Raw genomic sequence first — 144,179 nt, 5'->3', positions numbered from 1 at the left:
CTTTCTCCACAATATCGTGGATAAACACTTGGTCCTTGTTCGTTTTTTGATAATGGAGTACCCTCTATGGTGGTTTGAGAACGGCATTCATTAGCCCAATGTCTCCCTCTATGGCATCGTGGGCAAATACCCGGTATTCTACTCCTTTGATACCTAGTTTTGTTAAACCCTCCTCCTATGGGGCAATTCCTTTTAAAATGTCCTGTTTGTTGACAATTGTAGCATGTTCTTGGCCTGGCATATAAAGCCTGTTTTACTGCAGCTGCCACAATTTGCCCTTGTTCATTAATGTCTCTGGCATCTAAAGCCTGTTTTACTGCAGCTGCCATGACTTGCTCTTGTTCATTAATGTCTCTACATAATTTAATATATGTGTTTAAATCTTCCTGTTTCCATGGTCTAATGATATCTCTGCACCAACAATTCGCTTGGTCATAAGCCAGTTGTTTTAATAATGGCATTGCTTGTTCTGTATTCCCAAAAACTCTGGTAGCTGTTTGAATAAGCCTATCTACAAATTCAGCGTAAGGTTCATTAGCTCCTTGTATTATCTTAGATAATTGACCTTGTAAACCTCCATGTCCTTGTAAAGTCTTCCATGCCTTAACTGCATCTACAGCAATTTGTAAATATACACCAGGATCATATGCAATTTGTTGCTGCCGATCCTCATATGGTCCCTTTCCTAACAACATATCTAGATTTCTCTGAGGATAACCAGCTGCTGCATTTCGCCTAGCCGTCTCCTTGCAAAATTCCTCATTGGCAACCTTCCATAACAGGTATTGTCCTCCATTTAGCACAGCTTTACATATATTAGCCCAATCTGCTGGCGTCATGTTTAAGTTGGTAATAGATTCGACCAAGCTTATAGTGAAGGGTGCTTGAGGACCATAGGTTGTTACAGCCTCTTTTAGCTCCTTCACTGTTTTGAAATTTAAACCCTGGTAAATTCGCTGCCCTCCTACCTCAAATACAGGGCATACTTGAGATCCTGTCTCAGGATCCCAACTATCAACTGCGGGGGTTGGGAGTCTCCTAGCATATGGAGGTGGTGCTGTTGATATGTCCTCTGGTGATAGAATGCTGTTAGTAGCAGTCTCCTGTAGAGGTGGTGCTGTTGGTTGGACACTTACGCTCTCTGATAGAAAGGTGTTATTAGCAGTCTCCTGTTGTAACTTTTCCCCTGATGGCTTTTTCTGCTCTAAACTTCCTTCCTCTGTCTCACTAGCTCGAAAGACCTTCTCTTTTACTTGAATCTTTTCCTCTGTCTGACTAACTTGAGAGACCTTCTCTTTTACTTGAATCAATATGTCTTCTCCTTCCTCTACCTTTGTCTGAACTGAAGGCTTTGGACTAAGCAAACCAGATACAAACATCCACAATGGCAATGTGCCAACTGGCAGAGTCCCTGGGTTGTTCTTTTCTATTCTTTTTAAATCTTCACCATGATGGTCCCACTGTGATATATTTAAGAACTCCTCCTTAAAAAGCCATGGGCTACATTTTTGTATTATATCAACGTATGCCCTGACTGCTCTTGATTTTACTGGGAAGCCTCCTTCCTCTAATAATTTACTTAACAGTCTTTCGGTTTGTTTTTTACTAATTTCTGATCCCGTATTTCTACTATAATACAACCCAACAAGATGACGCCAAACAAAACCGAGACAAAATGTAATAAAAATGGAACAATAATTCATTATAGCCTTTCTATCCTCCTGACATGTGCATCCGTCCTTTCTCCCTATCTGTTCCTCAGACGCAAATAGTTTTTCCTCAGATGTGAGCGGTTTTTCTTCCGTCTCACTCATCTCCAGGGACAGGCAACTTAAAACAAAAATGAAGCAAAACAAAAGAGGAAACTTAGAATGGCTACCCAACCTCTCGTCCTGCCCTCAGGGGCGAGCAGTTTACTTACCCTCAGTCGCTCCCCGTGCGAGCCACCAAATGCCGCAGTCTGGCTGGGCACAATTCAGGAGCCACTTGTCAAAAGAAACTAACTTTATTTTTAGAACTACAAATGCCAAACAAAGCAGCTCCTCAGGAAAAAACCCTCAGAGCCCAACTGCCACCATCGGCTTCCCCAAGCCTCTCACCCCCACACAAACCTCACCACCTCCCACAATCCTCCTGCTCTTGAGGCTGATTGGCTGGGTCGTGTGGACGGAGCCAAAGAAGTCCCCTAATGAGCAGCTCCATGGAGGAGCCAATCAGCTAGATGTTGCTGGGGCCGCTGTGAGCCAATCATCAGCTGGCAGTCTGAAGGGCAGGGAAACAGCCCAATGAACATCACCGCAGAGGAGCCAATCAGCTAGATGTTGCTGGGGCCGCTGTGAGCCAATCATCAGCCGGCAGCTGGAAGTTTGCTGGCAGCTGGAAGTTTGCTGGGGCCCCTTTGGCTGTGGCTCTCAACAAGTATCACCTCCTAAGATTTTTAGGATATTTTTTTTCCTAATTGTAACCAGCCCAGGAGAGAGGTCACAATTAGAAACAACGTCCTAAAAATCTTAGGAGGTGATAGTAATAGTTGTAGCCAGTTGTATACAATTGTGATTATAGACTGTAATACCAGCTGTGCTGATTTTCTTTCTGTATACTGTATGTGGATCTGAACTAAATACATAAAAAAAGATAAGTTTTTTTCACTTGCCAAGACTCCATTTCACCCTCTTGGGGGTGACGTCCCCTCCCCACCCACCAGCAGAAAGCGCACGCAGCACGGAGTGAAAGGAGAAATTTTAAAACATCCTAAAGCGTCAGCCATGGGCAGAGGCCTGACAGAGGGATTCCTGACCATCTCCTTCTGCTGTGGTGACATCCGTGGGTTCATCAGCGCACGTCCACTGTCTGGTGTCCTAGGTCACGAGTCTCCCGGGTGCAGCGGGGTCTCTGCTTTCATCTCACTAGGTCAGATTGGGGGTTAGTTGGCCTGGGCTCTTCTCTGGAGGATTTGGGGGAGAATCTGCTTTAGGCTCAAGTTGTGGCCAAAATCAGTCCAAGGCACAGTGGAGGGAGGGAGGTCCCCATTTCCTGGCCGGCTGCCTGCCTAGGGGTCCTCGCTGCTTTCAAGGCTGTACCCAACCCTTAGTCTATGGACTCCTTTCTCAGTCTCTCTCTCTCTCTCTCTCTCTCTCTTGTACTGAGGATTGAACCCAGGGATGCCTAGCCACTGAGCCATATCCCCAGTCCTTTAGTTAGATTCTATTAGAGACAGGGTCTTGCTGAGTTGCTAAGTGTTTCACTAAATTGCTGAGACTGGCTTTGAACTCATGATCCTCCTGCCTCAGCCCCCCCAAGCCGCTGGGATTACAGGCACGCAACACTGAGCCTGGCCTTTCCTCGGTCTTTTAAGCAAGAAAGATCTGGTCCAGGCCTCCTCATGATTGCAGTCTCTGGGTCGTTTTCTTTCCTGTTTCCTCCTTCATTTCTCTGGTGCTAGCCGCAGAAATCTGTCTGCTTTTAAAGACTCCAGTGATGAAACTGGGCCCACCCAGATAATCCATGAGAATCTCCCATTTCAAGGTCCAGAGCCCTACTTACGTCTGCAAAGCCCCTAAGGTTTGGTTGGATCACCAGGAGATGGGAGTCCCCAGATGTCTTTAGAACTCTGTACAGACCAGAGGTGCATCACCTTAAGGATCTTTGATCCACAAAGGCCACTGTGGACAGACGTAGAGCTGAAGGTAAAGGGGACGCATTTTCAATATCTCAGACTGCAAGGGGTTGACTCTCATCCTACATAGAATCCCTTGCAAACCACCAAGAAGAAAGCACCCAGCAGGAAAATGGTGAGAAATATGAACAGGCGGTTTATGAAAGCGGTAGCTCAAAAATACAGGTGTAGGGGCTGGGGTGGTGGCTCAGAGGAAGAGCGCTCACCTAGCATGCGTGGGGAACTGGGTGTGATCCTCAGCACCACATAAAAATAAAATAAATGTACTGTGTCCACCTACAACTGAAAGATAAATGTTTAAAAAAATACAGGTGTAGGAAGAAAGGTTCAAAACCATAAGTCATCAGAAAAACGCCAGTTTTATTTTATTTTGTTATTTAAAAAAATTTTTTTTAGTTGTTGATGGACCTTTATTTTATTTATTTATTTATCTGTAGTGCTGAGACTCGAACCCAGTCCCTCACACATGTTAGGCGCTCAAGCACTCTACTACGGAGCTATGACCCCAGCCCTAAATGTCAGTTTTTAAAACACAAGCTTTTACCTTGTTCTTATTTGATTGGGATAAATTTAAAAATGGGGTAATACCAGATGCTGGTGGGGAAATACAGAAGGAGACCCCAGGGTGCTGTTGCCGGAGCACAGACTGGGTTGCCTGCTACCTGGAGAGACCAGTCATCACTTGGACCACCCAAGTACCCCTGGGGCTTGGCACCTTGAATAGCAGTGGTCACTCTTCTCAAAACCAATAGTGCATATGCTCATGCCCATGCCACGAGAGACCCCCTGCTGTGGTCACATTTGGTAGACAGACCTGAGTAACGTGTTCACAGTTTTGGAGAAGCACAGAACGAAGGTGGGCGACACAGGGCTGAGCTTGGTCAGATTCAAGCTTTAACCACGGCTTTGCTCCACGATGGGGGTTTACTATGGGGGTGTCGGGAGAAATGGCTTCTCCTGTGAATGAGCTGCTTTCCACCTCCCTCCTGGCCCCTGCAGAAGGGAGTGAGTCCCCAGGGAGTTGGTCGAGGACAAGGTCATCCCTGCATCTGTCCTTCCCTTTGTCTTTCACTCGGTAGCTGCCCACGTCACCATTGTCCTCGACGATTCTATCAGGGCCTGGAGCTCCAAAAAAATGACCACAAAGTAGGTGACTTGAAACAACAGACATGTTCCTCTCACTGTCCTGGAGGCCGATGGCCACAGCCAGGGTGGTTGGCAGAGATCGCTCCTCCCAGGGAGAATTGTCCCCTGCCTCCCGGCAGCTGCTGGTGGCTCCTGGCCACCTTGGCTTTGCACAGCTTGTCGATGCCATCCCAACCCCCACATCTGCTTCTGTCTCCACCTGGCCTCCCTGTCTGTCTGTCTCTGTGACGCTCCTCTTCCTGGAAGGACCCGGTCATTGAACTTGAGGCCCATCTGGATCCAGACTGACCACATCTTAACTAATAATCTCTACAAAGAATGTGCTTCCAAATAAAGTCACCCTTGGAGGTCCTGGGTGGGCATGAATTGGGGGCCAGGGGTCTACACTCCAAGACCGCAGTCTCCCGCAGGCCTGGGCAGGTGGGTGGGCCTCATGCACACAGAGACAGCGAGCCGTCTGGTCAGATCTAGGCCACGGCCACGTCTCCAACAGTAAGAAAGGTGTGACGAGGACCCTGGGAGCTGCCTCCTGTGGCCAGCAAGCCCCGGGCTCTGGTGGGAAGGAGCTATAAAGGCCAGTGGCCTGCTCTGAGCCCCTTTAGGACCCGAGACTCTCGGGCGTCTCCCCAGCCAACCTGCTATAGTCCCCAGCCTCCTGGGGTGGCTGCTGCTGTTTAATTCTGCAGCTTCCAGCCCCCGACGTGAGCAGAATCCAGACAGCTCTGCCATGGCAGGTACGCAGGTGCGTGTGAGCCTTACAAACCAGGGTCTTCTTGCTGCATTCTTAATGCCTTTCTCCTCTGAAGGGGATTCTGTGTTCTCCTCTCTGCAGACATCCCCCTTGTTAGGGATGTCATTGACCTGGGTGTCACCTGAATGAGAATGTCACTTCATGTGACTCCAGAATTGGGTGGGAAGTAATCCTCACTCTGGAAACCCAAATGCAGCTGCCGGGCTGGGCTGGGCCGGGCTGGGCCGGGCTGGCGACCGATGCTGCTGCGGCTCTGTCTGGAATCTTCCTCTCTGTGCAGTTCACAGTCAATACCTGCAGGCAACCTGGCCGTCCAACGTGAAGCGGCCGTTCCGTCTGGAATATTTTACTTTCCAACTGGTTGTTGCAATATCATGCAAACGCAGCTTGGGTGACACACAGACCTTCGTGGTTTGAGCCACTACTCGGCCTGTGAAGCTGCTTCGTGGGCTCTAGCGTGATCCCCGAGTGACAGGTTCCAGGCTCCCAGTGGAGCGTCCTCTGTCCCTCGAGAGGTGTTTGTGTTGTGGTTTTTGACCTGGGGATTGAACCCTGGGGCACTCTACCACTGAGCTACATCCTCAGCCTTTTCTATTTTTTAGTTGGAAACAGGGTCTCACTAAGTTGCTGCCCTTGAACGTATGATCCTCCTGCCTCAGCTTTCCCAGCAGCTGGAATTACAGGCACATGTCACCTCACCAGGTGTCCTAATGGTATCCTGACTTTCGTCATTCCTGGAGTGACTCTGGAGCTCTGGCTGACTGTTGCTATATTAACAAACGCCCCAAACTTAGTGACTGAAGCAATGATCATGGCTTCTCTTGCTCATGGATCTGCGATTTGATGAGGACTTGCTGGGCCCCCTGGCTGGGCTCTGCTCCTCTCAGCACCCTCCAGGTTGCCTCTCCCGGGGCCGGGGGCCGCCTCTCACCATCCAGTCAGTGCTGCTCGGCTCCCTCGCCAGGTCGGCCTCTCCGCAGGACGGCTGGGTTCAAGAGCAGTAGCCACACAGAGAGGAGGCAGAGCCTGCCAGGTTCTAAGGCCTGGGCCCCAAACTGACACCGTGTCACTTCTCTATCTATGGCCAAGCGATCTCATAGCCCAGAGCCAAGAAAAGAGACTTAGAGTCTACTTCTCAATGGGAGAAATAGCTTCGACCAACACCTCTGATACGCCACGCCCAGGGGAGGAGAAACAATACATACTGAATGCTCGCTGTGGCCGTCGCGCGTAGATTATTCCATCTTAAACATTTGTGACAGGGAGCTGGGTGCAGAGGCACACGCCTGTAATCCCAGCAGCTTGGGAGGCAGAGGCAGGAGGATCGCAAGTTCAAAGCCAGCCTCAGCAATTTAGCCAGGCCCTAAGCAACTCAGTGAGACCCTGTCTCTAAATAATACAAAAAAGGGCTGGGGATGTGGCTCAGTGGTCAAGTGCCTCTAAGTTTAATCCCTGGTACCCCCCCCAAATATGACATGACATAGGATGATGGACCCTCAGAGATGCCACATGCTGATTCCTGGGGATATGGGACAGTCACGTTTGTGTGACTATGTTCTACTAGGTGGCCGTGGGAATTGAAGTCCCAGATGGAGTCAAGGCTGTTCGTTGGCTTTCCTCAAAACAGGGAGATCATCCTGGTGGACCCGATGCAGTCACCCGAGTCCCAAAAGTGGGAAAAGGAGTCAGAAGAGGCAGAGGAAGGGATGTGACGATGGAAATGAGGTCAGTGTGAATCCATGTGACCTGCCCTCCCTTGATGGCTTTGCTGATGGAAAAAGGGGGCCACTTGCCAAGGCAGACGGGCTGCCTGAGCCACCGGAAAGGGCCAGGAGCTGACCGTCCCTACGGCCTCTTGTGGATCCTGCCCTGGGACCTGGGTTGCTGTCCACCTCCTGGGACGGTCAGTTAAGTGCTCTTGCTGTGTTAAGCCAGTGACTTTGTGGTAACTTGCTCTGGCTGTCGGAGGACACCGATGCGCATGGGTGCCACCCTCGCCCCATTCAGAGGCGTAGGTCGCTGTTGTCCTAAACTCATCATGGCGCTCCCTCTGCCCTTGGCCAGGTACTGACTTGCCCATCCTCTGTTGTATTTACCCAAATTCTGGCCAAAGAGGTACAAGGAGATGTCTACTTAGGGATCTTCTGGAAAATATTTTGCTTCCTGATAAAAAAAAAAAAAAAATCACGAGAGAATTCCCCGTGACCATCCCTTTCCCACTTCTTGCCTTGAATATGGTTGTAGAAGGACATGATGCTTGGAGCTGCAGCAGCCATCTTGCAACCATGAAACAACAAGCCTAAGGAAAAGAGCCACGTGCTGAGTAGGACAGAGGGGAAAGACAGAGAGTCTTCAGTAAGCCACCACACTGATCTGGAACTGCCCACCACCAGGCACCTCATGATGAGAGATAATTAAGCGTTCTTATGGCTCCCGCCATTGTTAGGTATTCGGTAATATGCAGCCAGACACATCTTGACACATTATGATCAAAATGAACAATTACTACACCCCTAGTCTGCTTTTCTTGAAGCATCGCATGAGTCTCCAGAAGCGCTCACCAGCACCATTATCTCAGCAGCTTCCTCTGCCAGAATTTCAGCATCTGCCCATTAATCCCTCTTCTGCAGACAGGTCTGGCCTCTCCAGGTAGCACTGCTAGTCGGTGACACTGTTTGGACGGTGCGCTGTCCCGTCCTATTAGCAGCATACACCCTCCTAGTTCATTTCTCTTCCTTCTGAGCTACCTGAAGGAATGGGGTGTAATCAGTTTTTTTTTTTCTGGGTATTAAAGAGAAAAATCATAAGGGATGTTTTCCAAGTTCTCGTAGGGTATTTCTTTTCAACTCATGCAAAGCAAAAAGTATTTTTTTTTTAAGAGGATGAAGTCATGAAAGCCCAACCATACACCCAGGACCCTGTGGAAGCAGTTACAGAATCATCTTTCACTAAATGGAAATGGATACAACCCTAGACGTGGCCCATCTTTCTGACAACCTGTGGGTTTCAACGTAACAGGAGGCCGAGCGTGGTTCTGTTTGTTGGGGTGTCATTCTTTAAATCATCACCCTGTTTGACATTCACACACATCCTGGGAAATGGCTGTCATTATGAGCCCCGTGCACAGATGGAGGAGGGAGCCTGAAGACACTAAGTAAATTGACAAAGGTCACACGGCTCCTGGGGACAGGTGGGGGGCGATTTTTAAGAGTTCAGGAATTGTCTGGGTCCTTTTATAAACAGGGGTAGCTTGAAATTAGGGTGTTGGTAATATTAACACTGCAGAAACAGGTGATTGCTACAGATCGGGGCTCCCCACCCCACTAACCAGCTCACCCCTTGCATAGCAAATAACTGGCCTGATTGACGAGCTCGCAGTCAACCACAACAATTAATTATAGGAAGCTGTTGATGGGAAAGGGTAAACCAGACGTGTTGTTGATAGAAGGGAAACTCGATGGGGTTAGGGAATATTCTAGAAAGAATAAATGCCCAGACAGCTCCGGGTAAGGTAGTAGTCTGTAACAGGGGGATTTTTAAAGAGACAACCAGAATCGCCTGAGTTTCCTGACATCTCCAAATAGAAAAATGTAAATTCCTCAAAGTTTAATCAGTGTCGTGGTCCCCAGCTCAGACATCTGAGCTATGTAAATATCAGACACCTTGGGATTGGGTAGCGCAGAAGGCATTTGCAAGAATATAACTGTTTTGAAGATATTTGCACATGCACGGCCTCGCTTCAGGGTCATTGAAAAGTTTCCACCCAGCCAAGCACAAGAATTTAGTCTAATTGCAAACCCGGAAAACACTTGGGATGGCAATGTTTTTACAGTGTTTAAAGTCAGAAGATTGGAGCTGAGTGTGTCTGTAATGCAGAGGAAATCCACACTTGAACGAACAGTAAAATAAATAAAAACCAAACATCCTCGTCTCTCAGCTCGCGGTGTGGGTCTTGGATCACCCCTCCTCCGACTCGGACACCAAGACTGTCACGGTCTCTCTCTCTTTTAATTCCCACCTGGCCCTGGCACTGAAGTGTGGTACAGGAGGGGATCCTTACAATGTGCCTCCGCTCTGCTGCGGGGAGTTGATCCTGCTGGTCTTGTGGAAGTGAAGAACCAGGATTCCCAGTGTGTGCTCTGACCCTCCCGGGGGACCACAGGCTAGTGTCCTGAGTCATGAAAACCCATAGCAGGACAATATTGCTAGTTCTATCGGAATTAGATTATTTTTCCCATGTGTCTTAAAACAAAAACAAAGCAGCCTTTGCCAGTGGTATCTAATGAAAATCAGTCTGCCTGCTGTGCGTTCTGGAGGATTCTACGGAGAAGAAATGCAAGAGCACATCCATGGCATAGGATCCAGGCTCAGTCAACACAATCGGCCCTCTCACTGGGGAAAATGACAAATCTCAGGTGAACACCGAGCCCTGAAAATGAGGGCTGGCTCTACAGCCCAAGCCTCGGGGTGGGCGGGATCTAAATTACCTTGAAACTCCCTATTAAACGCTCACTGAATACTGTCCACAAAGCATTGGGTATTAAAGTCCTCACTCTATACAGGGGTTGAGGGGCCAGGATTTCCCGCTCGTTTAGGGACAGACTCCCGAAGCAGCAGCGCCCTCAGATGTGCACCATGAAGCCTCCGCCGGCACCTGGGGTGCAGGGCCAGGGCGTGCACACCGTGCCAGGGCGTGGAAGGGAGACGGGGAGAGGAGCACCCTCTGCCTCCAAGATGCTGCATCCAGGGCTGCTCAGGTCCACCTGGAGCGGACTGCTGGATCCAGGAGACCTTCCTCCACTTCTTCACCGTCTCCCTCTCCTCCGCCCTCCACCGACCCTCCCAGCCAGCCCCACCGGGTGAGAGCACCTCCTCCCTGATCCACAGGAGCCCGGGTGTTCCTCCTCAGTGTGTCCTATCTCAACCGAGTTTACGCCTCTGTCCCCTTAGACGGTGAGCTCCTGAGGACATGCTGTGACTGACTCCACCCCGTGTTGCCACGGGTGTTAGCCCCTAGCAAGTGCAGAGTGAATACTTGTCTCTCCATAATCAATTCTTGTCTCTCCATAATCAATTCTTGTCTCTCCATAATCAATTCTCAACAACGCAGCTAAAATGATCCTTTTAAGACCTATCAGATCACATTTCTCCTCTGCACAAAATCCTCTACATCTTTCCAATTCAGAGGAAGATCCAAGGTCTTAATGCTGGTCTACAGGTTCTACAGAATTAAGCCCCCACCTCACTGTACCTACTTCCTAGTATTCACACTGTTTACCCTACACCAACCACGTGGGCCTTCTTGTTGTCTTGAACAGTTTAGACATTTTCCCACCTCAGGACCTTTGCACTTGCCATTCCCTTTGTTTGAAGGCTCTTCCTCAAATATCTGCATACCTCTCCCTTACCTCCTTCAGATCTTTGCTTCAAATTCTACTTCTCAGTAAATCTTCCCTGACCATTCAAATATCCATTGGAAACCTTCCTACATGGCTGTAATTCTGTCCCTATTTCCAACTTTACTGGTCTTTTTAGAGCTTAACTATTATTTGGAATATATATATATTATACCTGAAAAAATATATATGCTGAACAGAGGTTGTGGCTCCGTGGCAGAGCGCTTGCCTAGCATGTGTGAGGCACTGGGTTCAATTCTCAGCACCACAGATATAGTAATAAATAAATAAAGGTCCGTCAACAACTAAAAAAAATATTTTAAAAATATTCAACTCTCCCCGGCCTGAGTAGAACGTGAGCTGTGTGTGGGCAGCAAACCATGTCTTGCTGATGGCTGTGTCGCAGTGCCTAGGATAGAGTAAGCTCTCAGACTGTGCTGGATGGGTAAACTAATTAGAACACTACTACCCTCCTCATCTCCCCTCGATTCCCCGTGTTCCCACAGCACACAGCCCACCCCATTTACTGCTTACATGGCTTCACCTACGCTTCTTCCTCTTTTTTTCAGCTTAACAAACTCCGGTGCAACCTTCAAGACCCAGATCAAATGTCACCTCCTCTGGGCAGCCTCCCCTGCTGGCTCCGGGCAGATCAGCCACTCTGTCCTCTGAAGTCCCACAGGCCCCTGCTGGGAGACGCCTTTATTTGGCTATTTCACGCAGTCACACAGCGGCCTCCCCAACTTGAGGGGAGCCCCCAAAGATGGTAGTCGTGTCTATTCACACTGTATCCTAGCTCAGTCTCTGCCTCTCCTGTCAGTCTGCCCTAAGCCTCACCCCAGCCGAGCGGCACGCTACTTCTCCAACTTGACTGGCCGGTTCCTACCTGAAGGCTTCGCATGAGCTGTGTGCAGCAGGCCCTGGATACCCCTGCCCGCCCCTGCCTGCCCCTGGCCTCCCCTGGCCTCCCCTGGCCTCCCCTGGCCTCCCCTGGCCTCCCCTGCTGGGGGCCAGGTCTGATGTTTGACCTAGTCCTCAGGCCTCAGCTTAAACATCAGCCCCTGGGGGGCCGTCCCTGGTCCCCCAGGCTGGGTTGGATCCCCTCCCTCATTTCCTATTCTTCTATAACCCCCACCTTCTTCCTTACTGCTTCTTATGATTACAATTATTAGAAGTATATGCTAGTTTGTGGAGGTCTGATGTCCATGCTGAGAGCTACAGCCAGTCGGAATGGTCCCTGGCATTTTGCCAGAAGTAATGGTTGAGAGGCGAGCCATTAAGATGATGATGGATTGATTCAATTGTATATTAGACCTTTACACCAGTAATAGGGCGGCTCTTGCTGCCTTGGGCACCCGCTACTTTGGAGTTCCCATTGAGTTCTCCTGGGGTCCGAGAGTGAATGTGCTGCACAGACCAGTGGAGGGAGTTCAGGTTGGTGTGTGGTGTTCTGGAGGGCCACGTGGGTGGCATTCGGGAGAGGTTCCTGGGGAGCGTGTGTGGAGTGTGCTGGTGAAGTTTGGAAATAAAGTTTGTTCCTGCTTGAGTGGCTCGTGACTTGCGGCAGTCCATCCCTCCTACCAGTCCCACATCCCAACCCTCACTCTGGCCTACACCAGGTGGACTGGAATGAGGCAGGTGCTCAGGATGGCGAGTGCCATGGATCCTCTTGGAGGGACCTTCCCGGGCAGATGAGAGGTCGCTCAGGGCTGGGTTCCTGCTCCCTCCTCTCCTTCCTGTAGCTCAACGGTGAACCTGGGTTTGGTTCCTTCCTCCGGGCTTTGTGATTGCCACTTGACCTTCCATAAAGGGATCCCAGGCGAAGGGAAGGACTAGTGGGACTGGGCTGCGTCCTGGTACACCCTGAGTTTTTTCCAAACCTGAGACTTTTCTTCTTCTCCTGTCAACATGAGGGGGCTCAGCATGCAGCCGTCGACAGGAGGAGCACTCCCCTCCCTCCTCAGGATCCATGTCTTTGGGGGCCCTTCACAGGGCCCTGTGGGCCATCCAAGCTGGAACGCCCGCGAAGCAGGAAGCACTGTCCACTTCAGCCAGAGAGACAAGGCTCAGAGTCGCAGACACCCTCTCAGGGGCCACTGGAGTAAAGCATCATTGGCCTCCTTTGATCCCCTGAGGGCTAATGAGAACGTTCATTAGGCAATTAACTGGCAAATCTCCACCCACGTTTTAGAGGATATGACAGTAAATCTTTTTTATTAATCTTTCTTTTTTATTATCATTTTTAAAAATTTTAATGTTTTGTTTTAATTAGCTATACATGACAGTAGAATGCATCTATGCACTTTGTATATCATAAGGACACCTGGCCACCGAGCCACATCCCCATCCCATTTTTCTGAGTGTACATGTGGCAGAATCATATTTGCCATGCAGTCACATATATACCTACAGGAATAATGTCTGTTTCATTCTACTGTCTTTCCTGTCCCCACATCCCCTCCCCTCCCCTCCCATCACTTCCTCTACCTAATCTAAGGCAACACTATTCTTCCCTAGTGCCCCCCATCTTATTGTGAATTAGCATCCACATATTAGAGAAAACATTTGGCCTTTGGTTTTGAGGGATTGGCTTATTTCACTTGGAATAGTATTCTCCAACTCCATTCATTTACCAGCAAATGCCATAATTTCATTCTTCTTTAAAGTTAATATTCCATTGATTATATATATAATATTTTCTTTATCCATCATCTATTGAAGGACACCTAGGTTGGTTCCATAGTTTAGTTATTGTGAATTGAGCTGCTATAAACACTGATGTGGCTGCATCACTATAATATGCTGATTTTAAGTCCTCTGAGTGTGAACTGAGGAGTGGGATAGCTGGGTCAAATGGTGGTTCCATTCCAAGTTTTCTGAGGTCTCTCCATACTGCTTTCCATAGTGGTTGCACCAATTTGCAGTCCCACCAGCAACATATGAGTGTGCCATTTCACCACATCCTCACCAACATTTATTGTTGCTGTATTCTTGATGATTGCCATTCTGACAGGAGTGAGATGAAATGAGTAGTTTTGATTTGCATTTCTCTAATTGCTAGAGATGTTGAACACTTTTTCCTATATTTGCTGATTGATTGTATTTCTTCTGTGAAGTGTCTGTTCAGTTCCTTGGCCCATTTATTGATTGGGTTATTTGTGGTTTTTTGGTGTTAAGGTTTTTGAGTTCTTTATATATCCTACTGATTAATGCTTTATTGGAGGTGCATGTGGTAAAGATTTTCTCCCAATCTGTAGGCTCTCTCCTCACCTTATTGATTGTTTCTGTTGCTGAGAAGAAGCTTTTCAATTTGAATCCATCCCATTTGTTGATAGATTTAGGGGAGAGAAGGAGATAGATTATCTTTCCTAAATTATAGGTGGTAATATAGATGATTTTAGATTGACAGAAGTGTTTGGAAATTTAACTGTCATTCTTACCAACTGACCTAAGCCAATATGGTCAGGCACAATCTCCTGGTTGTTCCCACCATCACCACCCAGGTGAAAGAATTTTCCAGAATGTTGGAGGTGGGCGAGGGCTAGCTACTTTTCTGCAACCTACTATCATTATGTTGAGAGCAAGCCTCAGACCAGAGCTGATGTACCCTACAGACTTCCATTTATTGACAAGCATGCAGTTAATTAATGGTTCCCAAGGTATAATTACAAACTTGGTAAAGTTTCAGTTCCCTAAGTTTTTAGGTGATCTGCTCCCACATTTCTTGAGGACTAGACAGAAAAAGGATTTGTTTTGCATGGGGTTGATGTTAGGCTCTCAGATTTCCTCCAACCCCCCCGGCTGGTCCCAGGCAGAAGGAGTACACCCTGGCTCCAGTCAGCTGGAGGAGGACAAGCCTTGGATTCTCACACCCGTCATCCAAGCACACAGGCCCTCGGCTGGAATATCATTTCTGTGGTGTGTTTTATTTATTTATTTATTTATCTGTCTATCTATCTATCTATTTATTTTTTTGTGCTGGGAATTAAAGCCAGGGGGTGCTTTACCATTGAGTTACAGACACAGCCCTTTTTATTTTTTATCGTGTTTATTTATTTATTTATTTAGACTAGGGGTGGTACCAGGGATTGAGTTATGGACACCTGGCCACTGAGCCACATCCCCAGCCCTATTTTGTATTTTATTTAGAGCCAGGGTCTCACTGAGTTTCTTAGCACCTCACTTTTGCTGAGGCTGGCTTTGAACTCATGATCCTCCTGCCTCAGCCTCCAGAGCTGCTGGGATTACAGGCATTCACAGTTTCTTATTTGCAGAGACTGACCTCAAACTTTCCATCCTCCTGCCTCAGCCTCCTAGTAGCTGAGAAAGCGTGCACCACAAGAATCCATTTCTAACACCCACTAGGTTATCAGCCACCAATTCACTGACAAAAACACACCTCTGCCATTCTCTGTGCTAATCAGATACCTTGTGCAGATCAGCATGTGGAAGAAGAAAGTCCCGCAGTGTCTTCAGGTGTGGCCCCTCTGGTCTGATGTTAATCAGTCGCCCCTGGAGTGTGGGTTCCCAACTGGCTTAGTTCAGCCACCATAGCAGAGACCATGAGCTGGTGGCTTACACAACAAACATGTATCACTCACAGTTCTGGACGCTGGAAGTCCAAGATCAGGGCACTGGCAGATCCTGTGTCTGGTGAAACTGCTTTCTGCCTTGCGAACGGCATCTTCTCTCGTATTCTCATGAAAGAGAGTGAACGAGCTCTCGGATCTCTCCGTATGAAGGCACTAACCCCACCCGCAAGGCCCCACCCTTGTAACCTACCACCTCACAAGGGCCCCATCTCCTAGCAGCGTCACACTGGGGATTGCGCCAACTGGGGGTTTCAGAGGGACACTTGGTTCCTTTTATAGCACCAGCTCATTTATCCCATCTAGAACCAGGTGTCTTACAGCAGCTCAGAGGTCCCATGACCCCTTACCCTAGAGACCATGCCTAGAATCCAGGGCCCGGGGTTTCCGATGGGGAAAACTAGATCTTTTCTCTTCATTGACCTCAGTATTTGCAAAACCCCTGACTTCATCATAGGCAGAAATCATGTTTTCATATCACATGGCAGCTGCTGTATATCTTGAAATATCATTACTATTCATTGCTTCTAGATTATTAGACCCACAGATCCATCTTTCATTAACTATATTAATGTGTCACAATGATTTCTGTATTCCTGTGTCATAAATTACTGTGTCATAGTTTGCTTTATAATAGCTCCATAACTGGGCTGGGGTTGTAGCTCAGCCTTAGAGCACTCGCCTAGCACATTCCAGGCCCTGGGTTCCATCCTCAGCACCACATAAAAATAAATAAATAACATAATAGCTCCATAACCATGCTTCAATAGACTCGGCTTCCTTTACAATCCCGCGTATTTTATTTGGGGCAGGGACGCAGCCTCTGAGCCAGAGATTCCCATGCAGGAAGTGTACTGGGGACCTGCCCTGCAGGGGACCAAGGAGGCAGGATTGGACACAGGAAGTTGGGCTTCTGTGTGGTCACAGCAGAGTTCTTGCTGCCCCCAGGGGAGAAGGTGTTCTGGGCAAAGCTCTGCGGGGATTCAGCGCTCAGCTACCAAGGAGCCCAACAACAGGGACAAGTGCTTGGTCCTGGAGGGGACTGGACGGCAAAACACATGGTGACACCACCTCTCCACAGCCTGCCATGAATCCCCCACGTGCACTAGCTCTCCAACCCCCGGGGTCTCCGAGGGACACTGTCACCCATTGTCTGACTGAGAAACTGCAGCTGGGAATGCAGACGATCAGCTAAGCCAGCTGGACGGGGCTCCCGGGGGCGCTGGGCTCTGGGGACTCCTGGGTGGCCTTCCCTCCCCTGCACGCTGCCCACTGCCGAGCACTGTCGGCCTGAGTCTGAGATTTGGGCTTCCACGGCCCCAGAAGCCCTCCTAATGGGAACCAGAGAACCAGAACCCCCCCCCCCAGTTCCTCTGAACCTGCTCCCTGCTCTCTCCACCCCTCTCTGCTGGGAGAAACTCCCTGTTTGGAGCCACACCCCTGGTCCCCTGCACCCACTGTCACCAAATCACGTCCCCCCCATCCCCTTCATCACTGCCCTCACCTGCCATCACATCTGCTCTTCCTTTCCACTGCCACCTCCACTTCACCAGTGTCCCATTCTCAGCCCACCCTGTCCCTGCTGGCCAGGAGGGTCCCTCCACACTGCACTTGGCTCCTACCTCCCGTCACCTGCCAACCCTCTGTGCCACCTCTCAGCTCCAACACACACAGCAATCCCCTCCTGTTCACAGTTTCATTATCTGGACTTTCAGTCACCTGTGGTCAGCTGTGGTCTGAAAATATTAAATGAAAATTCCAGAAATAAACAATTTATGGATTTTGAATTGGCCACTGTTCTGAGTGTTCTGTTGAAACCTCGAGCCAGCCTGCTGCATTCCACACGGGATGGGACTCCCCCCTTGGTCCTAGTGGATCCACACTGTATATGCTACCTTCCCGTCAGTCATTAGTAGCTACCTCTTTCATCAGATTGCTGTCCAGCATCATGTGCATGTGCTCCAGTGACCCTCACACAGTCACTTACACATGTTACAGTGTCTGTGTCACCCCACTCCATCTCATCACACAGACATTGTGTCATCCCACATCACCAAAGGGTGAGTACAGTATCGTAAGATACTTTGAGGGCGAGAGACCACATTCAGAGGACTTTCATTGCAGTATGTTGTTGTTATTGTTCTGTTTTATTACTGGTTACTGTGGTTAACCTCTTAGTGTGACTAACTTATAAATTAAGCTTAATCAGAGGTGTGTAAGCACCTTTGGGTTCAGCACCACTGGGATCCCGGGATGTTCTCCGGGGGGAGGAGGGGACGGCTGTATCAGGTGCCAGCTGAGCAGAGTGCCTCCCTTTGTTCCCCTCGTTCTGTCATGATCTTTCCTTTGCAGAAATTAAATGAAAATCCTGCTCTCTGCTCGCTGCACCCCCACCCCGCAGAGGGGTCCATTCTGTCCATACCAGGAATGGTTGCTGAGTACCTGAAGTGAGCCGGACGCTGCTGAGGCAAAGCAGTGGCCCAGATGAGCAGGGCTCTGCCCTCAGGGCTTTGCACCTTGTCCTGGGAGAGGAGCGACCACGTGCTGGAGGGAGACCAAGAGGTCGTGCTCTGGAGCCCAGGCGTCTCCCCGCCACCTCTGCCTCCCTGGTCAGTCCTGCGAGCACCCTTTCCTGCCTCTGCCAGGGTGTGGGAAAGGCTTGAGGATAATGAGTTCTGGGAGGTCCCGTGGGAAGCAGGGGCGTCCGTGGCCCCCCTGAGTTTTGCCATTGGAGCTGAGATGGGGGGAGCCCTGCAGGAGCAGCCCTCCTTCAGCCAGGCCAGGAAGGACTGTCCACTCAGAGTCCTGCAGGTTCCAGGACCTCGAGGCCAGGGCTGCAGGTGCTGTGGGACACTGAGGGTGAGCTGCGGGACCAGGAGGGGAGAGGGTGAGGCAAGCAGCAGAAGGCAAGGGCCACCCTCCTGCTCACAGGTGGCCTCCCCACCTCCGTCCGATCTCCTGGGAACTCACTCTCACCGTGACCTACGGAACCCGGAGATGTCTTTAATAAGATCCCCAGGCACTTCAATGGCCTGTAAATCCATGGCTTAGGACCCGGCCCTAGAGGACCTGGCAGACCCTGGAAAGGAATTTGGAATTGGTTTCTCTCTCCATCAAGGTCAATGTCAAGTGCTCATTCTGCCTTGATCCCCAGATGCTGCTGGAATGTATATTCTTGTGGATAACTAAAATACACTTGGCTCTAATTACTGAATCCCAGACGCCTTGAGGTCAGAGAATATGTCTTAGTTATCTGTGGAATCTCCAAATCCTCTTGCAATTTGCCACCTATTACCCATCAGAAAACAAAACAACAGCAGTTATAAACTGGTGTTTATTAAATGGAAGGATGGTTATATCAGATAGAAATCTGGACTCTCTTAGGAGAAAGTAACAAAATCTAACTCTACTGGCTCAAGCAAAAAGGGGGGGATTTATTATATATATATTATGTATTATTTATTATTATATAGGAGAGTAGCTTCAGGCATGACTGGATCCAGGTGGTCCAATCCAATCAGGAATCCACTTCTCTCCATTTCTCTCCTAGCTTTCCTCTGTACTGGTATTATTTTTAAAATCAAGTCCAGGTATTAACAAAAATGACCTCCAGCAGCCCCTGACCTGTGGAGTACAACACCATCAACCTGGAGAAAGGAAAACCCCTTTCCTGTTATCCACAGGTTTGGCCCCAAGTCAATCCTTTGGGTCAAAAGGAAGCCCCAGCAGCCCCTGAGCCAAACGGACTGGAAGTCGGGAGGGGAAGGTCTCATCAGAGAGCGCTGTGCCAACCAAACATCAGGATGTAGAAGAATATTATTAACCTGGGGAGAAATCCTTAGTCTTGCTAAGTGAAAAAAAAAAAAAAAAACAGACTGCAAAGCATTATTGTGAAATGGTACCATTTGGGGTGTGGAAATATACTCCTAGGGTGTTTATATGCCTAGAATTAAGATAATAAGGATGGTAATGGAATTTTCTAATGTCTGTGTTAAGCACCTATTGCATTTACTATTATTTAAAAAGCATTTTTAAATCAACGTGCATGTAGTGGTTAATCTGATGTGTCAACTGGGCTGGGCCATGATGCCTAGATATTTGGTCCAGCATTACTCTGGATGTTTCTGTGAAGGTGTATTTTGTATGAAATCAATTTTTTTATCTCTTTCTTTCTTTTTTCGCAGGACCAGGGATCGAACCCAGGATCCTAGCATGCTAGGGGAGCACTTTCCCACTGAGCCATACCCCCAACCTGAGATACTTAAATACTTAAATTGGTGAACTCAGGAAAGCAATTGCCTTCCAAAATGTGGGTGGCCTCATCCAGTCTCTGGAGGCCTGAGGAGAACAAAGACTGATTCCTCTGAGCGCAGCCTTTAAACTTCACACTGTAATCCTCCCCTGAGCCTCCATCAGATTTGGGGCTTGCCAAGCGCCACAGTCACATAAGCCAGTTCTTAATCTCTCCCCCTCTTCCTCTACCGCCACCTCTCTGTCTGCGTGTCTGTCTCTCTCTCTCTCTACAGACACACACACACACACACACACCCAGGCACACACTCGCCCTGTCAGCTCTGCGTCTCTGGACAGGCCTGTGGAGCCCAGTACCTCCCCCATCACAGGTTCAGCAACCTTGGAGCCAGAAGGCCTGGGTTCGAGCCCCAGGCTGCCCCTAACCAAAGGCTCACCTCAGGCAAACCCATCACCCCCCCTGAGCCTGGCTCCCTTGTCTCTGACTCGGGGACCTCGGCCACCATCTCAGGAAGTCGCTGAAGGAGCCCATGACGTCCGGATGGGACAGTCCCCGGGCTGATTCCCCACCGCCATTCCTGAAGGTTGGGCACTGCCGTGAGTTTCTGTAGAGGAGCCGCAGGGTGAAGGAATCGGACAAGGGTGCTGCTTTCCAGAGCTGGAGGCTGTCCGCACTGGGGAAGGGACCCAAAGAAGCATCTCTGCCCTCAGGGAGGAGCATGTGCGACATGGCGCATTTCCCCGCCTCACAGACCCCTCTGTCTTTAAAGGCCACCAGGTGGCTCCCACGAGGATGGGACCCTCACTCCAGTTGCCTCTGGCTCTGCACTTTCTCGGTGCTGAACATCAAAGAGGCCACGCAGTGAGGAACCGGCTGCAACGTCCAGGTTCTAAAAACCCGGCAGACCAAACACCGTCTCTCCTGACTCCAGCCTGGAGCTTCCCGTCCCCAGCGCTGCCCTGGGCCAGCTGCCCACATTCTCTCTAGCAGCCTCAGAGATGCCCACGGAGACCCAAGGGCCTGTTGGACCAGGAGAGGACCTGAGAGCCACCCTGCCCACCCACAGGCGTCACACCTCTGGGACCTGGTATTCTCTTTATAAAACAAGAGATGAGAGGCCTCTTCCTGGTGTTGACGTGAAGTTCATGAACCATCTCACCTCCCTGGACACACACTTTTTAAAAATTGAGTGGAAGCTCCTCTCTGTAATAAGGCGGAGGAAAAATAGTCATCTAGAATGGAAATCACAGTGATTTAGAACGAAATAATATCCAGACTTCAAATCATCCCACCAATGTGGATGTGCACCCCTGGGGGGGGGCTGCTGTGGGGGCTGAACTGCCAACAGGACCAGCAGGAAGAGGGTGCGGCTGCGGGGGTCCTGGGCTAACAGCTCAAGACCTTTCTAGAAGTCCTGATGAAATAATCAGATGCTCGCCTCTCCTGAGTGGACGAGCTCAACAGGTAGGAATTGGCGTCCACCCAGCCGGGCCCTGATCTAGGGTGGGGGTCAGGAGCCAGCGATCCCTGTGGAGTGGCCTCTCCCAGGTGCGCAGAAGTGTGAATGGGCACAGGAACAACATCCTTCACTGCAATCGCCTGGTGCCCAGGATGGCCCTCAGAGATGCCAGCCTGACCCGCACCCAAAGCTCTCCTGCCCCCACCCTGACGCCACGCCCTCCTCCTCCCCCCATCAAGTCACCTCGTTTGGTCGCTGTCCGTCCACTACTAAAGCTAAACACCATTAGCGAGAGGCCCTATGTGCTTGGTTTTCACTGCTGTGATTGGGACAGTGCCGGCACATAGTAGGCCTTCAATAGTGTTTAAGATAAAAATTTCTATTGGGTGATGGGCTGGAGCCAGGTCGTGAGAAGCGGCAGCACGTGTCTAGCCCCACGTGTGTGCTCCATGCTGTGGTGTTGGAGTCTGAAGTCTCCCAGGCCCCAGTATTTACACCCCAGGAATGGGCCATGGCTCTTCCAGGGCGCTTGTTCCTCTGGGGAGTTAGATTTAAATATTTACCAGCAACTCACAGGATATAGATGAGCTCTTCTGTGTCTCCCTTGTTAACACAGGTGGTTCCTACACAGCTCTGAGGAAAATGAACTCACTTGAGGAATCCAGAGACAGGCTGTTTGAACTCCAAGTGGCCCCTCCTGGGTAGGCCTGGCAGATGGTTGGATGGCACCCGGCCCGACCACACACCTTCTATGTATTCTCGGCACACTCAGTCTTGATATTAATATGCAAGTGCTTTCCTAATGACACTAGAATCATCTCATCTAAGGGATACCACTTTTTTTGGCCCTAGTAATTAAAAAATGGCAATTGCTAGTCATTAAAACAGGGAAGTAGATAAATCGCTATGATAATTGCCCCATTTTTCTCTTCAGAGAAAACAGCAATACTGTATGGAGTCATTTCCGATAAATATAGAAAATAAGCAATTATTGCCAGAGCTACTCATTATGAATCTATTCCCAGTCCCTCTTCTGCAAACACCACTCATTGTTTAAAATAATCATTCAAAAGGGCAAGTTCCACCCGCTGCCGGCCAGCAGGCACCCCTCGGTCGGAGAGGCGCAGACACACGGGTCTGCCCGGGGAGCTGGTCATCACGGTGCCAATTTGTGAAAACAAGTCTGAAAAGATTATCTTCCTCAACATGGAAAATGCCAGAAAGAGCGGGAGAAAGCTAGCTGGTCTGTCTGCGCGCCAGCCAAGGGCGGCTGTAGCTTTGGAGATCTAATTAAGAAATGTCCAGCGGGCGAGAGCAGGGGGTGCGCTCTGTCCACTGGGCCACAGTGCTTCTTTCATGTCTAACCTTGATTGAACCATGCTTCTCTGGAAGTCCAGCCCTAATGGAAAATAAATTCCACTGGATTCCAATGGAGCCATTAACGTCTCCCTTCTCGGGTCCTGAAACATTTATTTGCTTTAAAATACAGACACACTTGGGGCTGGGGATGTGGCTCAAGCGGTGGCGCGCTCGCCTGGCATGCGTGCGGCCCGGGTTCGATCCTCAGCACCACATACCAACAAAGATGTTGTGTCCGCCGAAAACTAGAAAATAAATATTAAAAATTCTCTCTCTCTCTCTCTCTCTCACTCTCTTTAAAAAAATAAAATAAAATACAGACACTCATCTCAGTTCTATTAGGAGTCAGAGCCAGCTCTGGCCTGGGACGCAGATTTATTCTGCTCACGCCCTCCCTCTCCTGAACTGCTTCCCCCCCCTCCCCCACAGGCAGGGCTGAGCTGCTGGGGAGAAGGACGGGGAACAGGAGACGGGGACTCACAAGGGCTGCTTCATGGACTAGTGGGAGAAGACTTACCACTGCCTTGGGGTACTAAGACTCACCAGCCCCAAACTCCTGCTCCCTGCTGGACCCATCCCCCAACCGAAATGTTTGGGACCAGAGGTGCTTCCCATTTGGGATTTTTTTCACATCTTGCAATATCTGCATATGCATATGAGCCATCTTGGGGACGGAACCAAGTCGAAATGTGAAATTAAATTATATTTCATACACACCTTAAACCCATAGGATGAAATTTTTCAATTACCGTAGGCATGGAACAAAGCTTTGGGGTGTGGAAGTTCTCACTGGTACCATCACATTTGCACTCAAAAACTTTCGGATTTTGGAGCATTTCAGATTTTGGATCAGGGATGCTCAAGCTACATCAATGATTAGAGAGAGATTATTGGGACAATATCAGAGATTTGTGCCTGAGCCCCGACTCTGGATGCAGGCAAATCTTCCTCCCACCCTGATTAGGGGCACTGATGGCATCGGTGGGTAGGACAGTCTTGCATAAGAAATTATTTAGCTTCTCAGGAGAATTTCAAAGGTCCCACTGCCCATTCCTGTATCTGGGCCACCTTTTGAAGTCACCTTGCTTCTTTAGACTTAACTTGCTTCATCTTTAGCTGAAAGTACTGTTCTTGAGCTTCAAGCCAGTTTAGACGGTGTAGAAGCCTCTAAAGGACTAACATAAACACATTTATACACGTGCCAGGTTCCCACATGGCCATGTGCCAGGTGCTGGGACTGGGGATGTCGCACAGAAGCCACACACCTCTTGCCTGCAAGGGGCTGCAGCCAGTGTGTTGGAATCTGTGGTCTAGCTGGGCACGCTGGTGCACGCCTGTAATTCCAGGAGCTCAGGAGGCTGAGGCAGGAGGATCGCGAGTTCAAAGCCAGTCTCAGCGACAGTGAGGTGCTAAGAAACTCAGTGAGACCCTGTCTCTAAATAAAATACAAAACAGGGCTGGGGATGTAGCTCAGTTCTAGTGCCCCTGAGTTCAATCCTCGGAACCTCCCCCCACCAAAAAAAGAAAAAGAAATCCGTGGTGCCTGGCCCCCACTGGAGGACTGACACTCAGCCTCCAGTATGGGAGCCTGAGGTGCCAGGCACTGAGCTATGACTAAAGACTAGAAGGCAGCTCCCACCCCTGCGGCGCTCAGGGTCGGCCAGGGCGATAAGCATGGAAAGAGCGGCAGTCGTGACGACACAGTGTGATAAATTCCATGATGCAGGATTGTGTACTGCAAGATGAGAGCCGCCATCCATCACAGGCTTCCAAGGTGCCGGCCCAGAAGAGGTGCTCTGCATGCATTACGTCCCTTCAGCCTCACAGCCTCGTCAGCAAGCCAGCGTGCGCCACTGTTATGGTTTTTGCCGTTCCTGCCTAACACCTGTTCTTTTGTTGACTTGAAATCTTTGTTTCACTAATTCATATCATTAAGCCGGTCTTTGCACTAGATAATAATCTCTCTGAAATCATAAGACTGAGGAGGTGCTTGAGTGCATGTGCACACATTTCAATGCCTCTTACTGGACTGAATGTTTGTGTGCCCCCAAACTTCATAAGTTGAAATCCTAACCCCCAGTTTATACCCAAAGCATTTAAAACCAGCGTACTGCAGTGAAGCAGCCACATCAATGTTTATAGCAGCTCAGTTCATGATAGATAAACTATGGAACCAACCCAGATGCCCTTCAACAGATGAATGGATAAAGAAAATGTGGCCTATAGACACAATGGAATATTACTCAGCCTTTAAAAAGAATGGAATTATAGCATATGCTGGATGCCATAATGGATGGAGCTGGAGATTATCATGCTAAGTGAAATAAGCCAGTCCCCCAAAACCAAACGCCCAGTGTGTTCTCTGATATGTGGATGCTAATTCACAATGGGTGGGGAAAGTCCTAGGGAAGAATAGAGGTACTTTGGACTAGACAGAGGTGAGCAAAGGGAGGGAAGGGGGCATGGGGAAGGAATGGGAGTAGAATGAACTGAACATTATCACCCTATGTGCACGACCAATGTAACTCTACATCACATACAACCAGAAGAATGAGAAGTTATACTCCATTTATGTATGATGTATCAAAGTGCATTCTACTGTCATGTATAACTAATTAGGACCAATAAAAAAAATTCAAAAAATTTTAAAAAGTGGAATAGTAATCTGAGGAGAGGAAAAGAAAGAAAAGAAAGAAAAGAAAGAAAGAAAGAAAGAACAAAAGAAAGAAAGAAAGAAAGAAAGAAAGAAAGAAAGAAAGAAAGAAAGAAAGAAAGAAAGAAAGAAATCCCAACCCCAATCTGCTGATATTAGGTTGGGCCTTTGGGAAGTAACTTAGGTTAGGAGGGTGGATCCCTCATGAATGGGATTAGTGCCCTCATAAATGAAGTTAGTCAATCCCCCAAAACCAAATGCTGAGTGTTTTCTCTGATATCAGGAGGCTTAGTCTTAGTGTAGTTGGGAGGGGGAGCATGGGAGGAAAGCGGAACTCTAGATAGGGCAGAGGGGTGGGGGGAGGGGATGGGCTTGGGGGTAGAAAAGGCCATGGAATGAGATGGACCTCATTACCCTAAGTACATGTACGAAGACACGAGTGGGGTGAAAATACTTTGTATACAACTAGAGAGATGAAAAATTATGCTATATTTGTGTAATATGAATTGTAATGCATTCTGCTGTCATATATTACAAATTAGAATAAAACAATTTTAAAAATAGGAAAAAAAAACAGGCACAAGAGACTTATAGCTCTTTTTTCTTTACCAAAGAGAAGATGTCAGGGTGCTTTCTGGAAGAGGACCCTCAACAAACCCCACCATGCTTGCACCCTGACTTTAGACTTATAGCCCCCAGACCGATGAGAAAAAAAAAATTGCTGTTTAAAGCACCCAGTCCTGGTACTGTGTTACGGTAGCTCAAGCTGACTAAGATGTCCTTATAAAACACCAAGAAACAAGTCAAAATTGAAATCTGTGGGGGCACTACCTAAGTCATTTTGAATATCAGACATTGTTAAATCCTGGTTAAAAGATTCAGAGAGAAGAATGCCAGCTATAAACACAAGGTCAAGGCTTATTTTTTGCCCATGTCAAACCTATAGTAGGTGATTAGGAAGCGCAGTTCTCCACCAAGTCAACCTGGACCAACTGCCATCATCCCAAAGGTTCCTTCCATCTGAGCCTTAGAGGCTGTCTGGATTCACTGTGTCCAGCTGACATGTGAGGGAGGGGACAGCAGTGTAGCCCATTGGTCACATTCCATCCACCTGACCCCAGCTAAGAACAGGGACACTAGATGGGCACGGTGGGGCACGCCTATAATTCCAGTGGCTTGGGAGGCTGAGGCAGGAGGATCTTGAGTTCGAAGCCAGCCTCAGCAACAGTGAGGTGCTAAGCAACTCAGTGAGACCCTGTCTCTAAATAAAATACAAAATAGGGCTGGGATGTGGCTCAGTGGTCCAGTGCCCCCGAGTTCAATCCCTGGTTACAAAAAAAAAAAAAACCCAAAACAGGGATACTGACACTTGTGGTGTGTCCATGGGCCCTGAGGAAGGAGAAGCAAGGCTTGGTGAGGACCCAGCACTGGGGTGGGCTGGTCCCGTGGCAGAGCGCCTGCCTAGCACTCACTCACAGGGCTGCAGTTCAATGCCCCTCATGTGGGGGACAACAGCATTCCTACTCTGGTGACACTAGAACAAGAATTGCCACTTTATGGATGAGGAAAAGGAGGCCTAAAAAACGTTAAATGTCCTGCCCCAGGTAACAGAGTATTAAGAGGTGAGGTTCAGATCAAGCCCAGGTCCAAGGCCAGACTGCAGCCCCACCCTCTGTGGGGACACCCACAGCTCCATTCCCAGCACTGTTCTTGCTTCTGTCTCCAGGTCTCCACCTCAAACCTTCAACAGCCGCCCTCATGCGGGGGTCCTTCGGACACTACCTAAACCTGTCCTGAGCTGAGGTCATCATTTCACCCCATTTTTTTAGACACATCACCTTCTCCTTTAGAATTTTGTTATAGAAAATTAGTCCACCGACCAAGCCAGAAAGCTAGACCCTCTCCTAGAATTTTCCTGTTTCACTTAGAATGTTTCTAGCTGCAAGTAAAGGAAAGTCCAACTCAAAATGGCTCGAACCACTGGGAAACGTCCAGCTCCTGTACAAACACCCCCAGACACAGCCGCTCTGTGGCTGCTTCACGTGGTGGTTCAAGTGCAACATCACAGACCCAAGTCCCTCTGTCTTTCCTTGGCCACCCTCAGCCTGACTCCCCCACGACCCCAGATGGATATCCTGGCTCCAGGTGACACATGTAGAAGGCAATGCCCAGAGGCAAAAAAGGAAGGTTTCCACCCAACAGTCTCCCTCCCAGATGGACAGTGGAGATCTCTTTCACGTCTCCTGGCCAGGGTGACACATACCATTCCTAAACCAGCCGCGGGCAAGAACACCCCATGGAATTATCAGAGTGGTTGAGATTAATAATGATACTGTGCCCTCTAGAGTTGGTGGGGACTTGGCGGTTCTTGTTACACTGGACACCAGATATCAAAACCAAAATGGCGCTCCCTTGGCAAGAAAGATGGGAGATGTGCATCTCCTCGTTGCTCCTCTTCTCTGTGACCTGCCAATGTGGTCTCCCTTCTCTTGGTTCCACGCATTACTTTTGATCCTTGTTAAGCTTTAGGCTACGATAATCCAAAACCTCAGTAGACTGGACAGACTTCTCCCAACAGGGAATGCCCTCTCCCAACACAAGCCACTCTCTATCAAGGGTAAAATTGAAACATTTTCCCTCTCAAACTGTTTGTATTATCGGGTTCTCCAAAGTCTTTTTCATATAGATCATAAAGATCCATTGGATCCTGGTTTTGTTGCAACCTGTAAAACATAAAATAAAAAAAAAATTCTAAAAGTGAGGCATCAGAATTCATGGGTTGGTACTGTATCTGATGATGTTCTTGGCTTCCAGAAACAATTATAACTCAAATTATTATTGAATCTGATTTCTGAAAATCCCTTAATTTGTTTTAAAGTGGTTCATGGGAGATACAGAGCACATAGTAGTTAAATGCCATTTGAAAAATTCACGACAAACATTATTGCAAAAACAGAAATATATGTGTGTTGTATATATCGGAAACTAAATCTGAAATCTTCCTACAAAAAAAAAAAAAACCCTTCTACCTACAGATACAGGTGCTGATCTTATTCTTCCTGTTGCCCCAAACCCAAAACTTGGTGTATTTGTTATGTTATAGCCGCGTAACAAATTATCCCCAAATTTAATAGCGTAAAGCGAATATGCCTTATCTCCCAGTTTCTGGGGTAAAGAATCTGAACTGGCTTAGCTACCCCGGTGCCCTAGGGTCCAGTCACTGTGGGCTGGTCCTGCTCTCTCATATCAAGGTTTAAATGGGGGAAAAAAAACTGCTCCAGGCTCTTGTGGTTGTTGGTGGGGTTAAGTTCTTTCAGAGTGTGGACTGAGAGCCTCAGTTCCTCCCTGGCTGCTGGCCCAGGGCCGCCCTCAGTTCCCGGCCACGTGGACCACTCCAACAGACAGCTGGCTTCATTGAAGCGGGCGAGCCAAGAAACTAATAGACTCTCTTGGCAAGAACAAAGTCATAATCTTTTGTGATAGAAACAAGATCCCATCCACTTCACCAGAATCAGTTCATTAGAAACAAGTCACTAACCCAAGAGGAGGAGAACTACCAAGGACGTGAGTACAGCAAGCCGGGACCACGCAGTGCTAGGCTCTGGGTCACTCCCGCGTCCTCTCTTTCTCTCATACCCCACATCCAATCCACGGCCTCCAAGGCCACTGAGCCAGCGTCCCCCAGTTGTCTGCTCCAATGTCACCTGTGGCATTTGGCCATCCTACCTAAAATCACAACACGCACACTAACATGCATACTCCTATTCCTTGTCCAGGTTCTCAGAGCACCAATCCCCATCAGTTAGTCTAGATATTTTAATCTTTTTTTTTTTTTTTGTACCAGGGTTTAGACCCAGGGGGCACTCAACCACTAAACCACATCCCAGGTCTCTTTGTTTTTTTATTATTTTATTTTATTTTTTAATATTTATTTTTTAGGTGTAGATGGACAAAACACAATGCCTTTATTTTTTTATGTGGTGCTGAGGATGGAACCCGGGTCCTGCTCGTACTTGGCGAGCGCTCTACCGCTGAGCCACAATCCCAGCTCCTGTTTTTTTATTTTGAGACAAGGTCTCACTAAGTTGCTCAGGCCTCACTCAGTTGCTGAGACTGGCTGTGAGCTTGCGATCCTCCAGCCTCAGCCTCCTGAGCTGCGGGGATTATAGGTGTGCACCACCGCACCTGGCCTTGATCATCTTTTAAATGAGCTATCTCCCCACCTTAGTGGGCAAGCTCTGAGACGACACAAATCCTTACCTGCTTTGTTTGTGGTTGTATTTCACACACACTGGAACAACCCCCAAAATGTGGTTGAATAAATGAATAGGAAAACACATGGAAATGTACCTTCTTTTGAAAGCCTAATACAACATGGAAAATTTTATTCAAAGATTCGCAGAGATTCCATCATCTATGTCCACAGGAGTATGGTCTCGGCTGGCTCCACTGGACTCCGGAATGGAGCCCATCACGGCCCCAAACGCCACCCCTACTCCCCTACTGTCCCTAGACCAGGTGAGATTGGGCTCAGGAAGGACTCCATTTCAACCTCAAAATTCTAGGGTGGTCCTTGATTGATCCTTGAAGACCACACTACATGTCCTCCTTGGCTAAAACCACAGGCGACATTCTGCCAAGGAAACCCTCAGCTGCAAAGACCCTGCCCAGCCCAGGGCAGACCATGGTCACGGGTGGACAGCAATGGAAGGTAGCCAGGACAGAAGGCACTGTGCGTATTTCTCTGCTTCATGACCACTGGCCAAGAGGCTCAAGGGACTCTTTGTCAAGTTGAGCTACTCAAACTTTTCCACATCAGTGTCGCTTGGAGCAGCTGAACATGACCGTCCTAACCCCAGGGGCTTGAAGGTTGGGACCGAAATTGACCCCGAAGCCATTTTATTTTAAAATTCACTTAGATTTCACATACCCTTGGTCATTTTGCTGCATTTGGTTTACTACAAAAATAATACTTTGCACTTCTTACAAAAGTTTTCTGAAAAATTCTACTTTATTTTTTCAATGACTTCAACACTAAAAATACAAGAAATTCCAGAAAACTTTGGCTGAGTTGATGAGACGACGTGATTTTTCATAGTAGATTCAGGGCCTGGACAATTTCTTTTCATGGTATCTCAAGAATTCAGATGCCAGAGAGGATGTACCACATACCTTTTTGAGTCTCCTGCTGTGGACATTCCCTAAGCATCTTTTTACCGAGAAAGCAGAAGCAGGTGTTAGATGGTGAATTGTAACCATTTCTGATCACAGATCTCAGACCTCTTCCCATTCCTCCCTCCTCTCCCCTCCCTACTCCTCTCCTCTTTCTGTCTTAGAAAAAAAAAGTTTCCAAAGAAAGTCGGGTGTGGTGGCACATGCCTGCAATCCCAGTGGCTCAGGAGGCTGAGGCAGGAGGCTAGCAAGTTCAAGGCCAGCCTCAGCAACTTAGTGAGCCCTAGGCAATTTAGCAAGACTCTGTCTCTAAAATATAAAAAAAGGGCTGGGGATGTGGCTCAGTGGTTAAGTGCTCTTGGGTTCAATCCCTGGTACCAAAAAAAAAAAAAAAAAAAAAAAGTTTCCAAAAGGTATTTTCCTTGAACAAAGATGACCAATTCTTTTGTTCCTATTTTGTCACTAAAGCTATAACTTTTGTCACCTATAAATGAGCTAAGCTCCAAAAGACTCAGCCTCCATAATCAACTTGAGCCACTGATATCTCAAATTCCATTTCAGGTCAATTTTGTCATGCATGAAAAATGATAAAATAAAATCCACACAAATTCAGCCTTTTAGAAAAATCTGCTCCGCAAGTACCTTCATCATTGAGTCAAACGCTGACCCTGCAGTTCTGCCCTTTGTCCTAACACCTGACAACGGACACTGGGCTCTTTCCCTGAAGAAGGCTGCAAACACCGCATGGGCGTCATCCTTCCAAGTCCCTCTCTGGTTCAAGATGAGGCCCAGGGAAGGTGCAGGTCCAAATCACTCTGGCTTCTACTCTTCTCCCCTGAGCACAACAAGCACTCATAGACACTTCCTGGCAGCACCTCTGGGGCGTTCTGAGTGAATGTCCCCATGCAGGCTGCCTCTGCTGCCACTCTACCAGTCACACAACTGGTTGTCTTTATAACTCATTTGCACTTTTTCTAATCGACACTGTGCTTGCTAACATGCAAATCTGGTTGCCAGCCCTTCCCCAGTTACCTAATGCATGTGGCTTCACATGCCTCTGTGTGACACGGGACAGTAGAGAGACCCTACAGCTGGCTTCCTGGTTGGGATCCCATGCAGCCTCGTCTCTCTGCCTGGTGACTTTGTCTCCTGTGTGCCTGTTTCTTCATCTGTAAAATGGGGTAACAATAATGCAGATTTGAATGAATTCATGTGCCCATGACTATAGGACAGAGCTGTGTGAGCTGTTACCGGGATCATTGTATCTAAGATGCCACTGATTGTAACATGCACCATTATTTACCACTAAGAAGGAAAAAAACCTTCGCTAGTTAAATTGTGATGTAATACTTCCTTATCACTTAAAATTTGTATTTCAGACTCACTGAAAGTACTCATTAAGATTTATTTAGACATGTCATTTTTGGGTACATCTAGAGAGGAAAGTATGAATGAAATAAATTGATTGATTCCCAGAACTTCTTAATACAGTCCAAATTGTCTAGTGATTTTAACTAGGCTTGTTAATGTTCATATATTTTAACACAAAGCCATGCTCTCGACATTTGTAGAACGATGAGGAAGTGTTTCTTACAACATTCTCCCAGGCTTCTGATGCTCATTTGAAAATTTTGTTGCTGGAGCTTCCTGGAGTTCTTGAGAAATGTCAGGAAATGACAAATGTGTGATGACCATAAGACATGGATCCTCAGACATATCCTGGCGTTGGGACATAGCTCAGTGGTAGAGGGTTTGCCTGACACTAGAGAGGCCCTGGGCTCCATCCCAGGATGGGGGGGGGGGCATATCCTATCTATATCACTGCTATAAATGTGTGTGTGTCTCAGAATCAAGGGACTATGTTCCTATTGTCACGTTTTCATCATGAATAGAGCAGACAAAGCTTTGCTGCTACAGGGTTGGAATCTTCGATGCCCGTGCCCAGCACCAACTGTGAAGAACTTCAGTCTTGGTCAGCATCTGAAGCCGCTGTTCAAATGCAACTTTGGTGCATGTTCCATTCATCTCACCACAAGAGCCCATTTTCAGTGTGATGCTTAATTTTGACCTGAATCAGGTTCATGTAAGTTTTCACCAAAGCCTCTCCTGGAATGTGCAGGTCACCGTTGCAGCAGTTTGGGGAGGAAACTGAGCCCGTTTCCACTGTGTGTGATCGGGCCCTTGAAGGGGGAGGGGGCAGGCGCAGTGCCACTCCCTCCTGTCCTTACTCTCTCTGGGCCGCCCTTGCCTCTGTCCATCCTACACGGGCTGGCACCTGGTGGCCCAGGAATCAGGTGGCAGCACGGTCACCTGAAGAGCGCGGTTAAGTCAGGCTCTGGGAGTGAGCCCGGGCTCTGCATTTTAAAGACCAGGCCCTTCCTATGATTGTGACAAAGTTCGGGAGTCACAGCCCTAGGGGACAAAAGGGTAGAAAAAATGGGCAAAAGATGGAATAAGGGACAGGAGGGGGCAAAAGGAAGGGCTAAGTCTACAGAGCACCTTCTCTAAGAGGGGCTCCTTCCCATCAGCCTTTAAAGGTAACGTGCTGACCACGTGGCGCTGCTCAAGTGCGATGGCAGCTGTGGCGGAAACTGCCGGAAGGGCCTGGGTGACAATGCTCGGCCAGATGTCGGGTCCCTGCCCATGCAGCCATTTGGAAGTGTGGCGTTAGCCCGGGAGGAGCCCAGCAGAGATGGCCAGCACCTTGCGGAGATCAGGAGAGACCTTGTCCCTTTCTGTCCCTCTGCCCTGCTGCCCGCTCAGCATCAGCTTTAGGGTTAGACTGGAGCCCTCAGGACCCGAGGTAACTGCCCAGGAAACGGGACCAATGGGCTCTCCAAGGGGACCGTGGAGAATGGAGACCAGTGGTTCACCTGCTCAGAGCCCCCGAGGGTTCTGTGAAGGAAAGAACCGTAGAGGCCGCTGTAAGATCCTGTAAAGGTGTTTTTACCTACTCGGAATCCCAGCGGTCCTACAATCACTGTTTTCACTTATTAATTATGGCCTTCTAGTTTTAATTTTTATAAACCCACATAATGTTTACAGAGTCATAATCACTACATATATATAGTTCTATGAACATTTTTTCCTCTTAATATTATTCTGCAATCTTTCTTCACATTTTATGGTTGCTATATTATTTTAAATAACAGCACAGCGGTGCTTTTTTGATAGAGCGCAGCTCACCAACAAAACTCTACGATTTCTTCCAGTTACTCGCTGCTGTGGGCAATGCTGCAGTGAGATAAGTGGCATTTTTACTTATCTGCCATTAAAACTAGCTTTTCTTTTCTTTGCTGCCCTGTGGAAGAACTTTTCCAAGAGCCTCCAGCAACACTTGCTCAGGAGCATCAGGCCACATGTCCATTCCTGAGCCAATCAGAGAAGGGGGCGGGAGTGTCCTACAGCCAACCAGCACCCCCACCCCCCAGAGCTGCGCTGAACAGTGCAGGGCCCTTAGCAGGGGCTCTGTAGATACCCCGTGGGGGGGGGAAGGAAGGAAGGAAGGAAGGAGGGAGGGAGGGAGGGAAGGAAGGAAGGAGGGAGGGAGGGAGGGACGGAGGGAAGGAAGGAAGGAGGGAGGGAGGGAGGGAGGGAAGGAAGGAAGGAGGGAGGGGAAGGAGGGAGGGAGGGAAGGAAGGAAGGAAGGAATGCCCACCCAGCCCCAGTGAGCAAGTACATCAGAGACGCCTCCTCTTGGCATCCCAAAACTGTCACCTGGATTTCTGACGTGCTCATTGTATTTATGGGCTAAAATCATGACAGAGAAGCCAGTCTTTCAGGAAAATCATTGAACTCACCCAAGAAAGAATTCCAGCCAGACACAAATCTAAAGAGGTAGAAGGAGAAGAGGAGGAGGAGAGGAGGAGAGGAGGAGGGGGGGGCAAGGGGGAGGGGGAGGGGAGGGGAGGGGGAGGAGGAGGGGGAGGAGGAGGAGGAGGAGGGGGAGGAGGAGGAGGAGGAGGAGGAGGAAATCTTGCTGATCCCAGGGGAAGAAACGATCATGAAAATGTGTAAGACTCTTCAAATTAATTTCTACTGGGTTCATTCATTACCACGAGATTGCTATTATAGCATTTATCTTTATCAAACTGGATCAAATCAGTTCTCCAGTTTGCACACTGGATTTCTCCCTTCTTCTGCTGATGAGGACGAGGATGGACAGCAGACACTTGGAGACCTACCTTGGAGACACTTGGAGATAGATCCAAACCCTTTATATGCACGGACTCATCATCTCCCACAACCTTATCAGGTAGGAATTGCTATTCTCCTGATTTTGCAGATAAGGAAACTGGATCTTGGAGAGGCTACACACATTTAGACGTTGAACAAGACCTTGAAGCAGAGGGAACTGTCCACCTGCTTGGGCCTGCCAGAGACCACTGGCCAGGCGTGTTGTATAATTCTTCTACACATAACCTAGTTTGGATTTGAACCTTTAAGACTGGTACTTCCAGAAGCTAGGTGGCTAGGCTATGCCACCGGGACAAGCATTCCCCCCCCCGCCAAACTTGCCAGTTTCTTTCTTGCTCTAACAGTAGGTGGTTCCAGGTGATAATCCAGGGCAGCTGTCCTCCATGCGTGACTCACAATCCAGGCTACTTCAATCCATCACAAGAGAAGGTGTCCATGCTATCATGGCAGGGAAAGATGGGCTGACGCTCACAAGGGCCTTCCACTTCCACCAATAAGTAACACTCCTAGCTTCTGCTCACTCCTCATTGGTCAGCACTGGTTACTAGTCCTTTCCCCGACTCAAAGTACAGAAGAACTGGGGACTTATGGGCACCAGTAAAGTCTATGTGTTAGACCCATCTGTTCATTCAAAAGTGCCTTCTAGGCAAAAAAAAAAAAGGCAATATTTTAGACACTGGGTGTCTTAGGTCCACTTGGGCTGCCATAAAAATCCCACAGACTACATGGCTTTCAAAAAACAGAAATTTATTGCTCCCAGTTCTGCAAGGTGGAAGTCCTAAATCAACACGACAGCCTACCTGGTGTCTGGTGAGGACCTGTTTTGGGTTCATGTGGCACTTTAATTGCAGGGTCCTCACACAACCCAAGGTGTGAGGGTCTCTCTGGGGGTGCTTTTACAAGGGCACACATTCCACCCATGGTCCACCCTGTGACTTCACCTAAACTAATGTCTCCCTGAGGTCCCCCCTGTGAATGCCACTGTCTTGGAGGTTAGGATCTCCACATGTGAATGGGGGTGGGGAAGGGACAAACACTCCAATACTAGGGATAGAAAGAGAACAGCCCTTTTCCAATCCTTCTCCTTTATAAAAATCACCTTTTCCCCAGCTGTAGGCTGGATAATGGCCCCTGACAATGTCCAGGTGGGAATCTTTGAAACCTGTGGCTAGGTTACCTTGTATGATAAAAGGGAATTTGCAGATGCTGTTAAGGATATTGAGATGGGAACGTAATCCTGGATTATGTGGATGGGCCAAGGTGACCATGAGGATCCTTAGAGAAGGCCAGAGGTAGACCTGGCAGTAGGAGAGGTGAGAGGCGAGAGAGGAGCCACAGCTGGGTGAGCTTTGGAGGGGAGGCAAGGCCAGGAAATGGATCCTCCCCTGCGTCTCCTGGAAGAGCACAGCTCTGCCGACACCTTGATGCTCCACTTCCGACCTCTGGGACGGTAAGAGAACACACTGGTGCTGTTTTAATTTGTTACAGCAGCAACAGGAGACACATACAGCTACTGCCAGGGCTGGGAGAGAAAAGAACAAACAGCGATAACAGGGGTGGTCATGTGACTGCACCACCCTTGGCTGCCTCCTTGGATTGCAACCGCTCAGCACCCGGAGATGAGCTCCATTCCTATCTTCCTCTGACAGATGGGAACCTAAGCCTTCACCAAGGTTAAGACTTGGCACTGAGAGGCACTGCAGTGTCAGGAGTTGGACTCAGGTCAGACCAGCAAGGAGGCAGTACAAATCTGGTCCAAGGCACTCTGTGAGTGGCAGAGGCTGGAAAGCTTTAAAGGATACCCAGTGCGGGAGGTCATGGGGGCTGGAGCTGGTGGGCAGTGTGGCTTTGAGGAGCCAGGCCCTGAGAAGATTGCAGTCCCAGGTTGATTGTTCAGGATTCCACTCCAGGCCTGGCTGGGGGTGTGGCTGCTTCCTGGCCAGAGTGTGGGCATTCTCATCTGAGCAGTGCCCTTTGGTGCTTCTGACATCTTGCAGGAGCCTCCAGCTGGCATGGCCTCTACAGCCTCCTTGCCTCCATCTACAGGGAAGTCTGAGAAAATATTTCCAAGTCCACCATCTCAGAACCCAGGGGTTCTTGCAAAATCCAAACTCCAAAAAGCAACTAAGAATTTAAGAATGAGATGCTCCCCAGGCCCATCTCACTGAACTGAGCCTCAGGGAGCAAATGTATGTCCTGAGTGCCACCTAGTGGTACCCAAGCCCCCGGCATTTTTGAGTTCTAGAACCTGGTCTTGAGGAAGGTGGTCCTACCACTCTTACTTTGAGATCTCTCCAGGGACATATTGGTGACCTAGAGGGCCACTAGCCCTCTCTGGTTTCAAGATACTTCCGAGGGACCCCTGTTGATTGTTAACCCCAAACTCCATGAACTTACATTGGGACTCTGCCATCCAGGATGCTGTCTGACGGTTCAGGATCTTCTTCTGGGTTAAGGCACAGGTTAATGTCTTTTGTCATTTGTCAGCCGAGCGAGGGCAGGAAGGCAGGTTGGGGAAATCAGCATCACACTGCAACATGAGAGGAGCTAATACAGGAAGGGAATTTTAAAAAGCTTCCTGAGAGCACACATGTGTTGACAACTTGTATAAAACAGATCAATTCCTTGAAAAATACAAGTGACTACAACTCACCCAATATGAACTAGATGATTTGAATATAGCTACAACTGTTAAGAAAATTGAATTTGTAATTTTAAAATTCACAAAAAAGAAATCTCCAGACCAGATGGTTTCTCTGGAGAATTCCACCAAATGTTTAGAGAAGAATCAACACCATCTCTGTACATTCTCTTTCAGAAGAGGAGGAAACGCTTCTCAATTCGTTTTATAAAACCAGCATTACCCTGTTAACAAAACCAAAGACGACACAGAAAAGAAAAATACAGCTCAATACTCCTCTCAAATGTGGGCATGGACATCCTCAATAAGACATTAGCAAATAGGATTCAGCAATAGATGCAAAGAATTATACACCATGACCAAGTGGAGTTTATTCCATGGATTCGAGGTTGGATAAATACCCCAGAATCAATGCAAATACCATATTGACAGGCTAAAAAAGAAATCACACCATCACATAAATTAATGCAGCAACAGCATTTGGCAAAATGCAATGCCCATTCATGACAGAAACTCTTAGAAAAATGAGAACAGGGGAGCACTTTCTTAATTTAATGAAGAACATCTACAAAAACTACAGCTAACATACTGAAGGGTGAGAGACTGAATGCTTTCCCCACAAAACTGTGAACATGGCCAAAATGTCCACTCTCCCCACTCTTACTCAGCATGGTGCTGCAGTCCCATCAGTGAAACAAGTCAAGAAAGGAACAGAAAAGATACAAGCAAATAATATTTTTTTATTTTTAAAAAAGGTATACAGAGCGAACGGTGTGTTTGCAAATGAGATGCTTGCAGGTGACATGAGAGTCACTGTTGAAAATCACCAGGGAATCTACACACACACACACACACACACACACTCACACACACTCCTCAAACTAATAAGTAATTTTAGCAGGGACCCGGGAGACAAGATAAATACACAAAAATAAATTATGTTTCTATATTTAATCAGTGAATACAATGAACACCAAAAATTTTAAATATAACATTGTAGTTGCCTCACAAAAGATAAAATACTTAGGTGTAAACTATGAAAATATCTACAGATTTTTTTTAAGAGAGAGAGAGAGAGAGAATTTTAATATTTATTTTTTTAGTTCTCGGCGGACACAACATCTTTGTTGGTATGTGGTGCTGAGGATCGAACCCGGGCCGCACGCATGCCAGGCGAGCGCGCTACCACTTGAGCCACATCCCCAGCCCCCTCTACAGATCTTTTTTAAATGCTGAAAGCTGGGGCTGGGGTTATGGCTCAGTGGTGAGCGCTTGCCTAGCATGTGTGAGGCACTGGGTTCGATTCTCAGCACCACATACAAATAAATAAAATAAAGGTCCATCAACAACTAAAAATATTTTTTTAAATGCTGAAAACTACAAAATATTTATGAAAGGAATCCAAGATCTAAATATCTAAAGAGACATACCATGTTCGCGATTCAGCAGATTCAACATAGTAAAGATGTCAGTTAAAGGCTAAATTGATATATGGGTTTAATCTTGTTCCCATCAAGATTTTTTGTAGATAAAGATTATTCTAAATTTTACGTGGAAAGAAAAAGGAATAAAGATAGCTTAAACAACTTTGAAAGAGAAAAATAAGTAGAAGGAATGAATCTCCTCAGGGGCACCCCACCACTGAGCCTTATTTTGTATTTTATTTAGAGACAGGGTCTCACTCAGTTGTTTAATGCCTCACTTTTGCTGAGGCAGGTTTTGAACTCCCCATCCTCTTGTGTCAGCCCCCCAAGCCTCTGGGATTACAGGTGTGCACCATGGCACCCAACTAAATTTATTATTTTTTTTTTCAAAGAGAGAGGAGAGAGAGAGAGAGAGAGAGAGAGAGAGAGAGAGAGAGAGAGAGAGAGAGAGAGAGAATGAATTTATTTTTTAGTTCTCGGCGGACACAACATCTTTGTTGGTATGTGGTGCTGAGGATCGAACCCGGGCCGCACGCATGCCAGGCGAATGCACTACCACTTGAGCCATATCCCCAGCACCAACTAAATTTATTATGAAGGCAAAGTAACCAAGAATGTGTGGTATTAGCAGAGGAAAAGACACACAGTGTAACAGAGAAGAGAACCCAAAAGTGTACTCACACAAATAATCTCTACTGATTTATGAAAGGTTCAAAAGTAACTCGATGCATAAATAAATAAATATATGTATAATATGGACTATTTGAATTTGTATAAATAAAAAAATAGATAAATAAAAAATTTTAAAAAGTCACTCAATGGCACTGGGGTTGTGGCTCGGCGGTAGAGTGCTTCCCTTGCATGCGTGAGGCACTGGGTTTGATCCTCAGCACCACATAAAAATAAATAAATAAATAAATACAATATATCATATCCATCTACAACTAAAGAAATATTTTTTAAAGTAATTCAATGGAGGAAAGACAGTCTTTTCAAGAAAAGACACAATTGGATGTTCATAGTCACAAAGTAAACAAATACCCCAAACTGTCAACCTAAACCACATATTGTGTTCAAGCATTAACTAAATGAGTCATGGGCTTAAACACAAAAATGCAAAACTTTTAGCAAAAGAGGAGAGAGAAATCTTTGGGATCTAGAGCTAGGCAAAGAGTTCTTAGACTTGACTCCAAAAGGATGTTGCTTGACTTGACTTCCTTTTGCGATCTATAAAAGAAAAAACTGATAAACTGGACTTCATCAAAATGAAAACCTTTTTCTCTGCAAAGGATCCTGTTAAGAGGATGAAGAGTCAGCTATGGAGTGGTGGAGCACGCCCGCGGACTGCCTGTACAACCAAGGACTAGTGTCCACGCTGTATCAAGAATCTCAGCGCCAGCGAAAAGACAATCCAACCAGAAAGTGGGCCAAAGACACAGAAGAGTCATCAGAGAAGATATGAATAACCAGCCCATAAAAAGGTATTCAAATGATTAGCCATTTGGGAAATGTCACTGGAAACCACATTGAGATATCATTACACTGCTCCCAATCCAGATGACTAAAATAAAAAATGGTGACACTAAATGCAGACAAGGAGCAGAGGAATTCAACCACTTGTACGTTGCTGGTGGAAATGGAAAGCGGTACAGCCACCCTGGAAAAGGGCTCGGCAGTCACTTTTAAAGACATCTTTCTTGAAATAAATTAAACGTGCAACAACCACACGACCCAGACCAATGCACACCAGAGCATTTATCTCAAAGAAGCAAGAACTTTGGTTCACACAAAAAATTATATGTGACTACTTGCATCAACTTTATTGGTACAAGTGGAAACATCCAGATGTCGACCTTCAACAGGCGAAGCTAAGCAGCTGTGGTTTCGTACACCCCAAAACAGCCGTAATAACGGATCCCCAGAGAAGTATGCTGGGCAAAAAACCAGTCCCCAAAACTTAACGTGCTTTCTGACTGCATTTCTATAACACGCTTGAAGACCCCATCAGTGGCACCTTGAGTGAAGGGGCTGGGTTTGGTTACAGGACTGAGAATCCTTGTGGGGATGGAAATGCCTTGGACCCTGATTGCATCAATGTCACAGGTCACGACGTAGGGTTCTCACAGCTTTGCACTGCATTATGATCATGGGCGAGGACCAGGTACAGGGGACGTGGGATCTTCCTATGTTATTTCATACAACTGTATTCAAATCTATAATCATCTCAAGATTTGAAGTTTACAGAGTGACAGCATACACACCCCCTAAGTTACGTAGGCAGAAGAGGGAGGAAGCATGTCTCTTCTTCACCTCCCCATTTACTGCCCATTCCTTCTGGCAAAAAAGTAAACTGAGGCACAGCATCTCCTTGAGCCAACAGTGACTCCTGACTCCGGCAGTGCCAAGTCAGAAGTGGCCGGGGAGGGCCCAAGGGCAGGGCGTTACAGGATGCTCACAGACGGAAAGCAAAGAAAATAGTGGATCTGCTGCAGTGACACTTTCTATTACTTATTTATTTATTGGTAACCAGGGATTGAACTCAGGGGCTCTCAACCACTGAGCCACATCTCCAGCTTTTTTTGCATTTTATTTAGAGACAGGGTCTCACTGAGTTGCTTAGTGACTCGCTTTTGCTGAGGCTGGCTTTGAAATTGGGATCCTCCTGCCTCAGCCTCCCAAGCCGCTGGGGTTACAGGCGTGCGCCACTGCGCCCCACTCATACAGTTTTCTTACTTGGTCTGGGTCACCGGGAATTCCCTAGCTATATAATTATACTCTGGTGAGCCCGCTCTGATTGGTTAAGCTGCCGATCCTTTGAGTTCTGTTTTTCTTTAATACAGGCATGTAGAAGAAAGAGCTCAGGTTAAGTTTGTCTAGGTTTGATTAGGTCACTGTCACTTACGAGGCCTAGGTGGCTTTGTCTGCTCAGAGTTCTCCATGTTGGTCTCCATTTTAATTCAACATGACAGAGGTGGTGAGTCCTCCGGGAAACTTAAAAAAAAAAAGAGAACTATCAAAACCCAAGTTCTGCTCTCTGGGGTTGACTCACATGGCCCGGGGTGGGATCTGCACGTCTGTCTGTGTCATGTGGCCCCCGGGGGGTTCCTGATGGTCAGCTGGGTGCAGAACACCCTGCCAAATGAAGAGACTCCCCCAGAACATCTCTGCACAGTGCTTTTCCAAGTGTGGCCCCCAACCCACCAGCAACCCCAGCCTCCCACAGGAACTCACTAAAAAGCCCATCCCCAGGTCCCACCCGCATCTCTGAGTCAGACCCTGGGGTGGACCCAGTGGCCTTGCTGTGACAAGGCTTCCTTCTGCTTGGGATTGTGAACAGTCCTCAGTAAACAATTCTAACAGCGGCCGATTCACAGACTAGGAAACACATCTGGTTAAAAAGCATCAAGAACACCGTTCAGTCTCCCTAGTGATTTGAAAAGAAAAAAAAAGCCTCATAAAAACAGAAGTAAAATCCCGTTTGACATCTGTCAAACGAGCAAACTGAAACATAATGCAAACAAAAGTCACCCTTTGTGCCGCCCTCACCAGCTCACTAGGTTAACCACACATCCAATTCACCAGGGACGGGGCTTCCTCGAATTCAGGATTCTGTGCCAAAGCCAGGAAAGCCTCAGGCAGGCCAGGCAGCGGGTGCCCCTGCCCGGGCTCACAGACGGGGGTCACTATTGCTCGCTCCGTTTCCCCACTAGACTGTGTTTTGTATGATGCCTTATCTAGAGTCTTGTATATAATAGGTGCTCAATAAATATGTGGAAACAGAAAGAAGGGAGCAGAGCGGGCGGAAGGCGGGCTAGTGCGGCTGTCAGCCTCTCTTTCCTGGTTCTGCTCAACTTCATCGCCATCTTCATTAGGACCCCTCTGTCCTGGCTCCTCGGGGACCAGGATCCTGGTTCTGACTGCTCGGTGTGACAGCCACTTATGTACAGGCATTGACCCCCCGCGCACCGCGGTCCTGTGCTGTGTGGGCCGTGTCCTGCTCCCCACGTGGAATCCCCGCGGGCAGAGGCTGGAGGTGAAGAGAACGGCGCCGAGTTCAAGTTCAAGTCTTCCGGGTTCAGGTCCTAACTCTGTGGAATATCCCCGCAGGACCCTGGACAGGAAATTTCAACTTCCCCTGTGTCCTGTCTGGGAACTGGTACAGGAATAGCACAGGGCCTTCCCTGTGGGGCCACCGTGAGAACGCAGCCAAGTCCCTGGATGTAAGTCACTTAGAAGGCGCCAGTAACAGACAGAGTGCTCGGGGATGTGAGCTCTGATGTGTCACAGGAAGGGACCAACAGACCCCGTTCAGGGATTGGAGGTGACAGCATGGTGACCTGGGAGCTGCGGGTGCCTGAGTCTTCTGGAGGGTGGATGGGCCCCGTCTCTGGCTGCCTCCAAAGGATCAAGAAGGAGCCTTCAGGGTCAGGAAGGTGTCACAGGGAGGCAACGGGCTGCCACCGGATTCCCTTACCCTGTGCCTCCTTCTACTCCTTCCCCGTGGAGACCGGAGGCCTGGTCCCCTGGGTCCAGCCCACTGTCCTTCCACAGGCATTGTGCCTGAGCGGGCCTCACAGAGGCCATCCGGATCCCTGCTGAGCCCTGGGGTCCCACCTGCAGCACAGGACGCGCCTCGGCTCTCTAACAGGTTCAAGGACTCATTTTAATGAGTCTAAACATCTATTCAATCCCTAGTGTCTTTCAGGGTCAGACCTGCCTCCTCTCCGGGCCTGGCCTTCCACGAGGCCCTCCTGGCTACCTCCTTCCTGTTGGGCCATGAACCAGGAAGCAGAAGGGCCAGTCACAATGTGGCGCCTCCCAGGGTTCCCGCTCTCCCCACAGCCCCTGACCTGAGAGACAGCAGAGGAAAGAGCAGCAGGACTCAGTACTCAAACGTCTCAACTGCCTCCTTCAGCCCTGTCCTTTATCAGGGACCAACACAGGGCCCTTTGTCCTATGCCTCAGGTACCCACAGACGCTCCTTCTCCAGGCTCTGAGCCCCCGATGGCCGGCTTGTTCACATGTGGAGTCAACCACGGAGGAACTGAGCCCCGTCCAGGGAGAGTGCTTCTCAGGCCCACAGAGGCTGCAGTAGCCCCGGCTTCCCCTCCCTGCCTCGGAAGGGGTCATCCTCCTGTGTGTCCCCGTGGGCCATGCCACCAACAGTACTTCCTCAAGCTCACTGAGGCTGAGAGTGCTTCCAGGGCAGGGACCTAGGTCCTTCATCGTTTGTTGGGTGAGCCCCACCTGCGACATCCCCTGTACTGAGCCATACGGGGGGACCAGTGCACACAACCACCGAGGGTCACGATCCAGGAGCCCCATGTCCTGCTCGCCTTGTGCCCTGGTCCATTGGAGGAGTGGAAGAGAATCCCCAAATGTCCCCAAATCAGATGACAGAAGGTGCTGCCACTAAAATCCATTCTAGGCCTCCTGCCCTGGGGACAGGTGGCCTCGGGGCACACAGAGTGGCAGCCAGTGACTCGTGCCTTCAGGGGGAGACCTCAGAACTGGGATGGTCCCTCCAGCAGTGAGACGTGTGAACCACGGTCCTTGGTGTCATTTTCTTTTTTCTTTTTAACGGAAATGGCATCAGACAGTCTGAACTCCCTGGTAACTTTGGGTTTTCTCCTCCCAACTAACAGCATCTGGTGAATATTTTTCCATATGGATGAACGTTCAAGTTAAGCGCTGCCTTTAGGGGTCCGCGATGTCCGCTGTCCCAGCAGGCAGCCCCCCAGCCTGGGCAGTCCCAGGAACGGCGGGACCCAGCACGCCCTGCTGAGGGTCCACACATGGCCCAGGATAGGGAGAGGGTTGAGGATGGACGGGAGCGGAGCCCTGGGCGGGCCAGAGCAGGGTGCAGGGCAGGAGGGTGAGCAGCGGGCGGCCAGCTCACGGTCTGCAGGGACACAGGCTTGGAGAGGAGCCCCTGCTACCCCTCCACACAGACGGGGAGCCCAGGACGCCCCTAGGTTGTTGGCTACACTGAGGCTAAAGGGGAGGGGAAGGGAAGGAGCAGGATTAGGAGCCCAGGTCACCTGTCCTGGATCCCTGCTGACCAGGGTCACCCTCACAGACTTCAGCAGTTGCCCACTGCGGGTCCCTGCCCTGAGAACTCTCTCTGGACCAGAAAACCCTGCAGGTCCGGTGGCTCTGCACCCACACAGCGGGAGAAGGTCCAGGAGCCCCGTAGACAGTGTGGCCTTTCCCAGCTCAACCCAGACCTGGGGACAGCAAGCCGGAGGCCGTTCAGAAAAGTCCTGCGGAGGCTTCCTGACGAGAGCTGAGGCCTGATCAAGAATCCCTGCAGGATAGCACCGAGGGAGGTTCCTTGTGGCTCAGAAGCCTGTTGGATGCATCTACCTATTACTGAAATATTAACCCGTATTGCTGGGACGAACTAGTGGCTCCAGCGTGACATTTCTATACATGTACATACAGTGCTTGAGCCACCCTCCTGCCACTCTCTCCTACCCTCCCAGCCCCCTTCTCCTTCCCCAACAGTCCCTCTTCCATTTTCTGGTCTTTTTTTTATCTTTCTTTCTTCCACATACGAGAGAAAGCGTGTGATATTTGGGTTTCTGTGTCTGGCTTATTTTGCTTAACATGATGTCCTCTAATTCCATCTGTCCTGCAAATGACAGATTTCATTCTTCTTCGTGGCTGAGTAATATTTCATTGGGTATATATATATATATCACATTTTCACTATCCATTTATCTGTTCATGGGTGCCTAGGCAGGTTCTATAACTTGGCCACTATGAACAGGATATGCAATAAAGATAGGTAGGTACACAGGCATCTTACTGACTTGCTGACTCGGACTCCTTCCTATACATATATCCAGGAGCGAGACAGCTGGATCAGGGTAGTTCTGTCCATACCGCTTTCCACAGTGGCTGTACCAATTTACATTCCCACCAACAGTGTTCCAGTGTCCCTTTATCCCCACATCCTCACCAGCATCTGTTATCTTATCTGCTTATTTATGTATTTATATCAGGATTACAGCCCTTCTGCTGGTGTGAGGCCGAATCTCAATGCAGTTTTGATTTGCATTTCCCTGATGGCTAAAGATGTGAGCATTTTTTTTCATTTATTTATTGACCGTCTGTAATTTCCTCTTTTGAGCAGTGTCTGTTCAGATTTATTTGCCCATTTTTTATTGGATTACTAGTTCTTTTGATCTCGAGTTTTCTGAACATCCTGGGGATCAGCCCCTGTCGGATGAGCAGCTGCAGAGCCGCCCTGGCTCTCCACCAGTCTCCTGCACTGCTCAGAGGCCGTTTGACTGGCTGTCCCCCCATTGATCACGCCCTGCCTTTGTGTCCCGAGCTGCTGGGGTCCTGTTTGGAGGGGGTTGCTGTGCCGTTTCCTCTGGTCGTTTCAAAGTCGAGTTTCTCACGAAGCTCTTTGATGCGTTTGGAGCTGGTTGGGCCCAGGGCGAGATATCAGGGTCCACTTTCAGTCTGTCACCTGTGGATCCGGCTTCCCCAGCACCATCTGTGGGAGAGCCGGCTCCTCTTCAGCGTGTGCTCCTGGCACCTGGTGGAGCGTCAGATGGCTGAAGACGCGTGGGTTTATTTCTGGGTCCTCATTCTTCTCCGCGGGTCTGTCTGCTTTGATGCCAACACAGGGCTGAGTCTGTTACTATCCACCTGATTTCTGCAGCAATAACTGCTTCTGAATGTGCTGCTGTGGTGTGAGGACCCTCCCCTCCAGACTCATGGTGAAACTCACTCCCCATTGTGAGGTCTTAGGGACCGTTAAGAGGTGGCCTTTGAGAGGTGGCTTACCAGGGAGTGGCTCTGTTGTAACAGCAGCTCTCGTGACATGTCTTGCCACGTGAGTCCCTGGCTGCCTCCAGGCTCTGCAGAGTCCCCACCAGGAAGGCCTTCCCTAGATGTGGCCCCTTCAACCTGGGGCCTCCCAGCCTCCAGAACCAAGAGCTGAATAAACCTTTATCCATTATAAATAACCCAGCCTGTGGCATTCTGTGATGGCAAAAAAAAAAAAAAAAAAAATTGACTAAAACATGCACTTCCCATCTTGAGCTACATAGATTCCCATTCCATTGTTTAGATCATGGTATTATTAAATTTCAACGGTGACCTTTCATTTTAACAATGTACAGACATTTTTCTGAGTCCTCGTGGTAACTTAACATTACAAGCCATTTTCTTGCCTGCGTGTGCCTCAGATTTCTTAACCAGTTGTACTAGTATAAGGAAGGCGGCAACTGACACCTTCCTTTGCATACGTCATTTCCACAGTTGTTAAATCCATCTTGGTCATGCTCACTGGGTACTTCCATGTATGTTGGGTCTGGAGGTGAGTCACCAGGCCAGTCTCTTCTCCAAAGTCTAAACATTCTGTATTTTAATAATCTTCAGATCTTCCTGAGTGACACTAGGACATTTTTGAAGTCCTCTGAGTTAAAAATGGTGGCATTTGCAGTCTAGAAAGTGCACCCCAGGCCTGCCTGCTTCAGCTGTGGACGTGACACAGTCACAGGAGGCTGTTAGATTTGGGGGCTGCCACACAGCACCCCCATCCTGCCCACTCATGGAGCACGCAGGGGGCTGGAGACTGGACAGGGCGCAGGGTTCCTGGGACCTCACTGCTGGGTTGGGCTGGGCTGCCCAGGCCTCTGCAGGCCCCTTCCCCACCCCGTCCACCCTGGGCCTGCCCAGCGGCGGCTCATGGACAAGGCTGCTGCCCGTGGACAGCCGGTCCCGAAGCCGAGGACCCCTTCAGTGCAAGAGCCCCAACACTGGCTCTGAGGGGGCTGCCGGGGCCGTGGGGGGCCTGTCCAGTTGCTGCGGCTGACCCCCTGGCCCCCTCACCGGCCCTGACCCCCACCTCCCCTCTTGGCCAGCGCTGGGACTCCTGCCGGGCTCCAGGGCCCTGGCCACGTCCTACCCTGTGGCCAGTGCATGGGCGCAGACCCCTGGGAGGAGGGGGGCTGGGAAAGCCCGATCCCCCCAGATGTTTCCATGGTTCAGAGAGGTGGTAGGGGACGGGGCAGACAGGCACATCCCGCTCCTCTGCACACGGGGACCTTCTCCAGGATCACTCCGCGAGCTGCAGCCAAGCGCTCAGGTCAAGATGCTCCCGGGAGCAGCTGTCCACACAGGGCTTCCCCTCCCCACCTTCCCCATGCTTCCTTCAAGGCCTCTGCCAGCCCTTGTAGGTTACTAAGAGGACAGAAAGAGGGAAGGCGTCTGTCAACCCTGGCTACAGGCAGGAAAAGCCAAGTCTCTCCCGAGTTCTGGCCTGATTCACATAAGAATCAACGGTGACAACTTTTTAGATGCGACTTATTCAGTTGTGATGACAGCTGCATAAGCAAGATACTGAGGTCATCACCCCCATTTTACCGCGGAGGAAACCCAGGCACAGAGGTGTTTAGCAGCAAGCCCGACATTGCACAGCAACGAGCCAGGCGAGGACTTGAACCCAGCGGCCTGCTGGTGGGAGCGGGTGGCCAGCCGCCCTCCTGGGATTCCTCCAGCTTGGGACAGCAAGAGGCCAGTCCGTTCAGAGGACCAGGGTGCTGCCGGGGCTTTCCCCTCAGTCCAGTTGGCATGGAAACTTCTAGACTGTTCCTCAAATAATCCCTAGGAAATGCCCATCATTGCCTAAAATTTCACCCTGTCTAAAGGGTAAAAAGAGAGTTCTTCTCTTGACCCCTGGGCTGCCGGGAGGGGAGGGCTTGGAGGTCCCACTGTGTCACTTAGCCAGCCCTCCTGGCCTGGCGACCTGCCCCAAGTCTAGATGTCTCTGCATACGTCATCCCACCTCCCCACGTCCTCCAGCCTGGCGGAGCCTCCTCCTTGCAGACCCACCAGAGCGTCCCCTGCTGATGCTGAACGTGCACCCAACCGGGCAGACCCCGCTCCTGCCTGCACCTCCAAGTGCACCCCAAGGGTGTCCTGAGTTGACGAGCAGAAAGAACTGACCGGCCCCGCTGGACGCAGAACAGAGGGAACGGGACAAGGAGGAGTCCTTAGAAGGGAGGTTTTCAGAGCCCACGCTCACACAGCTTCACCACGGTTCAGTCCAACCTGAGCCTCCGGACACGGGGTGGGAGCCGACTGCCTGAGAGGACTCGCCCTGCTTCCCCCCTCGAGGGCTCCGATGTTCTGAATGGTGGCTGGACTGGGTGTGCGGCACCTGACAGAGCCCTCTCACGTGCACAATCTTCTTTAAGCCCCACAACAACTATGGGGGAGACTTTTCTCCCAGGCCCTTGCAGGTGGGAATGGACATGAAACACAGATTTAGCCAATGGAGTAAGAGCAAAAGTCTGGCAGGGAGTGTTGGGATGGCTGTCTAAAGTGTAAAAAGAGAGTTCTTCTCTTGACCCCTTTCTTACAGCCTTGAATATAGACTTAATGCCTGGAGCTGCAGTAGCCATCTTGTGACCATGAGGAAAAAGAGAATTGCAAAGAAGCAGAAACCTGATGTCACTGGCCAGCTGCTCCAATGGCCACAAGGAACTTGCCAGGGACTTCCATTTTAGTCATCTTTTTCACTGCTGTGACTTAAAGACCCAATCAGAACAACTGCAGAGGAGGAAAAGTTTATTTGGGGACTCACAGTTTCAGAGGTCTTGGTCCACAGTCAGCAGGCTCCATTCCTCAGGGCTCAAGGTGAGGCAGGACATCATGGAGGAAGATATTGCAGAGGGAAGCAGCTCACATGACAATCAGGAAGCAGAGAGAGACTCCACTGGCCAGATACAAAATAAATACCCCATAGCCACGCCCCCATGGCCACCTCCTCCAGCCACACCCACCTGCCTCCAGTCACAGCTCAGTCCCACCTGGGATCCATTCACTGATTAGGTTTAGGCCATGACCCAATCATCTCGTCCAAACCTCTTGCATCGCCTCACACGGGAGCTTCGGGGGCACCACATCTCTCTCTATAAGTGAGAAAAATAAACGTCTTTGTTTAAGCCCTGCTAGTGGACATGCTACCACAGCCAGAGGCACTTCTAAGTTCCATAAGTGAGGTCACCTCCTATATCCAGGTGCAGAGCCCAGGCAGAGGCGCTGGGTGGCAAGGTCTCCTGCTGGTCCACAGAACTTAGCTCAAGGCGTCTCCGCCTCGTCCTGGCCCCTCCCTCCTCCACAGCTGCCCCAGGAACTCCAGGCACAGAGTTGACCCCGAGTGACGAGTCCTTCATGCAGGGAGTTCCTGCGCCTTCCTGGGCCAGTGGCCCCAGTTTCTGTGCGCCGTCACGAGGCCCCCTGAAGACTAAGGCCCGGCTGGACCTGTGTCACACAAGGCCAGTGCGTGGTCAGGGCTGAGCGGAGCTGCAGGGCTGTGTGCGTCGGGCTTCGGTCACACCCGGGAGCTTCCCTCTCTCATCTGGGCTAGCCGTTGAGAGCACCTGCTAGCACCACCCAGCCCTGCCCACCCTCTGACTCGGATGACAGGGACAGGGGTGACCAAGAGGGATGCAGTGGCCTTGGCCTCCGTCTGCCTGGGTAAACTCTACGTGGTCTGCTGAGCCAGCAGCCCGGCCCTCTGCTCCTGCACGGAGCAGTTCCTGGATCTTAGTCCACCTCCTGTGTCCCCAGCTCCCAGCCCCAAGCTGTGGCCATTCCTCTGTCAAAGTGCCCAAGACTCTGTATTGACATCGCATCACTTGTCACAGTTGCAATTAATAATCAAGTGTGCAGCTGCCTACCCAAGGCCCGTTTCTCCTGCCAGACTGGAAGCTCTGTGCGGGAGGGGACATGTCGGTCCCGTTCTTGTCCACGATCCTCAAGTCGGCACAGAGCCAGGCCCTCTACGGTGGCCTTTGACTAAACGGGTGGGCAACTGGTGGCTTTGGTGGCTCTCTCGCCACCCCCCCACTGCTGACTCAGAACTGCCAGCCTCTGCCTCCAGCTCTGGAGGCTCAGGCTCTCCTGGATTTTGTCCTTGGGAGGACAGAGGTGAGGAATAACCACGTGCTGGTGGCACTGAGCATTTGCTGAACATTCTACATGGGCCAAGCCCTGAGCCAAGGGCTCCCATGGATAGTATCCCCTCTGATCCCAACCCTCTCCTTTCCATTTTATGGAGCAGGAATTCAAGGCACAGAGAAGTTTGGTCAGGTTTTCAAGGTCACACAGCTGGTGAGCGGCAGACCCAGGCCTCAATCTGGGCTGCACGTTCCACAGGACCTGCGGCTCTCTCCACAGGTGTGCTGCTGGCCCTCCACACCTCCCTGCCAGGCCGGGGAGAAACACGGATTCCTCAGAGTTCTCCCAAGAAGCAGAACCAAGAGGAGAGACGTATTTATAGACAGACAGCTACGGACACGAGGAGGGGTCTGACTGGGGAAATCGGCTCGTCTGATTATGGAAGCTGAGAACCCGGCCATCTGCTGCCTGCAGGCCCGAGAGCCAGGGGACTGGGCCGTGTCCTTCAGCAGAGTCTGAGGGCCCAGGAACTGAGAGCCCCAGACGGGTGGGGAGGGGAAGGCCCAGAGCCCAGAGGCCCGAGATCAGGAGCGCTGGGTCTGCAGGGAGGAGGGTGTGCCAGCTCCAGAAGAGGGGACTGTCCCGCCCTCGGTGAATGCTCCCCCTGGGCCCCCGTCCTCAGGTGGGTGAGGTCTGACTTCTCTGCTCAGCCTCCTGGGTCAGCGCTAACCCCTCCCAGGACCCCGGCACAGACACACCCAGCTACCTGGGCAGCCCCCAGGGCATCAGGGTGACATCAGCCCCCCCATGATCAGCGCCATGGAGGGAGAGTCTTAGGCCCGGTGCTGATGACTATCAAGCTTCTGCGACATGGGAAGACCCTGCCGAGCACCAGGGTGGCTCCCCAGGGGCTCCTCTGGGACCCTCCTGGTGGAGGCCACAGTGGACACGCGAAGAAGCCCCTCCAGAGCCGCTCAGCTCGCATCCTTGAGCACCTGCCGTGGGCGCGCTGGACACCCCAACCCCAGGCCGCCCAGCGCCTCCTGCCTCCTACCCCAATGAAGCCCTGGAGCACTGGGCCCTGTCCCACTCGTCCTTTACTCGGGTCTCCATGACAGCTCTAAATAACACTTGACCCCTGACCACAGCCCTGCTCCTGGAATCTCCCTGGGGACCTGTCCCCCACAAAGTAAAGGGGACCGTCAGGTGTAGGCTGTGCTGGACGTGGTCAATGTCCAGATCAGCCCCACGTGCCTCGGGGACATCAGAGACCTCACCAGCGTCCACACTCCCGAGGGCCCTGGCCGCCTGTCTCGTCTCTGATCCAGAATGGGAATTTTCTGTTTAGCAAGAAGAAATGTTGGAGTGGCGTTGGGTAATACAATTAGTGGCTTTTGAATGGGCACAGCAGAAAGGAGGCATGGGTCGTCCTTGCTGCACTGTGTGGTGGCTTGTGGAGCCCTCTAGAGGACAGCTCCACCCTGCGTGGGCGAGGTCTGCCCTGCCCCTTCCGCTGTAACACGGTGCTGGCTCCCAAGGACTATGTCAGCTGCAGAGGGGTCCGAGGATTGGGGACACCGCCCCAGTGGCCTTTCATCCATGGCTCAGGTACAGCACCTAAGAGGACTAATAATTGGGACTTTGCTGGGTTTACCAAGAAGGTTGCTTGCTTTGTGTCTTTTTGCTAATATCTGTCACTGTGCGTGGTGGCATTTTAACCAGGCAGCAAGGGCTGGCAGGAGAGACACGCCCTTACAACCTCTGGCAACTAGTAGTGGCCTCTGAAGCTTACCAAAGATCACCTGATGGCTGGCCAGACCAAACTGGCTTACGTCAGTTCACAGTACCTGCTGCTGTACCTACTACCTAAGATAATGCTGTTGGCATGGGTCTTTAGAACTGTGTGTGTGTGTGTGTGTGTGTGTGTGTGTGTGTGTGTGGAGGGTTTTGGAAATAGCTTTGAAAGACACCGAATAACTGCAGAGCAGGGCTTCTCCACCTCAGCACGTTCATTTGGACCATCAGGAACTGAACGACGTTTAACAACACCCTGGCTTCTATCCACGGGGTGCCAATAGCAACACTCCACCTGGTAATCAGTGTGATCGTCAAAACCCTAACCCTAACCCTAACCCTTGATCACTTTGTTTCTCTGGATTTCCAGACCTTTCCGGAAGTCAAGGCTGGGAAGCCTTCCCCTTTTGGGTGGACCAACCAAACAGGTCCTCAAGTTTCCTCCCTCCAGCTCAGAGACCGTGATCCTCCTCTCACATCCTGCAAGACACCAAGACCTGTGCATCTGACACTGATGCCAGGCATGGGCTGCGGGTCCTGGGAGGAGTCTCTCCTGAGACCACAGGACTCTCATGACCGGATGCCTCTGCAAACTGAGGGAGCTCCTGGGCAGGGCTTTTGGAGTCCCAGACTTCTTTGGGAACCTGACAGACCAGGCACCGTCTCCCTAGGAAAATACACGTGAGCACGAAATGCTGCGTAGAGTGTCAGGGAGTTTGCTGGCCCTTTGAGGATGTAGGAACCAGGTCAGGAACATTCGGGGGAGGCCCCGAGGGCTGCCTTGGCTCTAAGGTCTGTTCTGTTGCACTGTGGCCCGTGGAGAGCCCGACCTCAAAGGCCTGGGAGTAGGGCTGAGGCCGAGGGAAGGGGGGCGGCATGAGTGACACCACCGCAGGGTGGGAGGGGCTGGCCTTCTCCTTAGACGTCCTTCTTTTACTACATCAAAGAGAGAGCCCTGCTGGACACCAGTTTCTGGACCTTCTGGGTCTAGGAGAGGTCCAGGCCTCGTCACGCCAGCAGGCCACACAACCTCCCAGGATCTGAGGCCCGACTTTGGTTCCCATGCCCTCCCCCACCAAATTATTCCTAAAAGCAACTGAGTTTTTACTCAATTCCAAGCAAACGAATGGCCATGCAGGGGGATGAAGACACCTTCTCATCTTCAACTCAGCCCTGGCAGAGTCCCGGCTCCTCAGCCCATCCCTGCCTCCACCTCCCCACTGCAAGGGCCTGGCCTCCGGTGCACCTTCCAGAAACATTACGGGAAAGCAAGCAAACACAAATCTGTGTTCTCGTATTCATTTTAAAAACTAGTCTCCATTTATGGCAAAGGACACTGGCTTCCATTTATGATTCTGAGATACAGTTTTCTTTTCGAGTGTGTTCACACTGAGCAGGGGGCTCACTTCAAAGCACAGTGCTAAGTAAACACACAGAGGTGACAAAGTGAGGCCAGGGTCTGAGATGACAGCCACGGTGTGAAGCCATGGGACTGTTCCTGGCTCCACTCTCCTTGGTGAGGAAGGCTGGGTGGGGAGGGGCTGTGCTTGGATCCAGGTCACCTGGGAAGGTCAGGGAGCCAGGCGGAGGGCACAGACCTGCCCATGGAGGCTCCCAGCCAGGGAGGGCCCTGGAGCTGGGGCCTGAGACTCTGCTACATCCAGAGGACAGGGGTTTGGGTAGACCCCTACCAGGCATGTGCTTCTGAAAAGAACTCGTTCCCTAGACGCCATCCCTCTCCCTGCTGCGTGAGGTCACCAGCAGCTGTGAACACACATGAGTGGCTGGGAATCGGTGTGAGTGGGAGTCAGGAGCAGAGAAGCTTCAGAAACAGGGCAAAGACCCCAACGTCCCTGTACCCAGCACGGCGCAGGAGCGCCTGGCAGCCCTGAACAGTTATGGATGAACCAGGATCGGGTTCCATTCACGCACTAACGAACCTCATTATAAATACAACCCATGATCTCATCTCAGAGACGCCACCTCAAGAATCTAATAAACCGAGTTTCGAGAGAGCCGCGTGGTCACCGGTCACAACTAACTTCAGACTGCAGAGGTGCAGGCTTTGGCCATCGGCCCTGGTAACTCAGAAAGCACTCTAAGTCCGAATTTCAAATCAAAAGAGAGCTTTATTTACCTGGCAGGGACTGTCACCCACCATAGACACTCGAGCTCTGTGGGAGGACAGCAGCTTCCTGGTCCATCCAAAGAGAATAGAAGCACAAACCCACAACTCAGAGACTTGCTGATGGCCATGTAAGCGAGCCAATCACAGAAATTAAGACACTGAAAAGTGGGACCTGTGGGCTCTGGGCAGGACTGGAACTTTCCAGTCAGCAAGCAAGCGAGAAACAGAAGCTAACATAGCATTAGCTCTGCAGTTCAGTTGACCACAATCCGGGGTTCAAGCAGGTGCTAGACACTGGCATCCTGAACTTGGGCTGGGGGGTCGGTGGGGTGAGAATCAAAGTCATGTGGACCCACAAGGGCATTCACACCCAGGATGCAGTTCACCACGACCACCGCAGGGCACAATTTGTGGGGTACAAAGTTCAGAAAGACAATTTTTTTTTTTAAATAAGAAAATAGCTTTCACTTCAATTTCTTAGAAACAGCTCTTATAACCTTTTTTTTTTTTTTTAATAAAAGGCAGCAAAATGGAGTCTTAGGCCTGTCTATGACAGTTCTTGTTTATAATTGTCTTATCTCACTTATCAAAATCTTATATCTATAATCTATAATTTTTACTGATGTATACCCTATAACTTACACTTATGGACTGTATTTATCAGTTCACACAACAAGAAGCACATGCCATCCTTACCAAGTTTTAGGAGCTGTGTTGATTTTCAAAGAGGTGGGTCATTTGTGCCATGAGATAAGAAAAGTTCTGAGATTTATTTCAAAAAGATCCAATAAAAACATGCTCAGGATGTGCCCAGCTGCCATTAATAATGACTCTGCCTACACCACTGCTGGTCGCTGAGTCATAGGTGGGATTTTCCGGAAATCTCTGGGTTCTCCCTCATTCATTGGCTGGTGGTACCATGTGACACACTCCCCACCCCCACCTTCTCCCTCATTCATTGGCTGGTGGTACCGTGTGACTCACTCCCCACCCTCACCTTCTCCCTCATTCATTGGTTGGTGGTACCATGTGACACACTCCCCACCCCCACCTTCTCCCTCATTCATTGGTGGGCAGAACCACGTGACTCTCTCACCCAGCAGAACTGTGGGACACCTTCCTGAGCATCTCACTGAGAGATGACTGGCAGGCCCAGGCCCTGCCTTCAAGTAAATGAATGGGCCTTTTAGCCAGCCCTGAGAAGGCCAAGGCCACAGCATAGAAAATATGAGGGCCTTATACACTTATGCACACGTATGTAGGTTTTATTTTTTAATAGACTTTATTTTGTAGAAGTTTTAGGTTCACAGCAATATCAAGCAGAAAATGCAGAGATTGCTCCTATCCCCTGCCCACCCCCCTACTCTCAACATCTTTCAACAACATGGGTCCTGTTCTGCATCCAGTAACCAGCACGGGCACCCTGGTTTCACCCCAAGTCCACAGTTTGCATTAGGGACAGGTCTTGGGGTTGCACATTCTATGGGTTTGAGCAAATGCATAATGACAAGTCTCCACCATTTCAGCATCATCCAGAGTAGTAGAGCATCATCCATTGCTCTAAAAAAAATAGTTTTTACACGAAGTCATAAACTAGAAGCTTTTTCTCATATCATTAAATATTTCCAGAAAATAAAACAGACGTGGATGACCCTATTAGCTGGAGTACAGGCTGAGCCACTATATTTAAGACAGCGGTGACAGGCAGCCCTGGGATGCCTTTACCCTATGGTTTGTGCTTTGAGGCATGATTTAAGAAGCCCTTCCCCTCTCTAGGTCACAGATACTTTCCTATGTTTGCCATATAAACTTGGGATTGCCATGCACATTTAGATCTTTAATCTGGTTCAAGTCTCTTTGTTGGGCTAAAGATCTAGTTTTATAGTTATATGTGCAGTGAATACGTTTACCCAGAATTACCAGCTGAATGGTTGGTCCTTCCCCCTTCATTTGTAAGCCCTGCAATTTTTTTGGCTCTGGGTCTTGTTCATTCAAGTACCCAGTGGGTATTCCCAGAAAATTAAGTATGGAGCCCTGCAGAAGCTGGAGACTGCTGTTCACAGGGACAGACACCAGGGGGCACACCTTCTCTTGGGCTTCAGAGTCCCCAGTGCTACATGCATATAAGCCACATTTGTGAGCTTAGGCAAGGGATCAAGTGACCTCAAACCTCACTTTTCTTGCTTGAAAAAATGTTCTGGAGGTTCTTAGAAGATAAACAGAAACCCTGCGTGGAAGGAGTCCTGGCCGTGCAGTCCTGGCCTACGCCATCTCGGGCCCTCTGCCTTTCCCCTGGGGTCCGTTTGAAGGTCTTCACTCTCCTGTGCTTCCAGAGCTGTCACCCCCACATCATCAAACACAATCCCACATTAAATATAGTTTATTTACAGACATATGGAAATTAGATCCAGCTGCATTTGGTTGAAATGATATTAGGTAGGTGTTAAAGAGATGTCCATCACAATTTTCTTGTGTTTCCCCCCAACTCCCGTCACATCCTGATGCTTTTTAAAAGTTCTCAAATGTTTTTCTAAACCCTGGCCTTTTGCTCTTGGCACTGCCAGGGTGAACAGACCGACACTTCTCTATACCGACTCTGAGCCTGTCACTCTCCTCCCTCCGGAGCCCCACCCTCTCATCTTCTCCTTGGTGGCCCCTGCTGAGCGCCTGGCCAGGCCTCCAATTGAGGACCAGCAGGATCCTCTTCCAGTGGCTGTGCGGCTGTGTGGGTTGCACTAGAGCACGCCTCACGTGCAGACTTCAGCAAGTGTGGGACGAAGTCCAACTTATCATTACATGATTTAGAGGGAATGAAGAGTGGAAAGGAAGGCTGGAGGGGCGACTTACTAGGCAACTGTAAGTCAGAACAAGAGATGCAAGAAAACTGAAAAAAGGCAGTTGCCATGGAAACAATGAGAGAGAAAAGCAATAAAATCTATGGGATGCCGCAGTGTGTTTCATGACAAATCATGTATAAGGTCCTGGCCATGCAGTCCTGGCCTACGCCATCGCGGGCCCTCTGCCTCTCCCCTGGGTCAACTGGAAAGTGAGGGGGTAGGTAGGTGTCACCTCCCCCCACCAAAAAAAAAAATCCCAGGGTCAGAGGAGGGAGGAAGACCCCCAACTTCCACCTGAGTATGCAACAAAATAAGCCTAAAAAGTGGCTCATCTGTTGGCTTAAGGTTACTTTACAGATGAGGAGACTGAGGCAGATTGAAATTAAGCAGAGATAACTTAGCCAAGACTGTCCAGCCACAGGGAGGCAGAACTGAGATTCAAACCTGAGCTGCCCAGGTCAGGAGTGAGCTGGGAAATTAATCTGCCCAAAGCCAGCTCCTGTCAATTCTGCAGAGCTGGGACTGGGTGAAGTGAGGGGACAACTTTACCCTCAGCTTTGCTCAAGGGCTGATCCTGCTCTTAGAGAGAGGGTGCCTCCCTCATGTGATCTCACTGGGCCTGCAGTCCTGCACCTTCTCTGTTCCCACCGCCCCAGTGTGACACCCAGCGGCCCCGGCCTGCCACTGGGGGCCACCAAAGGCTGAACTGCTAAACTCTCCTCCTTCCCCCTCTCCCTCCTTCTGATCCACTGCCTCAAGCCCAGTGCTAGACCACACCCACCCATGGCTCCCCCTTGTGCGCACATCTAAACCCCCATCCTAGGATGGGATAGAGCTTAGTGGTAAAAGCACCTGCCTGGCTTGCAGAGGCCCTGGGTTCAAGCCCAGTACTACAAAAGGAGGGGCAGAAAAAGAATAAAACCCTTCATCAAGGGAGGGTCCCCAGGAAGCCTCTAGGAGCGGTCCTCCTAGCAAGACCCTCCCTTTGGGACAGCGGCTGTCCTAGCAGAGCATCTCTCTCCTGTCTGCGCTCGTGTCCTGGGGAACTGTCATTCTTGCAACTCTAAACACCCTCGCTGGCTGAAGCTCTGGCATTATTTGAAGTCGCCATCCTGCACCTCCTTCTGTGACTCCAGACTGGGGCCCAGAGCAACGCAATGCCTCTGAGCTTGCCCACCATCTGCCCTCAGCCCAGCTACCAGAGAGCTCCTGGTCCCTGTGAATTGGAACACGCCCCTCCTCTGCCCAGAGTCCTCCAACAGGTGCCAGTCCAACATGGCCCCAATGTGTCCCCTCCCTGCTCCCCTTCTGACCTGACTCTATTCTACCCTTGCTCACTTGATTCCACTAAAGAGTTATTTCTCCCTCCTCTCAGCCATCCTCTACCTCAGGGCCTTTGCACTGTCTAGAATGTACCTTCTCCCACACCTCCTCTGAGGCTTCAGCCACATGTCACCTCACTGGGGTCTTCCTGACCACCTGGTTGAATTCCACTCTCCACACCCCACAGCCTGACCCGTTTGGAGCTTTCTCTAATACTTATCACCATCTAACATGCTGAGGAATTTACTTATCTAGATTGTGTTTGCCTGTTTCCCTCCACTGTAAGGATAGCCCCGAGGACAAGGATTTTGGAAGATTTGTTCACCACTGAGCTCTGCCGCCTAGCACATTACCAGGTACAGAGAATTTGCTGAAGGAACTAAGAAAAAAAACACTTCTTGCACATCCCCCACCCGACATGCACCTTCAGAGCAAGGTGCTTGCTCTGTTCCCAATGTAACTTGGCAGTGAGGAGCATTCTACTGGCCTAGCAAACACCCTGGATGGCGTTTGCTTTTGCGATTATTAAACCAGCTCTTCCTTGTTTTCCAGACAGAGTCAGAGGGTGTGGTCACCACACAGCCAGGGAAGCCAATACTGAAGCTTTGGATGCCTCACTTCCGGTCAGCACCTGTGCTGCCTGCATACCTACTGAGTGCAGGCCACAGGGCCAAGGACCCATCTGGGCCTTTTTCCAAATCAACATAAGCTTTCAAAGTTTCTCGACTGCATTGCCTTCAAGGGTGTGCTTCTACAGCAGGGTGCGTTTGAGCATGTACAAGAATCTACCAAGGACAGCTGCCTCCTGGTCCCAGCTTTGACCTTGATGTTGCACAGGCAGCTTCACGAAGTCAGCCCTCGGTTGCTGCTTCTGCAAGTGGACTTGAAGGAGCTGACTTCCCTTTGCAATCTCAAATAGCATGAAATAGTGCTGGGCAGGTGGACGGTGGAGCGAAAGGATTTCACTCAGTGGTGAGGCTGCGTGCAGATGATCCAAGTCTGGCTCCTCCTGGGATGCCCAGAGGCCAACGTGGCCACACACACACTAAGTGCATCAGCCCTTTTCTTCTCTTAAATATGACTTTATGAAATATTGAAGGCCAAATGCCCAGATTTAAAGGGAGTGTAAGAGAAGAGGCCCTGACTGGCTGTGCTCTCTCCAATGCCCAAGTATCAATTCTCTATTGCTGTCACCACTGACTCCAACCTTGGTGCACGTTTAGTCCATTCTTAGATTTCCTAATGAGGACCGGATCATGAGTGCTACGGTATGAATGTGACCCTCATGGTTTCACATTCTGGAAGCGTGGTCTTGATGTAGCAGCAAGAGGTGGTAGAACCTTTAAGAAGTCCTGAGGTTACTGGGGGCATTAATCCAAAGGGACAGACACAGTTGGTGGGGGGCTCTGATAGAGTCAGAGTGTCTGGGCCAGAACGGCACCACATAGTTGGAATAGAGCTCAATAAACCTCTTCACCTAATTAAAACTTACCTAGCCTCAGGTATTTCACTATGGCCATGAACACACATATAGGTCAAGAAAGACCAGACTGTGCGTGCAAATGAATATATGTGAGGAACTGGCTCAACATCATGGAGCCTGAGGCCTGTCCTACCTGCAAGGTGCAGCAGGAAAGCCAGTGGTGTCGTTCTGCCCAGGTACAAATGCTGGAGAACCAGAAGCAAAGTCAATTCTCCTCTGCCTTGTTTTACTTGGACCACCAAGGATGGGACGATGCCCACCCACACAGGTGGGGGGTCACTTTACTTGGCCTAATTCAAATGCTGATCATCCAGACACACCTAGAAACATGTCCGCAGCTACCTGGGCAACACTTCAGACCCAGTCGAATGGACACAAAATTAACCACCAATATGAAACGGTGTCCCCCATCCTTTATTCTGCATCTGTCACTGGTAAGGCAGAACTTTTTCTGTTTCTGTCCTTTCAGTAACATTTCAATTTCCTGTCCAAAAGAGATGTTCGGGGATCCCGCATGGCCATCTCTGATGGCTCCTGATTCATGTGGCAGGACTCCACCAGCCAAGTCAGTTACACCAACCTCTCAAATGCCAGGCTTTGTAGACGTGGGGCAGTGGTGAAGACCCTCAGCAGGTTCTGGTGGAGAAGACGCACTCACGTCTCCACAGCGTGCTCAAGACGACAAAGTGGGAACAGAGGATGGAGGTGGAGGCTTTCAGAGCAGGTGGCCCCTGGGAGAAGCCAGCAGTGCACAGTGCATCTGGGACAGAGTGGGTACAGTCAGACATGCAGGGACAGATCCAGCGTCTGATGAGGGATGATGGGCCCAGTGTCTCAAGACCTCAGGGGCTTGAAGCAGGCAAGACCCGGCCACAAAATCCTGGCTGTGTATCAGAAGTCAACTGGCAGAGGGAAGACCAGCTAGAAGTTCTGGATTAGATGTTAGGTGTCCCCCAAGAGTTCATGATAATGCAAGAAAATTCAGAGGTGAAACGGTTGGGCCATGAGAGCATTAACCTCATCAGTGCATTAACCCACGGATGGGGATTAAATGGAGTTGGCTGTCTAGGGACAGATTCTCTGAAACCGTGCGCACCAAATAGACTTTTCCTTCTCTAATGTTGTCATCAGGTCTTGGTCACAGCAATGACAGATGTTGGAACATCTCATACGAGGATGCAGTGCAGACAGCACTGTGGCAGGTGGAAAATGTCAACCCCAGGAATGGTCCCTGAAGACTCCCACTGGGTAGGGAAACGGGGCTTGGTACAGTAGGGGGCTGGGGTGGCGGTGACAGCAGCCCACAGTCACCCCATGTGGAAAGGAAACAACACACTTTGAAAAGATCTGTTAAGCATTGGCATAAAATGGGGGTTTCTGGGATTGACTGACGCATATGAGTGAATGATGTGAGCACACAATCCACAGCTTTGTAAACTTTATTGAATACTTACATGCCTGGGCACTGCCAGGGGCTGGGGAATGGAGACGAGTCTATTTATACCCAAAATAGGTATCTGCTCAGTCCAGAAAGGAGGCAAAGGTCACACGCCACCTCCTGGCACTACGTGGGGGGGGGGGGGGGGCAAGTGAGCGTCACAGTCCTGGAGTCCAAGGCATTGGGATAGCAGAGCGGGCCTCGGTGGGTGGGGCAGCTTTGTCTCCCTCAAGACCAAGGCTGAGGGGTCAGATCGGGACAAGTGGACCAGGGGAACTGGCAGTCACCAGTGCCATCACCAGTGGTGAACTGCGGCTCACGGCTGGCCTTGCCGGAGCTTCTGCTCAGCAGCTCGTTTCTAACCGTCTTCAACACAGAGCCAGAGAGGTGTGCCCCACAGTCCCAAGATCATCACTCAACAAGACGAGTGGGTTATTAACACATTTTAATGTTTCACATTGTTTTTCTTTTTTCCCAGAAGATTTGGAAACAAAAATACATGGAATTCAGTGAGTCACAGTACTTTGGGCCATGAACTCAATCTAACCAAGTCTATGAAATGTATCCTCGCGGGGCGGAGCGCTCGTTCCCCTGGAAGAATCAACATGATTAGGTGCCCTCACCTCACCTGCCTGCTCCTTCATCTCGGGTTGGCAGCCTTGGGGGGATTTAAAAATGTAAATAAATAAAATTGAGCACACACCTCGGCTCCCCTCCCCCTGCTGCCTCCCCATTTTCTTCATACAGAGGCAGGGCCAGAGCCCGGTGTGCTGCTGACCAGATGCTAGGCAGACACAGGGGTCCCTGAGGTGGCCAGAAATGTGCGTGAAGCAACCACTCAGTGCTACAGGTAAGAAGGACAGGCAGGGCTCCGAGGGGATGCAACAGGAGCTACAAGAACTGCCAGCAGGAGCCTTGATGTCCCCAGCACACGTCCTCCGCCCACTGTGGAGAAGTGCTGCTAAGCCGCTGCACAGAGCCGGCAGCTCCCAGGACTCGCCAGGTTCAGTTCACAACACAAATCAAAATCACATGGTTTTTAAATGAAATCCTTCACATCCACCTGTGTTCAAAAATTAAATAACTTATGTTATTAACACCTTCCTTAAAAAAAATCAATTATCACAGACTTAAATCCAAAGTGTGGAAAGACCTACTTTCCTGTGAATGTAGTTCTTCCAAAGGGACAGATATGTGCACACTCAACAAACAGCTGTGGGGTTTTGTGTTTTTAGCTAAAAGCTAAACCCATCAGTTTTAAGCAAGTGAAGCCTTTTCCTTGCAGATGACCTCAGCTCACTTAGACCAACACACACAAGCAAAAGCAAGGAAGACAGTGACTGTTCTCTGCAAGGCCTGTGACCGCCCCCACCAAGGACCATGGTGGGAACCACCACCCAGTTCCACACAGCGCAGCATTCCTTCAAGTGGGCTATTCCTCTTCCTGCACAGAACTAAACAGTGACGTAGCCCATGAGAGCCAATCTGGGAAGCTGTACTGTTTAAAGGAGACACAGCTCAACAAGCCAGTTTGGCATTCAGACAGACACATCTTGGTCACAGGGAGGTTCTCTTCCATGGGACAAACCTATGTAGTTTCCAAGTGAGCCAGCTCACCCCTTTCAGGCAGCAGGACACTGTGGATATTCTAGTCAGGGCTTGCTTTGGACAAAAACTGATAGCTAATATTTTTCATCTCTAGTATCATTAACCCTATGGAGAAAAAAAACATATAATCAATGCTAGACAGCTGGAGAATGTGTAAGAAAACCACGCAGTAAAGGCAACGTTGAACTCATCTAACAGCTGTTCCATCACCGCCCACCACGCGGGCTTGAGGCTGGTGACTTCATGGACGCATCACTCTGATGCACTGTCAGTTCAGTTTCGAGTCTGTGATGGTGGCCCCAGTGTGACGCTGCCTGCCTCCACTCACTGCTTCCTACCCATGAGGTCCAAGGGGCCCTGGGTGATGGTGAGCACAGCACCTTGAATAGGTGCCAAGAGCCCAAGAAGCTTTCTGAAAACTGCCTTGGATTTGGGCAAGGAAACAAGTCAGTGGCTTGGAGTCCTGGCAGGCGCGTCCACACTGGGAACTTAACCTCAGCAGCCAGCCTGAAGGATGTCGCCCCCAGAGCGCTTGGTCACCGACAGCGTTGTGAACACCTGCAGGAGAAAAGACACAGCCGTGTTCAGACCCCTGAGCAAGCGACTTGACAGGTAACACCACATGCACTGGAAATGACTCGTGACTACTTAATGCAACAGAGAAGCACTGTGACCTCTATTCTCTAGAGGGCAGAAGGGAAAGCATGTTAAAACCCAGATGAAAACAACACAAGTTACATCAAATGGGGAATTTTGGCAGCACGAATGTGAGGAAAACAAATCCGCTACCCAGCCGCCCTCAACTCTGAAAGAAACCCATCACCAATGCTGGGGCCCAGGAACAGGAGTGAAGAACACCATCACCAGCACCCCTGGGCCCAGGCTGTTGGGCAGCCCCACATCTGCCTCTCCCAGAGGACCGCAGCCCTCTTCTTTTTCCCTAATCCATGCTCATCACTCCTGTGCACTTCTTTTGTAGTTAAAAAAAAAAAAAAAAAAAGCCTCACACATGTGGCAAGATGCTGTACATACTACTCTGCTACTTTCTTGGCTCTGTATTTCTGAAACTCACCCATATCACAAATAGCTCTAATTCTATTTTCCACTAAATGGAAATTCAATTCAATTATTGTAGCATGCTACATGCAGAAGTCGGTTCCAAACTCCTCCTGGCCATCCAAGCGGTGGCCAATGTGCTCTTTGCAACATGCTGTGGAGATATTTTGGTATGTCTCCTTGCACAAAGAGCTCAGAGGGTAGGTGACTTCAACTTGGCTAGACTTCTGAGGTGCTTAAACCAACTAACCTTGTCCCATGCAATAGCCAATGAGCTCTTTTGTTTCAGATCTTGGCAAACAGTGGATGGTTGTGGGCTTAGAGCCTTAACAACTGCAGTCAACTTTGACCTGCTACTGCCTGCACAGAACAACTGTCCCCAAATGTGAGCGAATGAATCCTGCTGCTCATACTTTGCCTGGAACGCAGGAAAATTACACTGACTCTAATTATACTAATCATAGAATTATACAAATTCTGATTTCTCAGGGTAGGGTTCAGGAACCTCATTTATAGCAGAAGCCCCAAGTGGTTGCATATAGTGGGATTTCTGTGGCACACCAGAGCAGGAAACGCACTGAGGGTTCCCAGCCTAGAAATCAAGCCACAGCAGACCATCAACAGCATCTTTCTGCAGTTTCACTAACTGTAGGAAACTTCCCTGCAGCCAAGATTTTTAAGAACATAATGCTTCAACATCTAAAAATAGATTTTCATTCCTGGTCTAATGGAGTGTTGGTACCAGATCAGCTCTCTCTCTTAAGCAACCCCAAAACTATATGCAACTGACATTTTAGACACTGGACAACGGTTGGCAGACTGTGATCCCTGAAGAAAGGACAAGGTAAACCTGCAACCTGTCTACCTGCTTGGCTTCCTACCTGCAGCCATTAACCTAACCCTGGCAAAAGGGGGGGTGGGGGGCAAGAATAGCAGACAGCTCAAGGGCTTGAAGAGATAAGACAGACTAGATCCCGGGAGGATGCTGTGGGGCACAGTCCCCAAGAGAAGGGAGCCACCCACCTCCAGAAATCTGCACACAGGACCCACATGGCCAGGAACACCACGACCCAGGAATTGGAACCCCACTGCCACCCAAGCTCATGTGGGGTTAGTAGAGGTTCCAGTTGTCTTCCTGCAGGCAAGAAGGTCACTGAGCCCCTGGGCCACTCAGAGATCTCAGGAAGCCACCCCTTAGGAGAAAGGCTACTTACTACTAGCCCTGGAGTAAAAGTTGCTCTAGACCATACCAACAAACTTGAAAACAGGCTCCCATTAACAGCTGCCTAACATAAGAAAACCCATCTGTCATTCTTCAAAGAAAGACAATATAACCCAGGTGCCCAAAACAGATTCAAAGAGCTGGGAGGAAATGTCAACCTAGAATTTCAAAGTCAATAACAATATCCTTCCAAGAAGAAAGTCAAATAAAGACATTTTGAGACAAATAAAACTTGAGTGACTTTGTCCCTCACAGAGCTATACTACAAAAACCCCTTTAAGACAAAGTGAGGGCGTAGCAAGGAGGTGCTGATGCCCTTCTCTCCAAGACCCGCCTGCAATGTGCCCCTTCTGGTGACACTTCCTTCCTCCCTTCACCATAGCAGCCAGAAGTGGCCTTGTTCCGTGATCACCTGCCCTGACCCCCTTATCCACACAGTCTTACGGAGAGCAGGCCGTGCCAGTTTTAGCCAGCTTTCCCACTGCTGTGACCAGAAGACCTGACAAGAACAATTTTAAGCAGGAAAAGTTTATTTAGGGGCTCATGGTTTCAGAGGTCTCAGTGCAGACAGCCAGCTCCACTCCTCAGGCCTCGAGGGGAAGCGGGGCATCATGGTGGAGAGTGTGGAGGAGGCAAGCAGCTCAAGACATCTCATCAGGAACGGGGGCGCGGGTTCCCACTTGACAAATACAAAATACATACCAATGCCACACCCCCAGTGCCCACGGGCTCTGCTCCAGCCACACCCTGCCTGCCTTTAGTTACCACTGTTAACCCCCATGAGGGTATTAAATCACTGATTGGGTTAAGACTCTCATGACCCAATCGCTTCACCTCTGAACCTGCCTGCATTGTCTGACACGTGAGCTTCTGGGGACACTTAACATCTAACACCACGGCAGCCCAAGCCTCTGGTACTCTATTTTGCAAAACAGTAGCCTGCCATAGCTACTCCATTCTGAGTTCAAGTGCTGAGGTGGGATGGCACCACACCTTGTTTGGACAAGTAAACAACCACCATCCGCCTGGCACAACCACAAGGCATAACCGATAAATAAACTGCGCTAATAAGAGGACCCGCTGTGAGCTTACACATTAATCAGGAGCACATGGATGCATGGGAATATCAAACACATCAGAAATACCAGGCCCATAAGTTTACTGAACCACCAGACCACCATGAGGCAACCCCCTCACTCAAGACCCATCAGAGGAGGAGTACCCCACGATGCGACATGGTGGCACCCTGACCCCATCACCTGGTCACTCCTGACAAGCCTTGCCCAAGAAAATCACCAGTGATGAACCTCTGATCTCTGCCCTCAGGTTTTAGAAGACTATGGTTTCTCCCACCCATAACAACCATGCATCCCCCAAAAGCTGACACCTCAAGCTAACACTATGAACCTGCTGCTGTCTGGACCTTGTCCAAGAGTAAGCTCCTATGCTCTGACAGCTCTGTGCCCAAACTAGTTCTTCTGCTGGTTCCTACTCCTGTCTGACCACCTGGAGCAACTCTGCCTCGTGTCTGCTCTCCCTTGCTCAGTTCAGCCTCCTGAACCCCCGTGGCCACTGTAACCCTTTCTTAACCTTTCTGTAACCTACATGTGCAATTGTGGTAAGTGTGCGACTTGAGTGTTACAGGTGTTAGAAATTAGACTGGGATAAAAGAACCTCTGATTGCCCAGCTTATGACTACCAGGTGACCCACAAGTATTTGGTGACCGCCACCGGTGAAAAGTAGTGTGGGCTTATTATTGTTACTTATTACTTATTGTTACTTATTGTGACTCATTAATCCCAACACTGGAAAGATGCATGCATATTAGTCTACGTTAATGGCATGACTTGCTCAGAACACCTCTTTCCCAGCACTTCTCCTGGGCTTTCAAAAGGGCTCAGCTGCCGCCTTCTCACCACAGCCCTCCTCCAACCTGCAGGTCTCCACCTTCCTCTCAGTGATCTCAGCTGCTGTTGCCTGGGCTCTACCGCCACTCCCTTTTTCTTTAGAGTCTGGTTGCACCCTCAAGTCCCCCTCTCCCACATTTCACTGCCAAGTGCAGGGGACAGACAACTCCCAAGCCTCACTTTATGTAGTCCCTCTGCAACACGGTAGCGTTTCCCGTTGGCCTCACACACCTTTAAACCATCCAGTCCTCCTCTTGTTCCCATGACAGTGCTCCTCCTGTGTCCTCCTCTCGCAGCCGCTCTCAGTCACAGCCCAGGTGTGCTGAAAGGCCCACTGCACTCAGGTGGCCAGAACCTCTGGCTATCTGGCTGCAGATCCCAGCTGCCTGGTCTGTCCACCCCAATGTGCTACACAACTGTCACCATCATCCACATATGTGTGACATGAAAAGGGCCAGGAGGCAGTGCCTGGGCCCTGCTCAGCTCTTCCCACTGGGTGCTTGCAGTAAGCTCGGTCACTCTGATGGGCACATGATCTGCAAGTTCCAGCCATCTCCTCTCAGCTGAGACGTAGCAAATACCTCTTCCTGGATGATACATGTCCAATATGGAAGCCATGATCTGGTTCCTCTCAGGCAAAACCATTCCCTGGCAGTTCAGATCATGCATCTAAGATTCCCAATTCTTCTATCTCCACTACTGCTGATGTGTAATCAACTATTTTATTTATTTTACCTCTTTTCTGTCAAATTTGAACTCCTAATGCTGTCATTTGGTTCAAATTCCTATAATTCTGATTAAATGCTTCTATATGATTTTCGTTAGTTCACAAAATAGACATATAGTGCCTTCCACCATTTATAGTCCCACACTGTCGAAAGGCAAGGTGGGGGCCGTGGGTCTGCTGTAGCCAAGGACACATCACTTCTAAGTAGCCACTGGCTCCTTCACTGAGCCAACAAGGATCAGGAAGACTGCGCCATCAGCCTGGCCCTGAGTCACACCTGACCAATGAAGGCCACAGAGTACCAACAAGGAATATGTCTTGGCTTCCGGGAACAAACCAATCTAACAAGCAAAAACAAGAACTCACCATTCAAGCTCATATCTATAGTATCCAGGCATGAAAATTTAAAAATGTTTTGCACTCAAATCAAATTTAGAAATGTATTTTGTTTTGAAGTACAATTCAGACTTCAAGCCAGATCTTTCTGATCTCACTGAGCAAGCTGGTTTGAGAAAAAAAACACATAAGCAAAATTCAACTAGAGGGGAAACTATATTAGTTGTTCATTCCTATAATCAAATGCCTGAGGCAGGCTAACTTTATAAAGAAAAGAGGCTTATTTAGCTCAAACTTCTGGAGGCTCAAGGGCTAACATCTGGTGATGGCCTTTGTTCTAGAAGAGTCCCAATAAGGCACAGGGCATCATATGGCAAGAGACACGAGCATGTGTGTATGTGTCTACATAGTCTCTCCACCTATCCCCTCCACCTTTTACTTTTTGGGCACCAGGGATTGAACCCAGAAGCACTTAAGCACTGAGCCATATCTTCAGCCCTTTTTATTTTGACACAGGATCTCACTAAGTTGCTTAGGGCGGTGCTAAGTTGCTGAGGCTGGCTTTGAACCCACAATCCTCCTGCCTCGGCCTCCTGACCTGCCGGGATTATAGGAGTGCACAGCCGTGTGCCCTCTTCTTATAAAAGTCCTCAGGATGCAAATGTGGATGCTTGATCATGCTGACTTTTTCCTAATTCTAATCACTTTTCAAGGTTTCATTTCTAAAGATCAAAGCCAGATCATGTTTCCACTATCTTCACATCTCACAATGGGGATTAAATTTCAAGACTTGAGGCCTTGGGGGACCCACAAATCGTATTTAAACTGTAACATTAACACTGTTCAGACTCTGCAGGGTTCGTCTGACCTGCCAAGTGGGCCTTCCCAAGACTGAAGGCCATGGCTTCCTTGGGAAAAGGCCTGTGTTATTTTTTTAATGGGTTCTTTTTTGTTCTACATAATAATAGAACTTATTTTGACATAATTATAGAAGCATGGAACATAATTCGCTCTGATTCGGTCCCGGGTACTTCCCCTTCCTCTCCCTCCCACTCACTCCAATTCCTTCCCTCTACTCCACTGATCTTTCTGGTATTTACTTACAGCTTGTTTTCCTCAGTGTCTCCTGGATGCGGTGTATTCATGTGTGTGCACAGGAACACGAGGTCAGATGCACTCCCTGCCTCCCCCTCCCTGTCCCCCTTCCCTTCTCCCTCCTTCTTGTTCCCCTTTGTCTACTGATCTTCATTCTTTTTTTTTTTTTTTAATCTTCCCCATTTCATTTGGATTAGCTTCTGCATATCAGAAAAAACACTCAGCCTTTGATGTTTTGGGGCTGGTTTATTTTAACTGTCTGTTCTTTTGTTTTTTAATATTTTTTAGTTGTAGATGGACATAATACCTTTATTTTACTTATTTATTTATTTTTGTGGTGCTGAGGATCGAGCCCAGTGCCTGCCTTCTTGATGGCACACCTGGACAAACTTTTTCACCAACTGCCCCTTTTACTGATTCCTGAAACACAATGGTTTCTTAAGTTTTTAGGACAAAGAAGAAACAGCACAGGAAATTAAGGGCATCGGAACAACTGGTATCGGCATCAAAGACACTTCTGAAAGAGGCTAATACTTTTATATACAGGAAAAACAGCACTGAGAAATGCTCTTGGCTTCTTTTAGCTTTAGACCAGAGACAGAGTCTTTTTTGTCTTCCAATATACTAAAGAAAATCTGGACAATTTGCATCCAAAATAATGATATTATAATAAAAGGCTCTCCCTTGTTTGCAAAGGTATATAAAAATCCTTAAACAGCTATTCCCCTTTCATACAAAAAACAGACTGAATTCTGGAGCGTTCTCTTCAGTGCTCTTACACTGAATGCTGGTGACACCATAAAGGAGTGCGACTCTTCTGAAAACCAATACAATCCTTTTGTTTAAAACAAGTGTGACTATGGATGAGGACTAGGAGACAATATGTGATAATGAAAATAGCTGTGCTAGCAAGGCCGTATTATGCACAATTTAAAACAGGATCTAAAATGCGTTCTTTTTAATTTTTACAAAGGGCAAGGGAATACATTTAAACAAATTTCAGACTTGAGAATTTGCAACCTAATGTTCTATTTTTCAGGAATTGATTTAGAAATAAAAATAGATTTGCATACAAAACTAAACCCATCAGAAAATGGGAGCAGATGACAAAAGAGCTATATTTATTTTTCTTTCTGATGATACACTTACATTAAGATGGAAGCCAAGCTGTCATCATTGACCCCTCTAAATGAAAAGATTCGGCTCTTTTAAAATTTTCCTAAAAACAAAATTAAAAAAAAAAAAACAAAAAACAAGCAGCAGCAGCCTCCCCACACGCAAGAGCAGGAGCCTCACAGGTCAAGTGCTGTTGGACGCTGAGCCCATACTCCCAAGGCCTCACAAGGCTCCCCAGGAGGCCCCCTCTTGTACAAAGGGATCAAGCTATTAAAACCCTAGAACTTTTGATGTTCAGCACTAAAATTCATTTTAAGACATTTCAAAAGAGTCTTTTAAAAACTTTTCCTCCAGAGCTGCTGTCTCCCATGAGAGGAAACTTTATTAGCTGAATTACCACTTAAAATTACAAGTAATCAGTTTCCTATTTAAGGACTGCTGCTTAAAGTCCAGAATAAATCACCCCCACCCTGCTGTCCCCAGATTCATGCTCTGGCAGAGCCACTGCAGGCATGGACTCTTCCTCCAGAAAGATTCCAGACGAAACAAGGAGCTTCTCCACCTCCTTCCTCCTCCATCCCAAGAGAACCGTGGGCAGATGGCCTTGTGGAAATTATCTTTCTCTAACAGTGAAGTCTCAACTGAGGGATGTGCCAACTTCCGAAAGTAAGTACTCCTCAGAGCCAAAGGCACTCCAGTTCCCCAGGTGAGTCATCAGAGTGGCAGGGAGGAGTTCGTTCAATACCAAGCTGCCAAGCTGGCCTGAGGGCTGTGCCTATTCCGAACAGTGCTCAGGACGAGTTGGCTCAGGACAAGTTCTTAATTCTTAAAGGTAGCACTCCTACTAGATCAATGAACTAACATTTGTGAAATTCAATAAAAACTTACTAGGAAAATGAAATTTTACAAGGTATATAAAATCAAACCCCCAACTTCTTCTGATTAGATCAGACACTGTCTAACTGTTCTTTAAGTTTCTAAGCCTTTCCTCTTCATTTCACCTTCTTATGTGGACAGTAGCACCCAGAGCGGCACTCCCCACCCAGACACGCCTGGACTCCATCCAGTTACTACCTGTTTTGGAATCCTGCGTTTAACAGAGAAAAAGTCCCTAAGAATCAGCTAACTATCAAATTCATTTCCCTAGATCAAGAAGCTTTAAAAAAGATTTCCATAGTTAGGATCTAAAAGCTTGGTTTTTCAAATTCTAATTTCTAAGCAAGTAGAATTCACAACCAGGGGTGAAAAAGGAGCACACCACCAGGAGCTTCTTCAAAACAGCAGTCCTCCCACCTTCCACACCAACGCCGTGCGGCCTCTCAGTCAAGCCCCACTCCCACGGTGAAGTTCCCTGGGAAAGAAACACCTCACAGATGCAGCTACTGCCATGGCCAAATGCCAGGACTCTCCCGGACACCTGGCCCACAGGGCTTCCAGCAAACTCTGTAAATCAGTCTCTATTTTACTTCATGTGGAAGCTAATAAAAGCTGAGAGACGCGGCCAGGTCTTAAAGAGAAGAACTTGCTGAGTGGGACCACAACTCAGATCTGTGTCCTGACAGTATGCTCATGTGGCCACCAAGAAATCATTCCAGTTTTTCAATTCAGTGTCAAACACTTCAGGACAGTCCAGGGAGGTAGACTATCACTGCTCAGCATGGGGCCTGGAGCTGAGACCGCCTGGGTGGGATCCCAGCTGTGCCACTGCTGGGCAAGGTGACCACGGGTAAGGTCCTGTCTTCAGTTTCCTTGTCTGTCAGGCAGAGCTGGCACTCTCCCCTCCTCATGAAATGCCAAAGGGCGCTGACAAACAGAGAACACAGTTGCGCACGGGGCACCCTCTCAGGCGCCGGTACCATAGTGGTTACCCCCAAAGCCCACTTGCTGCTTCAAGACACCAACCTGAGTCCTTCTCAGCTCCTCCCTCGTCACATTTCCAACCAGCTGGCGGTGTTGTCTACCCAATCCCAGCACACCAGAGCCGTTCAATGCCCACCGCCACCTCCCTAGTCTGGCCAGGCTCCTTTCTCATCTGCCCCTGTAACAGTACATAACTGGACTGGCTACTACACGGGCCTCTTCCAGCTCACTGTCCACAGTAGCTCAAAAGGACTGGAGACCTTCCAGGTTGAACATAAGGTGCCAGGTGGTGGCACATTCAAAGAGGGCATGGAAGCTCCACATTCCCCCAGCCTGCCTTGCTTACACCACTCTTCCATGTGGCTCTTCCTAAGTTACATCCCTTGTAATAAACCAGTAACGTTAAGTTAATTGTCTTCCTGAGTTCCCTGCCTAGCAATTTATTAGGAGAGGATCACGGGAACCCCTGAGACTGGAAAGCTGGACGGTCAGAAACACTAGAAGCCTAGACTTGAGACTGGCATCTGAAGTTGGGACAGTCTTGTGAAACAAAGTCCTTAACTTGTGGGGCCTGATGCCAATCCCAGGTAGTTAGCCTCAAACTGAATTACACCATAGGATCCAGCCGTTGTCTGGAGAACTGGCCTTTGGTGTGAGAAACCCCACCCCACGCACTCACAAACATCTTGTGTTAGAGTGTTGTGAGTGGAAAGCAGAAGGCCCACTCGGGTGCCCTGCATTGTTCACCCTGATCCTGGAGCCTTACCGTGGATTACAATGGGAACTTCACTCTCATGCCTCACCTGCTCTTAAGCTTGTCACAAATCCCTGCCAGTTCCCAGTGCCAACAGGGTGCTCCACATGTGGCTTCACCCAAAGGTGCACAGAGTGAGTATCACCCAACATTTTTTATCTTATCCATCAGTCATGAACTTGGAAAAAATAAATCCAAGTGATCAAAGTGCTAGCAGAGTATCAGAATATTCAGCCTTCGGGCTTCAGTCTTGAGAGCACCGACAGACAGAGGTGTCCAGCGGCAAATGTGCTGGGTACCAAGAAGGACAGGCCTTTGGCTGACCTCCTGCCTCTTCACTGAGTCTTTCTCCTGGCTGGCAGTCAACTGCCAGATGACACTGTGCATGCTGCTGCAGGTCAAGAACAACACAAGCAGGCAGGCGAGTCCAGTGCCAGCAGCCCTTCAACCAGCCCACTGGGAGCTGAATTCAAACAGAATCAAACACTCTTATATGCAAGCTGGGAAATCTCTTCATTCATCCATACTGGGGATGAATGTTGCAACTCACAACGATCTTGGACTGGCAACTAATTTTTAGATTTCCTCACAGTTGCAGGTTAAATTTTGTCCTCTAAAAGATATGATCACCCCTGTACCAGTGAACGTAACCTTATTTAAAAACAGGGTCTTGCCAGGCACGGTGGCACATGCCTGTAATCCCAGAAGCTTAGGAGGCTGAGGCAAGAGGATCACGAGTTCAAAGCCAGCCTCAGCAAAAAGCAAGATGCTAAGCAACTCAGTGAAACCTTGTCTCCAAATAAAATACAACACAGGGCTGGGAATGTGGCTCAGAGGTCAAGTGTCCCTGTGTTCAATCTACCAAACAAACAAAGAGAAAACAAAACAAAAACACCAGGGTCTTGGCACTATAACGTGAGGCCATTTTGGATTAGGGTAGGCCCTAAATCAATGACTGTGTCCTTGTAAGAGGAAAGAAATTGGGACACAGACACAAAGAGATAAGGCCACGCAGAGTTGGAGGCAGAGACTAGGGTAATGCACCTGCAAGCCAAGTAACACCAAGCCAACTCCTGGAAGCTAACAGAAGCAAGGAAGGATCTGATTGTTCCCTAGATGCTTTAGAGGGAGCACAGACCTGCTGACACCTTGATTCAAAATTTCCAGTCTCCCAAACTGTGATCATGTAAGTGTCAGTTGTTTAAAGCAACCAGTTAGTTGCACTGTGTTACAGTAGCCTTAGGAAACTAGCGTGCACTCAAAAATGCAAAGTTAACTGGCTCCTTCCCCATGTACCTACTCTGAGTCAACACTGAATAAAAGATATATCACACATTCTTACAGAGCATTAATCCAGACTCTTCTGTTTTTATGTTTTTTGAAAGCTTAGGGTTTTTTTTCCTTCGTAGCAAGAACAGCTTTCTACAAATCATGTCCTAATCTCTAAATATGTTAATATTTTGTTCCCAATCAAGCCAAGTGCTTATTAATCTAGAGTAGGACACCATTCCCAACTGGAAGGCGAAGCCAAGATACTTTTCCACGTCTGAAAACTGACATTTCACATACTCAGCAAAAAGTTCAGCTGTGCGAGTGCAATCAGGAATGGAAACCAGCCAGTCCTCCAGCTGCTGAATGAAATCTGGTAGTAATGCACACATACACACCATTGTGTATGTTTGTACACACAATTCACACCCTGGATACCACTGGCTAGGGTACACAGACAACAGCTGCGATTTTAAACTCCAGAGCTACATTGCCACCTCCCAGCCAGTTCCTGTGAAGTATCACTACATTCAACTCCTGGATGATCACTCACTTACAGTGAAGAAACACTGACACCCAGAGGCCTAGGCGGTCAATTTCCAGTTCCACCACTTTCTTTCTTTTTTTTTTTTTTTTCCTAATCTCATTGTTTTGATAACAAAAGCAAAAGGCATAGACAATATTAGTTTAGCCTTGAAGTAACCCCAGATTACTAAGATAGAGGGTCTTTGGAGTTTGAATGGCATTATTAACTGATTGCCATGAAAAAAACTAAGGAGATTTTTTAAGTAAGTGCTTAAAAGCCCACATTTATCAGTTGTTCTCTTAAAATTTTTACACTGAAAGGCATAACAGACATTTCCAGTTTGGTAATAAATATCTGAAAAAAATTGTTTTGAGAGAAAGGCCTTCCTTTGAGGTACTCTCAAACGTTATCAAAGGTCAGGAGATATAGAAGGAGGTCAGGTGCAGCAGAGAACAGCACTGTTCAGAGTCCCAGGCCTGCTCCTCACGCTGGCAATGATGTATACTTCTAAACAGCTCAGAGAGTGTACATGACCCACCTCTGCACAGACAGGGTGGATTCCAATCGTGCTGTCCAGCTGCCTCTTGGTCAGTCCACACTTGAGCGCAGCTGCGAAGCCCTGCGTGACTTCTCCAGCATTTGGGCCCAGTACATGAAAGCCCACAACACGTTCCTAAGATAAAAATAAATAAATAAAGTTAAAAAAGCATGCTAATTTTTATCCCCTTCCTTTCCTATCTGGCCTTGAATACTTCCCTGGTCTAGTCTAAAAACCCCATGTCAGAAATGGCCACAGACTCATGCTGAAGTTGGACACTACAAACTGATTAGGCAGAAGACTCCCTCGTGTGGGCCGCCGAGGGGAGCATGATGTGCACGTTGAGCAGGAGGAAGAGACAAGACGGCCTGACAAGGACCTGAGGAGGAGGATGGAAAACTAAAAAGCAAAGACATCTGCAGTTCCTGAACCACTGAACACTTACAGATGTTACACAGGCGCTGGGGACCCCGTGTTCCCTATTTGGTTTCTCAGTGTCACATAAACTATCTCTGGTAACCATGAGGCTCAAAAACAGTCACTTAAACAAAAAAAAAAAAAAAAAAAAAAAAAATCATTTAAGGTTTTAAGAAGTAGAAAGAGCAATTAGATACTGTTAAGACCCTTCCAGTATGAAAATACTTTTGAAAGCAAAAGGAAAAGGTCTAGCAACGCTGAGCTACCTGTTTGGGAATTACTTTGGATAAATTCTAAATCCTAAACTCAGGCTACCTCTGCGAAGAGCAGAGAAACCTGGTGCATTCTACTGCTGTACTCAGTTTTTCAAGAGCCAACCCTGAATAAGCTAAACTACTTAGTCCCATTTCCTCACAACACTTGAGCCATTCAACTGGGTGCAGAACTATTCAGCCAGTCTCTGGCAACAATCAGAAAGGTCACTTTAGTGCCAAAGTACTATGACACATTCTGTGTTGGACAATCAGGAGTTCAAAGTTGAATAAAAAAGATCTGGGTTGTGAGTTATTAAAAAAAACTTAAAACACACTAGATTTACTTGTAATAACATGAGAAGATTTCAAAAAATAAAAATAAATTTAAAAAACAAGGTGCAGGCAAAAATTGTAGCTCAGTGGTAGAGTCTCGCTTGGCACATGTGAAGCACTGGGTTCGATCCTCAGCACCACATAAAAATAAAATAAAGGCAATGTGTCCACATACAACTAAAAAAACATTAAAAAAAAAAAACGAACAATGCACCAGGTTGTATTTACTGAAGATAACATTCTAAAACCACAAAACACTGTGTGACATTTATAAAAACATAACATTATGAACGAATAGAAACAAAAAGGAGAGACCCTCTGACTTCAGAGTTGTGCCTCTGGGGGAGTTTTGAAAAGACTACAGGAGGAGGAGATGGCTTAAAAGGGCTCTACCTTGACTGGAATTAAATTCCAACTCTGTTATTAATGAGATAAATACTTAAATTTTATGCGCTTCAGTTTCCTCTAGTAGAAAATGAAGGAAATAACAGCGCATACGCCATAGGATTATATAAGGATTAAATAAGCTAATACTTATTAAACATATTAATAAATTAATACCTATTAATGCAGATCTTTTAGTATCTGATACAGTTAAGTATTCAATAAATCTACACTATTTATAAGCAATACCTGTGATTATGGCAAATATGGCAAAAATGTTCAATGACTCTGAATTGTGGGCACTTTCCCTGTCTTTACATATATTTATATATATTCTATGTTAAAATACGTAAAAACTAGCAGATTTAAAAATCAAGGACATGGGGCTGGGGATGTGGCTCAAGCGGTAGCGCGCTCGCCTGGCATGCGTGCGGCCCGGGTTCGATCCTCAGCACCACATACCAACAGAGATGTTGTGTCCGCCGAGAACTAAAAAATAAATATTAAAAATTCTCTCTCTCTCTCTCCTCTCTCAATCTCTCTTTAAAAAAAAAAAAAAATCAAGGACATGGCATGAACATACTTTATAAACATACGAAAAATTGTGCTCTATGTGTAATAAGAATTGTAATACATTCCAGTTGCCATGTATTTAAAAAATAATAAAATCAATTAAAAAAAAGTGATACATTAAAAAAAAAAATCAAGGACATTTAGACACTAAAGTCAGATGACTGACACAAAATGAGTAAAGCATGCCAAGGACAGTCAGAAGTTCTAGAAGCATGCTTTTGCATCAGTTTGCTCATGACAGAAGAGCAACGACATAGATCTTCTTTGTTACTATCTTTGTCCATGAAAATATTATGACCTCAATTGCTTTAGGTAAGGAAGGTTTATTGGCAGTGAAACTTATTTTTCATATTACACAAGCAAGCTACCAGAATAAATAACAATAGGGGGAAAAAACAACTGCACATAGTTAAAATGGATTTGCTTGGCATGAAGGAAACTTGATGTTGCTCCATGCAACTGAAGTCTCGCTCACCCAAGAGAGGTGACATTGCCAAGAAGAATACCTCATGCTTTTTCCATATCGTTTCTCTGCAGTAGAATGGATACCTAATGTATGCACACATAAACAAACTTTTAATAAAATGTCTAAAAAGAAAACTCTATACAATCATTTTTATGCCAACGGCATATTCGTTATGGATTATTCTAGTATTTTTTAATTAAATGCCTCAATGATGACCTCTTTTGTAGAGAATCTAAGAAGTATCTCCTAAAACTCTAGGTTCTGCAAAAAAATAAAGAAAGAATAAAAAATCTGCAACTGTGGGCTGGGATTGTAGCTCAGCAGTAAAGCGCTTGCATAGCACAAGTGAGGCCCTGGGTTCGATCCTCAGCACCACATGAAAATAAGTAAATAAGATAAAGGTATTGTGTCCAACTACAACTAAAAAATACATATTAAAAAAAATCTGCAATTATGTCCCTGTCTGGAGCAGTAGTTTCTATAAGACACATGGTTTAAATCTATTCAAAACTCAAGATTAAAAATAGAGCTTATTAAGATTTTTAATGAATAGATTCCTTAGCATTATTTATATTTTTACTGAGGGCATTTTGTTTAAAGGCAATGTGCCAGGTAAGTTAAAATTATCCATTATCTATGATTAAGTACAATACTTAAAAGAGTATGTGTATGAACATACATGTGTCCTGGTTTATCATGTAAACTACATTTCTTACTGTGTGGCAGCAGTCAAGAGTTTGAAGAACACTGATGCTTCAGTCCCTCATTCTGTAAAGACACAAACTCTCTAAGGCCTGGGAGTATGCCAACAGGCTTAGCTACCAGAGGCTCCAGGCAGAGCTCAAATCGGACCTCAGTTAAGGGCTCTTCCCAAGGCAGGTTTCTCTGGTGCCAGCTGCTGGGGCTCAAATCTGCATCATTCCTATTCTTTTTTGTTCATTATTTCTAGATAGTCAGTGACTTCATTGCTACTCACTTATAAACACAAACACAGAAGTTGTCCCTTGGGCTCCTTCCTGCCCTGAACTGATTGCCTGCTGCTTATGTATAGGGCCCTGCACCAGTGCAGCCATGGGGAATGACAGGGAATGCAGGCAGTGGAGCCAAGGCCTCTGCCAGTGGAGGGTGAGCACACAGCTGGGGGACTGCAGGTGAGACACTAGAGTAGTGCCCTACACAGCGTGTGGTCAAAATCAAGCACAGCAACTTTAAAAGTAAAAGCAACTTTTTCATAGCTGCTCTTCTGCATCTCCTGCTGAGAGTGCAAACTGAGAACCCCTACTTGGGCCAGGTGACAGGGAAATGAATTGTAACAGCCTGGGTTAGCACAGCCTAGTTAAGTCTACGCATGCACAGTTCCTACCTGTTGTCTCAGTGTATCACCTTCCCCTCTTATAAAACCTGTTTTTCTGAGCTCCACAAAGATGGAAACTTAAGACAAAAAGGTCTCCTCTATCTTCCTCAAGCTTTGAATAAACTTTGTTTTTCTTCATCAACCTTTGTCTCCTGAATTTTAGAGGTGCCAAGCAGTAAAATCTCAGTTTCCCAGTAACAAAAATAGAGCTATATAGGCTGGTGTTGTGGCTCAGTGATAGAACTCTCACCTAGCATGTTTGAGGCACTGGGTTCAATCCTCAGCACCAGGTAAGAACAGTTATTGTGTCCATTTACAACTAAAATATATAGAGAGACTTAAAAAATTCAACCATATATTAAAAGCTAAATGAGATTATTAGAAGGATTCAGAATTGCACTTACATTGTCTTTCAGATTACAGACTATTTTTGCATAACATTTGTTGTTATCTCTTGATGGAACTGTCCATTCCAGTGGCCAAAAGAAACTATGGTAAACCTAAAAGGATATAGGCACAATTTAAACTTTCTTAAGTAGCAAGTTTGCAGACTTCAGATCTGGTGAAAGATAAAGCTCTTTAATAATTAAGAGTTTAATTAAATGATAAAATCCATGAATTCACAGGAGAGGGTATAAAGGCAAATGACTTGACACACCCTATTCAGGGATTTTTTGAAATAAATTCATCCCTTAATAATAATCCAACCTCAAAGTAAACCTTAAGTAATAGTAACAAAGAAAAATAGGAAATGATGGGCTGGTGTTGTGGCTCAGTGGTAGAGTGCTTGCCTAGCATGTGCAAGGCACTGGGTTTGATCCCCAGCACCACCAAAAAAAAAAAAAAAAAAAAAAAACTAAATAAACAAAATAAATTAAACTAAAAACAAAAATAAATTAAAGAAAATAGGAAATGAAAGAAGTCATGTAACTACTGTCCTATATTAAAAACTAACCAATATACCTGATTAAAATCAATTAATTAATTAATTTTTAAAAAACTAACTCAAAAAACTCAACATAGTTTGCTTACCTCATAAGAATGACAACTTTGGACAAGAAACAAATAAAGAGCCAGAAATAATCATCACAATCACAATCATCTAGATCCCTTGTTTATATTTCCAAAAGACATTTTCTCTATGGCATTATCATTAACAGCACCTGAGGGTGCAGGGAGGGTAGACATACTTGCTGAGATTAACTCAAAGATAGATATTTTTCTCCTACAACTGTTAAGGCTTCAGTTCAAAACACACAGTTAGTGATCCTTGTAAAAGCACATTGGTTATGATGACATGATTAATTTTTTTAAATAAATGTAGGTTGCAAAATTAAATGTACAGTATCGCAACAATTATGAAGGGAAAAGATTAAGAACATTACTCCAAACTGCTAACAATTGCTATGTTACAGATAATCTGTGATGAATTTCCTATTTTCCTTATATTTTTCAAACTTTCAACTCAAACATCTTACTTTTGACACAAAAATATTTGTTTTTCTTCATAAAAGTCTATGAAGAAATAAAAATATTTATTATGAACCTCAAAATTTAAATATCTTTGATAGGTAATCTATCCTTAAAAAAAAAGAATAATAAACAATGAATTATAAAGATATTCATTAATCTATAGTTGTGAAAAACTATAAACAACCTAAACAAAAGGGACTTAACAAATTAAAGTATGACATCCCTTAAAAATTCAAATTATTACACATTTCTAAAAATGGTGTTTTTAGAAAATTGAAGGACAGACAAAAATGTCCATGATATATATTATTATTAATATATTTCAGAAAACAGTTAATCATACTTTGAAAAACTTAACATGCGCCCACCCACACAAAATTAATACATACATATATACACACATACATGCAATAGAGGTTGAGCATCCCTAATCTTCATCTAAAATCTGAAAAGCTCTAAAATCGGAGGATGTGAGTGCTGATAGGATGCCCAAGAGGAAAATATTCCACACCTTCAAACTATGTGTATAAATTGAAACAAGTGGGTTTCATATTTCTTGGGTCCAATTCCAGCCACATCTCATTATATATGTGCAAAATAAAAAAAAATCTGGTCCCAACCACTTCAGATTAGGAATATTCAATCTGTATAAATATTTATGGTCTAGATGGAAATATGCAAAAATATTAATAGCAGTCATTTCTTCATGAATTAAAATATAGTCTTTTTGCTGTTTCAAACTTTCTATAAATGAAGTTATACTATTTTTAAAATCAGAAAAAAAATGTTAATAATGTGTTCCTAATAAACCAAGATATTACATGCTACTATCCATGCATAAAATAAAAGATTGTTAGGTAGTTAAAAGAAGCTTTTATGGGCTGGGGTTGTGGCTCAGTGGTACAGTGCTTGCCTAGCATGTGTGAGGCACTAGGTTCAATTCTCAGCACCACATTATATAAATAAATGAATAAAATAAAGATCCATCAACATCTTTAAAAGTATTTAAGAGAAAAAAAAGAGGGTTTTATATCATAAGGTTGACTTTTATTCACAAATCTGTGAATAAAAAAAATTTTAGAATGTTTTACTGGAAAGATTTTGCCCTGTGATTTAAATGCATGCTGCAGTCCTTTTAAGTAGTATTATTTGTGTATATTAAAAAGTCATATACAGGGACTGGGGTTGTGGCTCAGTGGTAAAGCCCTTGTCTGGCATGTGTGAGGCCCTGGGTTCGATCCTCAGCATCACATATAACCAAACAAATAAAGTGAAAAATCCATTGGCAACTAAAAAATATTTTTTAAAAAGTCATATTTAATATACAATGTCTTTACTACATGATAAAAGGTGAGTGGTGAAGTTAATATAGATCAGACAGTAATGCTAAAATAGCAATCATTACATAGGTCAAAGCAAGAAAACGTTTTTTTGTTTTCACTTTGCTGTATTTCTCATATTTCAATAATTAATAAATAAATGTGGTTCACCCTTGTTCATTACAAATACACTGAAATATCAAAGGATAAAAAGTAGCATTCAATTTACTCCGAAATGGTTCAGAGGAAATAATACATACACACAAAGAGCAAGAGACTATGAAAGTTTATAAAATAAATGAACAAAATGTAATAATAATTGAGTCTAGACAATGGCTATAAGGAAGTTCTTTGCATTATTTTTAAACTTTTGTGTATACTTGAAATTACTTTAAAATTTTGATGAAAAAAAGTAGTATAGCTTAGTCCAAGATGAAGAAAAAAAGAAGAGCTTACCTCAATGTTCTCCTCCCCAAATTTCTCTACAGCCTTCTCTTCTGAAAGGCCACAAGCACCATATTCCAAAGGAGTAAATACAGTTGTTGGAACATTTTCATAGTCACACTGTTTCAAAACGAGGGAAGAGAATTATGATAGGCAAATCCTAAAACAGGTATTCTTAAAAATGATTCAAAAGTACACTTCCAAATTCATTCTGTGAGGCCAATAACATCCTGATTCCAAAACCAGACAAAGACACATCAAAGAAAACTTCAGACCAATATCTCTAATGAACATAGATACAAAAAATCCTCAATAAAATTCTGGCAAATCAAACACAAAATCATATCAAAAAGATAGTGCACCATGGTCAAGTGGGGTTCATCCCAGGAATGCTAGGTTGGATCAACATATGGAAATCTATAAATGTAAATTCATCACATCAACAGACTTAAAAATAAGAATCATATGATCATCTCAATAGATGCAGAAAAAGCATTTGACAAATACAGCATCCCTTCATGTTCAAAACACTAGAAAAACTAGGGATAACAGGAACATACCTCAACAATATAAAAGGTATCTATGCTAAGCCCCAGGCCAACATTATTCTAAATGAAGAAAACCTGAAAGCATTCCTTCTAAAAAATGGAATAAGACAGGGATGCCCTCTTTCATCACTCCTATTTAACACAGTTCTTGAAACTCTAGCCAGAGCAATTAGACAAAATAAATTAAAGGGATACAGATAGGAAAAAGAATTCAAATTATCACTATTTGCTGATGATATGATTGTATACCTAGAAGACCCAAAAAATTCCACCAGAAAACAATAGAATAAATGAATTCAGCCAAGTAGCAGGATATAAAATCAACACCCATAAACCAAAAGCATTTCTGTACATCAGTGACAAATCCTCTGAAAGAGAAACTAGGAAAACTACCCATTTTACAATAGTCACAAAAAAAATAAACAAAATACCTGGGAATCAATTTAATGAAAGAGGTGAAAGACCTCTACAATGAAAATTACAAAATGCTAAAGAGGACTCCGGATGTGGCTCAAGTGGTAGCGTGCTTGCCTGGCATGCAAGAGGCACTGGGTTCAATCTTCAGCACCACATAAAGGAAAATAAAGATATTGTGTCACCTAAAAAACTAAAAAATAAATATTTTTTAAAAATGCTAAAGAAAGAAATTAAAGAAGACCTTAGAAGATGGAAAGATCTACCTTGTTCCTGGATAGGCAGAATAAATATTTTCAAAATGACCATACTACCAAAAGCACTATATAGATTTAATGCAATTCCAATCAAAATCCCAATGACATTCCTCATGGAAATAGAAAAAGCAGTCATGAAATTCATCTGGAAAAATAAGAGACCTAGAATAACTAAAGCAATCCTTAGCAGGAAGGGTGAAGTAGGTGGCATCACTATACCAGACCTTAAACGATACTACAGAGCAATAGTAACAAAAACAGCATGATATTGGCACCAAAACAGACTTGTAGACCAATGGTGAAAAATAGAGAACACAGAGACAAACCCAGATAATTACAGTTATTTTATATTAGACAAAGGTGCCAAAAACATATATTAAAGAAAAGATAGCCTCTTCAACAAATGGTGCTAGGAAAACTGGAATTCCTACACACAAAATGAAATTAAACCCCTATCTCTCACCATGGACAAAACTCAACTCATAGTGGATCAAGGACCTAGGAATTAAAGCAGAGACCCTGTGCCTAACAGAAGATAAAGTAGGATAAAATGGATAATGGATAGAATCCATTTTGTCACATTAGGCCTGACTTCCTTAAAAAGACTCCTATAGCATTAAGAAATAAAATCAAGAATCAATAAATGGGATGGATTCAAACTAAAAAGCTTCTTCTCACCAAAAGACAAAGTGAGATAAATAGAGCGAGGTGAATAAAGAGGTGAATAGAGAGCTTACGGTGAGGTGAACAGAGAGCCTACAGGATGGGAGCAAATTTTTACCACATGAACATCAGATAGAGCACTAATCTCTGGGATATATAAAGCACTCAAAATCTTTAACACCCCCCCCAAAAAAAAATCAATAAATGGGCCAAGGAACTGAACAGATATGACAAAATGTTCAACATCACCAGCAATTAGAGAAATGCAAATCAAAACTACTCTAAGATTTCATCTCACTCCAGTCAGAATGGCAGCTATCAAGAATACGAACAACAGTAAGTGTTGGTAGGATGTGGGGGAAAAGGCACACTCATACATTGCTGGTGGGACTGCAAATTGCAGCCAATCTGGAAAGCAGTATAGAGACTCCTTGGAAAACTTGGAATGGAACCACCATTTGACCCAGCTATCCCACTCCTCGGTTTATACCCAAAGGACTTTTAAAAAGCGTATTACAGGGACACAGCCATATCAATGTATAAGAGCAACACAATTCACAATAGCAAAATTGTGAAACCAACCTAGATGCCCTTCAGTAGGTGAATGGATAAAGGAAATGTGGCATATATACACAATGAAATATTTCCCAGCATTAAAAGAGAAGAAAATCATGGCATTTGCAGGTAAATGGATGGAGTTGGAGAATATTATGCTAAGTGAAGTAAGCCAATCCCAAAAAAACAAATGCCAAATGTTTTCTCTAATACGAGGATGCTGATCCATAATGGGGATTGGGGTGTGGAGCATGGGAGGAATGGAGGAACTTTAGATAGGGCAAAGGGGAGACAGGGGAAGGGAGGGGGTCTGGGGGTAAGAAGATGGTGGAATGAGATGAACATCAATACCCTAAGTACATGTATGATGACACAAATAGTGTGACTCTACTTTGTGTACAACCAGAGACAGGAAAAGTCGTGCTCTATATGTGTAATATGAATCGAAGATGCATTCTGCTGTCATATATAACAAATTAGAAAAATTTTTAAAATGGTTCAAAAGTGGGAAAGGAAAGCAGAAATAAATTTCTATCAAAAGCATGTGAAATCCCAATCCCAGACACTAACTACACTGAGAATCACCCTCTCATGTGAAAAGCCTTTGTAGAGGCTTGAAGTCTGGCAAGAATGATTATAAAGAAAAGATCAGCATCCTCATATTGTGGCAGCTACCAACTGATGTTACCTTCAATTACCACTTTCTCTCCTCTAAATAAAGTAGCAAAAAACAATATATAGGAAATTATCAGACCTGATAATCTCAGATTAGAGACGAAAATTAACAGAATTCTTTGAAATCAATTAGGTAATACATATAGGAGTCAAAAGCGTATTTTACACCTTTGGATCAATAATCCTACTTTTAAAAAATTTATAAGATTATGTTATTACAATAACATGCTACTATAATTATAATGGCATGATAATTTCATATATAGAAAAGGCTACATATACTGATTGAGTTTTGCTGCAGTCCTCTTCAACAGTGGCAATATTAAAAGTGGCTTTAAAATAACCCCCAAGAATTAGAATGTAACACATACATACTGTCAGTGTACTATTATGGAGCCACTAAAATGGGAATGAAGACCACCAGAAGACAATAAGCCTAAGCAACATTCTACATTTAAAATGTGAAAAATGCAATTCTCATTCTCTAAAATAGAGTGTAAAATCTTTAAAATATGCCAGAAACAATAAATATAATTCTTATTCTCTAAAAAGACCATAAACATCCTTGGATTTCTCTAATACAAAAGGCAGATATCCACTTCAAGTTATTGGTAGCCATCAGCCAGAGCTACCCTCCTACATTAAATAAGAACAAATCAGACAAAAATGGACACTGGACAAGCAGCAGCACCTGTGGCCCTCAAAGAGAAGGGAAACAGAAGGAGGTGGGCCCTCTGCTGGCTTGGGGTTACTGCCCAGAGGGACTCCTGGACCTCCATGCCATGAAGGGAAACTTGAAGAGCCTGGCAGTCTTTCCCAGTTAGAGACAGTGATGACAGCTCAGGGCAGCCAGGGTGGCTTGCAGCTACAAGGCAGACTACCAAAGAGGAGGGGGTTACACAAAGAGAGTTCTCAGACCTCCAGAGATTCACTTGAGACTACCAACAAGATGTAGAAGGACTATCCACAAGGAAATGAAAATATCCAGATTTTAAGAAATTCTGTGCCACATGATTTCAAATTTAGTGCAATCTTTTTCATGTTCACCCTTTGGTTATTGCTGTTATATAAAAATATTTCTTTTTTACTTCAGGAATCTGCAAGATATAAATTAAAAAAACAAATACATCCCAAGCTATATTTCTGAATGCCCTTTCTTGACTTACCAGATACTCATTAACTCCGATAATGAATATAAGATTTAACTCAAAGAGGTAATCTTGTTATCTTTGTTCCAATAGGAATATGAACCCTATCTAGCCACTCTGACAGAACCCTTCTACCCCTAATCTCATCATTTCAAATTATCAGATTTTATTATGCTACAAATTCAGAATAACTCCAGGCCACAAATAAACTGTACTTAGCATCATTCCATGAGATTTCCATTACTGTAGCCAACCCATGATGATTTATATTCAAGGAAAATGGGTAGTAACTAAATTCTTCACAATTCATTTTCCCAGAATTCCTTTTTAAAAAATAATTAGGGTATATTATTCTTTCTGGCCATCTGGTTCTATACTACAAAAGGAAGCATTCAATTTTCTACTGTGACTTTAAACAAAATCACTCTAAAGCATTAACATTAGCATAAAACATATTTAATATCCTAAGAACAAAAGACATTTTCTTGAAAGGACTGGGGAACAAAGTCTGAACAGTAGTTTAAACAACTCTGCACACTGAAACTTTTGCCTAAAATCCCCAAATCCTTTTATAGCTTAGATAGGTACAAAAAAAAAGACTTAGAAAATTATACTTTCAGTGGTAATAATGAAACTGATGGGAAATGCAACTATTGTAAGTATATGAAACACAACTAGCTCCTCTTTATTCTAAGTGTGATTCCAAATGTGACAATTTTCATAATAAAGTCACAAATGTATAGCAGGCCTAACAATGTATCATTTGGAATATACTTAATAAAGCAGATCTAGAATGTCATTACCAAAGTACTAAATTACTCAAACCTGGTACATTTCCCAACTGCACCACTAAACGGGACAGAGAAGATTATTAAAAAGAGTGTCTCAGTGTATGACAGCACTTGCCTTGACAGTGGAGCCAGCATAAAGCCTCTGGGCCAGCAATCTTCCTGCCTGGATGGCCACTGGGGTAAGTTCCAGCTTTCCCTCCAATATATCACCAATGGCATAGATGTAAGGCACATTGGTCTGTTCTTCATCCGTGACAGGTATTTTGCCAGTTCTGTAAATTCGTTTAGTTAAAAATTACCGTCCATTACCAATATCAACTAAATAGAACTAAATCCCCTTTCTCCCCATGAAGCCCAAAACTGACTCTGAGAACGATGTTCTAGTGTATTATTAAAAAGCTTAGAGGAACCAAAACGATTAGTGACAATCCTGTCCACTATTGTGAAAATCAAAGAAATAAGAAAACTATAGGAAACCTCTGTCCAGGCACACTACATTGTGTACACCTATAGACCCAGCTACTTGGGAGGCTGAGGCACGAGGATCACAAGTTCAATGCCAGCCCAGGCAACTTAGCAAGACCCTTTATCAAAATAAAATTATTATAAGGAGGCTACAGATGTAGCTCAGAGGTAGAGGGCTGGGTTTGAGCCTATTAGTATGGCCAAAAAAAGAAAGAAACCTTACAGAGACAATTCTAAATTAAAATAACCAACAAAACAAAATAAATGCAGGAAACACTAATATGAGTGGCACTGAAGAGTGTTCTATTTTCTAAGCCAAAAAAGGGAACTCTCCAACTACGTTAAAAATAACTTTAAAATACTCTAGAATTGATCAATGTTATGAATAAGTGAAATAGCATTGAATGACAGTGTTTTTTCTTACTTTTCATTTATCTTCACCCCCACAGTTTCTAAGCCAATATTTCTTGTACAAGAATCTCTTCCTATTGCCAGCAGTACCTGAAAAATTAATATATTTTTTTAAAAACCTTTGCATGAATTAAATATTTTTCAGATTATTAAGCTAATATAGTTTCATTTCCCACTTAGTAATAAATACTTAATAATACAAATTAAAACCCTTAATTTAAAAAAACCTCTCCAACATGATATAGCAGAAATAGCTCTTTGTTTCTTATTAATAATAAGAATTAATGCCTTAATAAACTCAGCCAAGTTTACAGACAAACACAACACACTCTATGACTGATTAAGTTATTTTCCAAGTGGCAGGCTGGGAGGTAAAAGGGACAGAGAAATTCTAACTCATTCAAAAACATCTGATACCTTTTTTAGCCGTTTGATAAAAAAATATTTTAAGTTACAGTAGAGAAAATATGAAGCCACCCTTTGTCAAAACAAATTATAATATCAGAAGTACTGAAGATATCTTAGAAGGGGCTCAGAATAAGTGATTTTAGAAGGAGTCACTGTAAGTACACAACAGAGAACCAAGAAGCATGTTACTTGCTTTCTGTTGGAATAGTGCCCTGGGCATCTCCTTACCGTATTATACTCTCCTTCAATGATTTCCTCACTATTGGTGGACTGAGCTGTCACCCTGAGTCGGCCTGGTGTCCCTGCTTCAATTTGTTCAATCTGCAAAAGTGATAAAGTTTTGATAGATGTTTATTAAGGAAAATAATTGTCTTCCCTGTCAATCTGGCTAACCCAAAGTTGAAATAAAATAAAAAAAATAAAATCTGGCTTGAAATATAAAATCTAGCTTAAAAAGCATTTTATATCCCAATTACCTCACCTTCACATCATTAGGATGATATGAGATTCTTTTATTTAGCCCCTTCTTTGTCACAGCTTAATACTGCTTCTTAGAGAGGCTGTATTCAAATAGTAAAGTTCAGAGGGAAAAACAGGTTTAAAAAAAAAAAAAAAGCCAGAGAATGTACATGCCAGTTCCTAAAAATCAGACTAATATCTCAACTGCTTTTCCCATTTCCTATCTCATAATTCACCCAGAAGCTTTCACCATGGGAAAGTCACTACTGCTCAAATTTAGAAATTCCCTTCTGACTTCAGATAGTCACATCACTGACAACAAAGAACAGGTATTGAAGTAGATTATTAATAATTTTAATGAGAGCTAGCAAGCTGTAAAAACCATAGTGGCAAAGAGATGTATGTGTTTCAATGGCTGTTAAGGAGGCAGAAAGGAATACATCTGTGCTACAGCAAGAGAATGAACATACCAACTTATTACAGGAAGGTGTCAAGGCTAATCCATTCTGGGTAACAATGACATAGAGGCACTGCCACCTGGAAACTTCCTCAAGTCTGTAGTTAACCTACTGTCTCTGAGTAACAGCCAATCATGGGCTTTTATAAAATATTTCCTGGAAGAAAACAATAAAGCCACCTGCAATTTCTGCCCTACCTTTAAAATAGAATCACTCTGTTTGGGAACATTCTTCAGGGTCATTTTACTTTTGACGTCAATAACAGTAAAGATTCTCTTCTTGAATTCTCTTCCTTTCTTATATAGTTAAATCTCTTATGAGTGCACTGGAAGTCTCTCCTGTTTAAATTAAAATGTTCTCATCTTTGGAGAGGAATTCAATTGGTTCATAGCTTATATTTGTTTCAAAATGGTAAGTAAAGAGCCTCATCCTACCGTTGCCCTTATTCACTTTGTACTCTAGCCAGGCTTTCTCTGTATCTAGACCAATTTTCCTCCCCAGAGCCTTTTGTATACACTATAACCTCTGACCAAAATGTCCTGTTCTCCTACCTCTTCACAAAAGGCTCCTTCCACTCAGCACTTTACAGTACAGCAATAATTCACTACCCAGGCACTTTGATAATACTATTTAAGGAGGCACAGTCCACCAGGTTTTCAAAAGGATCCACAAACTCTCCAAATATTAAGAGATTACACAAGAAGATTAACTTTTCTACCAGCAAAACCCACACATTCAGTTGTTTCTTACTCACAGCCTTAATGCAAATGTAGCCATCTACTTCCTAGAAACAGGAGACTTTCGATCCCCACAACAGTACTATGAAATGGATTCCCTTAGACTTCTTTTATGCCAGGTACTGTTCCAATGGCTTAAAAGTTAGCTAATGTAATCCTCACCCAGAACTCGGAGATAATCATTATCTTTCTCACTTTACAAAAGAAACCGAGGCTCACAGACATTAAATGAATGAGTCATGTGGAAACTGACAAGATTTGAATATGGATCATTCTTATCCCAAAGCTCATACTTTTACCCATCAGCAAAGAGACCCATGGCCATACAAAGAAAGAACTCAAGTCAAGTCACTGAAAGAGGAAACAAATAGCTAAAATTTCTAATCTTGACCACGATAGTCTATCCTGCACTAAAGGAAAGTATCACTTCTTATCAATTTTGTCACTCTCATATATCAAAACATTGTGGTAATGTTAACAAGGTCTCAGGTATAATTTGGCATATTTTAGGCCTTTGGAAATAAAGATCAAATGACCAAAAAAGAGCCCATAAAATGAAATGAAGTTAACTGTTTCCTGGGAAGCCAGAGTGACATAGTACATAATTTAATATATCACATACCCAGGGAAAATGTCTCACAAAGAAAAACAAAAGTCAGCCTACCCTTGAACCCTTATTTTTAAATCTCTAGTACATATGATGAAATAAAATACAGCAGACCAAAGACAACATTATAAAAGAATGCAAAAACGGAAAGTTTTAATCAAGAAAGTACCAAAAAGTAAGTTGACAAAGGAAGGTATTATTAATCCGTAAATAAGAGCAGAGTTATTTAAGCAGTGGGCAGGTACAAGCTTATTTCAATATATAAAAGGTGAGGAATCAGGACTCCCGATGGTTTATAATGCCCAAATGATGTCTCCACTACCCAACCCTAACCCTCTGTTTGCCTTTCATCATGAGTACAAAATCAGTAAACCCATGGTCAACCCCACTTACTTTAATTGGTACAAACTGCTTTATAAACTTGATACCATGTTCTTCCATGTGTTCACCAATTTTATTGGCCATGTCCTGGTCAAATCCTCTCAGGAGAATGGACCGCACCATAACAGTGACATCCAAACCAATACCAGCAAGAAATCCAGCACATTCCAAAGCGACATAGGATGCTCCAACCACCAGGGTCTTACCCGGGCAGTAAGGTAAGGAAAATAGATCATCACTGAAAAAAATTTAAAGGGATAGGGAAAGAAGAAAGAAAATATAGAAAAAGGTTCATATATGAATAGTGACTAAACCAAATAAGAACAAGAAATTTTTAATATTATAAACATTCAATTAGCTACACATGAGAAGTTTTTATAAAATCTTAAGATATTCTCCCTTTCTTGCTAGTTTCTTTCAGAGTAGCTCAAGCCCAGTTGCTAAACAGAGCAAACCATTTACTTCCTGACAACATTCCAACCTACAGCCACATGATTTAACTGCGTGAAACACATAATACAGTTGCAAACCCATACCCCACCTTCAGCTTCTGTCAAAGGTAAAAAGCCTATGTTATTTCTCACTTGGAATATCGATTATTAAGAGCAGAGAAAACAGGGTGTGGTGGCACAAGCCTGTAATCCCAGCTGCTAAGGATGCTGAAGCAAGAGGATTGTGAGTTCAAAGCCAGCCGCGGCAAAAGCGAGGCCCTAAGCAATTCAGTGAGACCCAATCTCTAAATAAAATATAAAATAGGGCTGGGGATGTGGCTCAGTGGCTGAGTGCCCCTGAGTTCAATCCCTGGTACAAAAAAAAAAAAAAAAGTGAAGAGAAAGGTGAGAAAATTTTTCAAAATCTTGTTTTTATAATATTAAAATAAGTATAAAGAGTAAAACATGATGAAAATCTTATAGTTAAGAGAATACATAAGTCATATAAGATATCATTAAAGCATTGTTAAAAATGAGTTTTTAACCAGGCGCATTAGTGCACACCTGTAATCCCAGCAGCTCGGGAAACAGAGGCAGGAGACAGAAAGTTCAAAGCCAGCCTCATCAACTTAGCAAGGCCCCAAGCAACTCAGTGAGAATAAGAAAAAGGGCTGGGCATGTGGCTCAGTGGCTAAGGCCCCTGGGTTCAATTCCTGGTACCAAATGAAAAAAAAAGAAAAAAGTTTTTAAAATATGAAAATCAGCAGTAGAATGACAGACTTCATTACCCTATATACCTGTGTGATTGTGTTACTGGTGTGACTCAGCACCATGTACAGCCACAGGAATGAGAAGGTGTGCTCCGTTTGTGTACAATGTGTCAAAATGCATTCTACTGTCATGTAAAACTAATTAGAACAAATTAAAAATATATATAAAAAGCAAGTTGGGCAAGTAGCATGGGCCTATAATCCAGGTACTCAGGAGCCTGAGGGAAGAGGATCACATGAACCCCAGGAGTTTGAGACCAGCCTGGGCAACATAGTGAGACCATGTTAAGAAAGACAGGAAGGGAGGGAGGAAAGAAGAAGGAAGAGGAATGCGGAAGGGAGTGGAGGGAAATGGAGGGAAGAGTAGGGTAGGGTATCTGTTGAGACTAACGTTTGTGCCCATTCCCCCCACCAAAATTCACATGTTGAAGTCCTAGCCCCCAAGAGAAGATGGTGTTAAGAGGCGGTGTCCTTCATAGGTGATCAGGTCATGAAGGCGGAGCTCTAGTGTCTTGATGAAAGACAGAGAGCTGCCTGTGCAGCTTCTACCAGGTAAGAACACAGAAAGAAGATGCCATCTACAAACAAAGCAACAGACCCTCAGCAGACACGGAATCTGCCCACACCTTGATCACCTGACCTTGGTCTTCCCAACCTCCAGAACTATGAGAAATGAATTTCTGGTATTTCAGCTACCCAGGTTAAGTTAGTTGTAACAGCAGCCCAAACAGATTATGGCAGCACTTCCAAGAGAGCCATGACAACACGTGCCACCTGGGCTGCTCTGGATGAGGCAGAGATAATTTCAAACACAAACAAGTGTGTATCTATATACAAATATGTTAGCAGTGATGTTAATATTGACTTTAAGTGGCAGAATGACCAATGCTTGTAGTTTTCAATTTTAAAAACATTTGTATTTAACCTTACCTGCTGATGCAGTACTCCTTGTCCCCGGGGATGCCCAAGTAACGTGGCCTTTCACCAGTGGCAATGAGAAATCGCTCTGCTGAATAAAATTTTTCTTTGCCTTTGTTATTTGTTGCCTACAAAATAACCCAATACATCAACTCTAATAAGTAATTAGTTCTTAAAATTAACTTAAAAGTTCACAAAGACTTATTCTTCAGTGTTTCATTTGAGCCACATAAAAATTTGATGATTCATTAAGAAAGAGATATTAAGGTCACAATGCTAGCAAATGACAGAGCCAAGACTGAAATCCAGGTAATCTGGCCCGGTATGCTGACACTCCACCACACCCCCACAGACATCAAAATCACCAAACTGGCAGTCTGGGTCACAGTGACTTGCACTTTTAATGTTTTTAATAATACTTTTAATGTTATAACTTTTTTTCTCCCCAGCACCAACCAAAGCTTAAAAAAAGAAAGTTACAGAGGATGCTGCTTTTACAATTACCTTAATCCTATGAGGTCCGATAAATTGCCCAAAAGCGTTCTCATAGACCACCTTTTTCTCCCGTAGAGCTACACGGTAGCCCCAGTTCAGAGAGCCAATGTGATTCTGTACAGCTTCTGTCATTTTTTCCCAGTCATGTTTAACTGTGTAAGAAAGTAACACATTTAGCTTTTCAACTGCCCAAAAAACATGAGTTTCTCAGTAACAACAAACATGGAATAAAGAGAGTAGAGCTTGTAGTCTACAAGAAGAGGTTCTTCATTTTGAGCACATGAGCTACCTTTTCATTTTCAATATTCTTTCCCTTTTAGAAGACCACCATACATATAATATAATTAATGCAAGACTTCCTGCCAAGAGGACTATGTGCTTGGGGTGGAGGACGCTGCAGGGAACCTGGACCAGCCTGCCTGCCTGCCTGTCCACCAGGAATGGACAATAGCATACCTCTCCCCATCTAACTGCAACAATTACCAAACTCTTTTTATGTTCCTCTTTCTTTCTTCTTCTTTTTTTTTTTTTATATTTAACAGTTGGCATTTTATTTTATTTTTTTTTATTGTTGGTCGTTCAAAACATTACATAGTTCTTAATATATCATATTTCACAGTTTGATTCAAGTGGGTTATGAACTCCCATTTTTACCCCGTATACAGATTGCTGTATCACAGTTACACTTCCATTGATTTACATATTGCCATTCTAGTGACTGATGTATTCTGCTGTCTATCCTATTCTCTACTATCCCCCTTCCCTTCCCCTCCCCTCCCCTCCCCTTTTCTCTCTCTACCCCTTCTACTGTAAATCATTTCTGTATCCAAAGTTAATCCCAGACATATACCATTGGTGGTCACAGTGACCGAGGGATGCCCCTAACATTTAATGCCCAGCCAGCCAGTGATGCTAACTATTCTTCTTCATCTACCACAGAGCTGTCCAGCCCAAAGTGCCAGTAACATCACCACCACAGAGAAACAATAAGCTAGGTCAAAGGGAAAAATCATGTCTGAAATTTTATAAGTATAAAACTACTAAGTGGATTGTACTCTGCTAATCCTATAGGAAATACCATATTCTAAAATAAGACATAGTTAGAATTAGGTAATAGCACCAATAAATTTCATGATTTCAATGACCAAAATTCAAATTCAATGATTAGACTCAACACTTCTGTTAAAGCCTTCCTTTTGTGGCTTAGGCCCAGTGTGATTTCCAAACTCCTCAAATCTCTTTTCCCTACAGAGGTTCCTTCACCTTGTGGCACAGCAGATAGCCACCCTTAGCCTCAGTGTCTAGTATGATTGTACTCAAACAGAAGGAATTTCAAAAAGTTCGGGCTACCAGTTTTGGATTCAGCATCAAAGCACTTGATCTGCTCCTATGGTCTTGGTCTTGTGGTCCCTTCTGAGTGTCTTTTAACATTCAGATTCCCACCTTATATGCTACTAGTGGTAACTGGACTCTGGGACATACATGGAACTCCAGTTCGCTAGGGTGCCCTGCCTTCTGATAATACCCCAAACTCACCACCTATCAGTGTTCCCAAACACTACCAGGATCCTACACACCCACACTCTGTCCACCTACTGGCATAGCCTCAGCATCTCTTCTAGGCCTCCTGATACCATTGGCTGTTCTACTAGCCGAAATGCGTTGCTAAACCTCTAGAATGCAGATTCCAGCAGGCAGGCAGAATGTATTTGCACCTAAGTGTGCCCTTCTGCACACAGCAGTGGAGCTTAGTCAAATCTCCTAGTTTACTCTCTTCCACTACAGAGAGCCAGGCCACACCTTAGGTTGAACTACAGTAACCAGACTAACAGAACTGCGTCATCACTTTTAACATGTCGGGCACATCTTCTCATTTAAGCCTCAAAGCACCCCAGGGAGCAGGAATTACTCCTGTTATATATCCAGGAAAACAACCAGTACCAAGGTCACACACCCATCAGTGGCAGTCACACGCCATGTAAAACACCAGGTATATGATGAGGATATATCCCCAAATTCTGCAAGCCCGACTGTGAACAATGATCTTACTTTCTACATAATGACAATGGGATCCTAAACCTTTTCAAATACTTCAATTTTAAAAGACACATTTCATTTTTGAGCATAAAGTACTCAAATGGATAACCCTAAGCAATATAAAGCCAACCAATCTTCCAGAAAGGACCAATTCATCCAGCTTGAATTACTGAGCTCAAAATGTTTTTTTTAGGATCTATGACTTTCTCTGAGTATCAGTTTGAAACTTTAGGAAAAAGGCAGATCTCAGGTCTGGACCTGCCAGCTGTGGGGTGACTGTCACTCCACTGGTCATTAGATTCAGCTGTTGGCTTGGTTCAGGTCCCTGTCCTCCCTCAGCATGCTGGGTGCTATCTGCAGTGTCAGACACAGTGTTTCTAGAAAACAAAAGAGCTGTTGTTTAATCAAGGACATGAGATTAGATATGTTCCTATTCTAAAAATATAAAATAACACTTCAAAATTCATTTAGTAGGAAGCATCAATCAGTAGCCTCTCTAAAGGTTTTGGTCTCATTTGAAAAATACACCTCGAAGTTTCTTTCTAGCTCTAAGACCTAGTGAAATAAAGTAATGTTTATCTGCATCTACTTTATTCCTCGCCACAATTATTTTACCACCTAAAGGAGGGAGGGTAAGCACCGTTTCCTCAGTGGTAGATCCTGACAGGCACAGTATGCCATTTTATTTCAGAACGAAGGTTTGATGAGAAGGGCTGAAGCAGCAAGCATTCTCTACTGAAAAGTGCAAGAATTGAGTGCAGTTCTTCAGCTGTTCTCAAATACTCTGGAGTTGCTACTGCTGACAAGCACAGGAATCGTGAGGTTAAAACAGAAAATCACGTATTTCTATCTTAAAAAGACCTTAAGTAGGAAGAAACACAAAGGAGGTAAGATAGTTAAATCAGTTGGATAAATAATGTATATAAGGATAGACAAATTTGATTTGATTCAAGTTTTCAAACCCCAGGAAATTCAGGGAGTCTGAACTATGCTAGTATTGGCTCCTTATTATCTTATTTGTTGTATGTTTATTCGTTTTTGATTCTATAACTAGAAACAAATAAAAAATATGCATGGCTATTTCATATTGTTGTTACATTACAGCCACGGAAACATTCTTTTGCTGTAAAGATCTGTCAATCTGCTAAGTTATACATCATTCTCTACCTGATTGCTTAATTTATTACAATTATTTTTAGTTGGTCCCACTAATAGAATCCACATTCAGCAGTGGCCTATTCTTTTCTTTTTTTTTTTTTTTAATTATTTTTTTTTCTTTTTTCTTTTTTTTTTTTTTATTGGTTGTTCACAACATTACAAAGCTCTTGACATATCATATTTCATACATTAGATTGAAGTGGGTTATGAACCCCCCAATTTTACCCCAAATGCAGATTGCAGAATCACATCGGTTACACATCCACAATTTTACATAATGCCCTATTAGTAATTGTTGTATTCTGCTACCTTTCCTATCCCCTACTATCCCCCCTCCCCTCCCCTCCCATCTTCTCTCTCTACCCCATCTACTGTAATTCATTTCTCTCCTTGTTTATTTTCCCATTCCCCTCACAACCTCTTATATGTAATTTTGTATAGCAATGAGGGTCTCCCTTCATTTCCATGCAATTTCCCTTTTCTCTCCCTTTCCCTCCCATCTCATGTCTCTGTTTCATGTTAATCTTTTCTTCTTGCTCTTCCTCCCTGCTCTGTTCATAGTTGCTCTCATTATATCAAAGAAGACATTTGGTATTTGTTTTTTAGGGATTGACTAGCTTCACTAAGCATAATCTGCTCTAGTGCCATCCATTTCCCTGCAAATTCTATGATTTTGTCATTTCTTATTGCTGCATAGTACTCCATTGTGTATAGATGCCACATTTTTTTTTATCCATTCATCTATTGAAGGGCATCTGGGTTGGTGCCACAGTCTAGCTATTGTGAATTGTGCTGCTATGAACATCGATGTGGCAGTATCCCTGTAGCATGCTCTTTTAAGGTCTTCAGGGAATAGTCCGAGAAGGGCAATAGCAGGGTCAAATGGTGGTTCCATTCCCAGCTTTCCCAGGAATCTCCAAACTGCTTTCCAAATTGGCCGCACCAATTTGCAGTCCCACCAGCAATGTACAAGTGTACCCTTTTCTCCACATCCTCGCCAGCACTTGTTGTTTGACTTCATAGTGGCTGCCAATCTTACTGGAGTGAGATGGTATCTTAGGGTGGTTTTGATTTGCATTTCTCTGACTGCTAGAGATGGTGAGCATTTTTTCATGTACTTGTTGATTGATTGTATATCCTCCTCTGAGAAGTGTCTGTTCAGGTCCTTGGCCCATTTGATGATTGGGTTGTTTGTTTTCTTATTGTCTAATTTTTTAAGTTCTTTGTATACTCTGGATATTAGGGCTCTATCTGAAGTGTGAGGAGTAAAAATTTGTTCCCAGGATGTAGGCTCCCTATTTACCTCTCTTATTGTTTCTCTTGCTGAGAAAAAACTTTTCAGTTTAAGAAAGTCCCATTTGTTGATTCTTGTTATTAACTCTTGTGCTATGGGTGTCCTATTAAGGAATTTGGAGCCCGACCCCACAATATGTAGATCGGAGCCAACTTTTTCTTCTATCAGACGCAGAGTCTCTGATTTGATATCAAGCTCCTTGATCCATTTTGAGTTAACTTTTGTGCATGGCGAGAGAAAGGGATTCAGTTTCATTTTGTTACATATGGATTTCCAGTTTTCCCAACACCATTTGTTGAAGATGCTATCCTTCCTCCATTGCATGCTTTTAGCCCCTTTATCAAATATAAGATAGTTGTAACTTTGTGGATTAGTCTCTGTGTCCTCTATTCTACTGTGTCCTCCACCCGCCTGTTTCGGTACCAGTACCATGCTGTTTTTGTCACTATTGCTCTGTAATATAGTTTGAAATCTGGTATCGCTATACCGCCTGATTCACACTTCCTGCTTAGCATTGCTTTTGCTATTCTGGGTCTTTTATTTTTCCATATGAATTTCATGATTGCTTTATCTATTTCTACAAGAAATGCCGTTGGGATTTTGATTGGCATTGCATTAAACCTATAGAGAACTTTTGGTAATATCGCCATTTTGATGATGTTAGTTCTGCCTATCCATGAACAGGGTATATTTTTCCATCTTCATTGTATAAATCTTTCACCTCTTTTGTTAGGTTGATTCCCAAGTATTTTATTTTTTTTGAGGATATTGTGAATGGAGTGTTTTTCCTCATTTCCGTTTCAGAAGTTTTGTCGCTGATATACAGAAATGCCTTTGATTTATGCGTGTTGATTTTATATCCTGCCACTTTGCTAAATTCATTTATTAGTTCTAGTAGTTTCTTTGTAGACCCTTTTGGGTCTTCTAGGTATAGAATCATGTCATCTGCAAATAGTGATAATTTAAGTTCTTCTTTTCCAATTTTTATGCCTTTAATTTCTTTCGTCTGTCTAATTGCTCTGGCCAGTGTTTTGAGAACTATATTGAATAGAAGTGATGATAGAGGGCATCCCTGTCTTGTTCTGGATTTTAGAGGGAATGCCTTCAACTTTTGTCCATTCAGAATGATGCTAGCCTGAGGCTTAGCATAGATAGCTTTTACAATGTCAAGGTAAGTTCCTGTTATCCCTAGTTTTTCTAATGTTTTGAACATAAAGGGATGCTGTACTTTGTCAAATGCTTTCTCTGCATCTATCGAGATGATCATATGGTTCTTATCTTTAAGTCTATTGATGTGGTGAATAACATTTATTGATTTCCGTATATTGAACCATCCTTGCATCCCAGGGATGAATCCTACTTGATCATGGTGCACAATTTTTTTGATGTGTTTTTGTATTCGATTTACCAGAATTTTATTGAGGATTTTTGCATCTAGGTTCATTAGAGATATTGGTCTGTAGTTTTCTTTCTTTGAGGTGTCTTTGTCTGGTTTCAGAATCAGGGTGATGTTGGCCTCATAGAATGAATTTGGAAGAGCTCCCTCTTTTTCTATTTCCTGAAATAACTTGAAAAGTATTGGTATTAATTCTTCTTTAAAGGTTTGTAAAACTCCGCTGTATACCCATCCGGTCCTGGGCTTTTCTTGGTTGGTAGTCTTTTGATGGCTTCTTCAATTTCATCCATTGATATTGGTCTGTTCAAATTGTGTGTATCCTCCTGACTCAGTCTGGGCAAATCATATGACTTAAGAAATTTATCGATGTCTTCACTATCTTCTATTTTATTGGAATATAGGTTTTCAAAATAATTTCTAATTGTCTTCTGTATTTCTGTAGCATCTGTTGTGATATTGCCTTTTTCATCCCGTATGTTAGTAATTTGAGTTCTCTCTCTTCTTCTCTTCGTTAGCATGGCTAAAGGTCTGTCGATCTTATTTATTTTTTCGAAGAACCAACTTTTAGTTTTGTTAATTTTTTCAATAGTTTCTTTTGTTTCAATTTCATTGATTTCCGCTCTGATTTTAATTATTCTTGCCTTCTGCTACATTTGCTGTTGTTTTGCTCTTCCTTTTCTAGGGCTTTGAGATGAAGTGTGAGCTCATTTATTTGTTGGTTTTTTCTTTTTTTTGAGGAATGACCACCAGGCGATGAATTTTCCTCTTAAAACTGCTTTCATTGTGTCCCATAGATTCCGATATCTATTCTTTTCTTTTTCAAACGAGTAACCAGTATCCTTTAAAGATTCTAAAGTCACAGTACATAAATTTTCCTACATTCTTAACTACATTAAGCAATCCTGTTCCACTGACTACATTTTTTTTTCTTAAGAGTTGATAGCTATATAAGACAGAAGTCAGCTTTCTTAGAAAATATCAAATTCAGTAAAAAATAAAAGCAATACTAATGATTTCTGTGTTATATAAAATATATTAACATAAATTTTTACTTATGTTTTATATAAAATGAAAATATGTAAAACCATAAGTACATATTCCAATGAGATAAGTGTAGAACCATCAATGGAAAATGCTTCAAACTTATTATTATTATAATTATTTTAAATCTATTTTTAGTTGTAGATGGATACCATGCCCCTATTTATCCATTTCCATATGGTGCTGAGGATCAGACCCAATGCCTCACATGTGCTAGGTAAGCACTTCACCACTGAGCCACAATTTCAGCCCCCAAACTGATTATTTTTGATATATACTGGGAGGGAGGGAAAGGGAGGGAGCAAGGATGATGGAATGTGATGGATATCATTATCCAAAGTACATGTATGAAGACATGAATTGGTGTCAACATACTTTGTATATAACCAGAGATATAAAAAAATGTGCTGTATATGTGTAATAAGAATGGTAATGCATTCTGCTGTCACTTATGTTTTAAAAAATCAATAAAAAAAAGAAATTATTTTCTCAAGTCAAAAAAAAAAAAAAAAAAAAGAGTTGATAGCTAAAGACTAACATCAACAAGTACTACACACAAACCTGAGTGTTGGACACTATATAGATGATTAATACTCCTGTTATATAACTTTCATCAGAAGAACTTCTGGAATTAAAAAAAAAAGAAAAGACAGAAAGAAATCCAGTCAAGAAAAGGAAGAAAAACCATGTTGCTAACTGGATGTGTTCACAGCAGTGTCCAGGAGGGGAAGGGCGCTACCTGCCAGGCAGGAATGACCGCCTTCAGACAGGAGAGTGAGCAACTTAGAGAGGAGAGGGAGAGGGCAGAGTATGGCAATTAGGTATCAAACTCATGCTTCCTAGGTCAGCTGAGTTTACTCAATTCTCTTTTCTTTAGGCAAAAAAAAAAAAAAATGGGGTTCAGAACAAAAAAAATCAAAAACTCTCAAGTACAGCCTCAGGTCTCCAAAAGCTGTGGACAGAAAGCAGACTTGAAAGGGTCCCAGGAAACAGGTGATACTGATCTAAGAAAACCTGAATAATTCATATAACTGTACCAGGCCTCACTTTATTCTTCCACCAAAGAATGCAATCTACTTTCTAAAGTCACAGATTCCTTCCTCAATTTGTCTAGGGTTTCTAGAGAATTCTAAGTATTTTTAATGCAACAAAGTCTAAATGTTCCCTCCAAAACAAACAATACCTCTCCTAAGACCTGCTTTGGAGAAAAATTCAATAGCTTCAAAACAAAGCCCATCAGATACGATCTGCACTTCCTTCACATTACAAACACTGTGTGACCTCTTTCACACACTGGGAAATTCATTTGAAAGAATTCTAGGTTTCTAAGTAGAAATGCCATATTAAATATCTGTTCTTACTATACTATGTAGCTATCTGACAAAGGATAATTGCAGTGACTTTGTCAACAAACAAATGTAAACAATAAGAACAACTTCCAGGGTGTTTGCTAGCTTCACATTTCCAGATAGCAGTTCAAACCCCCAAAAGCACAAACAGAAGAGGAGCTTTCTCACTCCCATACCATTGTCCTCGAAGTTCCAGCCATAGTTGCGAGAGTCTTTCAGGGCTTGTCCTAACAAAGCTGCTTGGTGCATTAGTTTTTTAGGTATGCAACCCACATTCACACACGTTCCTCCAAGACCTGCAACAACATTAAAAATTAAAATTTTACTATGTGCACACACACCCCATCCTTACCATCAAACCCATATGCAGAAATGACAAAGAGTGGTTATGCTAAGCATGGCTTAACTGCAGTGGTTCTGAAACTACACACAAAAAATTGTTAACTTATGTGCATTTTATTTTCTTAAGGAGGCTTTCACTGGATTCTCCAAAGGACTCATGTCCCATCTCCCTCACCCCTACCCCTTCAAAATAGCACAATATCTCTAAGCTTAAAAAGCACTGTGATAGCTCGTTTCCCATTAAAATAAGATGCAGGCAGGTGGAGAGGTTGCCAAAATAAAATCAATCAGCATGCGAGACAACATTGGACCTCGCAGCTCAAAGCTATGTCCTCTAAGAACACTACCAAGAGTTCTGTGGAGGTAGGCACTGCAGGGTAGGGGACATACCTAGTACCAAGAACAGTGTCCAGCACAGGATTGACATTTAAGTTTTTGCTAAATGGATAAATGAGAAATTTTGATATTGCCATACCTAGATTTCTGCTTCTTGCCTCCTTCTTATGCAAGCAGCCAAGTAATCTTCATAGAATTTACCTACCACATTGCTCTCCTGCCTTAAACTCCTCAAAGGTTTCCCACTATGCTTGATTAGTTCAAAGTTCTCAACTTGGCCTGCAAAGCCCTCATGCTACCTCCAGCTCCTACCACTCATGCTAGAAGCATGAAGGGCTCTTATGTACCTCAGGGCCTTTGAATGTACCACTATGAAACAAAGAAAAGCGGCCTGGAGGGTATGCCTCAGCTTCTGGTATAGGGAGTTCATTCTTACTTTTTAAGGCTTTGCCTAACTGCCATCTCTTCAGTAGCCTTCCTTGATGATTTTCTCAAAGTCAAAACTCTCCTTTACTCAGTACTTCTCTATCCCATTATAAAAAAAAAAAAAAAAAAAAAAAAATTTCAGGACCACTTATCACAATTTGTGAAGTCCTTGCTTGTTTTTAATCTCCACACCAAAATATAGGTGCCACAGGGGGCAGAAATTTCTTTCATACTGTGACAGTCTAAGCTATATTCCCCAGGACACTGGTTCTTAAATCATCAGAATTTATTTAATCAATGAATAATAAAAATAAAATTCCTCAAGACAGAAGCAGCAAGGCCGCCCATTCTGATTCTAGTTTTTATTTGAATATAGAAAGTGGATTTAAAACAGGAAGTTTTAAAAGGTTTACATTTTTCACTTATTAACCCCCTAAATACATTAAACTGCACAAATGTTTACCATAAAGCACAACTTGTGCAAAAGGTTTCTATCTTGGCTGTGCTAATGAACCTGGATTTTTAGCATTTAACCCAAGTCAACTTTAACTTGGCTCAAATGGAAGAGATATGCTGTTGGTTTTTGTTTGTCTCAGTGGGTTTTAGGAGCTACTTAGATCACTGCTAGGGAAAAACTGACTTCTACAAAACCACTTCTGAACTACTTTGGGAGCTTACCCCATCTAGTTCCAAGAGGGGTTGGAGTGACAAAATCCAAGACCATAACCTTCTTGTCATATTTGGCTGCCTCCTGGAAAACAAAATTACTAAAATGAGTTGAAAGAGTTAATATAATAAATGGGCAATGGGCTGCTAACATCCATCCTGTTTTATTAAGCTATAATGCCTAAGGAATAACCAATTATTTATACAAGGGAATTTCATATACCATGACTTTTCAACTCCAAGATAAAAACTAAGATCCTCAGATAGGCCAGGTGTGGGGCTCATGCCTGTAACTCTAATGGCTCAGGAGACTGAGGCAGGAAGATCTTCCAAGTTCAAAGTCAGCCTCAGCAACAACTTAGCAAGGCCTTAAGCAACTTAGTGAGACCTTGTCTCTAAATAAAATACAAAAAAGGACTGGAGATATGGCTCAGTGGTTAAGTACCCCTGAGTTCAATCCCCAGTACCTTAAAAAAAACCACACACACACAAAACACTCAGTTGTGAGGGCAGCTTTAAAGATTAAGCAGATTCCAGTTATAAAATCATTGGAACTGGATAGAAACCCTAGAATCCTCTTACATAATTCTACTCAAACAATAGTAGATTAAGCAATAATCTGAAAAAAAAAATGTGGCCATTCAAGTGCTACAGAGCTGGTACAGCCAATTTATTGACAGCTACAGCCCTTCAAACAACTTGTAACCTTAAAGGTAGGACATTTGAAAGCATTTGTAAGTTCTACCTAATTCAGTTTATAAGGCAAGATACTGAATAATTTTTTTCCCCTCGAAATTGTCAGATTTCCTACAACTCTCATGTGAGGAATCCACGAAAAAGCTGATGGTATCTATAAAGTCTCCAAATATATTTTGGGGGGAATGAAGACAACAGACAGGTTCATTTGAGTACCTTTTACCTTTCTCGGGGACTAAGCTTTGTATGCTGGCAACTAAACCTCTAATGGTTAAGAGGACAGGGTCCCTGCGCACCACTTCCAGAGTAAATTACATCAGGTACTATTCCTGAATTGCTTTCAGCGAAGTGTCACTTCATGCTAGACACTGTCCTGCTCCTAATTTGGTCAGCTTCATGTGAATCTACCATGACCACAAACTATACCTTAAGGGAGTATAAACCACATCATCTTTAAAAGAACCTGGTAGAAAGGATGACAGGGCTAAGGTCCTCACTTGGGCAGTGGATCTAGGTTCAGGGCCAGGAGCCCCACTCCTAACCTGGACCTATACATCCTCTTCCCAGTCACATCCAGGCCTCGGTGAGAGGTTATTCTCTTGGATCACCCTCATCTACACTGGAGGCAAATACTTAACTTTTAAAAATCTAGCTCTTCCTCATCTTTCTCCTGGGGACACAAGGGATTGAGAACAAGAAAATCATCAAAGTGAAAAAAAAAATCTAATACAAGTATTAATGATAAATATATTTGTTTAATTTCAAACCATTTCCACAAAACACCCTTATTATCTTTGGAAGAAAAAAAAAATCAACCAAACTTAAATGAAAATGTGTTCTAAGCATGGGCCCAGTACTATATCAAGAACACGTATTTCAATTTGGAAAGGCAATTTATAATAATGGTCCCTTAACATGTACCACTCAAAGTTAATGTGAAAAATACAAAAGGGCCTCAAACCAATTCCACAGAGGACGGGAGAACTGTCATAGACAGGAATACTCCAAACATAACCCAGATGATACACAATACAAGGAGCCTTGCCTTGGCAGCAGCCAGCCCTCCTGAGCCACCTCCAATGATGATAAGATCGAAGTCATAAGACTCGGGGAGATCCTCAGAGCCATTCATTTTCAGTTGCTGTTGAAGACTGTCCTCACAAGTCTAAAGAAAAACAATGGAAAACAATAAGCAACAATGTCTAAAAAGTTTGTAAGACATTCTTCCTTTTGGAAAGCAAAAGGAATTTTCAAAGAAAAAAATGTTATTTGACTTCTGTTATAGTTCATGAAGAGAAATATTCCACCTTCCTTCAAGCGGGGGTCAGTGCTTGCTTGCTTTTGGGTTCCGATCCTGGAGGACTGGCTCCTGTCAGCGCCCTCTTGTGCTACACTCTCTTCTTTCAAGTGTTCATGGAATACTTCTACATGGGGAAGTCCTGGCAGCACAACCAAAGCAACTTTGACCTAAACTTAGTTTGAGCATCCTAGAATTTTGAAACTAAATTTTAAATTCGGTTTTTAAAAACGTTTGTACAGTATATTTTTAATGGAGCCATCAATATAGTTTAGTAATCATCTTTACTTTCTAAGTCAAATGTGCAATGAGTGGGTTAAAGTCTCAGACCAAGATAGGGGCCTGGTAAAGTGTGGGTAAAATTATTTCAATGTAGCAATTTTTTTTTTTTTAAAGAGAGAGAGAGAGAGAGAGAGAGAGAGAGAATTTTTAATATTTATTTTTAGTTCTCGGCGGACACAACATCCCTGCTGGTATGTGGTGCTGAGGATCGAACCCGGGCCGCACGCATGCGAGGCGAGCGCGCTACCGCCTGAGCCACATCCCCAGCCCTCAATGTAGCAATTTTAAAGTCAGTCAAATATTTAAGATTTTTCTATAATTTTAGCTGAAGCATTAAAAATCTGGAAATTCAGATTAATCAAGTTATATATACATGCATGAATATGATATAATGAACCCCACTCTAACACAATTATAAAAAACTGTTTAAAAAGTTTAAAAGAAAAAAAACTAAAAATCCAGAAAAATTGATTGACATTGACCTGCATGAAAAATATAAGAAGTCTCTGCTTTTCAAAGTATCTTATGGTTGTTTTTACAGTATTTGGTATAGAAACTAGTGCCTCATGTATGCTAGGCAAGTACTCAACCACTGCCAGGCATTTTAAATAAATATGGCTCTGTCTAGTTCATTCCTTTCATCTGCATATACTTGCAGTCTCCTATATTTATTTATGCTAGAGAAGCGCTCTACCACTGAGCCACAACCCCAGCCCTGAGGTCTCCTATATTGTTTCGTTTTCATATTTTATGCAACAGGCTTTATAAATTTAGGTTTTTGACTCTTGATTCTCAAAAATCCAATCATTTCACTATTATTTCATATTACCTTTTATTAAAATAAAAATCTGTGCTAAGGAGAGGACTGAAAAAGCTGAAGAACACAAACAAAATGTTTTTTTAAACATAAAGTTTTAACCTTAATAGCCAAAAAATTCCCAAACTTACCAGCCCAGACTGCATATTTTTCTCCTGCCTACAATCAGGTGTAGCGGATGAAGGGCAGGACTTGGGGCCAGCAAAACAGGGTGCTTGGGATGTGGAAGGGGGTGCAGTTGAGGAATGTGGAAGAGGAGGCTCAGCCCTGCAGGTGTCCCTAGGCAGCATGCCAGGTGCACATGGTGACTCAGGGGCCAGAGGGACAGTCCAGCAACAGTGGGGACAAGACCATATCACCCTGATAGTCTGCACAAAAGGTCTAATGCCAGAAGCTGGTAGGCACAGCCAGTATTCATCAACTGACATCATGACTGAGGCTGTTCCTTCAATGCAGGGCACTGTGGGGGAAAACAAGTTGGTAATGACAACCATTCAGAGCAAAGGACCAGAATGAGCTTCATGTAACAAGTGCTACTCCCTCAGTCTCACAGAGCAGGAGAATGACTTGCAAATAGACATAGCCGGATGTTCTTGAAAAATAACCTCATTTTATCTGCATAGACTGTTGGAACAATCGCTGTCTAAATGAAACCACCAATTCTGGGAAAGTCCTGCTTCCAACATACCTAGTTCAACAAATGAAAGAAAATGTATCCTTGTGCTGAAAAGCTGAAAGTAGCCCTCACCAACTTAATCATCAGTGCTAGAAAAAATTCTGTTGCTGACCTGGGTTCTTGTATTTCAAGCTCAAAATCAAATTCTATCAACCAGTGCACAGATTTTATAAAGGCGGCACTGAGCAAGTTCAAACATTTTTAGCTCTTGTAGAGTAAAATCAGTAACATAGGCCTTTCGTTGACCCTAGAACCAGACATTATGTTTTTAAATTTTAAACCAATTTAAAATTAAAATTGTTGTCATTCAGTTCAAGATAAATCTCACCTGAAAGATAAATAGGATAGAGGCAGAGGGCAAGTTCTTCCAGGCAGCACAAGAGGAGGGTAAGGAGTGGCACGAATGAGTGCCCCACTCTCCTCCAGCTACAAGTGCTAGAAACAATGGCTGCTGACTGAGGGGGTGCATTCTCAAACCTGTCCGGCTCAGGACCCCTTTACAATCTGAAATTATTTAGGACATCCAAGAATTTTTGTTTATGTGGATTCTATCTATTAACATTTACTACATTAGAGATTAAAACTAAGAAAATTTAAATTTATTAATTAATTTAAAATTAACAGACCCACTGTGTGCTAAAAGGAACATTATTTTTGTTTAAATTAGTGAGTGACATTTTTAAATATCTTTGCAATTCCCTTTAATGTCTGGATTAACAATATTCATTATCTGCTTCCTTCCTCTACTGATTTACTGCAACATCACCTGTCGTGTGGAAAACTCCACAGCACACTTGAGTAAAAAGGCAAATAGCATCCTAGTATTATGAAAACAATTTTGACCTCAAAGTCAAGGGACATGTATGAGCTGTTGTTCAAAGTTCAAAACAACTTAGAACAAAACACTTGAGTACTAACTTCTAACTTGGTTACGTACACCCAAGAGGCTGCCGTTTTCTCACACATAAAATTAAAAACATAGAAAAAATTTTGAAAAATATAAGGAGTCTAGCATAATGGTTTAAGAGATTAGATTTTGTTCAAACCCAAACCTGACTTGCAACTTAAGTATGATCTTATGCTAGATGCTTAAATCCTCCTGCCTTGCTTTTCCTGTTTGCAAAAACAAGGGACTACTTCATTGGGGTTTGGGTGAATCAGACAATCCATGTAAATGCAGTACAGTGCCCAGAACACAGCAAGTCTTTAACATGGTAGCTAAATAGCAAGGGACAGTGGAAGTATTTTGTCGAAGTGGCACAGTTGGGTAAAAGAGTTAAACAATTTAGAACAACATCCCAAATGTTCTAAACTGCTTAAATTTAATGTTTTATACCTCATGTGCAAAATAAGCAGCCTGATTTTTCTTAATGCCATAGATGCTCATGTCTAGTCTATTAAAAACCCAAACAACAAACTCAGCAGTGATTATAGAACCTATACCAGATCCAGCTGCTTATCTTCTTTGAAACCTGAAGGCTGTCAGACTTGTACTGCAGCAGCCACTGGGATGTACCTCAGGCCTTTCTTGCTTTGGATTATGAACTAGGAAAGCAATAAAGGGAAACTGCAAGTTAAATGCTACAGGTTCTCTAAAAAAGACTAGGTCTATGACAGGGCCAAGGCAGCAGATCTGTTTTTCCAAAGCCTTGACGTTAAGAATGGTTCTTATATTTTTAAATGGTTGGAGAGGAAAAGAGTAATAATTCATAATAAAAATTACATTAAATTCAAATTTCACTATCCACGAATAAGATTTTATTGGAAAATAACCATACCCATTTATTTCCAAATTGTCTATACTTTTCTTTTTCAATAGAGAATTGATTATAGATTGCAACAGAGGCCACATAGCCCACAAAGCTTAAAATACTATCTGGCTTTTCACAGAAAAAAACTTGCCAAGCCCTGGTCTGGGGAAATTTTGAGTTTGTCAGTGGGTGGTAGTGGACAGAAAATAACAGTAACACTGAAGTGAGTGCAAATAAAAAAATCACCTCATTGTTCAGGGAAGGAGAGATGCTTCCTCTAAGGAGAAATTAGAAAGTTGGCTCTCCATGACCAGTTATCTAGATATTCAGCTAGCATACGACTACAATGTCTAGAACCATGGTAATGTTTCACCTGTACTCTGTGTCAAGTATTCTGGTAAATGACCGCAGGTACCACGTTGATTACCTCCTTCCGGAGCTTTTCTATCCTATCTGAAAGTCAACTCAACCAATATCCCGGCAGTGTTCCTTTGGTACAACGGTCATTCACAAAAATGTTGCTGTCTTTTCCTCAGTGACTCCCCCGACATAAGAGCATGAATCCCTATAACCTGTGAATGTTACCTTTAAAAGGAACTTTGGAGATGTGACTAAGAATCTGGAGATGGATTTTCTAGAGTTATCCCAGCAGGCTCAATGTAATCACAAAAGTCCTTGTAAGAGGGAGGCAGAGAAATGACTACAGTAGCTGGAGATGTGTTCACAGAAGAGACGGCACTGCCAGTTTTGAAAGTGTTCTGTGCAGGTGACCTCCAGAAACTGAAAAGACAATGAATGAGATTCTCCCTCAGAACTTCCAGAAAGAACCAGACTTGCTGATGCCTTGATTTTGGCTCAGCCAACCCAATTCTAGTTGGACATCCAACCTTGAGAACCATAAGATAGTTAGTATTGCTTCCACTCACTGTTTGGTTACAGCAATGATAAATGAATATACCCTCTAAAATAGAAACACAATTTTCTAGCACCACTTTTTCTCCAGGCTTAGAGCAGTGTCTGGCACCATTTGTGCAGATTCCAGTTACTTGGCAATGAATTCTCCAGAAGACAGACAAGAGATCTAGAAGTATAAGGAGGACTGGGTTGTGCCTCCTTGGTAGAGCGTTTGCCTAGCATGTGTGAGGCACAGGGTTCTATCTTCAGCACCACATAAAAACTAAATTTAAAAAAAGGTATTGTGTCCATCTACAACAACAACAACAACAACAAAATTTTTTAAAAAAGCATAAGGAAACTACAGTGAGTGGTGGTACCCCAGAATTTGTTGACCCCGATATCTGGAGAATGAGGCGATAACATGAGTGTCCACAATGAGACAGACACCATGCTGGAAGTTTTACACACATTACATCTCATCTAACCCTTATAGTAGTCCTCTAACTATTGTTAGATATCATTCCCATTTCATACCTAAGGGAGACCTTGAGAATTTAAGAAAACTGCCCACTAGCCAAGAATTAAACCCAGGTTACAAATTACAAATCTATTACTTTCCTCACTGCACCACCATACATAGTAGTTCTTATTTCAAAGTATTTATCATAAATTTTTCTAATCTAAACCTTACTATTATTCTCACTTGGAAAATCAAAAACCTCAACTTTACAATTAGACAATCTGCCCAAAGTGGATAACAAAAATGTTAGTACTGATGCAGGACATTTGATCACAAAGTGGTCCTATTATCCAATAAAGTTTTACTTTAAAATAAATTCACAACATTCTCTTAAAGTTCAATTTATTTGAACCTTCAAAAGGGCTGGGGTTGTAGCTCAATGGCAGAGCACATGCCTAACGTGTGACGCACTGGGTTCAATCCTCGGACCACATAAAAATAAGGTGTTGTATCCATCTACAACTAAAAAACAACAACAACAACAAAAAAATTTAAAGGTGCTCAGAAAACAATATAAAGTTAAGGTGTTCTAACTATTAGTGGGAAAACAGCATTTTTTCAATATGATTCTTAATTTTTATAAAGGAACTCATCTCTCCATTGCTCAAGTCTTTTCTTCAATGTAAGCATGTGCTTTAATTTCAAAATAATGAGATAACCCACATGTCATGACAACTAGTAAAAACAAAAATGAGTGGATAACTTGATATTTGAACAACTCTAATTTTAAAGAGACCCAAAAATTTACCTACATTTTCTATTATCACTCTGTGTCAAATCCTCCCAGTAAAGAAATGAATCTGATAGTGAGTGAAGAACTCAGGATCTCTCCACTATCCAAAACAATTATCTTTTTGCTCCAACAACAGATCTCCGAAAAACCCAAGCAAGGTTGGCAGATATACCAGAAGTGAGGATCAGCAAGACCACCCTAAATCAAAGGGTGACAGAAACTGACAAGGATTGGAATTCCTTGAGAATTCTAATGAGAAAGAAGTAAGAATAGCTACTTCAGAAAATAATTTGCCAACAAGAAATATCTATTTTTTTAAAAAAATTCTCCAGTATATTATTAGTGAAAAACTTCCCCAAATATCAGCTCTAGCCTCTCTTGATATCATTTGTTTAGCCTTTGGATTTCCCTTCCCTGTACCAACTAGACTTCCTACTAACAGTCACTTACCCCACTTACCAATTAGTTGCCAAATTCTTCCACTACCAAAGATTTAAGTTCCTAAAGATAGAAGGCAACTTATGGGTATGCTTATTGTACATTCTAAAGCTTTTTAATTTTCAGCAGTAATTTCTAAATCAGGTTGTAATTTATACTCTTAAAACAACTAGAAGCATCAAAAAGAAAAAAACAGAACAGTTCACACTAAGAATATGTGAATAAACACAGTTTTAAACAGAGACAGTTCTAGCCCTATTGACATATGTAAAATTAGTTGGGACAAATATCTGAAGTTGTTACACGATAACACATCCTGATTCTGAAGGACATTTTTTATTAGCAGATACATAAAGAGAACGTATGGGCCAGAGAAGACATTAACCAAGCACAAAAAGCTTACAAATAAGCATGTAAGAGGGAATTTTTTTAATGTTTTTTTTTAATTGTAGATGGACACAATACCCTTTATTTTTATGTGGTGCTGAGAATGGAACCCAGTGCCCCATACATGCAAGGCAAGTGCTCTGCCGCTGAACCACAATCCCATCCCAATCCATATTAGAGGAATTTGTGGGACAAAAAACTTCTAAGGATACTAACAGATGAAGTCATGCAATTCTCACATAGCTTCACATTCAAGCAGAATTGTTTCCCCTAAATCTAAAGGTTCTCTTATGCCATGACTTAAGCATTTGCCCTTATTACTTCCCTGCCTAGAATGCTGTTCCCATCTCCCAATTCCTACTCCCCTTTCAGCCCTTATTTGATGTTTTGTCTACTGAGCAGTATTCACACAAATTTGCTGAATCAGCTTACAGGAGAAATCATTTAGAAATTATTTATTCTCTGCAGTGAAGCACAGCATCTAACTTTTTTAAAGTTGTAATTGTGCATATTTACTACCTTAACGCTTTTCTTGAGCAACTTTTTACCCACTCTCACCTCAACTTAATGGGATTCTCCTTGGTTCACTACCAGAGAGGAAGCAAAACAGCATCACATACCATTCTGATTTTTTTTTTTTTTTGCAAGTTGGCCAATGTATTTAGTTTACAAAATTCAGAATTTAAAAATTTTTTATTAATGTAGATTTTATAGAGCATTCAAAAAATATTTCCCATAAGTATGCCAGTGAAAATTTTTAATAACAGATCACAACCTCATAAATTACCAAAACACATTACACAGAAAAACAATTTTCAATATACTTGAAAATATTTTGCTTTACAAGAAATATAATGTGTGCACTTCTGTTCAGATTTTGCTGTTTTGAGATACTTCAGAAAAACAAAACTGATTCTTATACTAGGAACAAAAATCTAATATGAGTTTGTAATCATAGCCTCTGAAATTTCAAAAGTTGCCACAATATTTTTCCAATCCTGTAAACTCAGAGATATAACTCCTTGCTTCCTACCAAAGGAACTGGGATCACTTCCTTCACCCATTTGGTTAATATTAATTGGCTCTAATATTGGCAGCCTGTCTTGGTCAAGCCTTATTCTTGCAAAGCCATCTCTTATAATAAAAGAAACGTAGAATATATTCTCCACTGTACGAGAGAAAGAGTTTGGATCAATCACAAACTCAAAATAGGACACAGGAGTATCAGGATACTTTCGAAAGTAGGTTTGCAACAATCCCAAGATTCTTTCTACTTCTTTTTCTGTTGCTTCTTGGTTGGTACTCAGGTCCAACTTCCTCAACTTTGTAGGCATATCCCCATTTCCTTCCATTTTGCGAAATTTTTTGTGATGTTCAAGTCGGGGCTTTCGTACAAAAGGCTCAGACTTGAATGAACCAAAAATAAAGTGGAATGTTTCAGCTTGCAATATCCAGGATGTTGCTTCCTTCTGTACTGTCTCCCAAAAGGAAAGAGAGATATTGTCATCACAACCACTCAACTCATCACATTCGTCTTCCATCCAATCGAGGCCCACAAATATAAACAGAAAGTCACAAAACGCTACTTGATTAAAAAAGCTCATATCAGAATTTAACTGCTTTGCTTTTTCTTTACCCAAATCAGAAGCCAAAACAAGAAACTGGGCATCGAGGGCAGCCTCTCTCGTTCGGCTCACTCCATCAAATAGGACGTTGGCTTCCTCGAGGGCCTCGGTTAAGGAGTCGCTGGCCGTGTTCACTATGTCCTCTCGGTTCTGCTGGACACTGTAGATGAGCTGCCGGTATTGCTTGCGGATGTTCCGACACATCCCCTCGTCCTCGGTCTGACCCAGGAGGTGACAGTCTAGCTCGGGGTCCCCGGAGCTGAGGTCGTCAAAGCAGCTGTCCACCCCCACCACCACTTCCATCTTCGGCGGCTCCTCCTCCTCCTCCACCTGCTTCATGGAGCACGCACGGCAGGTGCGGGTCGCCACTGGCTCCTGGCCTCCCATCAGGGAACCTTGCTCATGAGACATGTCGGCAACCGGCAGCACGCAGCCAACCGCCTTCAGAATGTTCCCGACGCTGGCGGAAATCCAAGGGGCAGTTGGAGAAGAGGGATGCCAGCCCATGCGCAGTGCAGTGCGGACCTCTGCTGGGCTCGCCCCGCCCCGCCCAGCTCCGCCCCGCCCCGCCCCCAGCTCCGCTCCGCCCCGCCCCCAGCTCCTCCGGTGGCTGCAGCTCCGCTCGGCACTGCCCACCCTAGCGTCAGCCAACTGGCCTGCGCAATGCAAAAAACGGCGCAACAATGGACCCCCAGCCCCTTACGGAAATAATTCCCATTCAAGAGGCAGCTATTGTAATTTTCAGCAATGACAAAACAACCTAACTTTCAAAGAAACACTTGGACAACAACTAAAGGTCCTACGCTTTAATTAAAACGTTCCCTGCCATACATTGAAATGAGGTCCACATACTTCGTTCTGTGATTTAAAGCTTTTATGTAATGCTTGTTTTTAATAACTAGTGTGGCTAAACTGCTGGTAAGGACAAGTTAAGGTCGTGGGCCCTGAAATGAAGAACCCTCATTAAAATTAGGCGAAATAAAGTTCCCAGGTGCAAGGTGACTGGAAATCACACAAATTTAACCGGGTTAATTAACCTTTGCTAGCCCTCAAAAAGCCAATCCCTGCTCAGGTTATAACTGAGTGATAGAATGCTCACTTGGGTTCATTCCCAGTACTGGGGAGAGGGGGACGGAGGGGGGAAGGGGGGGCGTGCGCACAAAATCCTCTGCAATTTACCAATTCACCTCATGGGGTAGGATCTTTCAAGAGAAAATGCGCAAAATGCACTTGTGACCTTCGGTTTTCCACTGCCTCAGAGAGGAAAAAGAAAATGGGTAGGTAGGGCTTTTCCACAAAACATATTTGGAAGTCTATCAAAGGTTAACAGCCACCCAAAAAAGTGAACAAAGCTATGAGGACTTTAAACATGTTATGAGGATATGCAAGTGAAGTCTGTATGTTGGGTAAGTAAGTGTTGGAAAATTCACCCCCTTGCTCACTGGAAATTCAAGTGCCAGTTCATGAAGCTACTCAGGTTATCAGTCACACATGTAGAAATGTGTAACTGACAATGGACGGACTACATAATTAGGATATGCCTAATCCCCCAAAGCTTTTCAAAACTGCAACAGTTTCCCCTTTAAAAAAAAAAAAAAAGTGGACCCATGTGCTGCATCTGGCAATCACAAATTTCAACTAACCAGGAAACAAGTTGGCTCTACCTTCTCTTCCTGTGCATCTAGACCAGTTTTTCTTTTGGTCTAGTTTCCTGCATGTGAATAAACTGTAAAACCTATATTAACTCTAAAATTCTTACCTTACCATTCATCCATAATTTTTTTTAAGTAGGGGCAATTCAGGAAAAAACATGCACTTTTCAGAAACATCCATTATGGTTATTTGTGTGTGGATGTACTGTATTATCCTGCCCTATTAGACTGTGAGGTTTGCAAAAACAAAAACTTGACTTTAAATATTCCAAACAACTGATCTTATATGGATGCACTTGGGTATGTACTGTCTGAATAAGTAATATACTTTAAGAACTTTGTTCCAGTACTGTTACAAAAGTTATTTGGTGGCAAAGATTAATTTCACAAGATTAGTAGAACAGATTCTACACAATGAAGGCAAAAATCAATTGTCTTTCAGAAAGTGTCTTATCCCTCCTCTGAAACAAAGAAAAAACAAAGACCCAGCATCATCAAAGGGCTATCTTCTTCCCATCTGACCAATCACAAATTAATACTCAAACCTCTCTTAAATGTCAGGTCAAAATGTAGTTAAGAACGCCAAGATCCAAATCCAAAAAAAGTCTACTTTTACAGTAAACCATATTTTGAGGAGTGTATTTCAATCCACTTTAAATTCAATAAAAGCAATTTATAATTAAAAAATACTCCAAGATATGACAATCTCTCATTCTAACCTTTTTTTTTTTTTTAGAAAAATCTGGTAATTCGCCCAAACTCCTCAGAAAGTATCACGAATATCATTTATAGGGATTTCTCAGAAGATAACAGCTCATACAACTTGCTCAGAGTTAACACTACATCAAAATGAGCATGATGTTATTAAAAACTGTCACTTCCAGTAATGAATTCATTCTATGCTGTATCAGGTCCTCAGGAACCTTATAATATGTAATCTAGGTCATCCGCAGAAAGGTAAACTTGTATAATTATATTCAGCTTTTAAGTCTGCCTTGAGGTGCACACAATTTTAGTGTTTCTATCAAGTAAAACCATCTCAAGTTCAATGTTTTTTCCTCAGTCACTTAAATGGGATTTCTACACTTAAATCCTTAAATCATTAAATCCTTAAATCATTAAAACTGATTTTCTAACCTAAGATCCAACTACTACTAATTATTATAAATGTAACTTAAAGAGGAAGAAATGGCAACACATAATTTCAAGTGATATTGGTGAACTTTTCCAGAACTTGGAACAGAAAGCACAGTGTAGTTTTCCTCTGGTTTTTCCTTTCCTCTCCTGTCTGAAGAACTCCTACCCAAGGCTCAACTGACCCTCCATTTTTTTTCTTCCATCTTTTCTTCCGTATTTTTTTGTTCCTGTCCCAGAAGTTCAGACTGATTTACAAAAAGACCATTACAACAAATAGATTTTGTGACTTTTTCCAGCCAACACGAGAATCAGACTGGAGTCCCACAGTCTGACAGCTGGTTACACATGTCCCACTATCAGCTACCTCCCAAAGCTTTTCTGTACTTTCTCACAGCAGCTTCTATCCTCTCCACCCACCATCAGGGTATCTGTTTAATAATGAGTTGTGAAGACAGGTGATAAAACTTCTGGTTTCATTTACAACAGACAGTAGATAGGGTGTGAGGTTCATTTTTCTCTTTCATCTTAATTTCCTTTAAATTTATGTCTGTATAAATTTTTTGCTTTGTCTTTTGTAGTATATATTAAAGTTAAAACTTTGTTATGATCAAGGGATCTGGTTTTCGTTTTGTTTTGGTACCAAGGATTGACCCCAGGGTCACTTAACCACTGAGCCACATCCCCAGTCCTTCTTATTTTTAGACAAGGTCTTAATAAATTGCTTAATGCCTCACAAATTTGCTGAGGCTGGCCTTGAACTTGTGATCCTCCTGCCTCAGCCTCCCAGGTCACTGGGATTATAAGCATGCACCACCATGCTCAGGTAAGAGATCTGTTTTTAAAAGGAGTTTCTAAGTGGGAGGGAAAAAACAACCAACCATGCATAGTGGCAGGACACAACAAACCTGAGTTCTGGTCTTGATCTCTCAGCTAATGGTATTACCTTTAAGCACACTGCTTAACTCTCATCCTCCAGTGACCTCATGCATAAGATGGGAATACTTAACTATTTATATCATACAATTACTAAGTACTGAATGAGGATTATATAACAGATCAGGCAGTATTTTCAACTATTGAGTAGGTACTTAATAAATTGTAAACTATCCCCAAAATAGCTGATGTTTAATAAATATCAGACACTAATAAGAAAAAAAATTATATGCAAACCAGAAGCTTCACTCCTTATTGTTGCTCTAGAAACAACAACAACAAAAAAGGTCTTAAAGCTTAAAATCAGTAAAAAGTAACAAAGGAATATATTCCACTACAACAAAGATATCTGCCATACAACAAAAAGTTAAAACCTACTAAGTTTCAACTACTGAAAATATGCATATGACTTTGAATGTTAAATTTCTCCACAGGTATTTTTAAGCAGATCCACAAAGAATCTGAGTTTACATGCAAGAATAATTACTTATTATCATTAATAATTGTTTATCTCATGAACAGCTCCTTAAATTCCAAACTTTTTTAAAAGTACAGTTTCCAAAAACGGCTTTGAATAACTACTCTGTTCAAATAAAATGACATTATTATTGTTATAGTAGGGCTGGGGATAGAACCCAGGCAAGAGCTCTGTCACTGAGCTACACCCCATCCCAAGATGGCATTACTATTTGTACAGTAAAAGTTAAAATGAAAGCCAGGTCACACTAAATAATATGGACTGCCACACACGGAAATTTAAAAAACCACCACCCTTGACTTGTGGTCAAGGCACACACTTACTGACATTTAAAACTCAGCACTAGTGACATGCCAAGCTCCAATAGCATAAACAAGGGTGTTGAGATAGCCCTAACCACACCTCAGAAGTCAGCAATGAGCATCATTCTGACAGACTGAGGGAGGGGCACTAGATGTATGGCTATTAAAGGTGGCAGTGTGAAGGTGCTCAGCTCTGGAGGCCTGGGTTCAAATAAAAAAACATGTTTTCTCATTTTCTTCAGCCTTTGAGTTTCCTCACTTGTACAATCTGTCTGTCTCTCCAACTTTTTGTAGTGCTGGGGATTGAACCCAGGGCCTTGAGCATGTTAGACAAGCATTCTTAGCACTGATCTACCCCCTTATCCACCACAAATGTATTTTATTTAAATATTTCATCCTACAGTTTGGTTATTAAGGGATAACAAACTCATTACCAAGCTCCTCTGACAACACAAGTGTGTGATGAAGAGTAGCTAAAGAGACCTGATACGGCTTCTTCCCAACTGACCTGGACACTTCTGTATAAAATGCTCAAAGCTGACAATGTTACTGTCACACAGCTTTTTAAAAATTCTAAACTGCTTCCCCATATGCTACCAAGAATCTTCTGAACAACTTAGAGCCCATCTTCAATGAAATCAGAACCTGAGAGCTAAGTTCTTCCCTGAGTGAGTCTCTGTCCCTACCTCCATCCATTCACTCAATAAATATTTTGCTAAAAAAATGTACATGTGGTGTTAAAAAATGCATAGAAAATAGGAAAATGTATCATTGTCTCCTAACTTAATAGGCACCGTGTTTGATTCAACAAGTCTCTAACGAATGAATACCTCCTGTACACCAGAACTATGCCAGGAATATCAAGATGAATCAGGAGCACCACCCCACGAAGGAGGCAGGCATGTGGCTCAAAAGTAATAACAAAAACTGAATGCTAGAGGTGTGAGCGCACCAGAGCGAGCCCTTCGGATAGGAGGCCTTTCTTTGGGTTGCAGTCCTAGCTCTGCCACCTCACCAGCCTCGAGATTAGGACATGCTCCTCTAACTCTGAAGGTCTTCATTCCTGTTTCTGACACTACCACCTGCTTCAGAGGACTGCTGAGAGGACTTAGAATCTAATGTCTAACAGCATTCCACACAGCAGGCATGTCCACTTAGACATGAGCACCACACAGTTGCAACCACAAGCACAGAATACGCCTAGCTCTTCACCCTTGATGTGTAAGCCAAAAAATTATCATTGGCAGGATTCCTCCTTTCCAGAGGTAAGGATTTGTGGTAAATGATGTGGGAACACAGCAGAGGAAAAGACCAGCCAAATCTGGTCTTGTACTGTGGACTAGGAGATGCTTGGAAAAGTGGATTTGAATAAAAAGAGACATCAGGAATTAAAACAGAGTATAGGGCAAGCAGGGGATACTTTAGGGAGAACAGTGTTCCAGGAGTCTGCAGTAGGTGAGGGAGTACAGCCGGAGATAACCAGAAAAGCTGGTTGGGGCCAGGGCCCAGAAGGCACAGGATACCTAGCTAAGGAGTGTACTTTTTTTTTTTTTAAAGAGAGAGAGAGAATTTATATATATATATATATTTTTTTTAGTTCTCGGCGGACACAACATCTTTGTTGGTATGTGGTGCTGAGGATCGAACCCAGGCCACACGCATGCCAGGTGAGCGAGCTACCACTTGAGCCACATCCCCAGCCCCCAGGAGTGTACTCTTTATCCTAGATGCAGATTGGGTATGGGGAAGTGGCAGTCAGGAAGATGACTCTGGCGCAGACAGGCTGGGGAGGAATGGAGAGTGGGAGGCCAGTTAGAGATGGTTGAGATGGTGTAGGCAAGAGGAAATGAGTACCTTGACCCAAGCAGAACTCAACAGTAGCAAGAGGCAGATGCATGTGGGAAGAGTCAGGCCTGGTGAGTGAACAGACCAGAAAGGCAAGAGGAGCTCTGAAGCCTGGACCACAGAACAATGATGCTGCTGTGAAAGATGGACAGCAAAAAGAAGTTCACCTGGCCTAAGTGGTCAAAGGGCACGTAGGGTCTGAACATGGATTCATAATCAGTAAAATTTATTATCAGCACGAAATACATTTCTTTACGATAACAATCTATGCTTCTTTCAAATGTCAGTAGTCCTTATCCTTATTTCCTTCTAAGGTAAACGAGAGACCTGCTTATTTCCCTCACCTTCAAGGCAATCCTCCAACCCTCTTTCAGGCCTCAGCCTTAAGCAGACTAAAAACAGTTCCACTACTCCCAGTGCTCCAAAGAGATGACCTCTGTCAAAGGAAGGAATCAAAGAAATTGAGTTTTCTGTCAGTTTTGGTAGAGTAGCGAGAAAGAGAGGGAATGGAGAGTCAATCAATCACTACTCATCTCCTTATGTCCATTCAGCTAAGAGGCTGGTTTCTGAGTCTTTGTTTCAGCATCTACCTCCCAAGGAAAGACTATGGACCACCACAACCAACTGCAACATGATCACATCCGGGCTCCCACTGCAACTGTCCACACAATTCACTAGGATGTTAAGGTCCTCTGTTGCTTTGTGTCCCTCATCTCTTCTATTACTACCCTAAAGGAATAAAGTCCCATGTTGTCAGTATCGGTCCCATCACCCTAGATTATCATCTCAAACTACTGAAGACTTACCTATGTCTAACTCTTAGTGTTCCATCAAGTAAGTTTTCACTCACTTTGCTTCTCCTCTCAGTACCACCAAGACACATTTACACAAAATATTTCAAAACTCTGGAATTCTGGAAACACTGATTCACAAACACGGAGGTTCCCTACAGGAATACTTATAATCCTGCCTTAAAAACTAAGATGTTTATGAAAACCAGATGTTTACATCTGAGCACCAAGAACTCTACTCATAGTTCTTAGGTAGTCTCTTAACTCCAATTTCACATACAAAGAGCTTACTTCCAGACTTCTGTTCAATGACACAGTGTTCAACAGAAAGCTTACTTCCTTGTTGAGTTCCCATTTGCTGTCTTCTAACTAATATTTTGAGAGTATCAAAAAGCAGTCCTTCATTTTCCCCAATTATAATGATTATGTCAACTGATCTTGATCAAACTGCCTTGTACATTAAAGTAGCCTCAAGCTTATTTCCCACAAGAATTAACAGGAAGAGGCTTATTTAAAATAAACAGAACAAAAAAGCCAGCTCCCTGCCCACTTCCAGAAGGTCTACTTCTGAACTGGGCAAAGTCCCAGCCTTCGAGTTTCCCAGGCACCGCAGAGGACTCTGTGCAGGTGGTATACAGGCTGAACTTTCAGACACACACTTCTAGAAGCCTTCATCCTTTAGGCTCATCAGTTCCTCCCAGAAGGATTCTTCTCTATAGTACACTCACTATGAAAAGCAAGGTAGGTTTTGCTGCTGTTGGGGGAGGATGGGGGACAAGGGAAGAAGCTATATTAAAAAGAGAAGGCAAAAGCAGACGTCATGATTACTTTCCTATCCATTATTCACACTGCGATTAAACTATGAAACCTTAATTTTTTTAAAAGTTATGAACTTTAGGATCATCACACTAACCCCATAAACCTTTCTCCACTCAAACCCAATGTTCCCTAAATATGTTTAAAACCCAGCAGTTAGGCCCAATGTAAGCAACAACACACTAGAAGTTCACAAACCTTTCAAGCCAGTAGCCCCTATCTCTTTGTGTCTCAGCAAAAATAAGCAGAAACCAAAAATTAAATCAAATGATACAAAAAGTAGAATGGTAAGTTTACTTAAAACATTTGCTAAATGTAAAGTATGTATGGGTGGTATGTTTTTTCATTAATGATATCATACAACTCACCGTATGTCTAAAATCAACAGATCTTGTGGAGTTGAAAACATCAGATCACATCCATAGAGTTCCAAAACTTATAAAATGATTATTTTACTCCCACTGATGCTTAACCGGGAGCATCAAAAGGATTACATAAAAATCAAATGCCTATATAACTTTGTAAACTTATGACACAGATGAAGAGAAAAGAATAAACTGACCAAGAGAAATATTCATAGACCTTTGTCTCACATTACTTGGAAATAAAAGTCTGAGTAACATAATTATTTTAACTGAAGTTAAAAGCCTTTTTATGTCCTTTAATTATTTTACATTAATTAGCTATTTGTCTTTGAAGTCTAGTTCCATTTTCTATACTCATTCATCAAAAAGGTAAATAAGTCTTTTAAAATATAGTAAAAAAAATACAAATTAATTGTTAATGCTATTCCTAAGGGTGCAAATTACTAAATACATTTTTATGGTTAAGGCAGGCCTCAGGTTTACTTCAAAAAAGGAAATGTTCAAATATATGTTCCATTTCTTAAAAACTACATTGATACAACACCCCCCAGCTACAAGAAGACTGAGGTAGGAGGATGTAAGTTGGAGGTCAACTTAGCAAGGTCTTGTCCAAAAATAAAAGTTAAAAAGGACTTGGGATGTAGCTCAGTGGTAGAGTGCTTGCCTAGCAAGCCCAAGGTTTGATTATCCCCTCACACAAAAAACCTACAGAGATACAAATGTTTAAGGACAAAAAAGCAATCTCCAAAAATCAAAACGATGGCTGCAGGTGATGGAATACAGGAGGCTTTCTAACCTGGCAATCAACCACATAGGATGTGGAACATCCACCAGGCTGTCCTATCTGCTCAACCCAAAGAGAACATTTCTCTTTTCCTTTCTACCCACCCAATTATCAACTTCTGGGCTACAAAAGAGCCTCCTGAGGGGAAATGAAATTACCCCAGGGATTTCTTGGTTGCTGTCCTCGGAGCCTGGGGTTCTGGGTCCCCCCAGCCCTCAGAGAATTAAAGAGGAAGGCCATAGGGGCCAGTCTGATGACGAAGATAGGCATTTCCTGATGGCCTTTTCTAAGGACTTCCCTAAACCATTTCTACACCACCAGTAAATTTTAAAATTGTTTGCATTAACTGGAAGGGAGAGAGGAAGGAAGACAAAGGACACTTTGGAAGTTATCTCGTCCGGGGACGGGGGCGCTCACTGTAACCTCAGCTATTTGAGACCGAGGGCCGCAAGCTGGAGGCTAGCCTGAGCAACGTCGTGAGACCCAATCGCAAAATAAAAAGGGCTGGGGACGTGGCTCAGTGTAGGGCGCCCCCGGGTTCAATCCCAATACCGAAAGAAAACAACAACAACAAAAAAAAAGTCAACAGAGAGCGGTTTCGCGTTTCCCTAGCGCCCCCGCGGCCTGGCCAGACCGGGCCACACGTGCGCCGGCTGGGCGCGGCTTGCCCTCGGGAGGCGCCGGCCCGGCCGCACGGCCTCGGGCTCTGGAAGGAGGCTGCGGCCGCCGGGGCCCGCGGCGCGCTCCTACCTTCAGGGTCGGGCCACGGCCGCGCGTCTGCTCCCGCTCCACGGACACCCGGGCCCTCGGGCCTGCCCCGCCAGTCGGCTAGCGCTCCTCGCCACCTCCCGCGGTCCTCCGAGGCACAAAAGCCCCGGCGAGCGTGAGCTCGGCACCGCGGAGCGACGCGGCGGGCGGGCGGGGCGGGGCTGGGCGGGGCTTCCGGCGGCCGCAGCCAGCAACCAGCGCCCGGGGCTCCGCGCTGCGCGCCGAGCTCACCGGCTGGGAACCCCCTGGATGGAGGCCGCTAAGAACCTGAGGGTTCCCGCCAAAGCCTCGCAAGGCTGAGCTTAAGCTCAACGGCCTGCTTTTCCAGTAAGTCCGGAATTCAGAAAGCTTCAAAAAATCACCTTACGACACAATTATCTCAGCTTTCTCAACACCTCCCGCGTGGATCTTGCTTTGAAGTTTGAGCCCACAGGGAATGCCAAAATCCAACTTCCAACTTCCCTTGCAATCTGAAACCACCGGGAGAAATTAGCATTCTGCCAACTTTGGGGATTTTTAAAAAGAATCCTGAAGCAATTCTAGGTGAGAACAGGAACTAACGATCCAATTTCCCAAAGGGGTGCACTCAGCAGAGATTCAGTCCGTGGCAGAATTCAAAGCCGTCTCCACTGACCCTCGCCTGGTGCTTTGCACGGGTTGACCTTTCATCCCCCCAGCTGTACTGCAGATGTGGGTTTTCACCAGCCCATCAAGCAAATCAGGAAAACGAGGGCAGAAAGGCTAAGGAGCCTACCCGAGTTCCAGCAGCGTCAACAGCACCAGCAAGATTCAACCCAGACCTGGAGGGCTGTGCTCCTAACACTAGCCAGCACTGCCTCGCTGAATAAGGTAAGAGCCAGGAGGCAGTCGAGGCTGCCCTGTTTCCTAATGTCTGGATGGGCAAGCCACTTGTCAAAACACGGGGTTTACACGAGCTTTGCCAGTTTCTCCAGATTCCTGAGGATTAAACGGTGTGACAATTCCTGGAAAGGCGTGATGCCGTCAAGGATGTGCCAATCCACACCTCAATACACTGCCTTCTACATTTCAAGACTCGTGCTCCAGAAATGATACAAAACCCCATTTTCTCAGAGTCTGAAAGAGGCTACCAAGAGAACGAGCGAGGAAACCACCGCCGACAGGGGGCCAACCTCACCCACCACAGGCAGCAGCTGGCGCGACCCGGCCCGCACCGCACGCTGCCGACAAGCTCGCTCTCGCTGGCCTTACAAGAGCCGCGACCCTCTCGGACTTCACCCGCTTTCCCCCGACCCCTGGGGACCGCCGATGCACCGCCGGCGCTGGCTCCCCCCGCCAGCAGCCGTCCCCGGCGTGCTCACCTGCCGGGTGCCTGGGCGCCGAGCGCGCTCTGCTTCCAGAGGCCGCGGAGCTCCCAGGAAGGGAGAAGCGCGGAGACGGCAAGCTCCCCGGGCACCGCACCTGCGGCCGGGACGCAGTGCCCGACTGAGGCTGGCCGAGGCGACAGGCCAGCTGGTTCCTAGTGGCTATGAGAAGCCACGCCCTTCTCTGAGCGGGAGGGTGAACCGCCAGAGTCAGAATGACGAAGCAAAAATGCACTCCTCGTGCAGCCCTGGCAGCCGCCGCCGCTCGGCTGGGCAAAGTGGGAGCTCCTAATTGGGCGACAGCGTATCCTGCCTCCCGGTGGCCGCCCCCAGCGCGAGACTGGGGTGGAAACAGAGAAACCAGAACTAAGTAAGTGCTGCGCTAGCTGGACTATGCCCTCAGGCACTGGCTCGAGAACTGGCTGCCCGCTTTAGTCCCGTGAGGATCTTTAGAAATGCTGAAGCTTGGCTCCCACACAGACTGCCTGTCATCTTTGGTATGGAGTGACCTGGGTATCTAGCTGTTAGAACTTTGACTAGTTGACAGCAAAACTGGGAACCCACTGCCCTAAGGTAATGCATTAGTCCTCTGGGTAATTCCCTAAAGGAAGTTAAGCATCCATTTCATCCTGACTAATCCTGCAGTGACACATTCTCAACAGCACAAAACTTCCCCGTCGCGCACTTCCTCCCACCACACTCAGGTTTGGGTTTGTCTCGTTTCTTTTAAAGAAAGCTCAGCGTGCATTTAACGCAGGCGGTTCCAGGTACCTGCCTCCCCTGCCCTCTGCGCTTCCCTGTTCTTGCTCGGGTTCTCACTCAGCACCTTCACCAGTCGGTGGCCACGAATGCTTGCTGAATAAATAAACCACCGTATGTCTTTCCTACCTCTTTGGAAGACGCCACACTGAAGGACACAAGGTGAAAGGGCTGCAGGCTCCTAACTGCAGGGAGAAGCCACGCCTCCTCTGAACTGGCTCCTCCTTCCAGCCCCTTCCCAGGTAGTCGGAGGCTGCTGTAACTCACACACTACACACACCGCACACGCTCTACACACACTAAACCACACTCCCTGTGTGTGGTGAGTGTGTGAGCACTTCACCCGAATCTGGGGATGGCTTAGTATATAGGTGTTCAGGAAACAATGTTATTAAGGGGTGGAAAATGGAAAAGAAAGCTGGGGCAAGGGAAGACACACTCCGTGTACTCCTCCTGAGTCAAGCTCCGTACGAACCGTTTTCTATGCCTTATCTCATTTAACTATACAATAACAGCCCGTGAACTAGGAGCATAAGCTTCTCATTCTTAAAAAATATATAGGAACTACAGCTTGTTGCAAAAGCATGACATAGGATGGGGGCGGATTTTTTTAAAAATCACTTAATTTGAAATAATGAAATAAACACCTTGATGAAACACCTGTTCGATTTCAGGAGCCTCGAGACTAACTGCATCTTGTATGGACAGACAGTTCAAGGTGATTATAGTTAATGTTTTCCAACTGCATGTGAGAAAAGACTAGATGAGTCATTTTATCTTACATTGTTCTTAGGTAAGCAAATTATAGCACAAATCCCCAGATTAGTTCCATGTAGTTATTTTCTTTTTAAGTTAAAAAAATTACCATTTTAAACACACCTTCTTGGGAATATTATAACTCATTGGTACAGCACATGTTTAGCATGCTTTGAGCCCTGGGTTCCTACCCAGAGCCACAAAAATAAATAAATAAAACCCCTTCTATATAAAAGTATTGTATCCAACTTCAACTAAAAATAATAACAATAATAATAATAATAATAATAATAAAGAATACAGAGACCAGTTAAGAAGCCACTGTGGCCATGCCACAGTGGCATAAACCTGTAATCCCAGGTGGCTGAGGCAGGAGGATTGCAAGTTCCAGACCAGCCTCAGCAACTTAGTGAGAAACTGTCTTAAAATATAAAAAAGGACTGGGGATGTAGCTCAGTGGTAAAGTGCCTCTGAGTTCAATCCCTGGTTACCACCACCACCACCCCAAAAAAAGAAAGAAAAAGAAGTTTCTGTGGTGGCCCAAGCTAGAGGTGATAAAGGCTTGGATTGGGTTGGTTTAGGGAGGTGAGAAAATACATTTGAAAGTTTACTGCAATTTGCAGATGGATGGAATGAGGAAACAAAAGAAAGAGAAGAATCTGTGATGATTCCAGACTTTTGGCCTTGACAACTGAGCAAATAGTGACATTCTTTAATGAAAGGGAGAACAGTCAGGGAAGAGGGGGAAAGCAATAGTATGGGACAATTAGTTTTAGAGATCTATTAGTTTTCAAAATAGAGGTGTTAAATAAGCAGTTGGATATACAAATCTGGAGTTTCAGGGAGATCAGAATTAGAAATAAAAATGTAATAGTCAGTAAAGACATTTAATGCAATGTGGATTACGGTTTTCCAGAAAAAAATCTGTAGAGTAGCAGGGTGTGTGTATATGTGTGTGTGTGTGTGTGTGTGTGTGTGTGTGTGCGTGCGTGTGCAAGTACGTGTGCAGAGAGAAAGAGATGTTTTGGTACAGGAAACTGAACCCAGGAGTGCTTAACCACTGAGCCTACTTCCCCAGCCCTTTTTATTTTTTATTTTGAGACAGGGTACCACTAAGTTGGTCAGGACCTCTTTGAGTTGCTGAGGATAGCCTCCAATTTGCAGTCCTCCTGCCTCAGCCTCCCAAGACACTGGGATTAGAGGTGTGTGCCACCATGGCTGGCTGAGAGATTTTTTAAATTGGCACATGATTATGAAAGCTGACAAGTCTAAGATCTACAGGGCTGGCCCAGAGGCTAGCAATTCAGGCAGCAGGCTGGAGGCAGAACTATTTCCTTTCAGGAGTCTTCAGTCTTTTCTTTTCAGTCCCTCAATAATGAGATGAAGCCCATCTGCTTTACTCAAAGTCTGCTGATTTCACTGTTTGTCACACTTTAAAAATGCCATCACAGCAACATCTAGACTAGTGTTTGACCAAACGTGGGCAACCATAGCCTGGCCAGGTTGACGTACAAAATTAATTCTCACCTATGGCTCTAGATGAAGTTACCAGCGAGTTAATATATTTAGGATAATGAAGACAGCCAGGACAGAGCCCAGAATGTTGTAGGGACAGACAGGCAAGGCACCAAAGATAGCAGGAAATGGTTTTATTTGGCTGCAGCCAGGTTCAGAGGGCACAGCTTTTGCTGTAAGCAATCAATCCCCTGAACCACGAGTTCAGGTAGTTTCAGAATTTTATAAACAGCATGTATTGGGAGGGCCTCAGAAGTTCACAGTCTGTAAAAGTTCACATAAAAGCAGCTTTTTCTTTCACTGTTCTGGGCAAGTTAACTCTTCAAGGACAACACCTGAGAAGGGGAAAGCTTCTTCTCCCCTTTCTTTCCTCCCCCTCCAGTTGGTAACTTCTCTTATCTTAGGAATGTGGACATCTCTGTGAAGCCCAGCTCACAGCCAGAGACCTTGTTTGCACATTTCTACAAACTACTATACTGGATATGTTTGTGAAAACTAGTAAGGGGGTGTCCAGCACCTGGAGTGCTGGTATCTTCCCAGACAACAGCCAAGTAAAACAGGACAACAAGAAAATAGGAAGTTTATCTACATTGAACTTTTTTGCAGAGACTCAGTCCTGGTGAAGATTTCTGGAGAAGCCCAGTTATGACTTTTCTGTGGAGAAAGGGTGTGCCACTTCAAGCACACACAAACTACAAAGGAGAAGCACCCAGCAAATGAGCCCCAGAGTGAGGGGGAAAGACAGGAGGAGAGCTGAGAGGGTGGTCTCCCAAGCCAATGAAAAGAGCTCCAGAAAGGAGGGAGATCAATGCTGAGATCCTGGAAGAAACCCCCAGTCACTGTGGGTTTTTATGAAAATGAGGAGGGGAAAGAAATTCTAATCAGAGAGAGTTCAACAAGAAACAGAAAATAAGAAAATGGAGGTGGCACATAAAGCAAGCTTCAAGGGTAAGTGGAAAAGGACTCGAGGAGGAGGGTACAGGATCCAGAAAGGTCTTTTTGTTAGGTCTTTGTCTAAGGAGGACATTATCATAGTATGGTTTTATACTGGGGGAATAATCCAGTAGAGGGAAATGTGGCAAGTTCCAATGAGGACAGGAAGGAAAGGGGGTCACTAGAGAACGAAGTCCTTTGAAAATAATTTACGTGCAGCACAGACTCTGCAGCAAAGCCAGAGAACCAGAACTGAAGTACCTGGAGAGCCGGTCACTCCACCTCTCATCTTCTTTATCTGCTTTCAACAAGGGCCTCTGTGGTCTTCCACCTCTTCATCTCACTGAAGCCTTCCCCCAGCCTGGAGCCCCGTCATTAGCTTCTTCCAATCCCTTTAATTACTGGGCCCCCTCTCACCACAGGCCTTTGCTAGCTCCCAGCATTCAGCAAGTCTAGTTCCAACATGTCTTCCTTGAGGAGGCTATCAAAGTCACACCCCCCCATGAAATGTTCCCAAGTTCCCAGGCATTCTTTCTACTCAGCACATCACAACCGCAATTGTATTTTTCTTTAGCATAATTTGGTCAATGTCAGCCTACCCCTCTAGAATAGCACAGTCCAGCAGAACTTTATGAGATGATGGCAGTGTCTATGTCTGCACTGTCCAACCTAGTAACTACTAGTCACATGTGACTAAAGATAGCTAGTGCAAACACAGATCTGGAGTTATTTTAGTTAAGCTTAATTAATTTAAGTGTAAATAGCCACAGTGAGCAGGGGCTACGATTATTATTTATGCTCACCATAGTAAGGGTTGGTCATGTTCCTGACCCTTAGTACAGTGCACACACATAGTAATCACTTAGTAAATATTTGTTCAGAGATCAAATCTGTAAAATGAAGACATTACATTAATTTGTAGATTCTGTCTTTTTCAGGGAAGAAAGGGAAAACGTTTTTACATAACACATATTAGGTGGTACTCAGATTTCCTATAAAGGTGTATTTGACCTTTAAGAATTTGATCTATCTCAGAGGGAAGCTGGGATAATAATGAAAACATAGTGATGGTCCCAATGAAATGACATCTGTAATATGCTTAGGAAAGTGCCTGGGATATAGCTGGTGCTCCAGGGTTGTGGTCCATAAACTTCAGAGGTACACAGTGGAGAAGCACAAAATGGTAAGGGAAAACTGAAGAAGGCTTCTTAAAGCAAGTGATATTTGAACCATATCTGGAAGAGTAATTAAAATGGTAAAACTGGGAGGAAATAATGCCTAAGAAACTTTCAGTGGCTAGTATGTGCTGGGCATAATTCCAGGTCTTTCCATTTTTTAATTTAATCCTCACAACCATTGTTTCCCCCATTTTACAGATGGAAAAAAAATGGAGATATAAAGACGACCAGTATCTTGCTCACAGCCACCTAGCTAACAACTGGCAGAACTGAATCTGACCCCCAGCTCATGGTTCTTGCCAACATGCTATTCCACCTCCCAAGCAGAACTTCTCCAGACAGAGGGGCAATATGTACAGACACACAGGGTGTCTCTGCCCGGGGACTCAGGAGGATAAAGGGAGACGAAACAATACAGACACGCTGGATTTAGCCTGGGGTTCACAAGGCATGGGTTGTGTCTGACTCTTTCACATATATTCTCAATGAATCCTCAGAATAATGCAGGTATTACACCCATATTATGATATTAGAAACTGAGATTCCAAAAAGCTAAGAATCCTTCCAAAGCAGATGAGTTCTGGAGTTGGATTAAAAATCCAGGGGTGCCAATCTCCAAATCCATTGTCTGTCACACAGTTAAACAACCTACAGGGAGGTGTAGACTAAAAAGAGCAACATGCTGTAGGAAAAAAAAAAAAAGCAATCACTCTCTGCAAGTACCAGGAAGAGTCACTCACCAAACACCCACCTGAAAACCTTGAAATCCTGCCTGGAGGATCACAACCCTGTGGAGGCTTCTCTCATTGAATGCAGAATTCATCACTCCTTTTTCTTATATCAAGCTAAATTAAAGCCTTCTGTTTACATCTCCACTGCTCTTAGAACTGTCACTTATTGAGCACCTCCATGCCTTGGCTTCACATGTTCTCATTGATCCTCTCCCAAACCCCTTGTGATTGTACCATCAGCTCCATTTACAGATGAGTAACCCCAGGGTAAACAACTAGCCCCAGTCTCACATCTGGGCCAGGATTTATCTTTACACTGTCTTCTCTCAACCACATATAATTTACTGAGGGGCTGGTCTCTATTTCCCTGGTACCTGGCATAGTGCCTTCCCCATAGTAAAGACTCACTTGAGGTTTGAATCCATGTGGTCCTTCAGCAGGCTTCTGAATATTCACGAAGCAGAGCAGAGAAGAAAGCCTATGGTGTTGTGGTGAGCCAGAGCTGAATGATGGGGAGGAAGCCCAGATTTGTAGCACTCCAGTCTCTGTGGTATAAACACTCCCAACCTTGGCTGATTTCAAGCTATCATCTACTTGCAAAATTCCTGAATGTTTAATAATGTCAGTTCCAGCACACTGCCCCAAATCTCAAGGTCACATAGCCTGGCCTTTCTGTTGGCAAGCTTCTGCTACCTCTCCATGCCTTGGTTTACTCATCTGTCAAGTGGTGATAAATACAGTATCTATACCTCGTGTGGTAGTTGTGGAAATTGGATGAGTAAAAAGCTGTGAAGGACTAAGAGTGTAAAGGATTTGTGCTATTCGCATCACCATGTCCTTCTGCATGGTATAAGTCCATGAAGGCTTAGTGCAATTAAGATGCTGGATTTTCCCCTTTTATAAGTTAGTCATCCACAGCAACTGTCAACAATGTGTTACACTAGACACTGCTGGAAACCTAACTTGAAGGAGAGCATTCATTTTCCTTCTAATTGCCAGTCCATAGCTAGCCATGCCATTTTCCATAGCACATGTATTCTCACACTCTGAGCTTTATCTTTTCCTGGGAAAAGAAAAATATGATTTTCTTAAACAACTTGCTAAAAGAAGTGGAAGGAATATGAGGAATTTCTTTATAAATGAGTACAGGCACTTCGTATTATGTGTACATAGGTACAAAATGCACATACACTATTGCATGCACAAATATTTCCCTTCTGATGCATGGTGAGGCATGCCTGTAATCCCAGCAGCTCAGGAGGAAGAGGCAGGAGGATCATGAGTTCAAAGCCAACCTCAGCAACTTAGTGAGTCTTCTAAGCAACTCAGTGAGACACTGTCTCTAAATAAAATACAAAACAGAGCTGGGGATATGGCTTGGTGGTTAAGCACCCCCGGGTTCACCCCCAATACCCAAAAAAGAAGAAAGAAATATTACCCCTTTGCACTCCATTTGTCTTACTTAGGTTTCTCGGTGTCCATTTCAATTCCAGAGGAAGGGAAAGTTTTTTTATAGGATGCCCTTGGACAGAAATGCCTCAGGAGGTGCAGGCTCCGTCCCAGTCAACTCTCAGATGATGTGTCTTATAATTCTGGAGACCAGCCACCCTCAACCTCAGTCAAGAGGTTGTATAAGTATTAATTAATAATGGTAAACAGCTTTTAGATATGAAAGAACTATCACATAGCTTATTATTAACCTCTAAATTCTTAAATGTTATTAGGTAGTTGATATTAAGAGGAACATCCCCCAGTAATTTCTCCCAGAGCTGAGTGAAACTAGCCAGTTGATGACTGTAGGTCATTGGTGGTGGACTTGGGACACCTCCCGGAGCTGAGCCTGGCACAGTCCTGTATCCTCTGGTTGGTAGATAATACTGAATAAGATAGGATAGTTAGTGGGTCCCAATGAAGGCTTTTTTTTTTTTTTAATGTAAAGGCCACTCCATGAGGTTAACCATTAGAAACATTCCAACCAACTCCTCTGTCCTGGGGTTATGGGAAGCAGAACATACCTGAGTAGTAAAGGCTACAGACTCAAAGGCTAACCAATATCCAATACCCATTTAGCATGGGTTTTTGTTCAATGCCCCTAACTACAAGCTATATAAGCCTCTAGACTAGTACATTTAAGTGGTAACCTGCTCTCAGGTCCCCTCGTACCTTGCAAGAGTTCTATCTTTTTTCTTCTCACTTCATAAATTCTATTTCTTTCACTCTTACTTTCCATTGTGGCCCATGGATTTCATTCTTCAAATTTATGAGACAAGAACCCAGAAAGAAATTGTCAGTGAGCATTCAGATCCAACATTAGTAGCTGCAACACACCACTGGATGGTAGTGGAGAAGGACCCGGGTTTTCCTGCAGCTATCTTTGAAGCTGACACTAGCAAGCATCTCCTGTGTGATGAGCTGCTAACACTAAAATGGGATTTCTTAACTGCAGAGGCCTGCAGCCTACATGGACCTCACCTTCCAGCAGAAGCAGAGAATTGAGTTTCATCTCAGACTCCAATTTCAATACTCTAGGCACTGGATTGAGCTGAGAGAACTATATCTCATTTAGATCTATTAAGACTAATTTTTCTATTAAAGACAGAAGAGAACTTTGTAGTTTTCTGGGTTGGGGATATAGCTCAGTGGTATAATGCTTGCCTAGCATGTGAAGCTTAGGGTTTGATTCCCAGAATCATGTAATTTTCCACCAAATACTTCTGAATTCTTTCATCTACAGATTTTAAATGCTCATTTAATCTCTCAATAATCTCAGGAACTCTCTGAGACTGTATTGTAATGAAGGAGGTTGGACTACTTCCTGCTGTCCTTGATCCGGTTCAAGGTTAACCATTTAAATGGGTTTCTTTTTTTCTCAGAAGTATAACATACATGAAGCTTCTAGTTCAGCATTTTCTAGTCATTGAATCTTCTAAAAATGTCAAGTATTTCCCATCTCATTATGATCTATGGTCTTTGTATAGACTATATTATGGTTCCTCTATACTTCAGATTTTTAAAAAATAATTTCTTGAGACAGAGGTCTTGCTATGCTATGGAGCCTAGATAGCCTCAAACTCCTGCTCAAGTGACCCACAGCAGCCTCTTGAGTACCTGCGTCTGTAGATGCACACCATTCCCCCTGGCTTATACTTATGGTTTAAATTAGAGACACATGTAATGTCTAATTGAAATTATTGTGCAAATTTTTCAGATGAACCAATCTCAGCTGTTCCACAGGAAAAACAAAATGTAATTGGCATCACAAACTAAACTCTAGGCCATTGATTTCCTAAAATAAAGAAATGAAGATTTAATTTCCAAGTCTGCTTTCAGCATGTGTGTGTATGTGTGTATGTGTATACATATTCAGATACACACACACACACACACACACACATACACAGCTGTGAATGAACTGTGGGCGTCTCTAAGCCATCTCTAAGTGGAGGGGCACCCTTCAGAGAACTCTTGGTGTGATCTCACCAATCTGAGACTGCTTTGTTGCCTTAGCAAACGACCTGCTCAAAAAGAATTATGTGATATCACAGAATTTACTGGTTCAGACAACCCTAGGTTCAAATGCAACTCCCCAGAAGTGGAGAGAGACACCAGTGCCCAACTATCCGGGTTGCGCCAGCTGCCTGGAGGAGGAAGAATGACTGCACAAGTGGTAAGTCCCCATTCAGGCCACTTGCCCTCCGTGGCTTGCTTCTTGTTTACCTTGAGGAACCCCTCCTCACAGTAAATTCCTTGATATGTTTCACTACAAATAAAGCTTTATGGGGCTTTTCTTCTTTGTTAGGGTCAGACCCATCAGATCTTTTCCACCCATCAAGGCCTCACTTAAAAAAAAAAAAAAAAAGAAAAACTTTTTTTTTTTTAATTTTGCTCTATTTCTTGATATTACCTTTCAACCTTTTATTTCTAGCCAGCCCACACCTCCAAGGGCTACCTATTCCCTCCCCACACATGCCACTGGTGACACATACACGTGTGTATACATATTTATAAGTGACTACACTCTGGCCAAAAAATAAGCAAACTATTACATTCAACGTCCGAGAAATATTCTTGCATGGAAAGGATATGCGCTCCTCCAGCTTCTCTTCCAACTGAGGCAGAGAGTTTGGGCACCCATCTTAGAGCATAATACGGGGAAAAAAATACCTACACACTCACTGGCCTATATACTCACCTTAGATGATCACAACATGTTATCCAAAACCAAATCATTATCCTCTAGAGCAAATCATGACCTTCTATACCTGGAACGTGAAAACAGGAGGACAAAACTCTGGACCAGGCCTCGGAGTGTCACATAAGCCCTAGACAGGACTGCTAGCTGGATTTATTTTAGGTAAGGGAAATGCACTTACGTCTAGGTTAAGCCATTTTTATTTGTGTTTGCTGCCACATGTGACCAAACCTAAATGAAACTGAAACAATTACATTATATTTAGGAAACATATTTACATTATAGGGAAAGAAAGAAAGAAGAAATGAAGGAAGGAAGGGGGAAAGAAGGGAAGGGAAGGAAGGAAGAGAGAGAGAGAGAAACAAACTTGTCTTTCAGAAGAATCTCACCTTCCGGATGCAAAGAAGATCTGGGGCTCTTGTTCACAGACTTTCCTAGAGTTCTCTTATTTGTTCCCAAGCTCGAAGTTTTACTCATAGATTAAACCTTCCTAAACCTGCATCTCCAGCTCACCCATACCTACACAGTCACTGGCCTATATACCCACCTTGGATGATCACAGATGCTACCCCAAACCAAAATCATTCCCTCTGTAATCTAATTCTGTTTCCTCTCTCCATGAATAATAGCTACCGTCATCTACCCTTCTTCATGACAGAAATCTGAGCAGCACCTTGACTTCTCCCTCCCCTTCATTACACGCTAGATTGTGATTATCCGTCTTCCCGTTAAAACTTTCTCCTAAGGAGGAATCAGATCTTATTCACCTGGGTTTATTCAGTGTTTATCACACCATGAGATAGATGCACAAATATTAATATCTTATGCATTTCCAGCCCTTTCTATGCTTTTTAAAACCAGATGTGATTATTTTACAAAATATTATTTTAAACTCTTTTGATTTTTTCATTAAACATTATAGTAGAGGAAATTTCCCATGCTATTAAAACTCTCTATGAATCATTTCTAATGGCTGCATAATATTCCATGACTTAGCAGCTACGACTGTGCACTGGCTATGTGTCAGAAACTATGATGAGCATTTTATATGTATCCTTATTAGATCTCCATGTTTTAGATGAGGAAACAAAGGCACAGAGGAGCAGAGCTCTCTACTTGTGGTGACTATGACTAATGACCCACATCAGATCATGAGCCCATGGAAGGCAGGACTCATGTCACTTATGGGTAAGAATAGGCCCTCAAATATTTTTGAAAGGATAAAAACAACAACTGACTGGAATGACAATTAACCAGAGATTTATCTTACCTTGAAAAACCTTAAAATCTATCCTTTTCATATCTCATTATATTGAGGAAAGGGCATTAAACACTGTCAGATGTCTCACAAACATTATCCTATTTGATTCTAAGGACTCAACCATAGGGTGAACTATTCCCTTTGGCATGGAATTGAACTCATTTGTATCTTAGATACAAATGTATTTTCTACTTCCTATTCAAGAGAAATTCTTGTATGAAATATATTTATTGTTTTATTAAATGGATAATCAGCTTTCCCACTTCCTCATATTTATTGCAAAGCCAGAATGTACCTGAGTAGAGGTAAAATGTACAGATTCCTATGTAAATGCTACATAATCATAATCATTGTTGTTCACTCCTCTTGGTCCACTGATATAAGAGCAGAGCACACACTGGGGTGTAAATGAGTGCAGAAATTATTTCCATGAACATCACTAATGCAGCCCTAGGAAGCAGAAGCAGCCTGGTGTGTGTGTGTGTGTGTGTGTGTGTGTGTGTGTGTGTGTGTGCATGTGTGTGTAGGAGTTAGTGGGTGGCACCATGACTAACAAGAACAGAAACTCAGATTACAATAGAGAACAGTTCAGCATTGATTAGGAACCTGAACTTTGGAGCCAGATCCCTTAGTTTCAAGTTTGGGCTCTGTCACTTACAGACACATGACTTTAAGCAATTTATCTAACCTCTGTATGTGTTCATTTATTCATCTGTGAAATGAGATAACAGCAACATCTGTTTAAATTAATTTTTAAAGTGCTTAGAGCAGTGGCTCATAGAAACTGCTTTACAAGGGTTTCTTCCTATTTCTATTACTCCATGAGGAATGTGAATAGACAATTTAGATAATGAAATATGACATGTGAAATACGGCTTAGACCATGATACACAGCATATGGGAAAAATGTCTTACTTCATTAACAGAGAATGTTCAAATGTAGTCAAACAGCTAAAAATAAATGGAATTTTATAGTTACTGGGAAAACTATTAAGGACTTGTAATAATAGAAAAAATATTTATTAAATAACAAAATAAATGTTTTTAACTTCTCAAGTGGCAAGCAATAACTTTTAAAAACCTATAGTTATTTCTTACTACTCATTAAGTACAGGAAAATCATTGAGCTTGTAGAGTTATCAATAAGTACATCCCATTTCAAAGGCTCTAGAACTCTTTAGAATATTCATACTCTGACCTACAAATACACTCCAGTAACCTGTCCCAAGAAAATAAGTATCAATGCAGCAAAAATTTTATGTGCAAGAAAAGCATTTCTAACCTGTTATTCTGTCACAGCAAAAAAAAAATTGGCAGCAGAATGTTCAAATGTAGTCAAACAGCTAAATAAATATATGGAATTTTATAGTTACTGGGAAAACTATTAAGGACTTGTAATAATAGAAAAAATATTTATTAAATAACAAAACAGAACACAGAATACACAAAAGAGACACAAGAATACTAATAGTGGTTGTTTCTAGGTGTGATTATATGTGATTTTACTGTAGTCTCCAAGTTTTATAAAAAACAAATAATTTTACAGACAATACCAATAAGCAGAACAACCTCCCATGCTCCCCACTTCCTGTAGGATAAAGCCTCTATACTTTTTAACTCTTGGATCTCATCATTCTGTCTACCAAGCCCTCTTGATGAGATTCATTCTAAATGAACAAGCCATGATATTTTCTAACTTGTTTCTGTTTTCAGCCATGAATTCCTCCTCCATTACCTTTGACCCCCTGATAAAACATCTATCCAACATCTTCCTGCAGCTGTTATTCTACAGCCTTTAATAGATGCCAGATTGCACTAAATTACAAGAAAATCAAATGCAAAGAAGCAGAATCATCATTAAGAATGAGGTTGTGATCAGGTGTGCATGCTTGCATGCCAGCTACTTGAGTCTGAGGCAGAAGAATCACAAGTTTGAGGCCATTCCAAGCAATTTATCAAGACACTACATGGAATGGCATGGCAAGGAATGGCATGGGGATGTAGTTCAGCATGCAAGGCCCTGGGTTTAATCCCCAGCAACACAAAAGCAAAAAACAAAAGAACGAGGTTGTGCTTTATTCAAATCTCTTCTCTCCTGCCAGTACTTGGCACATAGATGGCCAAAACACATCTGCTAGATGAATAAACATCAGTACCAGAATGGTGAGGTGGGAGCTGGCCTAGAGCACCTCTATTTGTTGAGTTATTTAAGGAAAGCAATCCCTGAGGAGGCAACTGGGAATGCAAACAGGCTGAGCTTGTAAGTTACTCAAATGCTGAGCTTCTGCCTCCTCACTTGTAAAACAGAAGTAAATCCAATAACCACTCAAGGTTGTTGTGAGGATTGATTGAGAATGTAAGGCACGGACATAAAAAAGATATAAAAATACTAATGGGGGGGCTGGGGATGTGGCTCAAGCGGTAGCGCGCTCGCCTGGCATGCATGCTGCCCGGGGTTCGATCCTCAGCACCACATACAAAGATGTTGTGTCCGCCGAAAATTAAAAAATAAATATTAAAATTCCCTCTCTCTCTCCTCCTCTCTCTCTCTCTAAAAAAAAAAAAAAAATACTAATAGTGGTCAAATATCAGTTCTCCTTCCTCTTGCCGAAGGCATTAAAGCTGTATTTTCCATAAGCAGCCAGGAGTCAAGGACAATATACATCAGAACCCCCAGGATAGTGACATGTGGCATACAGAGATATACACTTTTGGCAAACTGTCATATAAGTCCTCTAAAACTTATGTGTTTTTTCCCCATATTGATAGCTACAGAATGGCAATTGCTACCAGACAAAATTAAGATAACTACATTGATGATACTGTATGTTTCTTAGATCAAAGCCACCAGGGAGACATCCAAAGCAAAGACATCCAAAGGTTTCCTGTATCAGCAAGCTGCCATGTGAGTGGCAGCTCATCCAGGGGATGGCTGTGACATAGCTGGCATGGTGTCAGATTGCACAACCTCCAGCTGCAACAATCATCATGAAATCCAGGAACACTGATCACCGTACCAATACCACGAACATCAAACATAAAGCAGGCAGGACATGTCATGAGACATTCAAAGGAAGTAGAGGGCGGGACCAGGAATTACCAATGGTTCATTAGGAAGCCAGCCATCCTGAATATTAGTACTTTTCTATGTTTGGTTTCCTCGTCATAAGAAGGTGAAATCACCACCTCCCACATTGATGGCATTTTGAAGGTTAAATAGGAAAACATGTGTAAGTTCCTGGTAAGAATAGCATTTATGACTACTAGGGCTTCCCACAAAGACAGGCATTGATGCCATGCCTTCTGGGTGCTGAGTTCCTGTCTCCAATACCAATCTTTGTAAATGCAAGTTGACCTTGATGGTTGTTCTCAATTAACCACCTTAGTGTACATAGACTGGTCCAAAATACAGCCCAAAAGAAGAAGAAAATAACAGGATGGTGAGGGAATTTCCCTGGCATGACAACTTCCTTAACAGATGACACTACTGCAAATATAGGAACTCTTTGGACAATCCCTCCATTACCCATCCAATTAGGCAGCACACTTCACTGAGTGCCACAGATGCTCAAGTCTAAAAGAAGATAAAGGTAAAGTTGATGGGAACAAACAAACAAGTCTACTTCCATTAGAGCAGCAGTCACACCTACACTACTGTATTTCCAGTGCTTAGTACACAGCGTAGCACATAACACTCAATAAATATTCTGAATGAGTAAGTGCACCCATCTGATTCTATAGCAAATACCCTATCAATTGATCAGAAGGTTCTTCAATACCTGCTATGATTCATGCATTGGAGAGATTAAGTAGCCAAGACTGATAAAATCATGCCTATAGAGGGTTCTGGAACCAAGCAGAAACAGATAAAGGAGGTGTATCTTCATGATACACCTTCAGAACTAATCAGCAAGTCCAGCTCAATATCCTCAGGTCTTTGAGGATATGGACTATATCAGGTATCTCTCCTGAGTGGCTAGGACCCAAAGCACATGTTGAATGGTGTTCCTCCTATTTGTTTTCACAAATAAACCTCACAGAATTAACAGTGTGTTGATTAACACACTTCCTACTTATCTTAGAACAGATCATCTTTTGGTCTCAGTATTCCTTTATAGTATCAGGCAATTATTGAGGACCTTTAAGTATGGATCATAGCCATTCATACTTTCTATATTACAAATACAAATTGAGACACTTAAAATATTTTTTATTAAAATTAGTCTAGGGGCTGGGGATGTGGCTCAAGCGGTAGCATGCTCATCTGGCATGCACAGGGCGCTGGGTTCGATCCTCAACACCACATAAAAATAAAAAAATAAAGATATTGTATCCACATAAAACTAAACAATAAATATTTTTTTAAAAATTAGTCTACACTACTCTTTTTTTAACATTTATTTTTTAGTTATATATGGACACAATATCTTTATTTTTATGTGGTGCTAAGGATTGAACCCAGTGCCTCACTCATGATAGGCAAGCTCGCTGGGCGAGTATTCTACCTCTGAGCCACTACCCCAGCCCAACACTTAAAATATTTATTAATTGTCTTAAAATTAATAAATCACATGTTAATATAAATAATATATTTTAATAAAAATAAGCATATTTTCTAAAACAAATGCAGTGAGAAAACTGGAATTATTCTATATTTTTTACATTTTATTAGTATCTGGCTTTATAGAATATAGGCAGAGTCTATCACATGTTCTTCTGCATTGACTTTGTTGTGATATGTGTTGTTTTGGTAGTAGTCTAGAGAAAATCCAGTCACATGGAAAGGAAATTGGAGAAAGAAGGAATATTTAATAGATTGTTTTTCAGGCAATTGTATATATTTTCCTTTGATACCACCCCAAAATTCCACAAATAGTAGCTGATTAATGGTTAGTTGCAATGTGGGATCTGAAACCATATGGATGAGTTTTTTGTACTCTGTCACATTAAAATCCCCTGGTGTATCCTTTACTTTGAATGGCATTTTTAAGATCATACATTGATCCCTTAGAAAATATTCATTTATTAAGTTATGCAGATATTTCAAATGTTGGCATAATTCAATATAAAATATTAAAAATTACATTCAAGCCAGGTGCAGTGGCTCACGCCTGTAATCCCAGTGGCTGGGGAGGTTGAGGCAGGAGGATCACAAGTTCAAAGCCAGCCTAAGCAAAAAGTGAGGCACTAAGCAACTCAGTGAGACCCTGTCTCTAAATAAAATAAAAAACAGGGCTGGGGATGTGGCTCAGTGGTTGAGTGCCCCTGAGTTCAATCCCCAGTACCAAAAAGAAAAAAAAATTACACTCAATATTATCGTCAATCTCATCAGAAAAGTATTAAGAAACAATTGACATTGCAAGGCAGATAAAACTTTCAAAATTCTAATATTGACCTAAAAGCTCCAGTTTGATCATAGGCAGCAAATGCTGTCAGTTATTCTCCTTGAAGTGACAGACTCACTTTGATCCTTTTGGGTGGAATGTCTGACAAATACCCATATCTGAATAATCCTAGTCTGACTGCCAGCCTCTGTTGAGAGCCACAGACAAAGGGGCCCCAGCAAACTTCCAGCTGCCAGCAAACTTCCAGCTGCCGGCTGATGATTGGCTCACAGCGGCCCCAGCAACATCTAGCTGATTGGCTCCTCTGCGGTGATGCTCATTGGGCTGTTTCCCCGCCCTTCAGACTGCCAGCTGATGATTGGCTCACAGCGGCCCCAGCAACATCTAGCTAATTGGCTCCTCTGCGGTGATGCTCATTGGGCTGTTTCCCTGCCCTTTCAGACCACGGAGCTGCTCATTGGGGGACTTCTTTGGCTCCGCCCACATGACCCAGCCAATGGGCCTCAAGAGCAGGAGGATTGGGGGAGGTGGAGAGGCTTGTGGGTGAGAGGCTTGTGGGAAGCCGGTGGTGGCAGTTGGGCTCTGAGGGTTTTTCTTGAGGAGCTGTTTTGTTTGGCTTGTGGGGTTCTAAAAATAAAGTTAGTTTCTTTTGACAAGTGGCTCCTGAATTGTGCCCAGCCAATTTGTCAGACAGGGAATGTCTGACAAATACCCGTATCTGAATAATCCTAGTCTGACTGCCAGCCTCATTATTTTAAGCATATATATGATGCTCTACCAAAAAAGCAGGTAGTTGTTTTGCAACTCAAACTACCAAGCACACAGTGCTTTACCATGAGAAGCCACAGTGCTGCGAGCCGTCAACACTTCATGCATACTTTCCTCGTCACACAACAGTAAAATGACATATACTTATGGTGTTGAAATTTAATAAGGTAATAATTTGCAGTACTTCCTGGAAACATTTTTTTAAATATATTTATTTTTTAGTTCTAGGTAGATACACTGTCTTTATTTTACTTTATGTGGTGCTGAGGATTGAACTCAGTGCCTCACGCATGCTAGGTGCGCACTCTACCTCTGAGCCACAACCCCAGCCCTCCTAGAAACATTTTCTTCTACTGTGTCTGGTAGTAAAGAACACATTGACCACTAGTGCAGGTTGGTGCTCTGACCCCTGCTTTGATTAATGCTCAGTCATCAGCAGTTTTATGCACCAATGTTTTTGCAAGTTCAGTGCCAATGGCAAAGCAGTAAAACTGGAAAAGAATGTCTTATTGTTATGAAAACAGTTTTGACCCTGAGGACCCTTAAAATGTCATAGGCACTCCATAGGTCTGCAGACCACCCTGAGAATGGCTGCCTTACTCTACACGCATTCATCTGTTCCTGCAAGCTGCCTGCATTCACACTAGAATAAGGCATGAGTCAGTACCTCTTTTATGTGGGAGGAAGAAACAAGCAAGGACATAGGAGCACCAGATCCCTCATTCAGAAAAAGGTTCCTTTGATTACAGAAGCTGATTCTGGTCAAACCTCTCCCAACTTATATGCACTGGGTTTTCTTAGTTTTAGCAAAGGGTGAGTGGGAGCTCCCAGCCATGACCTACAGTGCTATAGCCACTTCTATACAAAAAGGGAAGGAGCTGCCTGTCTGATTAGTGCTGCCAGCATTAAAATCCCAAAGTAGTTGACAGTGCCTTGAAAGACCCTCTCCCACCCTTTGGTACCCTGCAGCACTTAGTACCTCCATCCTGCTCGTCCATTTCTAACGTTACCTCCCTTACATTTCCCATCCTTAAAGGATTTGTCCAGCTGCTTCATCTGCTAGTTTAATTAGTTTTATTTGGTTTTTGTCCCCTAAT

The 144,179-nt window shown here is 44.4% G+C and overlaps 2 protein-coding genes across 6 annotated transcripts; both read right to left on the bottom strand.

Annotated features, from left to right (window-relative positions):
* Positions 1-62,075: 62,075 nt before the first annotated feature.
* TXNRD1 (thioredoxin reductase 1) lies at positions 62,076-125,791 on the bottom strand. 5 transcript variants are annotated; one of them, XM_081310477.1, is made up of 15 exons: positions 125,642-125,757; positions 107,535-107,863; positions 106,053-106,172; positions 104,324-104,396; positions 102,718-102,837; positions 94,276-94,418; positions 93,784-93,899; positions 91,665-91,890; positions 89,239-89,331; positions 88,616-88,692; positions 87,842-87,998; positions 82,688-82,795; positions 79,844-79,939; positions 75,659-75,793; positions 62,076-63,809 (listed from the first exon to the last, which is right to left on the bottom strand). In XM_081310477.1, the coding sequence occupies exons 2-15, from the start codon at positions 107,832-107,834 to the stop codon at positions 63,747-63,749; spliced, it is 1,827 nt and encodes a 608-aa protein (XP_081166603.1). In that variant the 5' UTR covers positions 107,835-107,863; positions 125,642-125,757; the 3' UTR covers positions 62,076-63,746. The 5 variants fall into 5 exon arrangements, with proteins under 5 accessions (XP_081166603.1, XP_081166607.1, XP_081166604.1 ...); XM_081310481.1 differs by lacking the exon at positions 107,535-107,863 and having other exon boundaries at positions 125,642-125,791; XM_081310478.1 differs by lacking the exon at positions 102,718-102,837.
* On the bottom strand, positions 112,813-115,071 carry EID3 (EP300 interacting inhibitor of differentiation 3). Its single transcript, XM_081310482.1, has one exon. The coding sequence runs from the start codon at positions 114,935-114,937 to the stop codon at positions 113,741-113,743; it is 1,197 nt and encodes a 398-aa protein (XP_081166608.1). The 5' UTR covers positions 114,938-115,071; the 3' UTR covers positions 112,813-113,740.
* Positions 125,792-144,179: the final 18,388 nt, after the last annotated feature.

Source organism: Spermophilus citellus (assembly GCF_964194105.1).
Source record: "Spermophilus citellus genome assembly, chromosome: 10".
Classification (NCBI taxonomy): domain Eukaryota; kingdom Metazoa; phylum Chordata; class Mammalia; order Rodentia; family Sciuridae; genus Spermophilus; species Spermophilus citellus.
This window is presented reverse-complemented; position numbering and strand designations above follow the sequence as displayed.

What these genes read in the sequence shown, in the direction of transcription:
- TXNRD1 (XM_081310477.1), bottom strand. Translation starts at nt 107,834, where the DNA reads ATGATGTCAGTTGATGAATACTGGCTGTGCCTACCAGCTTCTGGCATT. An exon ending in TCGGACCTCATAGGATTAAG is followed by an intron (nt 93,900 to 94,275) that starts GTAATTGTAAAA and finishes GTTATTTTGTAG; the next exon opens with GCAACAAATAACAAAGGCAA. An exon ending in GGGGTGAAGATAAATGAAAA is followed by an intron (nt 87,999 to 88,615) that starts GTAAGAAAAAAC and finishes ACGAATTTACAG; the next exon opens with AACTGGCAAAATACCTGTCA.
- EID3 (XM_081310482.1), bottom strand. Translation starts at nt 114,937, where the DNA reads ATGGGCTGGCATCCCTCTTCTCCAACTGCCCCTTGGATTTCCGCCAGC.